Here is a 144,179-nt window from a genome sequence, read left to right on the forward strand (position 1 = left end):
TTTGTAATTATATAGATATTCATGAAGTGTATATATGGTATATATTTTTATAGGTGTATTAATGTAGTTTGGATTTCGGGGTAGTTAAAAAAGGGGTGGGAAATTAAAAAAGTATTGTACTTCTTCCCACTCCTTTTTCAAACAATGTGCGGTGTTTTGTAATGTCTTAGCTCTTTATGTTATTTTATTTATATTTTGTTAATTTCTCATTTTCTTTCTTTTGTATGTACAAATAGTTACATACATTTTTTTATACATGTTCAAAAAATAAAAATAAATTCAAATTCATGGAGACAACATGTAAACTCCACACAGGAAGGCCCTCGCCAGCCACAGGGCTTGAACCCGGACCTTCTTGCTGTGAGGCAACAGCGCTAACCACTACACCACCTTCCACTGATCAATACATCACAATTATGTCTGTGGAAGCACTGGCTTAAATATGGTTCCAGGAATTAGGTGCTACTATGTGACATAATTCATACATTGTGAATGTAATACACACTTTGTAAATATAAATTAAGTTAGAATTTGATGCCTGTACCTAAATTGTCTGCAATCTTGTGTTGAGAAGTGTTCTTTTTTAATTGACTAAAAATTATCTCACCAATTTTGGCACAATTCAGTGAGCCACACCCCATCCTTGCAAAGACTGAGCCTTTGGTGCTGCTCCTTTTATACCCAATCAAGTCTCCAATTAAACTGCTTATGTTAGGATTTTACTGGGATTCGAACTTGGATCACTGGTGTGACAATCCAGCAAACCCCCACTAGGCCACCAGGGGGATGACTTAAGTGTAGAGGCGTGAGGCGAAAGTAGAGTATCAAAAAACAGTTTATTTACACTATATACAATATTTACAATCCGATGGAAAAAAAAACAAAAAGAAAATCCAAAAGCTCAGAAGATAACAAAAATAAAAATATCCAAAGGTGCAAAGTCCAAAAACAAAAGGAAAGGCAAAAATGCTGAACGCTCAGAAGATCAAAAAGTACAAAGTCAAAAGAAAGCAAAAATATCAAAAACACAAGGGCAAAGGCAAGAAACGTGGGACAGAGGAAACTAGCACTAGACAACATAGCATAAAGACTCCGTGACAAGGGAACAAACAGAGGGGTATTTATACACAAACTAGTTAAGGAACAGGGCAGGGCAGGAAACAGGCAATCAAGACACACACAAAACACAGTGGCAGCCTCTAGAGGCCAAAACAAACATGACAAGATAAACATAACAGCGGTCTCTAGAGGCCAAAACAGTCCCAGTCCTAACAGCTTATTGTGGAATCTTCCAAAATGGTGTTACTTGAATATCCTATAAACTTTCCAGTCTGATTTGGACTCTGTCCCAACTTTTTTTGAGTGTGTTGCAGGCATCAAATATTAACTTTGTCTATATTTACAAAATATAATTAAGTTGGTCAATAAAACTATTGAAAATATTTTCTTTGTACTTTTGTCAGTTAAATAAAGGTTCAGATAAATTAACAAATCACAGATTTTTGTTTTTATTGCATTTTGGAAAATATCCCAACTTTTCTGGAAATGGGGTTGTAAATTGTGGCTCAGCCTGAACAACATTGGGTGGACCACACAATTCAATATAGTTCAATAGCTTTTATAGTACATTACATACGTGACTGATAGATAGATAGATAGATGCAGCACGGTGGTGTAGTGGTTAGCGCTGTCGCCTCACAGCAAGAAGGTCCAGGTTCGAGCCCCGTGGCCGGCGAGGGCCTTTCTGTGCGGAGTTTGCATGTTCTCCCCATGTCCGCGTGGGTTTCCTCCGGGTGCTCCAGTTTCCCCCACAGTCCAAAGACATGCAGGTTAGGTTAACTGGTGACTCTAAATTGACCATAGGTGTGAGTGTGAATGGTTGTCTGTGTCTATGTGTCAGCCCTGTGATGACCTGGCGACTTGTCCAGGGTGTATCCCGCCTTTCGCCCGTAGTCAGCTGGGATAGGCTCCAGCTTGCCTGCGACCCTGTAGAACTGGATAAAGCAGCTAGAGATGATGAGATGAGATATCTAGATAGATAGATAGATAGATAGAAATTACAACATAAGAATATTACATGCCATGATAAGCCATGAATATTACAGACATGACTTCAACAAACTTCACAACCAACTTCGCTAACATCACTATTTTGGTATGATGCAGAGACACACAACAGGTGAAACAACAGCCTTACAAATTAACTACAGAAAAAAAAAAAACAGAAGAACTTGTTTTAGGCCTGCATTTGATGTCTTCTTCGGGTCATATTAATTCATAATTAGGCCTACAGGACGAGGAGTAGATGTTGTGGCTTACTGTTGAAGATAGATATGATTTCAGTGTAGTGCAATGAGTCTGACAGTTCCCATTCCAAAGAAAAAAAGGCTGAAGTTGTTCAGGCATGGTGTTGACTTTGAGGCTCTCAGTCTTGTTTTTAACCAATTTGCCACTGAGAAAAGTATCTCCACTGTGCATGATGTCACTGGAAAGGTTATAATAACCTTTAGCAGTACACTGACATAGTGGAAAATCTCTGCTGGATGGTTGTCAAGCAAATCCATTAGAGATCGGCAGGTTTGTCCCGTATCCATTTTGTGTGTTGTATGAGTTGTATGGAAACTGAACATTCAGGTTCTGTGAAGGATATGTGAAACTGCTCACTTGGGCTCCTAATCAGCTCATGTTCACCAAATGTTGAGGAATCAGGCTGTAAGGAGGCCACAGCTCACATGATTCCAAGGTTTGTCCCGATTCCATTTTGTGTCTTCTTGAACCCTGCAGTACAGGTCCATTATCTGTCTATCTAGAATGGAATTCCACATTAGCCTTAGATCCACATTGCTCTTTATGCTTGAGGTTTTCCCCAAAGAAGTAGTCACCACAGTGACACTCAGTCTCACTGACATTTTTTTTGACTCCAAACACTGATATTACTCTTGCTCATCAACTCTTCAGTTAATTTGATAATTTTGTCAAAAATCACCATCTGTATTCTCTCTGAAGTTAAGAAATCTGTTAAGATATTCTAACATATCAATGCAGTCTGAGACACATAAGGTAGAATTCTATAATCTTTTTGTTGCAAAGTCACTGGTGCCAAATGTCATAAGAAATAAAATAAACTTACTTCTCTGAATTTTCTGTAACCGAGACTCAGCTCCTAATTTTGTCTGTCCATTTTCTTCTGGTAGCTCAGCCAGACTCTCGTATCATGTCAAGTAGCTGCAGTGTTATTTATAGATCCTGACTCAAAGTTAATCGTACATCAGTACGATTGAATTCTCTCTCACTCAGTTAGCTTCTGATTGGGGTGCATTTCCTTTTGCAATTACATGAACCGCACTTGTTTGTGGGCTGTTGACCTGAAGCTATGCAGAAGATTGATCATATCAAAAAAGGTGCAGATGTTTCCTGACACTTTAGTATCAGTGCCTAACACCACTTTTAATCAATGGGAGATACAGTGCACATAAACGACAATCCCCAAGTCTCACAACGCCCTCTGTCTCCCAACTACTGATCTCAGCTGACACTCATTTCCCTAATTACCACTCTCCCCATTTAAACCTCGCACACACGCCACTTCAGTGCGAAGTATCGTTCTGATCCATTCAGTTCATACCAAGCCATGTTTATTCTGACTGCCTCTCTATTTTTTACCTTTGCTTATTCTCTCATGTTTTTGCCCTTTGTCTTTCCTCTACCATGTTGTCCGCCGATTACCCAACCCTTGCTTGCTACCAACCATGACTTCTGTCTCTTGATTTGGATTTGTCTACACTTTGCTTCACGCTGCCTTCTGCACATACATTTGTAAGTGCCTGCATTCTGACAGGATACTTTGCTGTTATGGATGTAGCAGAGGAAACAAAACAAACTGTGCTTAATGCCCAGGGACGCCTTCTGAGAGAACATCAGCAGATGTTCGCGGACCTCAACACAAGAATGGTGCAACTACAGTAGCTCCTGTGATGTCGCAGGCCCTCCTAGTACACCCTGAGGCTCCTCCAAACCCCACGCTACAACTTCCTGCTCTGGAAAGATTTGCGGGAAACACTAATGCATGTAAGAGTTTCTTGCTACAGTGCTCCATGTATTTTGCTTCCATGCCCAACCTGTCTGAAGAACATAAAATTGCAAAGTTCCTCTCTTTTCTCACTGGTAAAGCACTCTGATGGGCCAGTGCCATTTGGAACCAAAGAGGTGAGCAAATGAAGTCTTATGAGCAATTTCTCACTCACTTCAAGAGGGTATTTGACCATGAACCTGACAGGATTGAAGTAGGAGATGTATGTATATAAGACAAGATGGCACTGCTCTGCTGGCGACATGGAGGAGGGCTTCTGCTGCATATAGTTTGTTCAAGTAATTTTGTCTTTATTGTCTCTGTTTCAAGACTGTTTTGTGTGGACTTTATGTGCATTACATTTGCCCAGTGTGGCTGGTGTTTTGAGAGATCCTTTATGTGTATGTGAACTGCCCTGGAGGAAAATAGAGCTGCTAGTTGTGGCATGGTTGATCCTGTTTGGCCGAGTCACCCAGTGCTCTGCTGGCAGATCCATAGGGTCCGGCCTGCTATTGTATAGCTGGAGTGATTTATTGAGCCTGCGAGACAGCGGAGTGCTACCGATGCTGGACCTGTTGAAAGATGTACCAGGCGAACTACTTCGAAGCTGGGAAACGGGCTCGTGCCGAGTTAGGAAAGTAAGGAAGCAGGGCAAGAGAGGCGGCATCAGGCAGCTCGTCAGGGGAGCAACTAAGCTTCCACTACCACCTATGCTCCTCTGCAATGCCCGCTCCCTGAGAAACAAACTGGACGACCTGCGCCAACAGGTGGGAGCCTGTCACGAATACCGTGAGTCTGGCTTAATGGCTTTTACTGAAATGTGGTTTGCCGATGATGTTCCGGACAACTTACTTCAAATTGAGGGGTTCTCCCACTTGCGTTTGGATAGGGATGCAAACTCGGGTAAAACCCAGGGAGGGGGGGTTTGCATTTACATTAAGGACAGCTGGTGTCATAATTTTGCGGTGTGGGAAAAAATATGCACTCCCGACCTAGAACTGTTGTGTGTTACCCTACAACCACATTTCCTGCCAAGGGAATTTACAAACATCTTTGTGTGTGTTGTCTATATACCGCCTAGTGGGAACGGCAACAGAGCGGCCAATCTAATTAAAGACTGTGTTCATCAACATCTACAGACCAAACCGGACACTCCTATGCTGCTTTTAGGCAACTTTAATCACTGTTGTCTAAATAAAACACTGCCAGGTTTTTATCAATATGTTAATTGCAGTACTAGAAATAATAATATCCTTGACAAGTGCTATGGCAATATCAAGGATGCCTATACAGCCAGAGCCAGACCCCCTTTGAATAATTCTGACCACAACATAATCCATCTACTTCCCACCTATCGGTCAGTCATTAAGGCCAGCAAACCAGAAATATAGACCATAAAGGTTTGGACCAGTGATAAAACGGAGGAGCTAAAAGGATGCTTTCTCTGTACGGACTGGGACATTTTCTTTGAAGACACTGACATTGATGGGGCTACTGAATCCATCACTGCCTATATTTCTTTCTGTGTTGACTCCATTATACCCCAGAAAACTGTTAAGTGATATCCTAATAATAAACCATATTTCACAAAAGAGATGAAGGAATGCATTAACAGGAAAAGAGCAGCTTTTAAAAGTGGACACACTGCAGGAGTTCATTCTGCACAAAAGGATTTAAACCTACAAATAAAAGCAGCCCGACGGGAATATAAGGAGCGGGCAGAACATGATCTGTCCAACTCCAACACAAAGAAACTGTGGGATTCAATAAGGCAAATTACCAATATGGATACTAAAAGGAAGCCCCTTTTTGCTCATAATGGGAGGGCAAGGGCAAATGAACTAAATGACTTTTTCATGCGTTTTAACACTGATAATACTGGAGACTGTGCTGCAGTTTTAAAGACAGTAGTTTGTAATGGGAACACAGACAGGATAGTAATTGAACCACACACTCACTACGTTTACATGCACATAGGAGAGAATCGAATTTCTGCCGTTGCTCGACTGAAATCAAAGTTCAAAATGCCATGTATACACCTTAATTCGGCTGAAATTGAACTGAACTTGATTTCTCAGAATCGAGCTACACGACCTAGTTTATGCGATTTCTGCCGAGCTACTTTGTGCATGTATACCCTATCGAGCTAGTTGTCGAGCTACTTCCGGAAGTGACGAGTGACGAGACCACAAGCAGGAAACACAACAGCCTCGGTCGGCATGACAACGAATCATGACAACGGCATGAATCTTTTCTTTTTGTGGCATTGTTTGCACTGTTAAAATTTAGCTCACTTACTATATCACCAAATACATCTGTACAGGTGTTGCATAGCTGTGAATTGTGTACATAAACAAGTCATTGTATTTGTGTGTGTGTGTGTGTATATATATATATATATATATATATATATATATATATATGTCCAACATCTGAAGAATGTCAATAAAAACAAAACAATTGAACTTTTTGTGTTTATTAAGACATAAGTTAAATTGTAAGCAAAAAAATATATATTTTTTTGTAAGCAAAAAAAGGACTTTAGAAAAATATTATTGTGCAAAATAAGTTGTCTTACAAAACAGTGGTCTGTGCCGGACAGTTTGTAGCCATAGTCTGTTAGAGCAAGCCTAACAGCTTGAACACGGAACTGCTAGTGTTGCCAGATTGGGGGTTTTAAGTGCATTTTAGCGGATTTGAACATGTTTTGGGCTGGAAAACGTCAGCAGTATCTGGCAACACTATAGCTCTTCTTCATGACAACAACCGGAAGTGTACCAACACGATGGGGCGTGTAGCGCCACATGTGGCTCGGGTGCACAATGCACCTTGCACAATAGCCCGATTTCACTTGTGCATGTAGGATTGGATTTCTCTGGCACCCCTGCTGGGACCCTTTGCTCGATTACCAACAGCAGCTCGATTTGGACGTGCATGTAAACGTAGTCACTGTTGCCAAGGTCTTTAAATCAATGCATACTAACAAGGCCACTGGCCCAGATAATCTATCTGCTTTCATATTGAAGACATTTGCTGAGGAACTTACTCCAGTTTGGCATAGACTTTTTCAGCTCTCCATTGATACACATTCAGTCCCAAAACTCTGGAAAAAATCCATCATAATTCCATTGCCCAAAAAAGCATGTCCTCAGGAGGACAACGACTACCGGCCAGTAGTGATTACCTCAAATGTGTTTAAGTCATTGGAGAGGCTAATGATTGAGCAACTTTGCATATATGTAGAACCACAGCTAGATAAATACCAATTTGCTTACACAAAAAATTGGAGTACAAATGATGCTATATCAACAATAATGCACTTTATATTGAGACACTTGGAGAGTCTTGCTGCATATGCTAAACTCCTTTTTATTGATTTTAGTTCTGCTTTTAATTTAATTCAGCCACATATCCTTCTCAGGAAGTTAATTAAGTTGAATGTAAATCCTTTTCTAATTAGGTGGTATCACTCCTTTTTGTCCAATAGACCACAGCAAGTAAAATTTAATGCAGCTCTCTCAGACATTACAGAGAGCTGTATAGGCGCCCCTCGGGGTGTGTTAGCTCACCTTTTTTGTTTATACTTTATACAAATGATTGTGTCAGCTCTGATCCAAATCAGTTTATAGTGAAATACTCTGATGACACTGTTATCTTAAGCTTACTTACAAAAAAAGGTAATTTTTGTATCCACCCAGTGGCATTGGACAAGTTTGTGGTCTGGTGTGATTCACATGAACTTCACATTAACACAAGTAAGACTGTGGAAATGTTTATTGAGCCTAGATCAGTGGGTGACAAAATGCCAGCAGTCATCCATGGTCAAGATATAAAACAGGTGACCACCTTCAAATACTTAGGTATTCATATTGATAGTAACCTGAGTTGGAGAACACAGGTGTCTAGCATATGTGCCAGAGTTCACGAGCACCTCCATTTCTTGCGTAGACTTTGTCTGTTTGGTGTCTGTAAAAATATCATGTTGATTTTCTTCAGAGCAACAATAGAATCAATTCTCCGTTACGGTATTTCCAGTTGGTTTGGAAATCTAACAGTAAAGTCGAAGGCTCAGATTTTTAGTTTGGTTAAGACAGCAGGTAAGATCATGGGAACTCCCACTCCTCTGAATCTGCAGGAGCTTTTTGAGCAATCAGTAATTAGTCAGGCTAAAGGTATTTTATCTGACAGTTCTCATGTGCTTTATTCTGAATATATACTTTTACACTCAGGGAGGAGATATAGTGTCCCTTTATGTAAACACAACAGGTATAAACATTCATTCATCCCCCTTTCAATTAAGTGTCTGAATGATCAGAGGTGAATGTATGTGGGCTAATAAATGGATGGTGTATGTATTCATAGATGGAAGACTAGAATGTGTTATCTTTCTTTGGCTATTTTGCACAGGTTATTTAGAACTATGGTTCTTTTGTACATGTATGGAAATGTATGAATGTAATTTATATACAGTGGGGCAAAAAAGTATTTAGTCAGTCACCAATTGTTCAAGTTCTCCCACTTAAAAAGATGAGAGAGGCCTGTAATTTTCATCATAGGTATACCTCAACTATGAGAGACAAAATGAGAAAAAAAAATCCAGAAAATCACATTGTCTGATTTTTAAAGAATTTATTTGCAAATTATGGTGGAAAATAAGTATTTGGTCAATAACAAAAGTTCATCTCAATACTTTGTTATATACCCTTTGTTGGCAATGACAGAGGTCAAATGTTTTCTGTAAGTTTTCACAAGGTTTTCACACACCGTTGCTGGTATTTTGGCCCATTCCTCTATGCAGATCTCCTCTAGAGCAGTGATGTTTTGGGGCTGTCGCTGGGCAACACGGACTTTCAACTCCCTCGTGGGTGGTAAAAGAGAGCAACTGGACTTGCTTGAAGATTCTTGAAGATGTTTCACCTCTCATCCGAAAGGCTTCTTCAGTTCTGTCTGACTAGTAGGGAGTATCAGGTATTTATCCTCTCATGGATGAAAAGCTCATCTAAGGTGTCGTTGAATCATCCTGTTGGTGTGGGTCACTGGGGGCTGAATGTGAATGGCCTCGAGAGTCGTTAGGGTGATCAATGGATTGACCGTTAAGGTGATCAATGGAATGCTGATTCTCTCTGTCCTCCTGTGAGCCACTGAAAACAGCTGGGTTTTGGTGTGCATTCAGTTGTCTGGGAAGTGTGCCAAGGACTGCATTGTAGGTGGCTGATAAATGATGTCTTATGGCCCTTTTCCACTACCCTTTTTCAGCTCACTTCAGCTCGCTTCAGCTCACTTCAGCCCGACACGGCTCGCGTTTCGACTACCAAAAACCAACACGACTCAGCTCGCTTCAGCCCTGCTTAGCCCCTAAAACTCGCACGGTTTTGGAGTGGGGCTGAAGCGAGCCAAACCGAGCCGAGTGAGGCTGGGGGCATGAGCAGACACTCCCCTGTGCACTGATTGGTGAGGAGGAGTGTCCTCACATGCCCACACACGCCCCGCAAGCGCGCTGGGATCTGTAAACACCGCAAACCCGGAAGGAGAAGAATTACGAATTACGAGAATTTCTGAAGCCTTATGCGCCTCACCTCATCTATACGCTCTTGCCAGTATCTGTTCGCGTTGTCGGTGACAACAAGCCACAGCACCAAGACCAGCAACACTAACGACTCCATGTCCTCCATGTTTATTGTTTACTATTCGGGTCGTGAGACTACCGCTTAAAAGATCACTGATGTTACTGTTTGTGCTGCTTAACGACATCACCTGACGTCCACCCACTTTTGCTAACTCCACCCAATGTGTCCACCCACTTCCAGCCAGCACGGTTCAGCGCGGTTGTAGTCGAAATGCAACTCCAACAGCCCCGCTCAGCTCGACTCAGCACGGCACAGCTCAGCCCGACTCAGCCGCGTTGGTAGTGGAAAAGCGGCATTAGACCCCCACCTCTGTTCAGTGATGGCCGTTCCAGGTTGACAAAAATGGCTTCTTTAACTCCTCGCTCATACCAACGATCCTCTCTGGCTGATTTGATTTGATTTTATTTAGGTTTTCCACATGTACATTTACAATAAAATACACATTTAATTATTGTAAAGACGTAAAAAAAACGGGGATGACACAAAAAAGTCTAATAAAATGACTTATTTCCATTGTGGTCCTCATAAAAAATTACAAAATGATGACAATATGATGGAGGACAAAAATTACAAAAATGTATAAGTAAACAAAGTGTATAAAAATAACATTAATAATATTATTAGTAAAATAAATTTAAGAAATATTACTATCACAAGTTTTATATATCACAAAATATCACAATTGTTATCACAGAAATTGAATAACAATTTTCAAACATATTAAAAGTACATAAATGGATAAATGGCTAAAATGCATACTTTGCAATCCTGAAATGAGTGTCCTTTGTTGTTGAGATGAAGGTAGACAGCAGAGTCCTGGCCTGAGGAACTGGCTCTCCTGTGTTGAGCCATACGCCTGTGAAGTGGTTGTTTGGTTTCACCAATATACGAATCCGTGCATTCCTCACTGCACTGAATTGCATACACTACGTTGTCTTGTTTGTGTTTGGGTATTCTGTCCTTAGGGTGGACCAGTTTCTGCTTCAGGGTGTTACTGGGTCTGAAACATACCGGAATGTTGTGTTTGTAGCAGATCCTCCGGAGTTTCTCAGATAGACCAGAAATGTAGGGAATGACAATGTTCTTGCGTTTGTTCCTGTTATCCTCCTTGTCCGTTATGTTCCTTTTTCTGCTCTTGAAGAAAGACCAGTTGGGATACCCGCAGTTCTGAAGTGCTTTCCTGATGTGATTCTGCTCCTTCTCTTTTCCCTCTACCATTGTAGGGATGTTCTGAGCCCTGTGTTGCAAGGTGCTAATGACCCCCAATTTGTGTTCCAGTGGGTGGTGAGAGTCGAAGAGTAGGTACTGGTCCGTGTGTGTCAGTTTCCGGTACACCTCGATGCTAAGGCTTCTGTCTTGTCTAATGTGTACATCACAATCCAAGAAGGCTAGATTATTCCCACTTATGTCCTCCCGAGTGAAATTGATGTTGATATCCACTGCATTGACGTGTTTAGAGAAGGCTTCCACTTCATGGGTTTTGATTTTAACCAAGGTGTCATCCACATATCTGAACCAGTGGCTGGGAGCAACTCCTGAAAAAGTGGTCAAAGCTTTATGTTCCACTTCCTCCATGTAAAGATTGGCCACAATAGGGGACACCGGTGAGCCCATGGCACATCCATGCTTCTGTCTGTAGAAACTTTCATTAAACTGGAAATAAGTGGTAGTCAGGCAGAGGTCAAGCAGGGTGCAAATCTGGTCCGTGGTGAGATTCGTTCTATCTAGTAAGGTGTTGTCTTGAAGGAGTCATTTTCTAACAGATTCAACTGCTTCTGTGGTGGGAATGCAGGTGAAAAGAGAAGTGACATCGTAAGAAACCATGGTTTCATCTGAGTCTAGTTTGAGGTCTGCAACTTTAGTAGCAAAATCTTGGGAGTTTTTGACATGATGTAGCGTATTCCCAACAAGAGGAGCCAGGATGGTGGCTAGGTGTTTGGCAATGTTATAGGTGACAGAGTTTATACTGCTGATGATAGGTCTGAGTGGAGCTCCTTCCTTGTGAATCTTGGGGAGTCCGTATATGAGAGGAACAGACCAGATTTGCACCCTGCTTGACCTCTGCCTGACTGATTTCTGGCATAAATAAAGGAAATGCACAGTTACCATGAGTTAATGGCTGGCTGTGAAGAAACAGGCCTGGCTGGGTGTCTGAAGACGGAAATGAAAGCATTATTATTTCAGACAACTTCTAGGTCTTTAGTAGAACAACAACAACAAGTGGTACAGATAGTCACCTTCATTAAGGGAGGGGAATTGCCACTCGCTGTCCAGCTGAGTGGCGTCAATAGATGGTGGCCTCCTCCCCCTACGGCTTGGTCCTGCCTCCTCCTCGCTGTCCTCCTCCAAATACCTTTTGTTTGGTCTTTAAAATAAACCCAGGACCTTACTGACACAGCTCAAAACACAAATGAAACCGTAATTTAACTTATAACTGCAAGTTGTGATTTAAAAAAGAAAACACTTTTACCGTCTTTTCCTTGGCCCCATCTCACCATCATCCGATTGCAGGTCTGCTGTAAGGCAGCCTTCCTCAAGCGATCGGGTCAGGTAACGTCTTGCTTTGGCAAAGGTGCTTGAAAGGGAAGGCAGTCTTAATGAAATTGGCTTAATGCAGTATTGAAGTATTGTCATTGGTTTAATGAAGTAGCTATGCAGCTCACCACAGGTTGCCAGCACCCTTATTTTTTGATGGAATCGCCATCCTTGTCCCAGGGGGGTGCAGTTCATGGCGGCCTTCACAGCTTTGTTTCCGCCAAAGGGTGGCCAGTAGCATCCCACTTCTCCGTCAACATCTACCACCCAGCTGGACGGCACATCTGCTGCACTCCGGTCTTGGAATTCCACAACTTTCCAAATCTGTGCCATCTATAATAAAAAAAAATAAAAAAAGTACTCCATGGAAAGGATAGTTAGTGCCTGCCATCCAGCTGGAGTACTCCAACTGTCCAGATTCCTTCTAATGCATAAGTAAAGATGTGTTTCTTTGTGTGTGTCACCCTCTGAAGACATGCTACTGCTGTCAGACTCTGCATTACTGCACCCTCCCAACTCAACAGAATCCCCACCATCCTCATCTAAACCCATTGATGATGCAGGCCTGGGTGATGCAATTGAAGGAGAGACTTGAGCAGCAGGATTACCCAGAGCTGACTCAAAATCGGACAGAATCTGCCTTTCTGACATTTCAGTAGCTGTCACAACACGTCTTCTTTTTGACCAATAAGAAGCCATGTTCTCTTCCCTAAAGAAATAAATGTCTGCAGTACCTTTTGAGGGAATGACGGGGTAGTGGTCTTCAGATTCCATTGAGGTAAACATGGGGGGAACAAAGACAACAACATTTACGTCATTACATTTGAAATAACCTTACACACACACACACACAGTTCAAACAATTGTTTTATAGAAAGTTCTGTTTTAATACCAACAATGTTTTAACAATGTCTGGAGTCATGTTCTAATGGCTGCGACCCGTACTGCCCTACAAAGCCAAAAGACCTTAATATCACTTAAGGTCAACATGAGTTATTGCCATTTTTGGAACAGATGACATCAGTTGTATCATGTGATGAATTATTTCGAGTCATTTCTGTTTTTTTCTGGTAACAATAAGACGTCGTTTTTACCGCAACTTCCAAAAGCAAAGGGAAAACCAAGGCAGAAGCCTGTAATGAGTCTGATGAGTTAAGGTCTTTTGGCTTTGTAGGGCAGTATAGGCCTACAGCGTTACAAAGCCCAGCCCCCTCAAGCCGGGTATAGCTACCGGTTATAACCACGGCCTATATACTCGATTGAAATGCTTTGTTTTCACTCCATCAAGACCACTACTTTGACTAGTTTTCGACTAAACAATGCATCTGCATGTTTATTGTATTAGTTGAGGGAATATAAGCAATTTCGTTCGTGGTACCTCAAACAAAGTGGTCACTACAGAAGCGTTGATAGCCTGGATAATCTTTAAAGTTCATGGCCGCGAGGCGCGACCCATGGCTACACAAAAGAACAGGTCAGCTCAAAACGACATGCAACCTAGGCCTACATGCTCGATTTAAACGCTAAGTTTTCACACCAACGCTAAGTTTTCACTCCAACAAGACAACTACTTCGACTCGTTTTTCGATTGAATAATGCATCTGCATTGTTGTTGTTTCAAATGGATACTAGTTGAGGGAAATTTCTCCAACGCGTGATATGACTGAAGTTCATCATAATTTCTTAAACTGCTTGAAATTGTATTCGAAATTCCCTTTATTAATAGTGACTGAATAATGTTACGTACCAGATGTCCAGGGATGAATGAAGATGTAGCGTGGTCCAGTGTTTTTCTCAATGGTCTAAGCGTAACAGCAGGCTGATCCACAAGAGAGTCGCGATCCAACCGAGTGGTGTGGGAGTTTCACATGCACCCAGGTATATACGAAAATGACGTCATCCAGTAAACAGCAGTGGTAATCGCACTGCATTATGGGACAGCGTGGGACATCCAACGACCTGGTACACTGGTGGTCCTACGGAGCTACTCCTTGATGGCGTGATGTTCACAGAGGCCAGTACGTACGCGAGCCTGTCCCTAATTCTCTCAGTTGTTCCCTCGCAGTGAGGCGCCGGTTGAGTACGGATTCGCTCAATATTCGCCTCTTTCCTCGCGGTGGGGCGCCTGCTGAGCACGGGCTCGCCTCAATATTCACCTCTTTCCTCGCAGTGGGGCGCCTGCTGAGCACGGGCTCGCCTCAATGTTCGCCTCTTTGCAGTCAAAACACACCCAGTGACCAAGGAGCTACACGCATGAGCCATGCCAGGAGTCAGCTCGGCCTAAAATTAGCCTTAGGCTACCAGCAGAACAACTCCCCACATGCTCCGTCCAAAAAGGTTCAAAATGTTCTCTTCCTTTTTAGTCCCATCCCCTCCCCTGCTTGTGGCTTCCGCTCACGATCTAAGAGTCCAAGCTCCACTTAAACATCAGTGCTCCCCCCACTGGGAGGGAGTGTGTGTGTGTGTGTGTATCAGTAAATGGGTTTATATGCGTTGAAATAAACAAAAATCATCAATATTACACCCGGTCACACCAGAATTAATTTATGATCATCTTGGAAATGTTAAGTTATTTGCAAAAAAAACTTTCAAAGATAGAAGGTCAAATCCATTGCTGAGTTAAGAAAGTAAACTGGTTTTTCTTCTTTTTTTATCATTTACTTATCATGATCACTTATACTTATATCATTTACTCGTATCTATGTGTAAGCAGGATAAGACAAACAGTGGCAATTTATATTCTGAACAATTAGTTGCTCATCCTACCAATGTTGAAAACTGGCCGGCAAAAGTGATGATGGTTCAACATCGTATATTCGACCTTCTCTGACGGTCGACAGATCAACCTTTACCCACGGTGATTCAACAGTGATAAATCGACCTTCTCCGACGGCGGAGAAATCGACGTTTCACGGTGCCGTTTCAGCGTTGATTTTCTGACTTACGACGGAAACCGACCATTCTGACCAAGAATCGGCGCCGTTTCAACGTCCCTCTGCTATCTGGGGTAAGCACGCTGCTTGTGCGAGCACATAAAACCTAATAGAAAATGCATTGGGAGCATGATTTTCGAAAAAAACGTACGCACCATTAGTGTCAATGGGAGATTTTGGGGCAAATCTGAACCTGACAGAAATCGCCCCAAAAGGGCGTGGCTACACCAGGCGCGACCTTAGCCTGATTGGACAATGACATTACTGTTGCTGTGGTAGTAGGAGTGATAAAAAAAAAAAAAAAAAAATCTCCCTCCCTGTTTGGGAGTGCATCGCCCAAATCGCCCCTATTAACGAGCCTCCAGTGCATCATAGCATAATAACACTCGCATCATAGCATAATAACAAATGCACTGCCCGAGTAAGTAATAGTATAAAACAGTGACAGCGACTCACGGTAGTTTGCGACAAAAAAAAAGCATTTAATTAATCACGTGGTTATACTTCCAAGGATAAAAAGATATCTTTACATTTACAAAAAGAACATTCAAAGCTGATTATCATGTCAAAGTCAATATATGTTAGCACAGAAGATTGAAATTTCATTTGACTAGGCTGCAATGTGCAGTTAAAATAAAACTAAACATACTGATATAAACATCTACAATTAAAACACACGCAGACACACACATCATCTTGTCATCAAAGTCAGTACTTTGATTTCCTGTAAATCATAATGTGAGTGCTGGGCTGTGCTTGCGTAAGTCTCCATACCCCTTGTCTGTGGTAAGATGGCCGCCCTGTGCGGACGTTCTGGAATTGAGGTATTTCACTCACGTGACCAAGTCATGTGACGCTGCCATTTTGGACGGCACGGCTCGAATCAGTTTGAATGGGAGGAAGGCGACAAACGAAAAACATAAAAGAAAAAGGAGCGAAATGCAGAAAACACCTTCACTATCCAGCGACGTAGGGCATTTACAGGGCGAGCAGAGGGAGAGGTATTTGCAAAAATTGAGGTTAGCAGGCTTAGAGAACGACGTTTACCTGCTTCCACCAGGATTGTTCACTGACAGCTAAGATTTATTAACATTTTCATTTACTTTCGGTCCTCAGGATAAACAAAATGTTATTAAATGTCATTGAAATAACTTCTTAGTCTGTTGAGACATGGCCCGTTATAAGTTTTTCCTTTACTGTATTTACTAGTTTACTGAGCGCGCTCCGGGGCAGGCTGGCTGGCGCTAGCTAGCTAGCGCTCCGGGGCGGGCTGGCTGGCGCTAGCTAGCTAGTTAGCGCTCCGGGGCTGGCTGGCTGGCGCTAGCTAGTTAGCGCTCCGGGGCTGGCTGGCTGGCGCTAGCTAGCTAGCGCTCCGGGGCTGGCTGGCTGGCGCTAGCTAGCTAGCGCTCCGGGGCTGGCTGGCTGGCTGGCGCTAGCTAGCTAGCGCTCCGGGGCTGGCTGGCTGGCTGGCGCTAGCTAGCTAGCGCTCCGGGGCTGGCTGGCTGGCTGGCGCTAGCTAGCTAGCGCTCCGGGGCTGGCTGGCTGGCTGGCGCTAGCTAGCTAGCGCTCCGGGGCTGGCTGGCTGGCTGGCTGGCGCTAGCTAGCTAGCGCTCCGGGGCTGGCTGGCTGGCTGGCGCTAGCTAGCTAGCGCTCCGGGGCTGGCTGGCTGGCTGGCGCTAGCTAGTTAGCGCTCCGGGGCTGGCTGGCGCTAGCTAGTTAGCGCTCCGGGGCTGGCTGGCGCTAGCTAGCTAGCGCTCCGGGGCTGGCTGGCTGGCTGGCGCTAGCTAGCTAGCGCTCCGGGGCTGGCTGGCTGGCGCTAGCTAGCTAGCGCTCCGGGGCTGGCTGGCTGGCTGGCGCTAGCTAGCGCTCCGGGGCTGGCTGGCTGGCGCTAGCTAGCTAGCGCTCCGGGGCTGGCTGGCTGGCGCTAGCTAGCTAGCGCTCCGGGGCTGGCTGGCTGGCTGGCGCTAGCTAGCTAGCTAGCGCTCCGGGGCTGGCTGGCTGGCTGGCGCTAGCTAGCTAGCGCTCCGGGGCTGGCTGGCTGGCGCTAGCTAGCTAGCGCTCCGGGGCTGGCTGGCGCTAGCTAGTTAGCGCTCCGGGGCTGGCTGGCTGGCTGGCGCTAGCTAGTTAGCGCTCCGGGGCTGGCTGGCGCTAGCTAGTTAGCGCTCCGGGGCTGGCTGGCGCTAGCTAGCTAGCGCTCCGGGGCTGGCTGGCTGGCTGGCTGGCGCTAGCTAGCTAGCGCTCCGGGGCTGGCTGGCTGGCGCTAGCTAGCTAGCGCTCCGGGGCTGGCTGGCTGGCTGGCGCTAGCTAGCTAGCGCTCCGGGGCTGGCTGGCTGGCTGGCGCTAGCTAGTTAGCGCTCCGGGGCTGGCTGGCTGGCTGGCGCTAGCTAGTTAGCGCTCCGGGGCTGGCTGGCTGGCTGGCGCTAGCTAGTTAGTGCTCCGGGGCTGGCTGGCTCAGTAAACTAGTAAATCCAGTAAAGGAAAAACTTGAGACTGAAAGGTTTTAACAGTCATCCAAATGATTGAACGTAAACATTGCTACAGTAACATACCAGCTACTGTTGTTGACATTAGCTAGCTTGCCGTCCAAAACGGCGGACACCGGGGTGTCACGTGACCCTGTGACGTCAGGTGAAATACCTCAATACGCGGTGAGGAATCTAGTCTTCTATGTAAATCTATGAGTAGAAGTGTGTGAGGTTAGGCGTCCTCCACTCCGCTCCAGTCCAGGTGGTGGCGCTAACGCGTCCAGTAGCTGCTTCTCCAACCGCCAGAAAACATTGGAGAAGAAAAAGCTGCCGCTCGCCTGAACAGCTTTAGCCCCTCGATTTATAAAAATAAAAGCACGTTATTGTGTTTGGCTCTGAGGATTTAAAACCTTGTTCTGCTTTAAAACTCTGAGGTAAGTTAAAATGAGGCTGTGTGGCCGAATTCCAAATACACCTCCACTTCACTGTTTAAGTGAACTACGTTTAGTATGAAATAATGCCATGTACATTCTATGTAGCGCACTATTTATCCACTAAGGGAGATTTGCAGTTCGGCAAACCTGTTTAGATGTTGAAAGTAGTTTTAAATAATTTTAACTTCAAGTCTGTTTCTATCAAATTAAAAATATGTTTTGCTAAATAGCGACTAAATTGCGCAGGTCCGACTTTTTCTCTAAATAACGGCTATATTTCTGGGAATTTTAACATTATTTGTTTCAATAGTTGATTTATTTCTCGAAATTCCTATTTTATTTCTCGTATACTTTTTTCCCCTCGTATTTTTAGCCAATCAGGCCGGCGTCACCCTCTCTGCAGTATGTTAGGCAGAAAGCTTTACACGTTGAAAATGGATGAAATCATAGCGGACGATTTGAGGCTGAGAGAGAGAGAACTCTAACAATTAGCTCTGACAGCAACAAAACTTTAACTCAAGGCTAAAGGCCCAACTCACAAATCTCTGCATCCCGTTTTGGCTCTGGTTTTATTCTTAAAATTGTGACCAGAAGTGATTTGTATCTCCACCGCTTTAATGCTTTTTTTTTTTTCCAGGCCCCGTGTCCGAAACAACTCGCTATATAGTGAGTTCGCCATTTTGTAGTGCTATCCGAATGTATAATGAGAATTATTACACCCTATGTAGTGGACTCCTAGTATCCCACAATGCACCTCGAAAAGTAGTGTACAACCGGTGGTCACTAACCAAGCAATATATACCATCATGCATTGCGGTCGTGCGGAAAGAAAAGTTGGAAAAGCGGTTGCATAAGCCCCGTCAAGTATTGTAGATGGAATATAGCAGTAGTTTGTTTTTTCTTATGACAGTGGTTACGAGGCAAATTTATACGTTGTGGTGCGAAAATGGCCATAATATTGTAGCGTGTTGGGGTGAATGGACGGAGGAAGAAACGCATTATAAATGGACATTAAAGTACAATTAAAAATAGTAAGTGAATAGAAAATAAGCTAAAATGGAATAAGACAGATAAAATACAAAAGTTACAGTGCAGAGCGAGGAATTAATCAGAAGACTTCTTCTTTTGGCTGCTCCCGATTAGGGGTTGCCACAGCGGCTCTTTCGTCTCTATAGATAGTTTTCACTGACGTCACGGCATTCCGGGGAACGCCCCCCCCAGCTGCCATCTTGGAGGGCAAACAAAACGGACCATCGCCACTACCGGCTACGTTATCTCGGACGAATTTATGAAGTTATATAGTCAGTTTTCTGAAATAAAGATCAATGTCGGCAAAATCAAGCAAACAGAAGTATATAGATACATTAGACGACATCTCACGACAACGGTATGCAGCCAAACTGGCCTTGATTGGGGGAATTGACCCCTACGAAGTGGACAAAGATGCATTTTCAAGTGACTATGCAGGGCTGCCAAAGCCTGAAACTGCCAAAGCCTGCTCCAAAGCCTGAAACTGACTTCATCAAACTTTTAAAGGCTGTCTGATATATACAACTTTATATATTCACAGCGCACCTTTTGGCGGATGCCGCCTGAATCGCGCACATCTGGTTTTTTTTTGGGGGGGCGTTGGAGTGTCTGATTGTAATTTCAAAGTAAATTCTGTATTAAAATTACTAAATAAGCAAATCCATTACAGTCCATGAAACAGGAAGTATAAGGAAGGGAAAAAAACAGTTTAAATCGGGAAGCTGCGCACATTTGCACAGTCCTGCACACCGCTCGGGCTGCACAAATGTGCGCAGCTTCCCGATTTAAACTGTTTTTTTCTTATCCTTATACTTCCTGTTTCATGGACTGTAACGGATTTGCTTATTTAGCAATTTTAATACAGAATTTACTTTGAAATTACAATCAGACACTCCAACCCCCCCCCCCCCCCAAAAAAAAAAAAAAACTGGATCTGCGCGATTCAGGCGGCATCCACCAAAAGGCGCGCTGTTTGCATCCCAAACACAAATGAAATCATACAGAATAGACCTAAAATGTTTTTCAAAAATGACCCTTGCGAGGGGGCGTCGTGGCTCAGGTGGTTAGGGCGCCATGCCATGAATGCGGGCGACCCGGGTTCGATTCCGGCCCGAGGTCATTTCCCGATCCCTTCCCCGTCTCTCTCTCTCCCGCTCATTTCCTGTCTCTACACTGTCCTATCCAATAAAGGTGCAAAAAGCCCAAAAAATATCTTTAAAAAAAAAAAAAAAAAAAAAAAAAATGACCCTTGCGTGAGTGAAGTGACAAGTGTCAAATAGAAACGTGACAAACGAGTGATATTAAGTGTACATTACAATGTAAACGTACACTCAGCAGTTCCAGTTAGGCATTCTCCAGAGATTGTTAACATGATGTTTTGGTTTCCAAAAACAAACTTAAACACAATTGATTGTTTATTTAAACAACTTACCACTTATAAAATGATCGGAGCAGACTTTGCTGTGTTTTGGAAGGCTGATAATCCTTGCGGTTGATTCTCGCAAGCCATAGATTTCTCCTTTGTATGCTGAGTTTGTTTGCTTGCCTTCGTGCTCCCGTACAGTGGGAATTCCATAAAAGCTCCGCTTGACTTCATCATCTGACCTATTACGACAGCCGTGAATACAACAGGTGTGCACCATTGCTAGCTTTAAATAGTAGTAATGTAACTGTAAATAATATATAAATGAATGTAACTCGCGCGCTACAGTGTGTGCTCAGTGACCTGTACGGTAAGCTAGCCCTCCAGGATGGCTGCCACCAGGGAATCCCCGACTCTGTGATGTCATGTGAAAACTATCTATTGCTCCCTGTCTTCCGCATCCTTCTCTACCACACCTGACACTTTCATGTCCTCTCTCACCACATCCATGTATCTCCTCTTTGGCCTTCCTCGTTTTTGTTTGCCTGGCAGCTCCGTCCTCAACATTCTCCTTCCAACATGCTCTGCATTAGGGATGGCGAAAACTAAAAAAAAATCTTGACCGACCACCGAGCCTCATTAGCCGGTTAAAGTCCGTTAACCTATGAGTTTAAACAGGGATGCAAACAGTGCGCCTTTTGGCGGATGCCGTCTTTTTCACGGCTGAATCGTGCAGATCCGATTTTTTTTTTTTGTTGGGGGGGGGGACGTTGGAGTGTCTGAATAATTTAATCAGAGTAAATTCTGTATTAAAATTACTAAATAAGCAAATGCCCTTACAGTCCATGAAACATAGGAAGTATGAGAAGAAAACAGTAAATCAGAAAGCTGCGCACGTTTTCGCAAATGTGCGCAGCTTTCTGATTTACTGTTTTCTTCTCATACTTCCTATGTTTCATGGACTGTAACGGCATTTGCTTATTTAGTAATTTTAATACAGAATTTACTCTGATTAAATTATTCAGACACTCCAACGCCCCCCCTAAAAAAAAAAAAAAATCGGATCTGCACAATTCAGCCGTGAAAAAGTCGGCATCTGCGCCTTTAGTTTGTGTGGAGAGATCTGATCTGCAATAACATGCATTGTTGGCTACAGACCGAAACATACTTTCAGAATGCACTGGCCAAGGCAGGACTAAAATCGATGTGCCTTCTAATTAGCCTAGTAAACTAGACCCACCCGCCTAGCGGCCAAAAAGATTTTTGCCTAGCGAGTGGGTCTAGCCTCGCACCATATAAACAAAAACACCCCGGGCATCAAATCGTGCCCGCCAATCACAACGCAAGGTTTTTGTTTGGATTCTTTGGGCGGGCTTTTGCAGGAGTGACGACAAAGCTGCGCGACGCTGGAGAAAGCACAGCAGGAAAGATGGCTACGGGCTAGTGAACAGCGCGCGTTTGACTCCGCTTTGGAATCAGTTTTAGAAGAATTAGACTTGGAGTTTTCGTTGAAACATGAGCAGGAAGAGGCTCTCCGCTCATTCCTTTTCAAGAAGGACGTTTTCGCTGTTTTGCCGACCGGCTATGGCAAAAGTCTGATCTACCAGCTGGCTCCGCTCGTAGCCAAAAGGATGGGGCTAGTTTGTGCAGTACAAAGAATTAATAAACAGCTTTGAAACATTACTTTTTGATTGTTTCTTATTTTCCCGTTATTTTAAATTTAAGGGAAATTATTTCACCAAACACCACTAAATAAAAACTCTCAAAAACAGTTTAAGCAAACCCTTGAAAAACACTTGGAAAAAAAATGTGTATGTTAAGTATGTGGTACAGACTCCAAACTTGTGGTCATCTCCAAACCTCTTAATATCTAGAACCTGTTTATTAATTAATACGCATTTTGAAAAATTATTTATTTCAAGGCCTCCCCCACTGCTTTCTGTCACTCTGACTACGTCACAGTCACTGTTGCGCTGATTGGTCAGAGCGTTGGCCTATACGCACAGAGACAGTTTGAAAGACAGCGGTTTGTTCCTCCTACCCCCTTCGGAAATGTCTACGGATCGAGGCCAGACTAAATATTCACATTTAGTCTGGCTTGCCAGGCTACCTTCTAATAATAATAATAAAAAAAAAACCAGAATAGTAATTTGTATGCTAAAAAGCCTGTGTCTACACTTTTCTTTCGCCGAGTAGGGCAGGACATGACTGAATGGGTGTTTCTGATTTGTCAGCTGTCTTCAACTGGGGTGGGAGGGTGGGACATGACTGAATGGGTGTTTCTGATTTGTCAGCTGTCGTCCTTACACCGCATGGCATGCCCCAAGCGTTTACAACACAGAATTCCAGGTTCTCCGCTCCAAAATCGGCAGCTTCAAAATGATTGATTTTTTTTTTTTTAACCGACAACCAAAAAAAAAAATTAACCGGTTGATGCTGATTCGGTCAACCATCGGTCAAACGGTCATCGGTTAACATCCCTACTCTGCATCTCTTCTCAAATTAATTAGAAGCCTCAAATGTGAATTAATAAAAGGCTGAAAGAATTGAAAGATGCAGAGGACACAAAATATTTTGTATTTATTAATGTGGGAAATACACTCAGTATAATATGGATCTATCACAAAAATACATGCATGTGTTTTTATTTAAAAAAACCCATCAGCTGACTAACCTGGCATGTTTGAATTGTGTGACAATAATGACGTAAATAACGGCGTGGCGGAGTAGTGTCTGAAAGCGTTTTTTCATTTTACCAATGAGCTCACTATACAGTCCTCTATATAGAATTCCCTAGATAGTAATGGTGATGATACACGGGGCAACTTTTTGGGCAATGTTGCCGAGCAATGTTGCTGGGCAATTGCGTTTTGACTCTTTTCTATTGAGATTGGGCAACATTGCTTCTTTCTGAATGGTTTTGATAATCTCTGGCAACTTTTTGAGATAAGCCAATCAGAACGCGAGTATCGAGTCATGTGACCTCCGGTGAGGTTCGGATCAGAAATTTCAAACAAATATGGCGGCCGCTCAGTGTCGAGTGAAGAGATGGAGAGACTCCTCATCTGTTTTTACGCCGGTAAGTTGTTATTTTAATATTCTATATGGAGGAATTTACCTCACCAAAGCTCTAAAAAACAACAGACAGCTTGATTAAATGGTCACAGCAAAAATTAAGACATCGATTTTTTTTTTTTAGCTAACTGTAAACTGCCGTTGCTAACTGTTGTTGCCCTGAAAAGTTGCCCTGTGTCTCACCTAGTTGCCCGTTGCCAGCAACATTGCTCGGCAACATTGCCCAAAAAGTTGCCCCGTGTATCATCACCATAAGTAGGGAGTAGTGAATGAGTGATTTCGGACACAGCTAGGATGTTGGTCTGCTTGCTCCTATTCTTTATCCACCATGCTGTCTTCTGTTTATGAAATAAGTTGCACTTCTAAGACGTGTAGATTGTCCACTGAGGGTCATCCTAATCATGTTGTAACTGATCATGCATTAGCTTATGGTGATGATACACGGGGCAACTTTTTGGGCAATGTTGCTGGGCAATTGCGTTTTGACTCTTTTCTATTGAGATTGGGCAACATTGTTTCTTTCTGAATGGTTTTGATAATCTCTGGCAACTTTTTGAGATAAGCCAATCAGAACGCGAGTATCGAGTCATGTGACCTCCGGTGAGGTTCGGATCAGAAATTTCAAACAAATATGGCGGCCGCTCAGTGTCAGTGGAGTGAAGAGATGGAGAGACTCCTCATCTGTTTTTACGCCAGTAAGTTATTTTAATATTCTATATGGAGGAATTTACCTCACCAAAGCTCTAAAAAAACAACAGACAGCTTGATTAAATGGTCACAGCAAAAATTAAGACATCGATTTTTTTTTTTTTAGCTAACTGTAAACTGCCATTGCTAACTGTTGTTGCCCATTGTTAGTTGCCCTGAAAAGTTGCCCTGTGTCTCACCTAGTTGCCCGTTGCCAGCAACATTGCTCGGCAACATTGCCCAAAAAGTTGCCCCATGTATCATCACCTTTAGTTCATATGGAGTAGGAAAGTTTGGACAGCATTGTTATTACCTCTGCCAAGGAGTTTGTGTTTTTGGTATAGTTCTTTGTCGAATCAAGTCAGTTAATTTGTATAATGCTTTTAACAACTGAGTGTGGCAATATAGCTTTACAGATTTTTAAATATATGAATTAATGAATGTATCCCTAATGAGCAAGCCTGAGGTGACGATGGCAAGGAAAAACTCCCTGAGATGACACGATGAAGAAAGCTCAAAATGGAACCCATCCTCATCTAAGTGATGACAAATCACATGATTATAAATAACTCACGTCTGTAAGTGTCCTGTATGGTCAAAAATGCAATTGTGTAACCAAGAAATTCATTATAGTTTTAACATGAAGTCTATTTTGTTGAAAATATCAACTGTTTATTGATGGAGACCTGAATACAAAACTGTCTGCAAAACAGTTTTGTACTCAAGTCTTCATCAATAAACAGTTGATATCTTCAAGAAAATCTGCCGTGCAAAGGCAAAAGGCAGTAACTGCATTTTTGGTCAAATTGAACTGCTTTCAAATTTGACCCAGACCACCTATCAACATGACCACCTGCCAGTCAAAACTTTACAAATAGATATTACACTTGGGGATACATTTCTTTGGAAATAATATCTTTAAAACAGAACCCTTAAAGACAAAAGTCCATTTTTCTCAGTTTGCACATTTTGCAGTTACTGCCTTTTGCCTTGGCACGGCAGAGCTGCAGTCCCGAAGTGTATATTTAGACTCAGGGCTCGACATTAGCGGTAGTCCAATTGTCTGGGCTGACCAAATGTTTGGTCCAGACAAGTCAAATCCGCATCTGCCTGTCAGATGGGACGAGTAGAATATTTGTTGACCATCGCCATTTTTATAGTAATTATTCAAGCATTACATCAAGTTCCAACAAAACTAGTTCAATCACCTTGATCTGGCTGCGTTATTGTTTGTGAAATTCCAGGGAAACCAAGTACAGCATGTGCATATGTAAAAATAACCATGTTTTAATATCCAATTTATTATTAGATTATAGATTATTAGACTTTGAATTCATCAAAATTGATGAAATGATCAAATACCTCAATTAAATCAACATCTGAGGTGAATTTTCATTTAATTTTGGCATTCATTGTATTTTTCTTTTATATAATACACATTAACCATCATAAATGTTGTAAAATATTTTGCAGGAATTTTATTAGAGATGCACCGATTGCAATTTTTTGGGCAGATTCCGATTTACGATTTTCCATGGAGTGTGACCTGCCGATACCGATTTTGGCCGATTCTGATTTTATTTTTTCAAACCACTTCACAGCACACACACAGACTATTTTTTCTTTTTATCTTTTCTTTAATGGAACATTCTGCCAGATTTTCAGTAATAAATTTTCAACACCTCAAAGGTTGAAAACAAAAAGACATTGTTCTTTGTAAAATCTTTCTTCATGTTTGGTATTAACATATTAATTCCTGAAATAGGAAATTCACACAAACATTTTTTCTTTTCCCATCCAATATCTGGCACAAAAGCAACTTCCCCCTCATATATTATTTGCCTACTGCTATGGAACACACTTTCATAAGCCTATTTAGATCTGAAAACGTATGCCTTATGGAACAACCCATTTCTTCATTCAGTATCAAAATACAAAAATAATTTCCAGTCATACTTATACCATAGTCATTCTATCATCTTTGTCAAATGTGTATTTGTAGAGTAATTTCCAATGGAATCAAGTGCAACCAAAGTTGTAAAACAAACAAAAAGACATTTTTTTTTTCTCTCTCTCTTTGTACAAATCTAACTAGATGTTTGGTAATGGGCTAACGTATTAATTCCTGTAATGGGAAATTCACACAACCACAAACATTTTCTTCTTTTCACATCCAATACCTGGCACAAAAAAAAATCACTATATTTGGATATATTGCTTTGGAACACTCTTTCATATTTAGGTCTGAAAACTTAACCCTTATGGAACAGCCCTTTTCTTCTTCCCACATTCAGTAACAAAACATACAAAAATAATTTTCAGTCATACTGCCATATGCCATTATATCATATTTGACAAATGTGTATTTGTATGGTCTTTTTCAATGAAAACAGGTGATACACTTGCCATATAAGGATATACAATTAACAAATAAAAATAAATAGGTGAAACTTAAAGACAGGTGTTCTTTGTTAATGGCGCACGCGCGCCGGAGCTCGTTAGGCGCGCAGGACTGACACTGTTCTGCGCAAGCGCAACACAATCGCACTAGAAAGCATGTTCAAGCTGCCAGTGTAGCTGCAGTCTTTTTAGTTGCGAATTACGAGTATTACCACCAGGGCTCGAAATTAACTTTTTTTCTTTGTGTCCCCCAGTGGTCCCGAATTCTGTGTTGTATTGTCCCGAATGGAAGCAATAGTGTCCCCATTTTTTTCCTCTCTGAAATAACCAGTGGTTAATATTATCATATGAAGTTACTATTATATTTGTAACTATGCGATTTTGAACCCTTTATATCATTTTTACAATAAGTCACAAAACACAAGTGACACATGTCCAATACATCATCTACTTCAAAATTACAGTTATTGCATTTTCAGTTTATTAAACTTTGGCGATCTCACTGTATGAATAGATACCCGTTTATTTAAAAGGGGCCAACTAGCTCATTCAGAAAATGTTTCAACTCACTACATCTGCAGTACACTTTAGTTGAAAATAAGACCCCTTTTATGTTTGTTTCATCTACTTATACCTTGAATATCTGTTGGCATATATAAGGCCAACTTATCATTTTCACCATTACCGTTATCCATTTTTATGTAATATACCTGTTGCCCCATTCAGAGATGTTTTGAAAGCCATCAGCCATACCATCAATGGATGAAATGCACACCCATGTTGCAAGCAGTACAATAGAAGGTTTGACCCAAAAAACGAAATATTTTAATCCAGTCTACAGTGTAAAATAAAGGAAAAACGCCATCCAATCATATCGAGGTACCACCTCAAAATGATTGGATACTGACACGTCAATCAGACTGAAGCCCGCGAGCAGCCCGGCCCTTGTGTGTGTGTGTGAGAGCGAGCAGAGTGTCACACAGAGCGCAGGATTCTCTCAGTGCGCTCCTTCCAAACAACGGGGATTTACACGAAAACGGAAGGAGATATTCACAAAATTCTTTCACAGTGAGCGCCACAAGGCTCTCCTGAACACACGGATGTAATTTTTTTTGTCTGTAGTGTAAAAAATGAGGTCACTAGAGCGAGTTAAAAACGAGTGACTTTTCTGCCACGTTTATAATGGGAGTCTATGGGGCTGCGCGGCTGTGCTCTCGTTACTTTCAGGCTTCTCATTCAAAAACAGTAAATCCTATCGCTCAGGTAGACACATTGTGTGAATCAGGACAAGTGTGGCTACTACTTTTGAGAAAATTGTGTGTGTGGAGTGAAAATTGGGGCTGAAAACACAGTTTAAATGAGAAAGTTTGAGCTATTTTTCCAAGCTCTCTACACTCTAACTTAACGAGCTCCACTAGTGTGTAACGCAATAGACACCCATTATAAAGCCTGACTTTCTCAGGCTTTATAAGGGGGAGGGGGGTGGAGACGCGGGGGGTGGGAGTGTTTCTTTTCAAAATATGGCTTGCGGGAACCGTTATTCCAAAATCTTGTACTGCACCTTTAATGTAGAACTTTTTTTCTAGATCTATTTTTTTCCATTGTCCCGGGATTGTCCCAGATATGATAATTTTGTGTCCCGATGACATTTTTTATGGTCCCCGGGACATCGGGACACCGTTAGTTTCGAGCGCTGATTACCACTTTCATCTCTATGTGATACACAAGTTTTGATCGGCAGAAAATCGGCATATTTTAATTTTGACCGGCCGTTTGCCGGTCATGGCCAATCACGTGAAAATCAGCCGATTCCTATCGGCAGCCGGTCAATCGGTGCATCTCTGAATTTTATGATAGTGCTGAATTCACTTACAGTTTGTTTTCATTCACAGTGTGATTCTGTCCCCCTGATCATGTCCAACTTGTTTTCTTTCAGTTTAATTTCTTTAATTTATACTTCACGTTTTACTGGATGAATCAAGATTTAACTTTATTTCCTCCAGAAGCTTTGAATTTGGGTGAGTCTAACTCTTTAAACTGCAGGTGAGGTAATGGGTTATAACACTATATGCACCATAATGAGACATTGGATCGTTTCTCTTTGTTGCAGTTAAAGTTTGAGTTTTATTGAAAAATTATAGATCATTAAAGCATAATGATTATCATAACTATACCTGCTTTTTGATAAACTTTGTTAACCACCATCAGTAAGCACATGTTGATTGGAGACAGATGTATATGCAGGAAGAGTGTCTTTATTATAAGAGAAACAAACAGGTATATAGTCCAAAACGGCAGGCTGAATCAATAACAATAAACAGGCAACAGGGTCAAGCGAGGCACAAACAGACTAAACTGGGCCGGACAAGGTCAGAAACCAAAACATAGAAACGAGAGCCTATTTCTGTGAAGGTTCTCAGTCATCCAGGTCATCGTAAACCATAGGTGCTAAAGAAGGCAACTGGACTTGCTTGAAATCCTGGAAGACCTCTCATCCGAAAGGCTTCCTCAGTTCTGTCTGACTAGTGGGGAGTTCCAGGTATTTATCCTCTAGTGGATCAAAAGCAACCCTAAAGAGAGTTGTTGAGGTCACATGGGTTGTTGACACTCTGTGGGTATTAAAGCATATACGCAGAACCATAGCCTCACTTTTTGTTTATAAATGCCTTGAGTCCTCAAGAATGGCACAGGAATAGTTTTAAGCGTTAATAGTAAATCTAATATAGTAATTTTTACAATTTAAAATGATTCATATAGGTAGCGGTCTGAGTGAATGACCTTGTCGTCCGTGATGTCACAGCAGGAAGATGTGTTGATGTGTTTTGCTGGCGGATGCAGCAACATGACAGAAGGTGGACTTGCGTTGCATTCATGGCCCAAGAATGTTCAAACTGCAAAGATTTGGACGCGTTTTGTGAGTAGTTCACGGGCACATTGGGCACCTACGAAGTTGTCTCTCCTCTCCTCTGCTCTGCACATTTTACTGAAGAATCGTAAGAGACCTATGATCTGTTGAGGAGTGTTGGCTATAAGCCTGTATTGAAAGAGGGTGCAGTACCAACAGTTAAAGGAAAATAAAACTATAAGAAAAGGACGAAAGTAAGTTCAGTTGCACCAGTTCTCCCGGAGTGTGAGCTGAGGGTTGTTGCGAAAACCCGGGATGGAACGGGACATATTATTGCTCGGGCAGTGACCTCCCTGCGGTTGTGTGCTAAAACCGGTGACGTCCTGTCCCGGGTTTTAGTAATTGCCTGAGCCGAGCAGTAATGGTAGAGTACTCAGTGTGGAGAAAATGGAGAATGAGTGGACCAGCTGTCTGATTTCTCTGCTGGATATGCTTGCCTCAGCAGCAATATCTTGCCCTGACGTGGAAGAAGGGAATGAACGTAGAACTGAACAAACAACTGAAAGTCAGATTGTTTCAGAACAATTGGCCACAAGATCAGCCTTCAAGAAGCGAGATCACAAACGGGTAAGCTGCGACTCTCATTTGTTTACCTGCATTTCGATTAACACGTAACTTGTATTGTGTTTAAGTTACTGGTATAAAATTATATAATTTGCTTCAGAATGTGATTCTCAGTTCATCTGAGTATTTAATTAGTCTTTTACATTTTATCAGTGAAAATACATGCATGCATGTTTCACAAGTTATAACACACATCCTGTTTTTTTTAATGAGAGTCAACCCACAATCAATGAAGTCAAATCAGTCTTAGTTGAGCAAGTCAGTAATGGTATTTCTTATTTTCACCATAAATTTTTATTGATATGACTTTGGCCTACCCCTCTTAGAACTGCCACCTTATTGTGGTGGAGGGGTTTGTGTGCTTGAATGATCCTAGGAGCCATGTTGTCGGGGCATTACGTCCCTGTTAGAGTCTCCCAAGGCAGACAGGTCCTAGGTGACAGGCCAGACCAAGAGCAGTTCACCAAAACCCCTTATGGATAACAATCTATCAAGGACTGTGACGTCGCCCGGTATGGTGCAGCTGGGGCCCCACCCTGGAGCCAGGCTCGGGGTTGGGGCTCGTATGCGAGCGCTTGGTGGCTGGGCCTTTGCCCACAGGGCCCGGCCGGGCTCAGCCCTAAGCGGTGATGTGGACCCGATCTCCTGTGGGTTCACCACCAACAGAGGTAGCCATAGGGGGCTGGTGCAGTGTGGATTGGGCGGCAGTCAAAGGCAGGGGCCTCGACGACCTGATCCCCGAACACAGCGGCTAGCTGTTGGGACATGGAATGTCACTTCGCTGGGGGGGGAAAGAGCCTGAGCTTGTGCGGGAGGTTGAGAGGTACTGGCGAGAGATAGTCGGGCTCACCTCCACGCACAGCTTGGGCTCCGGAACCCAGCTCCTCGAGAGGGGCTGGACTCTCCACTTCTCTGGAGTTGCCCATGGTGAGCGGTGGCGGGCTGGTGTGGGCTTGCTTATAGCTCCCCAGCTCAGCCGCCATGTGTTGGAGTTTACCCCAGTGAACGAGAGGGTCGCCTCTCTGCGCCTTCGGGTCGGGGAGAGGGCTCTTGCTGTTGTTTGTGCCTACGGGCCAAATAGCAGTATAGAGTATCCGGCCTTCTTGGAGTCCCTGGGAGAGATACTGAGAGGTGCTCAGACTGGGGACTCCATTGTTCTACTGGGGGACTTCAACGCTCACGTGGGTGACGACAGTGACACCTGGAGAGCCGTGATTGGGAGGAACGGCCTCCCCGATCTGAACCCTAGTGGTGTTTTGTTATTGGACTTCTGTGCTAGTCACAGTTTGTTCATAACGAACACCATGTTCGAGCATAGGGGTGTCCATAAGTGCACGTGGCACCAGGACACCTTGGGTCGGAGGTCGATGATTGACTTTGTCGTTTCATTGGATCTCCGGCCCTATGTCTTGGACACTCGGGTGAAGAGAGGGGCTGAGCTGTCAACTGATCACCACCTGGTGGTGAGTTGGATCCACAGGCGGAGGAGGAAGCTGGACAGACCTGGCAGGCCCAAACGTATGGTGAGGGTCTGCTGGGAACGTCTGGCCGAGCACTCTGTCGGGGAAGTCTTTAACTCCCAACTCCGGGAGAGCTTCTCCCAGCTTCCGAGGGAGGCGGCGGACATTTGAGTCTGAATGGACCATGTTCTCTGCCTCCATTGTAGACGCGGATGTTCGGCGCTGTGGCCACAAGGTCTCTGGTGCCTGTCGTGGCAGCAATCCCTGAACCCGGTGGTGGACATCGGAAGTAAGGGATGCCATCAAGCTGAAGGAGTCGTCCTATCGGGCCATGTTGGCCTCCGGGACTCCTGAGGCAGCTGACGGGTATCGGCAGACCAGGCCTGCCGCAGCTCGGGCAGTTGTGGAGGCAAAAACTCGGAACGGGGAGGAGTTCGGTGAAGCCATGGAGGAGGACTATCGGTGGGCCTCGAAGAAATTCTGGCAAACCATCCGGTGCCTCAGGAGGGGGAAGCAGTACTCTGCCAACACTGTTTACAGTGCAGGTGGGGAGCTGTTGACCTCAACTGGGGACATTGTCGGGCGGTGGAAGGAATACTTTGAGGATCTCCTCAATCCCACAGTCACGTCTTCCATTGAGGAAGCAGAGGCCGATGACGCGGGTGGACTCGTCCATTACCCAAGCTGAAGTCACTGAGGTGGTTAGCAAGCTCCTCGGTGGCAAGGCACCGGGGGTGGATGAGATCCGCCCCGAGTATCTCAAGTCTCTGGATGTTGTGGGGCTGTCTTGGCTGACACGTCTCTGCAACATCGTGTGGTGGTCGGGGACGGTGCCTCTGGAGTGGCAGACTGGGGGTGGTGGTCCCTCTTTTTAAGAAAGGGGACCGGGGAGTGTGCTCCAATTATAGGGGAATCACACTTCTCAGCCTCCCAGGGAAGGTTTACTCCAGGGTACTGGAGAGGAGAATTCGGCCAATAGTCAAATCTCAGATCCAGGAGAAACAATGCAGTTTTCGTCCTTTGTCACGGAACGCTGGACCAGCTCTATACCCTTCATAGGGTGCTCGAGGGTTCATGGGAGCTTGCCCAACCAGTCCACATGTGCTTTGTGGATCTGGAGAGAAGGCATTCAACCGTGTCCCTCGTGGTATTCTGTGGGAGGTGCTTCAGGAGTTCGGGGCTCTTTGTTAAGGGCTGTCTGGTCCCTGTACGAATGGAGCAAGAGTCTGGTTCGCATTGCCGGCAGTAAGTCAGACCTGTTCCCAGTGCATGTTGGACTCCGGTAGGGCTGCCCTTAGTCACCGGTTCTGTTCATAATTTTTATGGGCAGAATTTCTAGGCGCAGCCAGGGGCCGGAAGGAATCCTGTTTGGGACCCACAGGATTTCATCTCTGCTTTTTGCAGATGATGTCCTGTTGGCTTCTGCAAACCAGGACCTTCAGCATGCACTGGGGTGGTTTGCAGTCGAGTGTGAAGCGGCTGGGATGAGAATCAGCACCTCCAAGTCCGAGTCCATGGTTCTCGACTGGAAAAGGGTGGCTCGCCCTCTCCAGATTGGTGGAGAAGTCCTGCCTCAAGTGGAGGCGTTTAAGTGTCTCGGGATCTTGTTCACCAGTGAAGGAAGGATAGAGTGTGAGATCGACAGGTGGATCGGTGTGGCCTCCGCAGTGATGCGGTTGCTTTACCGGTCCGTCGTGGTGAAGAAGGAGCTGAGCCAAAAGGCGAAGCTCTCGATTTACCGGTCGATCTACGTTCCGACTCTCACCTATGGTCATGAGCTTTGGGTAATGACCAAAAGAACAAGATCGCAGATACAAGCGGCCGAAATGAGTTTCCTTTGCAGGGTGGCTGGGCGCTCCCTTAAGGTGAGAAGCACAGTCACTCGGGAGGAGCTCGGAGTAGAGCCGCTGCTCCTCCACATCGAGAGGAATCAGCTGAGGTGGCTTGGGCATCTCTTTTGCATGCTTCCCTGGGGAGGTGTTCCAGGCATGTCCCCCCGGGAGGAGGCCCTGGGGAAGACCCAGGACATGCTGGAGGGACTATGTCTCTCGGCTGGCCTGGGAACGCCTCGGTGTTCTTCCCGAGGAGCTGGCCAAGGTGTCTGGGGAAAGGGAAGTTTGGGTTTCCATGCTCAGACTACTGCCTCCGTGACCCGGCCCCGGATAAGCGGAAGAAGATGACACGAGATTTTGGTCTACAGTTGTCAAAGGCCTCGGCCTTAAAACCGGTTACCGCTGTGACATCACGCATTCAGAGCTGGCTGCCTCAGCGGGGCGACTCAAATGCCACAGCGGGGCAACTCGAATGCCAACTTTGAATTCAATTTTAACACTCAAAAAAATTAAATAAATACAACCCTGATTCCAAAAAAGTTGGGACAAAGTACAAATTGTAAATAAAAATGGAATGCAATAATTTACAAATCTCAAAAACTGATATTGTATTCACTAGGGCTGTAACGATACACCCAACTCACGATTCAATTCGTATCGCGATTTTTGACCCACGATTCGATACACCCACGATTTTTTTTTAAATGTTTTTTTAAAGTAGTAAATTTGACTTATTTAACATTTACTTACATTAACTATTTAATAACAAATAATTCAGACCACTGCAGAGAATGAGTAATATGTATACAAAAATGAACAAATGTATATCCAAAGATTGTTTTATTTCTCAAAATGATACTGTTGAGCCGGAAGCTCTGTTTTTTTCGGTTCTGAAAGTCATTTTTCCAAATCGTGTAAATCCATTAAGATTTTTTTTCTTTTTTTGGGGGGGGGGTATAGGGGTGGCTCTCTCACTGTCTCACTCTCAAAGGGCCAATGATTTTCTGTGATCATGGAAAACAGATGGAAATTACAGAATTTTTATAGTGAAACATTGCTCGCGTGTCAAAATGTAACTGCCGCAGAAGGCTTCTGCCCAAGCAGACATGCCTTCAGTGTTGCCAGATACTGCTAACGTTTTCCACCCCAAAATATGTTCAAAACCAGCCAAAAAGCACCTAAAACCTCCCAATCTGGCAACACTGCATGCCTTTCTGGTCAAGTGATTGTGATTTGGCTTGTGGCACACCTAGCCAGCCAATGAGCTGCTTGTTTACAGATTCGCTTCCCGCATCGCAACCAAAATGGCGAACGCTTAAAAGAAATGAATGCTCTGATGGCCAAGGATGCCATATGGCTGCCAGTGGCGAGTGTGGACGTTGCGTAACTCGCAGAAGATTGTCGCAGGTTGGCGAAAAAACGACTTACTAATAGATATAAAAAATAAAAGTAATTTAAATAAGTTTAAAGTGTAATTTAAATAAAAAGTAAAGTATTCATAAATTGAAGTTTGGAAGCGCCTCTGTTTTTGGGCTGAGAAGTTTGAAAGGGTGTACCGCGATTCTGCCTTCTTGTATCGCGACACGGATCGTGGCTCTGCGTATCGCAATTTCGATTTCGATACACATATTGTTACAGCCCTAGTATTCACAATAGAACATAGACAACATATCAAATGTTGAAAGTGAGACATTTTGAAATTTCATGCCAAATATTGGCTCATTTGAAATTTCATGACAGCAACACATCTCAAAGTTGGGACAGAGGCAATAAGAGGCTGGAAAAGTTAAAGGTACAAAAAAGGAACAGCTGGAGGACCAAATTGAAACTCATTAGGTCAATTGGCACTAGGTAATTAACATGACTGAGTATAAAAAGAGCATCTTGGAGTGGCAGCGGCTCTCAGAAGTAAAGATGGGAAGAGGATCACCAATCCCCCTAATTCTGCGCCGACAAATAGTGGAGCAATATCAGAAAGGAGTTTGACAGTGTAAAATTGCAAAGAGTTTGAACATATCATCTACAGTGCATAATATCATCAAAAGATTCAGAGAATCTGGAAGAATCTCTGTGCGTAAGGGTCAAGGCCGGAAAACCATACTGGGTGCCCATGATCTTCGGGCCCTTAGATGGCACTGCATCATATACAGGCATGCTTCTGTATTGGAAATCACAAAATGGGCTCAGGAATATTTCCAGAGAACATTATCTGTGAACAAAATTCACCGTGCCATCCGCGGTTGCCAGCTAAAACGCTATAGTTCAAAGAAGAAGCCGTATCTAAACATGATCCAGAAGCGCAGACATCTTCTCTGGGCCAAGGCTCATTTAAAATGGACTGTGGCAAAGTGGAAAACTGTTCTGTGGTCAGATGAATCAAAATTTGAAGTTCTTTATGGAAATCAGGGACGCCGTGTCATTCGGACTAAAGAGGAGAAGGACGACCCAAGTTGTTATCAGCGCTCAGTTCAGAAGCCTGCATCTCTGATGATATGGGGTTGCATTAGTGCGTGTGGCATGGGCAGCTTACACATCTGGAAAGACACCATCAATGCTGAAAGGTATATCCAGGTTCTAGAGCAACATATGCTCCCATCCAGATGACGTCTCTTTCAGGGAAGACCTTGCATTTTCCAACATGACAATGCCAAACCACATACTGCATCAATTACAGCATCATGGCTGCGTAGAAGAAGGGTCCGGGTACTGAACTGGCCAGCCTGCAGTCCAGATCTTTCACCCATAGAAAACATTTGGCGCATCATAAAACGGAAGATTCGACAAAAAAGACCTAAGACAGTTGAGCAACTAGAATCCTACATTAGACAAGAATGGGTTAACATTCCTATCCCTAAACTTGAGCAACTTGTCTCCTCAGTCCCCAGACGTTTACAGACTGTTGTAAAGAGAAAAGGGGATGTCTCACAGTGGGAAACATGGCCTTGTCCCAACTTTTTTGAGATGTGTTGTTGTCCTGAAATTTAAAATCGCCTAATTTTTCTCTTTAAATGATACATTTTCTCAGTTTAAACATTTATGTCATCTATGTTCTACTCTGAATAAAATATGGAATTTTGAAACTTCCACATCATTGCATTCCATTTTTATTTACAATTTGTACTTTGTCCCAACTTTTTTGGAATCGGGGTTGTGTGTGTGTATATATAATATATATTTATTTTATTCCTGTTTATGCAGCATACAAGAGTCAAGGATGGAGATACCATCCACTCTGAAATGTATTTAAAAATAAAGGTTTTGCGTATATCCTTTAAGGTCACTGGAGGCCGGGTGTGAACAGTGTTAGTAGGGTTAGGGTACAGATCTCTGTAATACAGACTGTACCCCAGCGAAGCCATTCCTCTCATTTATGGTCTCCCCAAGATTTACAAAGAAGGAGCTCCTCTCAGACCCATCATCATCAGCATAAACTCCGTCACCTATAACATTGCCAAACACCTAGCCATTATCCTGGCTCCCCTTGTCAGAAACACGCCATATCGCATCAGTAACTCCCAGGATTTTGCCACCAGAGTTGCTGACCTAAAGCTAGACTCCAATGAAACAATGGTTTCCTACGATATTGCTTTTCTCTTTTCACCTGGATTCCCAGCATAGAAGCAGTCGAATCGGTTAGGAAATGATTTCAAGATAGCACCATACTGGACAGAACGAATCTCACCACAGGCCATGTTTATACCCTGCTTGACCTCTGCCTGACCACCACCTATTTCCAGTTCAATGAATGTTTCTCCAGACAGAAGCATGAATGTGCCATAGGCTCACCAGTGTCCCCTATCGTGGCCAAGCTATACATGGAGGAACAGGCCTCATCGTTAACTTTTGATACCTTAAATGGCCTCAAATTTTTTTGCCCCCCCCAATTTCCTTTTGCCTTAAAATTTTGTGGTATATCGGCAAGTTTTCAAGTGCATGGCTCAAGGCAGTACTGATGTGTTTTCTAGGGGTATAATTAAGTTATTTTTTTAAAAAAATTGTTTTTTAAAAAAAATAATTATTTAAAAAATAATTTTTGCAACAGAAGAGTAAGACCAGCCCTGAAAAATATAAAACATAAATCAGTATCATATATGTAAGACTTCTGTACGGTACTAGTACGTAATCAGTCTTTTTATAGAGAGTTTAGGACACAAAACACACCTTTTGTTTTGCCTATAACAATGACTCGTTGTATTGCAAAGATGAATTATAAAACAGGAGTCTGTACTGCAGTACTGTCTTATCATTCAGTTTGCCATTGCATTTAGGCGGAAATTAAACAACCTGTCCTCATCTTCACATGCATGATGGGCCAATTGTCAAATGATAAATGGGGTAAGATGGATTTATGTATGGGATAATTCACGATGTAAATGATATACATTTACTGTAGAGGTGTAGTTTGCTATTTGAGACAAAAGCATTTCTTTCCATTTATTGAATGTATTTACCACTAGCTTTTATTATTACAGGTTTGATTTTATAGTTACTATATGTCTATAGCTACAACTGGAATGTGCTGATTCTGTTAGCATTTGTAATTCTTGTACCATCCACTATTGGATAAAATTAAAATAAATTCTTACGTTGTTTGAAGGTCTAGAGCAAGACATTTTATTTTACAAACAACACTTCAGATGTTGTTTTAATAATAAGCATCCATGTATAAATGATCATGCAGATAGCGGTGTCACTACATGTCCTTGGGGTTGATGAGACATGGAGGGGCAGGAATAAGATCTAGCCCACAGTTCAGGTAGGAGTTCATGTAGCTAACACTAGGCTGCAAATCTGCACCGTCACGCCAGTCGTTTTGAGGAATTTTGTACGGATCATAACTGCTAATAAACTCCTAATTTCCATGTATATCTATTCTGTGCTTCTTTCTAAGACTATCCAAGTAACCCAGTAGTAGAGCTTTTTTAGCTGTAGATTTCTTCAAACAAGGGCAACAGATGCTGGACATCTTCACTTGGCTTCAGACCACTCTTGGTGATGAAATGCACAAATGTGCATGCATGCCTGAAGCGAGCCGATCGGAATCGCCATTACTAATCTAATCGGGAAGAAAAAAACAAAACGGTGATTACAGGGGAGGTGAGGATGCTGGTTAATACATTTTGTTTTTGTGTAACATACTCGCTCGAAAATCATTTGTGCTTAAAGAAGCCGACGATAGGTGTGACCAAACAAGCCTAACTTGCTAAAATATTTCTGCCTGAATGTCTTGGTCAGGCAAATCGGGCATTCAAGTCAAGTCAATTTTGTCAAATATGCTATACATGCTCGACATATTTCATCTGTGCTGTTTCAGTCCTCTCTGACCCATGGTGCAAACAGGCAATGCAATAAATAAAAATAGAATAACTGAAATAAACAATATAAACAGTATAAACACTCAATAAGAAAATAGACATAGACTAAACACTCACAGGTGTGTGTGTGTGTGGGTGTGTGGGTGTGTATACACACACACACATGCATATAGATATATATTCGCGGTGGTCCAGTCGCCCGAGGCGACTTAATTTGTCATTTGGCAGGTAATTCCTGTCAATAAAAAATGTATATGAAGCGAAGATTCAGACACACCGTCAACTAAAGCCACCACATATTAAGCGCATACCGTGTCTGTGTTTATCGGCAGGACGGAAAATACCGAGGAATTCCAAATCATATCGTGTACGAGTCAGGCTGTTGTTTTTTTTCCACTACTGCGCATGCATATAACGCATCTCGTTGAATATCGCGGTAATCACGTTATCAAATTCAATAGATGTGGCCACATTATCGTCCATTTAAACATGTGTTTTTGTTGTTGTTTACATCTACATCTGCCAAAGCTACGTTGCGATGTGGAATTTTCTGAAAGGTGTACAGAAACCGCCAGAGACTGGGACAAAGCGACCTTGGTCTGAAGAGGAGAAAAAGGCTGCCGATAAAGCGTACGAGAAGGAGAAGGAGAAACGACAAAGGACTTGTAAGCAAACGTGGGAGCAGGGTAGGCCTTGGCTGTGATATGATTTTTATGGAATAATAATTTTTTTTCAAGTTGATTCCTAGTCAATATGAAGCTCCTAATGCTTTCTCTCTCATAAATGGTTAAATACAGAAAGCATGTTGGACATATTTTGGGTGCTATAGTCATGACAGTAAGTATATTTGTTTTCAATACTCATACACCAAGTTGCCAAGTTTTCCAATATATTGTTATTTGTTGATATTATTTTATGGTGCTCTGTGTTGTTCTCATTTATGTATATTTAACAACAGTATCAAAATACTCAGGTCTTGAAATAAATGCACATTAGTCATGAACAATGGTAACTACTCTCTTTTGTGTTATTTTTGACAGAAGTAAAATTCATACATGAACAAATTTTGGCTAGTTGATTTTCTGTTTGGCTAGTTACTTTGGAAGGTAACTAGTCTGGCTGGCTGGTGAAAAAATATATGAATTTCTAATCCTGAGAGATATATATATATATATATATATATATATATATATATATATATATATGAGTGATTCCATGCTTATGGGTATTGAAATGGGGACATGAACTTATTCACCTAAAACCATTTCTTTTTTTACCATCAGGTCACAAAACATGTAATCTTTAATGAATGATATGTTAAAAGATAACTTTAATTTTCTGAGATGTAATAAAAACATATTTATATGCCAAAGTCAAGCCTATGAGTTCCAAAATGATGTCTGTTACATTACTTCTGTTACGATTGTCCATCTCGCGTCTGTTACAAATTAATTACAATCTAGCTATATACCATGTTAATCTTATTGAAAGAATGTGTATGTTTATTCTACTACACATGTTTATTAATTATATTTGCTAAAACATCACCTTCCTATGTTTCAAAAAGTAATTCTACATTGTTAAAATTGAGAATATATATGTCCACAACACTTCTGTTACGTTCTGACTTTGGCATATAAATATGTTTTTATTACATCTCAGAAAATTAAAGTTATCTTTTAACATATCATACATTAAAGATTACATGTTTTGTGACCTGATGGTAAAAAAAGAAATGGTTTTAGGTGAATTTTTAAAAAATAAGTTCATGTCCCCATTTCAGTACCCATAAGCGTGGAATCACTCATATATATATATATATATATATATATATATATATATATATATATATATATACACACACACATATTACACATAAATTGGAGCAAAGGGACATAAACAGTCAAGGGCACTTGAGGTATAGCAGGTAAACATGAAGTAAACAGTATAAACAATAAACCAATAGCTGTTAAGGTGAGGTAGTGTGGAATAGTGCAAATGAACGAGGTAAAGTGAAATGTGCAGTCCCTGAGTTCAGTGTGCGAATGAATGTTGAGTGTGTGTGTGGGGGGGAGACTGTGAGGGTGACATGATGTCAGATGCTGAAGGGGGGGCAGGGGTGTGTGTGGGCAGAATCTGTGGCGGGGGGCAGGGGTGTGTGTGGGCAGAATCTGTGGCAGGGGGCAGAGGGGGGAGGAGGAGCAGAACAGGGAGGGAGTTGAGCCTCCTGACCGCCTGGTGAAGGAAACTGTCCTTGAGCCTGCTGGTTTTGGCCCGGAGACTCCGCAGTCTCCTCCCCGACAGCAGCAGGCTGAAGAGGCTGTGAGATGGGTGGGTGGGGTCACTTGCAATCCTGATGGCTTTTCGGGTGAGGCGGGAGTTATAGATATCCATAAGAGAAGGGAGAGAGACACCAATGATCCTCTCAGCTGCCCTCACGATGTGCTGCAGATTCTTGCAGCAGGACACGGTGCAGGCGCCGTACCACACGGTGATGCAGCTGGTCAGGATGTTCTCCCAACTGGGCTTTTGTCAAGAAGAAAAAGAAATATAACCAACAGGGAAGAAAACAGCAGCAAACTCAAGAACATTGTCATTCCCTGCATTTCTGGACTATCTGAGAAACTCAAGAGGATCTTTTACAAACGCAATATCGCTGTACACTTCAGACCCAGTAACACTCCGAGGCAGAAATTTGTTGACCCTAACGACCAAATATCCAGGCGTAATCAGGACAACATAGTGTACGCAATTCAATGCAGTGAGGAATGTGCAGACCTGTACATTGGGGAAATGAAACAACCGCTTCACAAGCGCATGGCTCAACACAGGAGAGCCAGTTCCTCGGGCCAGGATTCTGCAGTCTATCTTCATCTCCGTAACAAAGGACACTCATTTCAGGACTGCAATGTACACATTCTAGCCAGAGAAGACTGGTGGTTTGAAAGGGGAGTAAAAGAAGTCATCTTTGTCAACCTGGAATGACCATCACTGAATAGAGGACGTGGTCTGAGACACCACTTATTAGGCATCTACAATGCAGTCCTTGGCACACTTCCCAGTTGAAGACACATCCACACTAAGAGACTGCTGTCTTCAAACTCTCACATGATGGCATATAAAAGTCCATCTCTTACATTCATTTACCAAGTGTCAATATAGTTTTCTTAAAGGTCGATCTACTTTTACACAGCTGTTATTCTTCTACTATAATATGAGTCAAGGCTTGGATAAGGGTATGCAGACGGACATTATCTATTTAAATCTGGCTAAAGCATTTGGCAGTGTTTCCCATAGATTAATTTACAAACTGGCTTACTTTGGCATCTCTGATTTGATTTTGCAGTTGTTTGGCTATGATATTTTCAAGTAGCTATTAATATTATATTGTGCAGGAAGTCACATCAAATAGCCTGCCAGTACTATCCGGAGTACCACAAGCCTCAACACCAGGCATTGCCCGAATGCCCGATTTGCTTGACGAAGATATTCGGGCAGAAATATTTTAGTGAGTTAGGCCCGTTCGGGCACACCTATGGTCAGCTTCTTTAAGCACAAAAATGATTTTCGAGCGAGTATGTGTAGAAGTCAGTGTGGGTGGGTGGAGCACAGAAGTACGGCAGGCCAGAACTGAGTTCCAAAACTCTTTTACTTTAGCTTTTCAGCTTTAATTTCACACTCTCCCAGTCGCTCGCACGCACACAAGTTTTCTGGTGCGGGAGAGAGCTCCCTTCCTCTGCCCTCTCTCTCCTTATATAGGGCGTGGTTGCTGGGAAGACACACAAACACAGGTTAATTCACATCAGGTGTAGTAATTCTGCCACTTACCTTCCCTGACTCCGCCCTCCGGTCACAGACTGACGCTTGACCACGCCCCCACTGCCACATACCCCCACCGCCCGACTCAGGCCGGGCAGCCGTCCGGCCCGCAGCCGACTCCCCCTCCCCCCCTTGACAGGAGAGAAAGTCCGCCACGACCATCTGCGCCCCTGGCCTGTGGACCACCTTGAAGTTAAAGGGCTGGAGTGTCAGATACCAATGGGTGATCCATGCATTGGCATACTTCATGTGGTGGAGCCACTGGAGGGGCGCGTGGTCCGAACAGAAGGTGAAAGGGCATCCCAGCAGGTAGTAACGGAGGGTGAGGACCACCCACTTGATGGCCAGGCACTCTTTCTCTATGGTGCTGTAGCGCCCCTCACGCACTGACAGCTTCCGGCTAATGTACAGCACTGGGCGATCCTCCACCTCCTGGGACAAAACAGCCCCCAGCCCTCTGTCCGACACATCTATCTGCAATATACAAGGGAGAGAAAAGTCAGGGGAGTGTAACAGTGGCCCCCCACACAGTGCAGCCTTTACCTCAGAAAAAGCCCGCTGGCATTGCTCCGTCCACTGGACCGGATCTGGTGCCCCCTTTTTAGTGAGATCAGTCAGCGGGCTGGTGACGTCCGAATAATTAGGTATAAACCTACGATAATAGCCAGCCAGCCCCAGGAACTGTCTCACCCCCTTTTTGGTCTTGGGCCTTGGGCAGGCCGCAATCGCTGCAGTCTTGTTAATTTGGGGATGCACCTGCCCATTGCCCAAGTGGAAGGCCAGATACCGTGCTTCCACCTGCCCAATTGCACACTTCTTTGGGTTGGCTGTGAGACCCACCCGCCTCAGCGACCTAAGGACGGCCCTCAGGTGTTGTAGGTGCCGCGGCCAGTCATTACTATAAATAATGATATCGTCAAGGTCCGCGGCAGCATAGGTGGCGTGGGGGCAGAAGACCCTATCCATCAGCCGCTGAAACGTAGCGGGCGCCCCAAACAGCCCAAAAGGAAGTGTGACAAACTGGCGTAAGCCGAACGGTGTGGAAAAGGCCATTTTTTCTCGGGATAATGGAGTCAAGGGGATCTACCAATAACCCTTTGTCAAATCCAGTGTCGAGTAAAAGCGAGCCGTGCTGAGTCGATTGAGCAATTCATCAATACGAGGCATTGGGTACACGTTGAATTTAGACACCGCGTTGACTTTTTTTTCTATAGTCTACACAGAACCGGACCGACCCGTCGACCTTGGATACCAAGACCACCGGGCTGCTCCAGTCGCTGTGGGACTCCTCGACGATGCCCATTTCGAGCATGGCCTCAAGTTCTTCCCGAACCACTTTTTTTCTTGTGTTCGGGTAGCCAGTAAGGGCGGCTATGCACTACCACCCCCGGGGGCATCTCAATGTGGTGCTCTATGAGGTCAGTGCGGCCGGGCAGGGGCGAGAACATGTCCAAAAATTCGGTCTGCAACTGGGCAACCTCCGCGAGTTGTGTTGGGGAGAGGTGGTCTCCACAGGGGACCGGAGAGGTACGTGATACCAATACTCCCTTTTGAACCTCCGGCCCCAGCTCCGCCTTCTCCGGAACCACCAACACCACGGGGACCTCCTCGTTCCAGAGTTTGAGTAGATTGAGGTGGTAAATCTGTAGTGCCCCACCCCTGTCTGTTCGCCTCACCTCATAGTCGACGTCCCCGACTCGCCATGTGACCTCAAAGGGTCCTTGCCACTTGGCGATTAATTTGGAGCTTGATGTGGGCAACAGTACGAGTACTTTATCTCCCGGTGCAAACTCCCTAAGGCGCGTACCCTTGTCATACAGGCGGGTTTGCCGTTCTTGGGCCTGCCGCAAATTCTCCTGGGTTAGGTGCATGAGTGTGTGGAGTTTTGCGCGCTGGTCAATAACGTATTGAATTTCATTTTTACTTGGTGAAGGTTCCTCCTCCCAATTTTCTCGCAGCACATCTAAAATGCCACGCGGCTTACGCCCATATAACAATTCGAACGGGGAGAACCCCGTGGAGGCTTGTGGGACCTCTCGCACTGCAAACAACAAGGGTTCGAGCCATTTATCCCAATTATGTGCGTCCTTGCTTACGAATTTCTTAATTATATTTTTGATGGTGCGATTGAATCGTTCAACTAAACCATCTGTTTGTGGGTGATAAACACTGGTGCAGATCGGCTTAATACCTAATAACCCATACAGTTCGTTCAGTGTTCGTGACATAAACGAGGTGCCTTGATCAGTCAGAATCTCTTTCGGGATTCCAACTCGGGAGATGACGTGGAAGAGTGCTTCCGCAATACTGCGTGCTGAGATAATGCAAAGAGGCACTGCTTCCGGGTATCGCGTTGCATAGTCCACCAGAACTAATATAAAGCGGTACCCTTGTGCTGACCGATCTAATGGCCCGACGAGATCCATCCCAATTCTTTCGAACGGGGTCTCGATTAACAGTAGAGGGCGCAAAGGCGCTTTTGGGATGGCCGCTGGATTTACTAACTGGCATTCGCGGCACGCCGTACACCACCTACGGACATCGCCGCGAATCCCCGGCCAATAGAACCGGGCCATTATTCGGGCTAATGTTTTATCCTGCCCTAAGTGTCCAGCCATGGGATTAAAGTGAGCCACCTGGAATACCAATTCCCGGCGTCTTTTTTGAATCAAGAGCTGCGTGATTTGTTCTTTAGTCTGAGTGTTCTCCGTCACTCGATATAATCTATCCTTCATAATAGAAAAATAAGGGAAGGATGGGGTGGCGTTTGGCTGGAGCGTTTGACCATCGATGACTGACTCTCACTTGGTCAAACACATGCCGCACAGTCTCGTCTCGCGACTGCTCTAACGGGAAATCCGCCAGGGATTCCCCGAGAGAGGGAGGAGGAGCCGGCGGCTCCTCACTCTGACGCAGAGATGACATAGACGGCTCTGTGACAGCTGCTCCTGCCAAAGCGACACCGGGACCTCCCCTTGCTGAACTATGGCAGGACCCACTCTTCACTAAATGACTCATTAATGCCCCGAATCCTGGCCAATCAGTCCCCAAAATTATCGAGTGGGTGAGGCGAGGATTAACTGCCGCCTTTATTCTAAATTTTTCCCCTCTGAAAAAAATGTGGACTGATACTAAAGGGTAGCTGTGAACATCCCCATGCACACACAACACCTTCACCCCCTGTGCTCCCCCCAATGCCTCGTCTTGCACCAGGCTTTGGTGAATTGAGGTCTGACTGCAGCCAGAGTCCACCAAAGCCTGATGTGTATCTCCTTGGATACTCACCGGTATGCGATACGCTCCGGCCCGATCCAGGGTGGCTCCTGGCGCATCCGGGATCTGAACCACCGCGCCCACTTCCATCACCGAGCACTGCTGTTGGAGGTGGCCCGGCTCCCCGCAGCGCCAGCAAACCAGCCCGGGCTTTCTTTCTGCACTGGTACTCTGGGGCTTACTCACCTGGGGGGGGAGAGACAGACACGGAAGTGGGAAACGGGAGGACACCACGGGTGTGGCGGACCGGCTGTGAGGAAGCCGGCCCCTGCCTCCGCGGTGGGAAAATAGGGCGAGGACGAGACACAGAAGGGGAGGGGGAGAGAGGAGAGAAGAGAAGTGAAGAGGGGATCTGTGATCCTGCCGCGGGAACAGCCACCAAATGATCCTCCGCCAACTCGATGGCCCGATCCAGTGATGCCGGGCGATGGCACTGGACCCACTCCGCCGTTCCTTTGGGGAGTTGTGCGATGAACTGCTCCAGTGCCACCAGGTCAATGACTCCTTCAGCATCGCGGTTGTCAGCCCTCAGCCACTGCCTGCAGGTGTCCCGGAGTTGCTGGCCAAATGCGAACGGGCGGCTGATCTCCTCTAGGTGCAGAGCGCGGAAGCGCTGCTGATGTTGTTCGGGGGTGCGCCCCACACGCTGGAGGACGGCCCGGTGCAGGTCCGCGTAGACCAGCCGGCTGTCGGCAGGGAGCTGTAGCGCGGCCAGGTCCGCGTAGACCAGCTGGCTGTCAGCAGGGAGCTGTAGCGCGGCCAGCTGCACCTCGCCCGTTAGCAGGGGGAGGAGGCGCGCCGCGTGCTGTTCCACCAGCCACCCCGAGGCTTCTGCTGCTTGTTCAAATAGTGTGAGGAAGGTCTCGGGGTCGTCGTGCGGGCCCATCTTCGTCGGGGTGAGGTGGAGTGGACCCGCAGCGGTGGAGATGGTGGCCCCCTCCGATGCGAGGAGGTGCTGGAACGCCTGACGATCTTCCTGTTGCGCCAGCACCAGGGCCTCGAACCGTTGTTCTTGCTCCTTTCGGAGGGCGAGCAACGCCTGGTGCTGGCTCTGTTGGGCCGTGGTGAGGGCGTGGATCAGGTCTGCGAAGGGGGAGGATTCCATGGGGCTGTTCTCTTCTGTGCTCGGGTTCCCAGGTTTCAGCACCACTGTAGAAGTCAGTGTGGGTGGGTGGAGCACAGAAGTACGGCAGGCCAGAACTGAGTTCCAAAACACTCTTATTTTAGCTTTTCAGCTTTAATTTCACACTCTCCCAGTCGCTCGCATGCACACACACACAAGTTTTCTGGTGCGGGAGAGAGCTCCCTTCCTCTGCCCTCTCTCTCCTTATATAGGGCGTGGTTGCTGGGAAGACACACAAACACGGGTTAATTCACATCAGGTGTAGTGATTCTGCCACTTACCTTCCCTGACTCCGCCCTCCGGTCACAGACTGACGCTTGACCAAGCCCCCACTGCCACAGTATGTTACAAAAAACAAGACATGTTAACTAGCATCCTCGCCTCTCCTGTGATTGCTGTTCTGTTTTTTTTTTTTTTTTCCCGATTTGTAATGGCAATTCTGATTGGCTCACTTCAGGCATGCGTGTGCATTTAATAATAATAATAATAAGTTAAATTTATATAGCGCCTTTCAAAAAACCCAAGGACGCTTTACAATTATAGACAAGGAAAGAAAAAAAAAGATAATATAAATAAAAAGTAAAAAGTCCACCAAGTAGGGGTCAGGATGTAATTCCCGTGGTGTAGCAGCCACAGTCCCACCAAAAGGCACACGAAAACAAGTCCCACATCTCCAGCACCGCCGCCGTGACGCCGTCAGCAACATCATTCAAACACCACGCCGTGGATCCACAAAGTGAGCAGAGAAGCTCCGCCACGCAGAGCGCTGGTGTGTCCCAAACCGCCTGCACAGCCGCCGCGACACCACCGAGCAACGTTGCTCGGAACATCACGCCAAGCGTTAAAGCGCAGAGCGTTGGACCTCCACGATGTAAAATGAGCAACGAGCTCACTGCAGTCCACAGCTGGGAGCGCAGGCATTGCCCACGGCGAACCAAGGCCTGGAGGGAACCGACGCCCAAAACTGGGTCCGGAGCTACACCATAACCGGCGGACAAAACACTCAAACATCAAACTACACAAACACAGAAAAAAAAAATAGAAAAAAAATAAATAAAAAAGCTCTGGTGAGAAGCGGCAGCCAGAATGCGCACGACGTACTCTCAACCGGAAATGGAAACGAAAAAAAAAAATTACATTTGTGCTTTTCATCACTACGAATGGTCTGAAGCTAAGTTTAGATGTCTGGCATCTGTTGCCATTGTTTGAATAAAACTACAGCTAAAAAAAGCTCTACTACTAGATTGCTTGGATAATCTTAGTCAGAAAGAAGCGCAGGATAGATATATGCGGAAATTAGAGTTTATTAGCGGTTATGATCCATACAGAATTCCTCAAAACGACTGGAGTGACGGTGTGGATTAGTAGCCTACTGGCATGCTATTTGGTCACGGATCCGCGAAAATTCGCGGATTTGAATAAATTTTGAAAATTTTGTGAAATGCCAAAATACTCAAAAATCGGGAGAGGTGTTGACTTGCGGTAAATGTGCAAATGTAATATTTGCTCTTTTGCATCTGATTCCGTGTCCCGTTTCGTGTTTTACGGACTGACCTTGACGCTGATTATGCGTGTGTAACGAGGTTTGTGATTGGAAGAAAATGTGTCCAGCGTTACTAATGTAGCCAATCGGCGACATGACTATATTGTAGCTTGTTCTTGCTTGTTTACAACGTGGTAACCGCATTTCGAAGTTAGAAAGTGAATATTTTGAACAATGGCAAAAATTATTGATCGAAAAGAAGAAAACTGAGCAAGGGAAGTTGATAGTGGGTGCAGAATGAGATGGAATTGAGAATGGTGTTCAAAACCATTGAGTCGTTTATAACAATAAAGAAACGGACACTACTGTGGGTGAATATTACCGGAAAGTTGACATTGCTGGTAAATGCAGGTGCGTCTTGTGTGATGCAGAGACTAACTATGCTGATCGTGGTTGCTTTGCCCTGGTCGACCATATCAAAACAAAAGGACGCGCATGGAAACTGTATGAAAAGTGGTCAAATATTCAACTGCCGAGTAATTTTTTTCACTCGTCGCCGGGAAGATGCACAAAAACAAGATTTGACATGTGGCATTAGCCCTGTTTACTTACAAGCCTGGGAAAAGCCTGCAGCTACACTGTCTAAGCATCTGACACCATTTGTGGACAGGAAAGCACATATTAAGGTAAGAAACCACTTTTTGCCGAAGTTTTTGGCACTTTCCTCTTAACTGTCAAACAATGCAAAGGATATCCTAATTATAGAGAAAAGTTTCAAATTTAGAATGAAATGCTACTGATTTGACATTTAGATCTAGTTTTGAGTTACTTATAATTGCAAAATCATGAAAATGAAAATACCTCACAAGTATTTTTATGCAGATAAAACTTATTAAATATTTAGATCTACTGCAGGCTAAGTTTAACGAATCAAATGTAGTTTAGTGTACGTGAGTCTTCGTAATACACAATAGAACAGTTAGTGAATCTAATAGGCTATAGGCCTATATGCTTTTGCATGAAACTGTTATTGTGGTTTAATACTTCTCAAATTTAAATACTGTACATGTTGATACTAGCAGATATGTACTGTGATTTTAACTTCTTTTAAAACTTATTTTTTCAGGCTTTAATCTTAGCTTTTGCTGCAGAGAAAACTGGCTATGAGTGATGTAGAAGACCTTGTAGCCTTGCGTAAAGAAGCAGCTAAAGATTAAAAAAAAAAAAAAAAAGCCTTGGATGCACTTCACATGGCAAGAAGTAGTGCAACTTACAAGCTGATTCATGGACTGGGGAAAACTTTGAAAGACTGTTCCACAAAAGAAAAAGCATGCTGCCAACTTGGGATGTGTAATTTTTCAGCAATATAATAAAGTTATGAGCTATGAAATAATGTACATTTGTTTTTGTATTAACTAATTTTCAAAAATGCTATCCTGTTTCAGTAATATTTACTGAAAATAAACTTGTTAAAATGGTAATGATGTTTGATAAGTTTTAGTATCCCTCCACTAGTCAGAGGAGTGGAGCCAGTCAGATGAAATACCCCTCAGTGGTCATGAGATTTCTTGAAAGTGTGAAAAATTATGTTCTTGTAATTTGAAAGTTTGCATGCATTTTATTTTGAAAGTTTCTCAAATATTAAAATATGTGCTATGAATTCTGTGAAAAGGTCCTGGAGTGCGGGGTGTTGCCCCTGCACACCCCCTGGCTTGACATTCACTTTTTTTTTTTTTTTTAAGATATCCCCAGTAGCATGCCTGAGCCTAGCATTAGCTACATGTTGAAATGTACCTTCTTTTTCCCGAAGAGTCCCAACACGGAAGAATAGTTTAAAAAAAACACACTATAAAAGCAAGAAAACCTTCTTTGTGTAAAGACTTTTTTTTCCCCAACACCAGCTTTTGGGAACAGAATGTTGCGAAAGCCAAAGCATTTACTCTTGAAGGGCTTTGACCTAAACTGTGGGTTAGAGAGTATTCCTGCCCCTCTGTGTCCCAACAACTAGAGCCCTGCACTCCTGCGGGGGACCCGCGGGACCCGACGCAAAGCAGTGCGGCGTGGGACAAATTTTGAAAGCTCATTGTGGGCGCGGGCGGGAGGGGGAGTGCACATTGCGGGCGGGAGAGGTGATAAGCTGCAGTCCCGCTAACTAAAAACGTGTTTAAAATAAAATTTATAAATTATTAATTTATGTCTATCGTATATAATTTGTGCTGGATATTTTATTTGGCATTAATAAAAACATTTTAAGATGCCTAAATTTGCGGATGTGGTCTAATCTCGCGTACATTTCTGATTCCTTTCCGCTCTTCCGTGTTTGAGATCTCCGATCATGGCAGAAGAGCAGAGCTCCTCTAGTGAAGCTCACAGTGCTTCAGAAGTAAGTGCTGCTTTAAAAAGAGGTACATTTACCGTTAAAACGTCAAGAGTATTAGTCCTAAGTATTAAAGTATTAAGTATTAACTAGTATTAAAAAGGACTGTGTATCGCACAGATTGTTCAATTTAAAGTGAGAAATAGACAGTGTATAATCTGAGGAGCTGGTTGTGGTTGCACAACACTTCATATGAGAGGAGAATGAAATCGCGGTTGGAATCATAACGTCACAGACTCGGAAGTGGGAGTGCGCAAAGCGAGAGCTGTCAATCATGAGCGCATGCAGCGCTCAACTTGGAATGTGTCAGAGTCTAAACAATAAACTTACAATAAATGAAGGATCGGTCAGTGGAGAGCTCAGCATGTTTAATTCCCCAAGCCAATGACAGGAACTTTCATGAGAAATAACGCGAACGTCTGCATCATGCGGGATTTGCGGGCAGGAGCGGGACTGAAAATCATAATTCTTTGCGGGAGCAGGACTGAAAATTCTGTCCCGCGCAGACCTCTATCAACAACCCCAAGGACATCTAGTTACAGAGCTATCTGCACTCTATCATTTATACAGTGATGCTTATTATTGTTAAAACAATATCTGAAGTGTTATTTGTAAAATAAAATTTTACTTTATACTTTCAATGTTGTAAGATTTTATTTTAATTTTATCTCATAGTGGATGGAACAATAATTACATACGTTAAGAGAATCAGCACATTCCAATTGTAGCTGTAGTAATATAGTAACTATAATCACTCCTGTAATAAAAGCTAGTAGTAAATACATTCAATGAATGGAAAGATGTGCTTTTGTCTCAAATAGTAAACCACACCCTCTACAGTAAATATATATCATTTACATAGTGAATTATCCCATAGATAAATATATCTTACCCCATTTATCATGGACATTGGCCCATCATGCATGTGAAGCTGAGGAGGACCGGTTGTTTAATTTTCTCCTAAAGGCAATGGAAAACTGAATGATAAGACAGTATTGCAGTACAGACTCCTGTTTTATAATGTTTTTAGTTTTATGATTCATCTTTGCAATATTGCTAGTCATTGTTGTAGGCAAAAAAGTGTGTTTTGTGTCCTAAACTCCATATAAAAAGATGTATTACGAACTAGTACCATACAGAAGTCTTACATTATATGATATTGATTTTATGTTTTCAGGGCTTGTCTTGTTGTTCTGTTGCAGAAATAAATGTTTAAAAAAATGTAGTTTTGTTTAAATAACTCAGTTATACCCCTAGAAAACATATCAGTATTGCCTTGAACCATGTACTTGAAAACTTGCCGAAGTACCGCAAAATTTTAGGGCAAAAGGAAATTCAAGGGGGGTAAAAATTTTTTGAGGCCAGTTGCCCTGCAGGGCAAAAGGTGTCAAAAGTTAATGTTGAGGCCTACACCACAGGGCAGCATACTACGACTGCCCCTATTCCTTCTCTATGTACAACCTTCTTCTCTACATAGGTGATTTTAAATTTCATGACAACACATCTCAAAGTTGGGACAAGGTCATGTTTACCACTGTGAGACATCCCCTTTTCTCTTTACAACAGTCTGTAAACATCTGGGGACTGAGGAGACAAGTTGCTCAAGTTTAGGGATAGGAATGTTAACCCATTCTTGTCTAATGTAAGATTCTAGTTGCTCAACTGTCTTGGGTCTTTTTTTGTTGTATCTTCCGTTTTATGATGCACCAAATGTTTTCTATGGGTGAAAGATCTGGACTGCAGGCTGGCCAGTTCAGTACCCGGACCCTTCTTCTACGCAGCCATGATGCTGTAATTGATGCAGTATGTGGTTTGGCATTGTCATATTGGAAAATGCAAGGTCTTCCCTGAAAGAGACGTCGTCTGGATGGGAGCATATGTTGCTCTAGAACCTGGATATACCTTTCAGCATTGATGGTGTCTTTCCGGATGTGTAAGCTGCCCATGTCACATGCACTAATGCAACCCCATACCATCAGAGATGCAGGCTTCTGAACCGAGCGCTGATAACAACTTGGGTCGTCCTTCTCCTCTTTAGTCCGAATGACACGGCGTCCCTGATTTCCATAAAGAACTTCAAATTTTGATTCGTCTGACCACAGAACAGTTTTCCACTTTGCCACAGTCCATTTTAAATGAGCCTTGGCCCAGAGAAGACGTCTGCGCTTCTGGATCATGTTTAGATACGGCTTCTTCTTTGAACTATACAGTTTTAGCTGGCAACGGCGGATGGCACGGTGAATTGTCTTCACAGATAATGTTCTCTGGAAATATTCCTGAGCCCATTTTGTGATTTTCCAATACAGAAGCATGCCTGCATATGATGCAGTGCCGTCTAAGGGCCCGAAGATCACGGGCACCCAGTATGGTTTTCCGGCCTTGACCCTTATGCACAGAGATTCTTCCAGATTCTCTGAATCTTTTGATGATATTGTGCACTGTAGATGATATGTTCAAACTCTTTGCAATTTTACACTGTCAAACTCCTTTCTGATATTGCTCCACTATTTGTCGGTGCAGAATTAGGGGGATTGGTGATCCTCTTCCCATCTTTACTTCTGAGAGCCGCTGCCACTCCAAGATGCTCTTTTTATACCCAGTCATGTTAATGACCTATTGCCAATTGACCTAATGAGTTGCAATTTGGTCCTCTAGCTGTTCCTTTTTTGTACCTTTAACTTTTCCAGCCTCTTATTGCCCCTGTCCCAACTTTTTTGAGATGTGTTGCTGTCATGAAATTTCAAATGAGCCAGTATTTGGCATGAAATTTCAAAATGTCTCACTTTTGACATTTGATATGTTGTCTGTTCTATTGTGAATACAATATCAGTTTTTGAGATTTGTAAATTATTACGTTTTAATTTACAATTTGTACTTTGTCCCAACTTTTTTGGAATCAGGGTTGTAAATGATTTGCCTTCATTCATTGAAAACACTTTTAGTTCTATTTGCTGATGATTCTAAGTGCTCTAAAGTAATAACCTGTACGGATGATTGCTTCCCTTTACAAGACAACCTGGAAAATCTTTAAAATGTCAAGATTGGAAACTGCGCTTCAATACATCTAAATGTGAAGTGATGTCAATAACACGTCAAAAGAACCCTATTGAATGTGTGTCAGTTAGTAACTGACGCTTTAGGTCATGTATAATCTCGGAAAGCCTGGGTGTTAAAATATCTCAAGATTTGAAATGGGATGCACATATTAATAGTGTTATCGTATGTTTGGATTCTTACATAGATATAGTCCCTGTAACTTTGATTCTCATACTAGATCCTTATATCTAGCTTATATAAGATCTCACTTAGATTATGTAAGTGAATTGTGGGCACCCCAGTCCATTGGGAACATTTTCTAGGGTAGAAAGTGACCAGAGGAGGGCAACTAAGTATATCTTAAATGGAGCAATGCTACTAGTTACCAAGCTCAGTTAGTTAAGTTGAAATGATTACCAATCACATATCGTCATGAAATTAGCTATCTCTTTTATTTCAAGTATCATCTCGGTCACTTAGATTTCCTTGTAAATTAATGTATTAAACCTGAGGTTTCAGTTTGTACCACTTGCAGAGTCAGGGTCCTTCCAGAACAGGTTGATTTTATAGAGTCATGATGTGACACTTTGATTGCACACAGGTGGATCTTAATCAACTGATTATGTGACTTATGAAGTGAATTGGTTGGGCCAGCTCTTATTTACGGGTTTCATACGAAAGGTGGTGAATACCTATGCACACTCCAGATTTTTTTTTTCATTTTAATTACTGTTTGTGTCAATAAAACAACAATTTTCACCCTTAAAGTTGTAGGCATGTTGTGTAAATCAAATGGTGCTTACCCCCAAAAAATTCATGTTAATTCCAGCTTGTAATGCAACAAAACAGGACAAATACCAAGAGGGATGGACTGTGTGTGTATGGATATATATAATAAACCCCCCCCCCCCCCCCCCCCCCCCAAGCTCCAGGTCCTCTCCCAGAGGCCTGGGAGTTTGAGGGTCCTGCACAGTATCTTAGCTGTTCTTAGGACTATACTTTTCTGGGCAGAGATCTTGGATGTTGTTCCTGGGATCTGTTGGAGCCACTCTCCCAGTTTTGGGGTCTTTCACATCTTTTTCTAGCTCTTCTTTCAGCCCTTGATACTTCTTGAGCTTCTCAAGTTCTTTTCTCCTGAGGTTATCATCACTTGGTATTGCCATATCTTTCACCACAGACTTGTTCTTCTGTTTGTCCACCACTACCATGTCTGTTTGGTTAGCCATTACCAGTTTGTCCAACTGTATCTGGAAGTCCCACAGGATCAGAATTTAAACGGGGCAGGGTTAGGCAGGCAGAAATTAAACGGGGGTGGGAATCACAGAAAGGGGGAGGCCCGCACCTCTAAAACCCCTCGTGGAGAACCCTGCAGCTTTATCCAAACACTGGTAGGATTTTTCAATCAGCCACTTCTTCTATCTGCCAGTGGTACCTCCCGTTCAGTGGCTTGTCTTTCCATGATGATTGCTCTTGCATGTCATTGTTTGGGGCCATTTCCCTGATGTACTCGTGGATCTTGTGTTGTTTCATTCTGGATAGTGGCTCTGACGTTCACTAGTCCTCGGCCTCCTTCATTCCTCTTAGCGTATAGCCTCAGGATGCTGGACTTGGGGTGAAACCCTCCATGTATTGTCAGGAGTTTTCTTGTCCTGATGTCGGTGACCTCTATCTCTTCCTTCAGCCAGCTTATTATGCCAGCAGGGTATCTGATGACCGGCAAGGCATAGGTGTTGATGGCCCGGACCTTGTTGTTCCTATTTTGCTGACTACTCAGAACTTGCCTTCCTCTCTGTAGGTATTTGGCTGTTGCTGCTTTCCTAGCGGCCTCTTCATGGTTGCCATTTGCCTGTGGGATTCTAAGGTACTTGTAGCTGTCTTCTTCCACGTCTCCTATTATGCCGTCTGGTAGCACCACCCTCTCAGTTCTGACTGCTTCCCTCTCCTTGTCAACATCTGGGCACACTTATCTAGTCCAAATGACATTCGTTGCTGTAGATCTTGGTGGTGTGGCTCACTGAGTTGATGTCTTGCTCAGACCTGGTATACAACTTGATGTCATCCATGTAGAGGAAGTGCCTGATGGTTGCTCCATTTCGCAGTCTGTATCTATAGCCGCTCTTGGTGATGATCTGGCTGAGGGGGTTCAGTCTTATGCAGAACAACAGCGGGGACAGGGCTTCTCCTTGGTATATGCTGTGCTTGATGGTGACCTGTTATTGGCTTGAAGTTAGCTTCTAGGGTTGTTTTCCACAGCCTGATTGAGTTCTTGATGAAGGTTGTGAGAGTCCTGTTGATGCACAGTTTCAAACATTCCAGGATCCATGTGTGGGGCATCGAGTCATAAGCTTTTTTTGTAGTCAATCCAGGCAGTGCACAGATTGGTATGTCTGGTTCTGCAGTCTCGAGCTACTCTACTGTCTACCAGTAGCTGATGTTTTGTACCTCTGGTGCTCCTACCAATTTCTTTCTGGGCCTCGCTAATGTATTGAGACATGTGCCTATTCATGTTATCTGCTATGATGCCTGACAGGAGCTTCCATGTTGTGCAGAGGCAGGTTATTGCATGGTAGTTGGATGGGACAACTCCCTTCTGTGGGTCCTTCAGGATCATGACTGTCCAACCTTCAGTTAGCCATTCTGGGTGAGTCCTATCCATGAGCAGCTGGTTCATCTGTGTTGCCAAGCGCTCATATAGTGAGGTTAGCTTCTTTAGCCAGTAGGTGTGAACCATATCTGGGCCTGGTGCTGTCCAGTTCATTTTTGAGACACTTACTTGGATGTCTGCCACAGTGATGGTTATTGGGTCTTGTTCAGGGAGATTGCTGTATTTGACTCTCAGGTTTATTAGCTACTGACCACTGTCATTATGTGATTTTGATTTTTTTCCCCCTTCTCCCATATCCCTTTCCAGTATTGTTCAGTCTCCAGCCTTGGTGGATCTGGAACTATGTTGTTATTACTCTGCCACTGGGTGGAAAACTTTAATGGTTGAGTGGAGAGTATCCTATTTATTCTCCTGGCTTCAGCTTTGCTTGTGTACCTCCTTAGATGGGTAGCCAGGGCTGTGAGTCTATGTTTGGCAGTTTCTAGGGCCTCTGGTATGGACAGCTTGCTGTACTTTTTAGGTAATCCTTTCCTTGTCATACCTTTCTGGATTTCTAATAGCTGGCTAACTTCTTTCTGGGTCACCTTGATCTTAGACTCTAACCTTCTCTTCCATGGTGGATATTGCACCTTATGGTTAGTGTCCATCTTATAGCTGAGCATTTCCAGGATCATTGTTGCTGTGATGTAAATCAGCTTGTTGGTCTCATTGATGGTCGTAGTAGGGATTGTTAGGTACTGCTGCATTGACCTCGGAGATTTTCAGGAGGTACTTCACACAGTCTTAGTAGTTGGGCATGGTGGTTCAAGGTGCTCACCTTTTATCATCAATTTCAGGTCCACTGCTCGTGCATTAAGTTCTTGCTTACAAGGGTGTGTTGCTGGGGGGGGGGGGGGGGTTTCTCAGTCTCAATCTCTGAGTATTATGATGCTGATAACCACCTGGCATCCTGAGTCCTCCTTGCCATAGCATTTGTGATGTATCTCCTCAATCTCTAGTTGTGATAGCAGTTTGTGGATATTAGAACATTTGAGTTATAACATTTATATTATTAGAACATTGAGTTATGAATTGTTTTGGTATTACTGTAGATGTTGGGTATTGAAGCATCCATTGGTCCCATATCCTTCACATGTAACCTCTCTTTGGGGTTTCTTGCATAGTAGCATTCTAACAGTCCAGTGTTAGTTCCAGTAGCCCATTTCTCATCAGGTTGCCCTGGTTCCTCAACACCTGACATGGACCTTGTTAGACCGGGTGACGTCTGAGCTGGCATGACACTCACTCGTTTTTCTGTCTCTCATTTATGAGGTTGGCAGGTAGTATTTAAGGGCCTTGCCTACAGCCCTTCACTGGAGTTGCCTCAACTGGGGCGTGAACCCATGCCCTGCACCAGAGTGCACAAAATCATATATATATACACACACACACACACACACACACACACATATATATATATATATATATATATATATATATATATGTGTGTGTGTGTGTGTATATATATATATATATATATATATATATATATATAGTATATCAGCTGGATAGTACAGTGGTAATGCTCACTGACTACGACGCAGGAGATCGGGGTTCGAATCCCGGTTGGGGCAAAACATCATCCAGTAAGGGTCCTTAGGCAAAACCCCTCATGATATATCAGCCTACCTCAGGAATGAGTGAAAACATAACTGATAGAGTCATACCGGCTCAGACGTCGCCCGGGTCAACAAGGTCTGCGTCAGTTGCTAGGGAACCAGGGCAAACTGATGAGAAATGGGCTACTGGAACAAGACATCGATGGACGAGGACAGAAAATACGGATTTGCTGGAATGCTACTATACAAGCAATCCCAGAGAGAGGGGATACATGCAGAGAATGTGGGACCATTGGATACTTCGAAACCCACAATCAAGGCTAACAAAGAAACAGCTATTAGCCCAGTGTTCCAACATCCATAATCGAAATCTGCTATCACAACTAGAGATTAATGAAATACAACAACGATGCTACGGCAAGGGGGAGCCAGGAAGACAGGTCAGCGGGGAGATGTCATCATCCCCACAACCAGACCCCACACCTAACAGCCTCAACACAAGAGCTACTGACCTGAGAAGGAAGATCGTGACCCAACTGGAAACCTGGAGCCCCCGACGAATACCGAAGCTGAGTTGCCAAGTACCTTCAGAAGGTCTACTAGTAGATGTGAATGCTGCTCTGAAGACAATCTCCACAAGAACCATCACTGAGACCAACAAGCTGATACACAGTACAGCAACAGTAATCATGGAGATGCTTGGACACAAGGTGGGTTCGGGACATAACAAACAGTATCCACCATGGAAGAGACGATTAGAGGCCAAGATAAAGGCAGCAAGGAGAGAAGTTAGCCAGCTAGCTGAACTACAGAAAGGGAACATGGTGAATAAAGGGGCGCCCAGGAAGTACAACTCACTCTCCATACCAGAGGCACTCGAAACTGCCAAACAGCGACTAACAGCTCTGGCCACCCGGTTGAGGAGATACACCAAGGAAGGAGAGGCCAGGAGAATAAACAAGCTGTTCTCCACTGAACCAGCCAAGGTGTACTCTCAATGGCAGGGGAACAACAACCGGTCAGACCCACCAAGAGCTGAGGTGGAAAAATACTGGAAAGACATATGGGAAAGAAAGGCATCACACAACACCGATGCCCAATGGTTAGTGGACCTAAGAGCTGACCACAGCAACCTCCCAGAACAAGAACCAGTAACCATCTCAATGGCAGATGTCCAAGAAAGAGTGTCAAAGATGAAGAGCACCAGGCCCCGATATGATCCATACGTACTGGCTGAAGAAGCTAACTGCACTCCATGAACGCCTAGCAGCACAGATGAACCAGCTGCTGAGGGATGGAACCCACCCAGAATGGCTAACCCAAGGCAGGACAGTCCTAATCATGAAGGACTAATCATCCCATCCAACTACCGGCCAATTACCTGTCTCTGCACAACATGGAAGGCCCTGTCAGGCATCATTGCGGCAAAAATGAGTAAGCATGTGGCTCAATACATGAGCGAGGCACAGAAAGGAATTGGCAGTAACACCAGAGGAGCCAAGCACCAGCTACTGGCCGATAGAACAGTCGCCCGAGACTGTAAGAAGAGACAGACCAACCTGTGCACTGCCTGGATTGACTACAAGAAAGCCTACGACTCAATGCCACACACATGGATACTGGAATGTCTGGAACTGTATAAGATCAACAGGAACCTAAGGACCTTCATACAGAACTCAATGGAAATGTGGAAGACAACCCTAGAGGCCAACTCAAAACCCATTGCCCAAGTCAACATCAAGTGCGGCATATACCAAGGAGATGCGCTATCACCACTGCTGTTCTGCATAGGCCTGAACCCCCTCAGTCAGATCATCACGAAAAGCGGCTACGGGTACCGATTCCGTAGTGGGGCAACAATCAGCTACCTGCTCTACATGGATGACATCAAGCTGTATGCCAGGAACGAGCGAGAAATAGACTCGCTGATCCACACCACCCGGATCTACAGCGATGACATAGGGATGTCATTCGGATTGGACAAGTGTGGCAGGATGGTCTCAAAGAGAGGCAAGATGATCCGGACTGAAGGGATTGACCTACCAGAGGGCAACATAGGTGATATCCAAGACAGCTACAAGTACCTTGGCATCCCACAGGCTAATGGAAACCATGAAGAGGCCACAAGGAAGTCAACTACAGCCAAATACCTCCAGAGAGTAAGGCAGGTCCTGAAAAGTCAGCTGAATGGTAAGAACAAGGTCCGAGCCATCAACATGTACGCACTACCAGTCATCAGATACCCCGCTGGTATCATAAACTGGCCAAAGGAGGAGATAGAAGCCACAGATATCAAGACTAGAAAGCTCCTCACCATGCATAGAGGGTTCCACCCCAAGTCCAGCACCCTGAGACTATACACTAAGCGGAAAGAGGGAGGCCGAGGGCTAGTGAGCGTCAAGACCACGGTCCAGGATGAAACATCGAAAATCCGAGAATACATCAGAAAGATGGCCCCAAAGGATGAACTGCTAAGTGAATGTCTCAGGCAGCAGAACCCTGATGAGAGTGCAGAGGAGGAGGAGGAACAGACAACCTGGAGAGACAAACCCCTACATGGCATGTACCACCGTCAGATAGAGGAAGTGGCTGATATCAAGAAATCCTACCAGTGGCTGGATAATGCAGGACTGACAGACAGCACAGAGGCACTAATCATGGCAGCACAAGAACAGGCCATAAGCACAAGAGCCATAGAGGCCAGGATCTACCAGAGTAGATCAGACCCAAGATGCAGACTGTGCAAAGAAGCCCCTGAAACAGTCCAGCACATAGTAGCAGGGTGTAAGATGCTAGCTGGATCAGCGTACATGGAGAGGCACAACCAAGTGGCTGGGATAGTATACAGGAACATCTGCAACCAGTATGGAATAGAAATACCCAAGTCCCAATGGGCCATACCACAGAAGGTGGCTGAGAACAACAGGGCCAAGATTCTGTGGGACTTCAGCTTCCAGACTGACAAACAGATCCTGGCTAACCAACCGGACATAGTGGTGGTGGACAAAGAGCAGAAGAGGGTGGTGGTGATAGATGTGGCGATCCCAGCTGACGCCAACATCAGGAAGAAGGAACATGAGAAACTTGAGAAGTATCAAGGGTTGAAAGAGCAGCTGGAACGGATGTGGAAGGTCAAGGGTTGCGTGGTCCCCGTGGTAGTGGGGGCACTTGGGGCAGTAACCCCCAAACTGGGAGAGTGGCTCCAGCAAATCCCAGGAACAACATCTGAAGCCTCAGTCCAGAAGAGTGCAGTCCTAGGAACATCGAAGATACTGCGCAGAACCCTCAAACTCCCAGGCCTCTGGTAGAGGACCCGAGCTTGAGGATGACATGGATACCACCCCCCCGCCGGGGGTGAGAAGGAGATTTTATATATATAGTGTGTGTGTGTGTGTGTGTATGTATATATATATATATATATATATATATATATATATATATATATATATGTATATGTGTGTGTGTATATGTATATGTGTGTGTTAGGCTTAGGGTCATAAAGTCACAAACAGCAAGAAGACACCAAAATAGCTGCTTCCCCAGGGCTGTAAAAGCTCTGCTGGAGGCCTGATCCGGACTTGGACTCTCACTCTGCACCTTACTGTGTTTGGCTACATTGAATAATTACATACTGCAATTTATACTGCTGCTTGTCTGCCAATATGCTGCTTTTTAAAAGGTTATGTATATTATTTATTTTTATTTATTTTATTTTTATTTTATTGATATGCTGCTGTGATCTGAGCCCTCAAACAGTATTTCATTGTATAGTAATGTGCAATGACAATAAACAAGCTATCTATCTTGTATATCAAGTCATATTAATTTAGTTATTTTATATTACATTGCTTCTATACAGGGCACACTTTAATTGGGGCCCAGCTCTGTTGTGTGACTCCCACCATAATTTTCTTATTTTTCTTGGTGAAAGTTGAATAAAGCAAAAACAAAGCAAGACCATTATGTGCTTTAAAAGGTCAATGGTAGTATTATATAATCAATATGAAATTTGATTGGGAGCCAGTGCAGTGTGGCTAAGATAGAGGTGATGTGGTCATAACTTTTAGTTCTAGTAAGGACTCTTGTTGTATTTTGAACTAACTGGAGTTTGTTTATGCACTTATTGGAACATCCAACAGTAAGGTATTACAATAATCCAACCTAGAGGTAACAAAATCATGAACTAGTTTTTCTGGACATCATATTTCTTATCTGAGCAAGATGTCTGAGATGAAAGAAGACTGTTCTTGTAATATTATCGACATGAGTTTTAAATGAAAATCTGGCGTCAGTAATCACCCCATGGTCTTTTACTGCTACAGACTATAGGTCCTCTCACCATCTTGCAATGACAACACAGACTTCCTGAATACATTAAATGTCTACTTTGGCTAGTTTGAGGAGAACGACAACATGCTAGCAAAGAAAGTCCCTCACTGCCCAGATGAAGTACTCTGTCTTGATCCAACTGATATCAGGAGGTCCCTGCTCAGAGGCAACCCATGGAAAGCTGCAGGGCCTAACAATATACCAGGGTGTGGAGTCAGGGAATGTGTAGACCAGTTAACACACATCCTCACAGACATTTACAACACCTCCCTGAGCCAAGCCATCGTATCCCCATGCTTCAAGGCCACCACCATCATACCACTGCTGAAGAAGACACCAGCATCAACCTTCAGTGACTACTGACTGCCCTATAGCACTCACTTCCATCATGATGAAGTGCTTTGAGAGGCTGGTCAAGGACCACATAACATCTAGACTCCCAACTCACTCGACCTACTCCAGTTTGCATATGGTCCTAACTGCTCTACCGATGATGCCATATTGGCAGCACTGCACTTGAGCCTGGTACACCTTGAGAATAAGAACAGTTATGTGGGTGCTCTTCATTGACTTCAGTTCCACCTTCAGTACAGTTATCCTCCAACATGTGGTCTGGAAACTTGGCTCACGGAGTCTCAACACCTCGCTGTATAACTGAATATTAGACTTTCTCACAGACAGACCCCAGACAGTACGAGTTGGGGAAAAAAACCCCACTTCTAAGACGATCATCCTAAACACCAGGTTTCCCCATGGCTGTGTTCTGAGTCCTCAGGTGTTCATCCTGATGACTCACGAATATTGTGCCCAATGTAACTCAAACTACATCATTAAGTTTGCAGATGACACAACAATGGTAGACTTCATCAGCAGTGAACGTAACTCCGCCTGCAGGAGGAGTGGACCAGCTCGGTGTCTGGTGTAATAACAGCCTGTCTTTTGAATGTCAACAAGATGGAGATCATGGTTGACTTCAGGAAGAAGCATGCAGTAAACATGCCACTCATGTTCAACAGCAACACTGTGGAGTTAGTTAGGAGCACCAGGTTCCTGGGGGTGCACATCACAGATAACCTAACGTGGTCTGCAAACACCACATCCCTCATCAAGAGGGCACAACGCAACTGCCCTTTCTGCATTGATTGAGAAGAACAAACCTTCTCCCTCCTGTTCTCACCACGTTCTACAAAGGCATTGCAGAGAGCATTCTAACCAGCAGCATATCAGTCTAGCATCAAAACCTCCCTCATTCTTCCCATGTCACCCCTCTGCTTGCTGACAGGGTTGATAGCTAAATACATAAGAAGTCACACAGTAGAAAACAACATTTGGGATGAGGGACAGTTAGGAGGAGTTGGTGTTCTAGGGACAGTCGACCAGCTGCTTATTGATTTGTGTATCATGGATGAAGTAAAAACGCATCACCGCAAGCTTGCTGTTGCTTATTACAGTATGATTACAAAAAAGGCGTATGATAAAGTGCACCATGACTGGATGCTACGAGTTTCTCAGTGGATGGAGATCCCTGAGGTGGTGGTATCAACCTTGCAGGAGTTAATGTTCAAATAGAAAACACAACTGCAGATCTGGAATGAAGGAAAAAAGTATTTGTGAGCAGATGGATATGGATTTTGTGGGGGTTCTTGCAAGGTGATGGCTGTTCTCTGGTAGGTTACTGTCTGACTACAGTTGGCAAATGGGAACTTCCAAATGAATCAAAGGGGTATAGGATGGGAAAAATAGGCAACAAAGACATTAAACGCATGCATAGTTTGTTTGTGGATGACCTAAAGGTATACCAGGATGGCCACAGAACACAGGAGGTGGTAAACGCAAGTATCGTATGAGCCAGTCATGACACTGGGGCATGTTATGAGGTGTCTAAAGGTGCAGAAGTTGTATTAGAGAGAGGGAAAATGGTAAAAGGGGAAGGGCAGCAAGTTCTAAATGAAAGAGTGAAGACATTAGATCCAGATGAGAGTGATACTTTTTGGGAGTAGAACAGGCAGATGGTATAAAGAACAAGGAGATATTTGTGAGGGTTAAGCTAGAGCTAATGAAAAGATTGCAATTACTTCTTCAAATTGAGTTGAATGATGAAAATCTGATGCAAGCCATTAATTCCAAAGTATTCCGTGTAGCAGCTTATCCTATGAATGTTAAGTTTTCTAAAAGTGAGCTTTGTACACGTTATCAGATAATTAAAACTGAGATGGGGAGACACGATGTGTTAGGGCAGTAATCCAGTGACGAAAGGCTGTACATGGGGAAGATTCAAGCTTCACTTTGTCATTTCCCTGAGTATTTACATACACAGAGAGAAGTGAAAAAGTGTTTCTTGTTAACATAATGCAATGCAATTAAAAAGTTAAATTATCAATTTAGACTTCCGGTCAAGCAGCCATGATGGTAGCAGTCTAACTTTGGAGCGCCTCGACTCTGGCTCCAAAACGCCGACTTTCTGAGGTTTAATCTGGTCAAAGTTGTGCGAGATTAAGGCATGGAAGATATGGAAAGGGGAAGATGGAATAACGCAGCGCATGTTAAACTAGTTAAGACTCCAGCTAAAGAAAAGTCTGCAGACGAGGCGAGCAACAACAGCCATTTTGAGTCTGATAAATTAATGCTGCAGGAAAGTGAAGCTATGGCTAACCTACAGACAATACTACAGGAATTAAGGGACTTTTGGCAGGAAAATAGAGATACTCCAGGAAATTAAAGAAGATATTAAGACTACAAACAGAAGAGTTGACGAGGTGGAAAATTGTATCACGGAAGAAAGGGTGCAGGTGGTGGGAGAAGCTGTGTTGGAGGTGCTAAAAGTACAGGAGAAACTTGAGGCCAGGCTTACAGACCAAGAAGGGCAGTTGAGACGGGAAAACCTAAGACTCCACGGTATAACAGAAGGAGCTGAGGATAATTCCCCAACGATGGCAGTGTTTGTGGAAAATTTGCTGAGAGAAGCTAGACATTCCCACTTCCACCAAGCTCCCGATTGAGAGAGCGCACTAATCCCTGGGACCAAAGCCGTCCCCTGAGTCCATAGTGGTCAAATTCTCAAGTTTCAAAATCAAAGAGGAAGTTTTAAAGTTGGCGTGGCAGGAAAAAAAAGGATTCACACACCACGAGAGAAAAGTAGTAATAGACCATGACTACACTGCCGAAGTACTCAGGAAGCGTCGGGAGTATGCAGAGGCAAAGAGTGTACTGAGGGAGAGTTAACTTCTTTGTTTCCAAACTCCATTCCCAGCTAAGCTGAGAGTTTTTTTTTTATTTGTGACAAACTTTTTTATTGAACATTTTCAACCTTATATTACAAACATAAAGCCCTTGCTTTGCCATAAAATACTTTTTAAGACATATACACATACACACTTATACACACTTACATTATACACCTAAGTAAATAAAAAGAGGAGATGTACACCTTACATACGCGCAAGCAATGTTATGTCAGAGAGAGAACTGATAAGAGCGTCCCAGGCCTCCACAGTAGATGCTCGTGCTTTATGTATGACAGCCAATGACCTTTCTAAAACAGCAATGTTTCTAAAATAATTTAGCCACTCTTTTGCCGATGGTATGTCTGAGGAAAACAGCGGCCGTTAAACCTGCAAATATAACTTTCCTCTGTGCCAATCTGGTATTGCCACTGAGAATGGCGTCATCATTGAATAGAAGTAGAGGGGGGTGCATAGGAATGGGAAAACCTAGAATATTTTCAAGGCAACTATGCACCCTGATCCAGAGGCCAGACACAGAGGGACATTCCCCAAAAATATGAAGATATGTGCCAACAACATTCTGATCACATTTTGTACAGTTGGGATTTTCTATCAGTTTCACTGTAAAGTGTCTGTATGGTGTGGTGTAAAATTTATGCACAAACTTGTCATGAATAAGTTGATGTGCTGGATTTCTTGATGAGATGGGTATGTTGGTCCAAATATTGTCCCAGTCCAGATTATAACCCTGACCCTCAAGTTCACGGTTCCAAGAACTGATCACTCCCAAAGGTTTAACATCCTTAGATATCAGTTCATTGTAGATAACAGACACTAATCCAGCAAAGGGTGTTCGAGCGGAAATCCAAGAGTCCAACGGATGAGAGGGTAAAGGCGAGTCCCATGGAACTCCATGAGCACGGATTGCAGATCTCAACTGTAAATACAAGAACCAAGGAAATCCCGGGAGAGAATAATGTTCTTTAAGCTCTTGGAGTGAAATCAAACCATTTCTATCATACAGATCTTGGAGAGTATAAATTCCTCCAGAAGCCCAACTGTCATTATAATAGGGACCAGAATGCTGTAATAGATTGTAATTATACCAAACAGGAGAGCGGTCACAGAGCTTTACCTTGCACCCCGTATGTTTCTGGACAGCAAACCAAATTTTCAGGGAGTTGCCTATGATTGGTCCAAACTTTCTACACACAGATCTAGGTTCCAGCCCACAGAATAGTATGTCTATCATCCTATGTGGTTTTACCATCTCTTTCTCTATCTGACGCCAGGGTGTGACTACATTCTCTTTGCACCAAATTGTCAATTGCTTTATTTGAAATGACCAGTAATATAGTTTAAAGTCAGGAACTGCCAAGCCTCCAGAGTGTTTTGGTTGCTGTAACGTGCGTAGACGAATACAAGCTCTTTTATCATTCCATATGAATTTAGTGGTTATGGACTGTAGCTCCTCAAAATAATTAGGTGGAGGAGGTATAGGGATCATAGAGAACAGGAAATTCAGTCGACCAAGTACATTCATTTTCAGTATCGCAATTCTACCTTGCAATGACATCTTGAGAGTAGACCACCTCTGAATGTCTGATGCAATCTCTGCTTTAAGCTTATTGTAATTAGCATGTGATATATCTGAGAAATTGGTTACAATTATGCCAAAGTATGTAAATGCAGAGTTATGCCATTGAATATGTTGAATAACTAGTAAAGTGAGGTCTTTTGCAGGGGCATTTAAAGGAAGGAGGAGGGATTTATCCCAGTTAATTTTATAACCAGAAAATAGGCTGAACTGCGTGCAAACTTTAAGTATTTGAGGTAGAGACTCAAAAATTCTAGTAAAAAAAAGTAATACATCATCCGCGTAAAGCGAAATTTTATGTTGTGTACCTTATATATTGATGGGTGAGATGTGTGGGTCTAAGCTAATCGTCTGGGCTAGCGGTTCAAGTGATAAAGCAAAACAGAGCGGAGACAGTGGACAGCCCTGCTGAGTTCCACGTTGCAGATGGAATGTTTTGGACAGAATATTATTTGTTTGTACAACTGCACAAGGGTTGGTATATAGTGTTTTGATCATTGATATAAATTTTTTGCCAAATCCGAAATTCTTCAAAACCTGCCACAGATATATCCAGCTCACTCGATCAAATGCTTTTAGCGCATCTAAGCTGAATATCGCTGCAGGGTGTTTATCTGATTCTGACACCTGTAATATATGAAAAAGGCGTCTGATATTATCTGATGCAAGTCTCCCCTTTAAAAATCCTGTTTGGTCGCAATGAATTAATTTACCTACACATGGCTCCAATCTTCTGACTAACACTTTGGCAAAAAGCTTCAGTTCTGTTGTGATAAGTGATATCGACCTGTAACTACCACATCTCAAAGGTGGTTTATCTTTCTTAAGTAGGACTGATATAAGAGATGTATTTTGATCACAATGAAAGGAACCAGTATCTAAAGCATAGTTAAGCGAATTTAAAAGCAATGGCCCAATGACATCCCACAGTACCAAAAACAGCTCTGGAGGAAGCCCGTCAAGACCAGGCGATTTCCCTTTTTGCATCAAGCTCAATGCCTTTTTAAGTTCTAAAAGAGTAAGTGGTGCTTCAAGGGATTCTGCATCATTGACAGCTACTAATGGTAATTTAAGTTCTGACAGATACGATTTAAGGGCAGGCAAGTCAGGAGCAGGGTCCGCCATATAGAGATGAGAATAAAATTCAGCAAAAGTATTATTTATTTCACCTGGGTCATAGGTGACTGATCCGGATGATGTTTGGATTGCACTAATAGTGGAATAGGATTCATTTTGTTTTAATCTGGCAGCTAAAAGCTTACTTGATCTTTCACTCTGATCATAATGTGTGAGTTAGAGCCCTGCACTCCCGTGGAAGTCCCGCGGGACCCGTGGGACCTGCTGCAAAGCAGTGCGGCGCGGGACAAATTTTGAAAGCTCATTGCGGGCGTGGACTACCCACTACCCGGGTTTGAGCCCAGCGGCCGGTGAGGGCCTTTGTGTGTGGAGTTTGCACGTTCTCCTCGTGTCTGCGTGGGTTTCCTCCGGGTGCTCCGGTTTCCCCCACAGTCCAAAGACATGCAGGTTAGGTTAATTGGTGGCTCTAAATTGACCATAGGTGTGAATGTGAGTGTGAATGGTTGTTTGTCTCTGTGTCAGCCCTGCGATATTAACCTAGTGATTTGTCCAGGGTGTACCCTGCCTCTTGCCCATAGTCAGCTGGGATAGGCTCCAGCTTGCCTGCGACCCTGTAGAACAGGATAAGCAGCTACAGATGTAGGGCCCTATGAAATCCGTTTTATTTTTTCTCAAATTCCGTTTTTTTTTTTGGGGGGGGGGGGTGTTCGGATTTTTCGGATTTGTTTTTTGTTGTTTCGGATTTTTACAATTTTAATCAATATCTAGCTCTAAAAGTCAATGACAAACACAACCACATATGTCAAATTAACAGTTTTATTTTAACACATACAGAAACATTTGTTATAGCCACTGTTTATTCAAAAGTAGATATGCATAACAACTTAAGACCCCAGTAATGACAACTCAAAGCTGTAGTCAACTTAATTATACAGCATAACTTAATAAACTTAATACAGCTTAACTTAATCAACTCCTGTCAAGCTAAAATTCATTTGTCCATTCTAACCATCTCTTGAGCAGCCAGGCATCTCCCACCTTTTTGACACGTCGCCATTGAAGTAAAGGACAATGAGGCATTTGGTGTTGTATTCGGTCAGAGATTCCCTCTTGTCAGTGAGAAGTGTTTTATATTTGCTAAAGCTCCTCTCACAGTCAACAGAGCTGACTGGGAAATACATGTATGATTTGGCAATGGCTGCAATCTCTGGAAAGCGCTGGGTTGTACCTTTCCAGTACTCAGCAAGGTCCAGCGATTCTGAGAGGCCTTCATTTCTGACACAGTGCTGGTAAGCAGCCCACTCCTCACTGAGCTCTGCAGATGGGGTCTTCAATGCTGACAGGGTGCCATAGGCTTCAATCTGCCTTTCCATAGCTGGAGCCTGTCTAGGATCAAACACCCTGATCATCTTGTAGACCTGTTTGGCAGGATGGACGTCCCAGTGCTTTGAAAACTTCTCAAATGCAATGTGAAATGCATCATGAAGGTAATCCAGCACAGTTTTCTGCTTTCGAATGGACATCTCATTGAGCAACTCGTCGGTTTTCGCTCCAAAACCGTAGGTTTTGGCTGTGCCATTGACTAGGTAGGAGCCTAGATCTTCCATGATGTTGTAGGCAGAGACTGCTGTAGGAGTGTGGGTGCCCTCCAAAACTGTCAGGGCTCTGACCAGTTTCCCACACCCTTCAGAGATGAATGTCAGCTTCATTTGAAGGGTCTCTTGCTTGTCATCTGTTTCCACCAGATCAAGGATGTTTTTCACAGCCTGGGCAGAAGACTTTTCAGCTGAGAAAAACTCCTTGTACAGGTGGACATGTTCAGCATGGAACCGCACCGCTTCAAACCAGCTATTCCACCTTGTATTTCCTGGTTCAGGTGGAACCTTCACATGCACAGCATCCTTTGCAGACAAAAAGTGCAACCACCTTCTTTTCCTTGCAGGCTTTTTGAAGAAGGCAGATTTGATCCACATCACCAGACTTGTAACGTCACTAAAGTAGCTGTAGTGTTGCCAGGTTTCTCCTACCAAATTGATGACGTGACACAAGCAGGTTGCATGTATGCTGTTTGGCATTACTCCTTTCAGTACTTCTTTGTAGGCCTTTAGGCAGTATGATGCATTGTCAGTGACTACTGCCAGTACATCATTCAAATTTATCTGACTGCTGTGAAGTGACTGTAGTAGTGCCTGTGATAATGTTGAAAAGTTGCAGCTGTCCATGAAGATGACATCCGTCAGATAGTATTTGCCTTCAGTACCTATTGAATTAAACAGAAACAAAGGAAAAAATAATTAGGCCTATGTGCATTTTAGGAAATAGCCTAATTTACATGTTAGACTAAATAAGCACCTTTGTAATAAAACTGCAAATAGCTTAACATTAACCTCAATTGATGTTGGTCTTGTTGTTGTTGTTATTATTATTATTATTATTATTATTATTAATATTATTTTTATATTATTATTTTGGTACCTGTAACATAATTAAAAAACTGACAGGGATGTGCTTTATCAGGCTACCTAAAAAAAGGGGGAGGGGGTAGGTTTGGTAGGGGGCTACTCACCTATGATGATGTTGAGGACAATGCGGTCTCGGTTATCTGACGTTTCATCAACAACAACAAAGAGCTTCTTATCACGGATCTCTTGTAGCACTGTCTGCATGTGCTCGTTGAACACCCGCTGTAGATGGATCTGTCTAAGACTGCTTGGATTCTCAGGTAGTGCACCTCCCTGTTTGCAGTGCTTGACTAGAAAGGGGCATATCTTCCTCATTTTTTCTAAAGGTATATCGGCCTCTGCACACACAGCCACGAAATCTTCCACAAATTCCCGTCTGTCATCCTGTGACTTGGTCGCTACGTCCAGTGACACTTGGAGGGCTCTCCCGCTTGATTTTGCTTTGTTCTTCAGATGAACCTTGGATTTCAAATGATCGTTACGGCTCCAGTCAATTGTATGCTGACAGAATTTGCAGAAAAGTTGTTGGCCAGATGCAATCGTTTGGATATTGCTCTGCTCGAAGCTTGGCAGTTAATTGCGTATTTCGTAACTTTTTAGAAACTGCTGGTTTTGCAGCAGGGGCTGTACGTTTAGACATATTTCCCTCGCAGTCGCATCAGTGAGGAAACAAACTCACGTGGTTAACAAGATATGGCCTCTAGGCAATCCCGGACTCACTGAAAGTGAAAGATGTGACAAAATCCGGCAGAAACAGTGTTTGTGTCTTAAAATTAGAAAGAGGGCGATTAAATTTATTTCAGGCAAAGAAAAATGAATGAATTCCGCGCTATTCTGTGTTTATCAGAAAAATCAGTTTTTATGTCTAGATTCCGTGATTCCGTCTGTGTTTTCCGCATCGCGGAAATCATAGGGCCCTACAGATGGATGGATGAAATAAATACTATTATGGAAAAGGTATTTAAAGCGGCAGTTCCATTCAGTTTCGAAACACTATATCTCGGGGTGAGACCTGACACTGTTAAAGGTTTTGTAAATAAATATATGTTTAATATTTTGTTGATTGCAAGTAAGAAAGTCCTCACAAGAAAATGCATGACAAAAGTGCCACCCACATAGACTGGTACCAAAATTCAAAAAAGTGCTTATTTAAGGAGTTAAAGGCATTTTTGAGACAAAGTCGGCAAACAGTCTTATTTTGTCAATTTGGGTGTGCCGAATTCAAATCTGCAATATGCCGAGCTCTATCTGACCTCTGTTGACCTCTAGAGGTCATTGAACTTTGGGCCTGTAAACGTCTCAGCTGAACCCAGTTTCTCAGCTTTCTAAGGAATGAAATGTACTAAAATGATTAATGAACTTAGCAAATGGCCTTGTTTGTTACATGTTTGGGTGCTGAATTCATTTTTCATTTGTAAAACGACATATGACCTCTGATAACCTCAAGGTCATTAAACTTGGCCTATAGGCCTATGCATTTAACGGCATTTTTAAACTGACTTTACTCCCCCAAAAAGAATATGAACAGACAAAAAACAAATAGAAAGGAACAAATACAACATTAAATGCCAGTCCATGTACATGTGACTTACTTTTCACAATGAGAATGCCTCGGCGATCACCTTACATAACACTGCATTACATTTAGCGGTCATTGTTTATACAAAGCTACTGAAAAAAGGACAGATTCAGCAGCATACAAAATGTGGGGGCATACAGGGTATACAGGTTCATCAGGGTTAGTATATATGAGAGTTTTTTTCTTTGTTGTTTGCTTTTTGTAAAGGCTTTACCCCGTTTAAAACAAAACAAAAAACAAACAACAAAGGAAAAAACTCTCATATATACTAACCCTGATTAACCTGTATGCCCCCACATTTTGTATGCTGCTGAATCTGTCCTTTTTTCAGTAGCTCTGTATAAACAATAACCGCTAAATGTAATGCAGTGTTATGTAAGGTGATCGCCGAGGCATTCTCATTGTGAAAAGTAAGTCACATGTACATGGACTGGCATTTAATGTTGTATTTGTTCCTTTCTATTTGTTTTTTGTCTGTTCATATTCTTTTTGGGGAGTAAAGTCAGTTTAAAAATGCCTTTAAATGCATAGGCCTGTAGGCCAAGTTTAATGACCTTGAGGTTATCAGAGGTCATATGTCGTTTTACAAATGAAAAATGAATTCAGCACCCAAACATTTAACAAACAAGGCCATTTGCTAAGTTCATTAATCATTTTAGTACATTTCATTCCTTAGAAAGCTGAGAAACTGGGTTCAGCTGAGACGTTTACAGGCCCAAAGTTCAGTGACCTCTAGAGGTCAACAGAGGTCAGATAGAGCTCGGCATATTGCAGATTTGAATTCGGCACACCCAAATTGACAAAATAAGACTGTTTGCCGACTTTGTCTCAAAAATGCCTTTGGGTGTCACAATTCTGGATTTTGGTACCATTCTAACAGTAGAGGACTGGATTGAGGTGATTCATGACGTTTATGTTATGGAAAAACTTGCATTTACTTTGAGACTTGAACAAGAGAAGTTTAAAAGCTGTTGGACACCTTGGACTGAGTATGTATCTTCACGTAGATCTGACTTTTCTTGACCCAAATAGATGAAAGTAATACACCACCCCCACCAGGTTTTGGTTGAACTGCTCAAGTGTTAACTGTATATAGTTTGTGGTGATGTTTTTTTTTAATTTATTATTATTTTTCTCTGTGGAAGTACAGATATACAGCTGGATCCTCTTTTATACTTTTCCTTTTTGTTTAGTACAAATATGTGAAGGGATGTATCTGGATAGGTGTATTTTTTATAAAGGTTTGTGTGTGTGTGTGTGTGTCTGAGGACTTGCATGTTTGTGTGTGTGTATAAGCATCCATATCAGTATATACTTATTTAAATGCATTTTGTTAATTACTGATATATTTAAGTTTTTTTCCATTATTAACATTAAGGTTACTACTACCTTGTTAATACCAAATAGAGGATGTAAACATGTTCTGCTGTACGTTATGTACAGCAACTAATAAAAAAAATTAATTATTAAAAAAAATTATCAATTTAATTGGAGTGGAGTGGGCAAAGGGAAGAGGCCTCTTGGACCAGGACACTCGTTGGTATAGGAAAAAGTGGGAAAGGGGGCATGTACTAGAAAACCATTTAGCAAAGATGGTCTGGGACTTTGAGTTTAGTCTTAGTAAAACATTAACTGCTCAGAGACCGGACTTAATTTTGGAGGATAAACAAAAGAAAATAATATGGATGGTGTGACATGACATGCCCCGAGGAACAGAATATTGGGGGGGAACTATCACAAAGAAAAGAACAAGATATTGACAGCTAGCATTTGAAATTTGAGAAAGAAGGCAGGGAAACACGATACATATGGTTCTACTGGTGATTGGCTATTTAGGTTGTGGTATCCCTGGTGTCACCAAGGAATTAAAGAAAATCTTCAAAGAAGGGGAGAAAGCTCGCTCTGCGTTTTGGAAAAATGCAGAAACCACTATCCAGAATGTTCTATCAGGTCTAATTGAAAGTACAGTTGGTGGGTAAGGTGTTGAGTTCTTGAGTGAGTTAACAAACTTTGGTAGCCCTTTTCACTGACTCTTGGCGTAACAGTGATCATTTTATCAGGGATGAGAATTTTCCGCCGATCGGCGGATTTCCGACTTTTTCAGACCAAAATGATCGTTGTTGAGATCGATGTAAATCCATTGAGAAATTTTCGGGGGGGGTATGGCTAATGATCTGTGGTCACCTTATAACGTCTTGATTCTTGGTGGGCTCTGGGTTAACACACTCGAGTCTTTCGACATGTCGTAATTAACATTCACTTTTGCGACAATGTTGGACTTATTTGCGGTAGAATTTTCGGGAAATCCCATCGCGTGCAGTGTATAAACACAAGTACGCATGCTCTCCACGCGTGGCTTGCAATCGCCGTTCACCGACCGTACACACTGTTTGACGATATGCATTGGTAACATCGGAAAGACACGTATTCAGGCGGGATATTTTAGCATATCGACAATGGCAAAAGTCCTAGATAAGAAAGAAGAGGATCGAGTGAGGGAGATTGATAAAGGTGCAGGAATAAAGAACTGTTTTCAATGGGCTTGGTTAGAAAGAACACTGAATGTCGAGATCGACAAGCAGACTGTCACAACGAAGCTCGGTGATCACATACGGAAAATAGACGTCCCAGGAAAAGTACTTTGCTCATTGTGTTCTGGCATGATAAACTATGCTAGTAGAGGGGCAAGGACTATCGAACTTCACATATACACCAAAAAACACAAAGGGAGGTCGAAAATTATTTTGCCTGTTCAATGATTCATTATATTTATAATGTATATCGCACGAATCAATGCCATGGTGTGTGTGTGTAAATACATGTCATATGTGTGTGTATCTTTTATAAATGGGGTTAGCTTATCTAATGTAGCATGTTGGGGAGAATCATAGTATCATATCTGTATTTCTGATAAAATTTTAGGTATGATACCGTGTATAACTCTCCTACTTATTGCTCATTTCATAGGGGGACGGGGCAGGGGATTGCTGGCGTGTGCCGCGCGGGAGCGTCTGCCCAAATTTTTTAGGCCGAGATGAACTTGTAGTTTTTGATTTTAAAAAAATTTCCAGTATGTAATGCCAATTGTACATGCCTGTTCTTTAATTCAAAATCACCATCTTGATCTTCAAGTTGACCGTATAGTATCTGTATTACATTACACAACATCCTGTCCAGATAAAACCTAGTTAGTCCACACAACAGTTGAAAGGGAAGTGATAAGTGATGTTGAATGTTGACTGCTTAATATGCAAGACCTCCTGCTACCATGATAACATCAGAAGAAAGCTTAAGAGAATTATATAATAGAACTTTTCTCTGGTTTGCACTTCATTTTAAAGGATTAGAGTATTCAAAGACATGAATAGCAAGAATGCAGGAATATAGCACTGTAGAGCTCGTTTATATTAAAAGGTGCATTGATTTTTTGAAATCATCAAATGTGAATTGATTAAAAACAAGTCTCTTGTACCATATTAATCGTTTTCACCTGGTAGTCCACCAAGAAGGGGAATTTATTTCCAAATAAATTGCAACTTTTTGCTGATAAAATTAATGGTTTTTGGGGAAAAAAAATAGCCAAAAATCATTAGCTCCCGCCCCCTGGGCCCCCACCGGGCCCCTGCCCCTGGGCCCCGCTGGGTGCCTGCGGCCCCCAAACCCCTGGCTTTTTTCAGGCTTTTTAAATATTTTTCATTCTCATCCCTGTTTTTTTTATTATTATTATTATTATTATTATTAATAATAATAATAATAATAATAATTCTGTATTTTAGTTGGCTGTATCCTGTTTTTGTATCTTTAGCAAATTTTTAACAATAAAACACATTTGTTTCCACCTTTTATAGAAATTATTATTATTATTATTATTATTATTATTATTATTATTATTATTATTATTATTTAAGCTGTAATGAGTTCAGCAGGAAACAAGCAGCGCTCCTCCAGGAACTCTCGGGTTCCTGATCCCTCACAGGTAAAGCTTTATGATGAATTTGTTACAAAAAACAATGTTTTCAGTTTAACAGGTTGTAGCACGGGCGGCACGGTGGTGTAGTGGTTAGCGCTGTTGCCTCACAGCAAGAAGGTCCGGGTTCGAGCCCCGTGGCCGGCGAGGGCCTTTCTGTGCGGAGTTTGCATGTTCTCCCCGTGTCCGCGTGGGTTTCCTCCGGGTGCTCCGGTTTCCCCCACAGTCCAAAGACATGCAGGTTAGGTTAAGTGGTGACTCTAAATTGACTGTGAGTGTGAATGGTTGTCTGTGTCTATGTGTCAGCCCTGTGATGACCTGGCGACTTGTCCAGGGTGTACCCCGCCTTTCGCCCGTAGTCAGCTGGGATAGGCTCCAGCTTGCCTGCGACCCTATAGAGATCTTGCAGTCACGTGACCGGAAAGTACACAACCGCCATCTTGTCGGTCAAAAACACCGCTGAATACTGCTGCACTCGTGTACAGAATGGATCAATTTCAACCGACAGACTACACGGCTCATTTTTCTAATGAACAGATAACTAGATATATGTCTAAAATAAACGAGCTACAGATTAGTGACCCTTATGGCTTACCGGACGGAGTTTTCACAACCGGATTTTGAACTGCCAGTGGAATACCCGGACGTGTGTAATTACCTCATTAACTTTCCCTCGCTGTTCAGTGGTGAAGCACTGAGTGCCTATAAATCTCTGGACAGTTATCTTTACAGAAATTCAGGATTTGTCAGCGACTCAGATGTGGCATCTTGTAAACAAGAATCCTCATTGGATGGGTAAGTCACTTAAGTATTGAGTATAGCACTGACCAGCCGATTATAGAATAGAATAAGGTAATTCCAGCTGTAATTCCAAATCGTCCGTCTTGTTTACATGGATCTGGCGTTGGAGAGATAGAGGCTTGGCAGTGGAGGTTTGAGTGGCTGTTTTCTGAGCTTAGTCAACAGGCCGGCTCTGCAGCCTCGCTTTTGCTTCGGCTCCCGGCGCCGCCTCCTTCGCTTTGCTTCCGATAACAATCCACGGAGACCCCGCTGGTCTCGCTATCTCGTCCGGAATGTTGTGCATCTGATGGAAATCGCTACAAACCGTCATTTTCTGCTGGAAACCAATGTCCAGTAAGTCTATACGGTTGTAGTGGATATTGAAGTCCGGTACAGACGAACAACACGCAAAAATACACACAAAAAAACATAAAAAACGTGCACAGGTAGGGAGAGCTTGTAGCCGCAGCCGTTGTAGTAGAATTGTATATAGTAGGGTTTTCCAGAAGAAAAGGTAGAAGTAAAAGCAGAAGTAGAAGGCGGAATATGGCGTTTGACCGACAAGATGGCGTCTGTCACAATCTGGATCGGCTGTGATGTCACATGCAGGTGCTCCATAGAACAGGATAAAGCGGCTAGAGATAATGAGATGAGATTGTAGCACTCTTGCAGCTTGGGGAATGAGGAACTGGGAGACGGGCTTGACAACTTGGTGTGCTTTATTTTTAATTTAGAGATCACTTTTCAGTGACTTTATTTTTCTCTCTACTTTGCACACACATGGCGCTGGGTAGCTCAGCTCTTTCTCTTTGATTACTGGCTTCTCTGAAAGAACACAAGGCACACAAGTAAATTGCCAGTAATCAAACACAGGTGCAAGTCTTCACGTGTTCCCTGCCGGTTCTACCCAACTCCTCGCCGTCCACAGCGGACACTCGATCACGTCCCCACTACCACACAATCCTTATAAATAGATTTATAAACAGTGTTGATGTTTTTTTTTTTTTTTTTTGCTGAATAACTCGTTGTTTTGATCTTTAGCTGTGTGACGACATGAAAACGGAGACATCTGAAGCGTCAGAAGTCTGTGTGAAGAAAGAGGAGACGCTGGAGCTGAACATCTACAACCATGGAGACAACCTTGACAACCCACTTGAAGGTCTCTCTATTAAAGTGGAAGATCCTGACAATAAAGACTACCTCTGTAAGACATCAGGCCACTCTGGTTCTCAGTAACACTCACTGTTTATTCTACCCTACATACTATCTAGTGCACTAAAAGTGCAATACAGTACATTTGAGGTGTAGTCTCCATCTCAGATTATTTAGTCAAGAAATTGACTAAATTAAATTGAGCTTGATCTTTTTATTGATAAAGTGTGAACTTTGTCTATAGAGAGTCTAATATGGTAGCAAAGAGTGAGAGAAACTAATTTTTTTTTCCTTAAAACATATTAGTCATTATAAACAGATGTTTACTTGAACAAAAAAAGTGGAATAATACATGATGGGTCATGCTGTTATATAAAAATCTATGTCGGCTGATTTATTTTCATATAACAGCACGGCCTAAGGTGTATTATTCCCCTCATACCACAGTGATTTACCAGCGATTATAATTTTTAATTTGTTAATGAATGAAATGTTGCATGTTTTATTTGTTTCTATTTACATTTAATGTTTCAGAATGTCTGCCATTCTCTCCAGCCACTCCTGTGGTTTGTTCCAAGACAAAAAAAAATCTGGTTGTGTGACTGAGAAACCAGAAAGCACAAACTCCTCTGTCCTGAAGACTCTCCCATGTTGGGAAACTTACTGACTGATCCCTGGGTCTCCTTCCATAAATGCTAAATAAACGTGTGTGTTAGGTTTTGATCTGTCTATACCGAAGGAGGTTGAATTGACACAATAAGATCTAGGACTGTAGACCTCTGCCGCCTAAGAGATTCTGCCTCGCCGATCGATCCGGGAGTAAGCAGTTACTGACACACACACACACACACACACAGATGTTTCTCAGTTTATTGTAGGACAAACATGAGTATATATTCACATTCAAGAGTGTGTTGTAGCTATATGATTTGGATGAAGCTAAGTTATCTGTGCATGACAGGGTAATGGAAATGGGTAAGGAAGCATTACATCACTGATTTAGACTACACTACTGTATGAAAGAAGAGAGACATTATGTACCATTACATCACCTGTCAGGATCACAGTCTTATTAAAAGAAGAACTACATTACTGGTCAACATCTTCATTAAGTAGAGAGCAGAATGTGCAAGTGAAGATACATCTCGAGGATTTAACAAACCAAAATGAGCAGCAATCAGGACAGCCTGCCTGTCCCAGTTTCAAACACAAGTAGCAATCAGGCCAGCCCATACCAGTTTCAAGCATGCCAAACAAACATCTCTATCAGTGTTCTGATGTCTTCACCACATTAGATGATAAAGGGTTTGTTTGTTTGCTTTTTCTTCCACCCATTTTTTCCCCAATGTGGTCATCTGCTAGTATCCACCCACCAGCCAGGTCTCTCTAACCATTTGAGTGAAGATTAACACATGTTTCTTCCAAGACATGTGAAGCCATCTTACTTACTTACTTTAATCCTCTTCGCCCCGAGTGGGGCATAAGGCCAATAACAAGCGCCTCTGCTTTTGATGGTCTTTAGCAAGATGTTGTGCCTCGCCCCATGATAGATTTAACTCGGATAGCTCAGAGGTGATGATTCTTCTCCAAGTGGTCTTAGGTCTTCCAGGCTTCCGCCTTCCAGGGGGTGTCCACATTAGGGCAACTTTGGGGATCCGCTGTTGGTCCAGACATAAGACATGCCTGAGCCATCTCAATGTGAAGCAATCAATCTCCTCTTTTCCAAATGCAGCTCATGCTGTCACAGGACAGCAAAACACACCCAGAGGAAAGTGCTATGTGCCATTTTCCCCACATGCATGAGCTCGCAGAAGAACTCCATTGGCTGTGATTTTAATAGGGGATGGAGTATGCCTTTGGAATGGGATGTTCAATAAGCACATATGGGTGTGATGGACAAGTGTTCAAATATCTGTATATGGATTTAGGGGCATCACAGTGGCAGAGCTCCAGGGTCCTGGATTCGATTCTAAGCTCAGGTTGCTGTCCGTATGAAGTTTTGCAAGCCCCCCCCCCCCCCCCCCCCCCCCCCGTCAGTGTGGGTTTTCTTTGGGTCCACCTGTTTTCTTTTTAACCCTTTGATGCAAAACATGGGTCAAAAGTGACCCGGCTGAGTTTTTATCTTCTATATCTTTGCAATAAATTAATTCCATCATTCAGTATTCCCCAATTAACTTGTTTTTGATCATCATACATCCTTATTTTATTTTTTCCTTTCTTACTTTTTGAATAAAAACCCTTTTTGTATCACTACCCTTCTAATGCACAACATGGGTCAAAAATGACCTGCATTCATTTTCCAGGTTATTTCATGTATGGCTGAGTGTTTCTATGATATACTTTTGAAATAAATTCATTTTGTCATTTACTTTTCCAAATATGCAGTAAATATCTTGTTTTTGTTTAGCACAAATCATCATTTTTATTTTTCCGTTCTTAAGTTATGAACAAGCACAGCTTTTGTAATTCTACATCAAGTTTACACACATGGGTCAGAACCGACCCACATGCATTTACTCCAGCGTTTGGTGGGAACTGTGAATTGTGCTTGTGTCAGACATTTCACAGCTCAGCACAGCGCCCTTTGCCCATCTAATACATGTAAGTAATGTTTTTCAATTGTTCTAACATTACCTTAGAAAAAAATGGATTGTTTAGGTTACCTTGAGAGTGAGTAGATTACTTGTCAGAAAGTTACAAGTAATTACTATTAGCTACCTAGCTGTTGACATATTCTACTTTAGTTAGCTAATTTTATTGTAGTTGGCTTAGCTAACTACATAGTTAATAAATAAATAACTGGCCCCATTCACTGCTAAAGTAATTACTTGAAACAAATTATTATAGTATTAAGACATTTAATTTTAAATCAAGGCGGCACGGTGGTGTAGTGGTTAGCGCTGTCACCTCACAGCAAGAAGGTCCGGGTTCAAGCCCCGGGGCCGGCGAGGGCCTTTCTGTGTGGAGTTTGCATGTTCTCCCTGTGTCCGCGTGGGTTTCCTCCGGGTGCTCCGGTTTCCCCCACAGTCCAAAGGTTAGGTTAACTGGTGACTCTAAATTGACCGTCGGTGTGAATGTGAGTGTGAATGGTTGTCTGTGTCAGCCCTGTGATGACCTGGCGACTTGTCCAGGGTGTACCCCTACTTTTGCCCGTGGTCAGCTGGGATAGGCTCCAGCTTGCCTGCAACCCTGTAGAAGGATAAAGCGGCTAGAGATAATGAGATGAGATGAGAATTTTAAATCACACTTGGATGACCCATGTGTAGTAATATAAAAAGTATTTTTGTTCATAAAGTAGGAAAGAAAAAATTAAATTAATGATTTGTGGTAATTAAAAGCAAGATATTTAAAGAATACTTGGAATATTCAATCATAAAATAAATTGATTTCAAAGGATAGGGCAAAGAAAAACTCAGTCAGCATGAAATAACCTGGAAAATGAATGCGGGTCATTTTTGACCCATGTTGTGCATTAGAAGGGGTGTGCATATGTTTTGCATCAAAGGGTGAAGCAAATTGGTGATGCTCAAATTGCGGCTAGGTGTGATTTTTTCTTTTCTTTAGTTTTTACATTTTTTTTAATTAATTATGAGTCCTAGATGTATGCCATTTGGGGAAAAATGGCTATATCTAGAAATGCCACAATTGTTAGCAAGCTCAAATGGAGATGTGTGGGATTAAAATAAATAAATAATTCCCCCCCTCCCAAAAAAAAAATATATATATATAATATAAAATCTTGTTTTGTGTTTTTTTTTTTTTGGGGGGGGGGGTGTCTGTGTACAGTCATTTTTGTTTGTACCTGCATGTGATTTTCATAAATTTGGGAAATTCTGTTTCTCAAAGGATAAGCAAACAAGTAGCTGAATTTGAAACAACTGTGACCCTTACCAGGCAGGTCCTAAGAATGCTGTAAATGCATCATACAGTGCCACACTCATGTTAATGAACATTATTTTATTTTGCCCTGCAAGCTTCATAACTGACCACTTGTTTACTCCCACAAGGAAGTAAAAAAAAAAAAAATCATACTCATGTTACCTCATTGTGTCTTGTGAGATCTCGGTCCTGTTGAGACTTGCTCTCCATCCAGATGCTCCGTGAACCTTTCTGGCAAGCTTTCTTTATCCTAAGAAAGTACTAATGTACTATATACATTACAGTACATTACTAATTAGTACAGTACTAATGTACTGTATATGGTCTTAATGTACACACACATTTGGGCCTCATTGCTTCCTATTGTCTTTTCTCTACTCCCAGACTGTGAAGTTTGCAAATCCTTCTTCCTCAACAAATGTGAGGTTCATGGACTGCCCCTCTTCATCCCAGATACTCCTGTTCCTATGGGAGTACCTGACCGAGCCAGACAAACTCTTCCTCCGGGGCTAGAAATCCAGAAGTCCAATATTCCTGACGCAGACCTGGGAGTGTTTAATAAGGGGGAAACTGTTCCAGTAGGTGCACACTTCGGACCCTACCAGGGAGAGCTGGTAAATCAAGAGGAAGCCAAGAATAGTGGAGACTCCTGGGTTGAGTTTGTCATAAATTTATTGTAAATATTGTATGTTTTTAAGTAACAAAATGTTACTACTAGATGAAGGTAGCTCCAATTAATATTAATTTATTCTTGTCAATGATGTGTGGAGTAGTGGTGTAAATCACAAGTTTGATCGCAGTGCGATCCTACATGGATTATTTTAGCCAGTGTAGTGGAAATTCACCTGTTAATACAACCCCAATTCCAAAAAAGTTAGGACACTGTGTAAAACATAAATAAAAACAAAATGTGAAGATTTGCAAATCATGGAAACCCTATATTTCAATGAAAGTAGTACGAAGACAGCATATCAAATGTTGAAACTCATCTCATCTCATTATCTCTAGCCGCTTTATCCTTCTACAGGGTCGCAGGCAAGCTGGAGCCTATCCCAGCTGACTACGGGCGAAAAGCGGGGTACACCCTGGACAAGTCGCCAGGTCATCACAGGGCTGACACATAGACACAGACAACCATTCACACTCACATTCACACCTACGGTCAATTTAGAGAAATGTTGAAACTGATTTTTTTTTTTTAAAGTATATGCTCATTTTGGGCGGCACGGTGGTGTAGTGGTTAGCGCTGTCGCCTCACAGCAAGAAGGTCCTGGGTTCAAGCCCCGTGGCCGGCGAGGGCCTTTCTGTGCGGAGTTTGCATGTTCTCCCCGTGTCCGCGTGGGTTTCCTCCGGGTGCTCCGGTTTCCCCCACAGTCCAAAGACATGCAGGTTAGGTTAACTGGTGACTCTAAATTGACCGTAGGTGTGAATGTGAGTGTGAATGGTTGTCTGTGTCTATGTGTCAGCCCTGTGATGACCTGGCGACTTGTCCAGGGTGTACCCCGGCCTTTCGCCCGTAGTCAGCTGGGATAGGCTCCAGCTTGCCTGCGACCCTGTAGAACAGGATAAAGCGGCTAGAGATAATGAGATGAGATGAGATGCTCATTTTGAATTTGATGACAGCAACATGTTTCTGAAAAGTTGGGACAGGAGAAACAAAAGACTGGAAAAGTTGTAATGCTAAAAAAAAATCCCCACACAAACAAACCCTAGTTTGGTTAATTGGCAACAGGTCAGTAACATGATTGGGTATAAAAAGAGCATCTCAGAGAGGCGGAGTCTCTCAGAAGTAAAGATGCGGGGGGGTTCACTGCTCTGTGAAAGACTGCATGGGCAAACAGTGCAACAATTTAAGAATAACATTTCTTAAATGTAAAACTGCAAAGAATTTGGGGATCACATCATCTATGATCCATAATATAATTAAAAGATTCAGAGAATCTGGAGAAATCTCTGTATGCAAGAGACAAGGCTGAAAACTGACATTGGATGCCTGTGATGTTCAGGCCCTCAGACGACACTAAATTAAAAGCAGACGTGTCTGTAGTGGAAATCACTATATGGGCTCAGAAGCAATTCATTACTGCAGCCACAAATGCAAATTAAAACCAGATATAAACAATATCCAGAAACACCACCACCTTCTCTGGGCCTGAGCTCTTTGATGAACTGAACTGAAGTGAAGTAGAAAATTGTCCCGAGGTCTGATGAATCAAAAGTAGAAATTATTTTCAGAAATCATGGACACCACGTCCTCCAGGCTAAAGAGGAGAGAGACCATCTGGCTTATCAATGCACAGTTCAAAATCCAGCATCTGTGATGGTATGAGGCATATATATATATATATAACAAAAATAGAGAAAATACTTCGATTTGTATGCATAATTTTATTGCGCACGACAAGCCTGTTTCGAGAGCGACTTGCTCTCTCATCAGGTGCGGCAAGAATGTCAATACATGGCTGCATTTATACTCGAGGTGTTTGCTAAAATAAACCTACTAGCATGCCGGCATGCACTGGCTAATTCATTGCGCTTGTTTAACGTGCCTAGATGTGGTTTGCATACAATATAATATTTTTCTGCGAGGCACAAGTTACAGCGCTTAGTGCTATTATTATATGCCGGGGCGCATGCTATAATGTCCCATGTCAGTGTGTAGTTTTCTCCGGATTCCTTTAAAGTCCATATATGTTTACTCAGCTCTGTCACTTGACGCTTGCCCACGTGACGGAATGACGCAGTGTGATTATTGTAGTGTGACTTGAATGTATCCCCTGTAAGCCCAATATAGGTTTCCTTACCGCGCTCACTCTCAACGGTGGCTTGGTAAATAACATTCTTTGTAAGGCATGCACCGTCGAGGGGACAGATCGTCTTATTGCAGCAGTTACACATCTTGGGCAGCTCCAGTGTTTCCATCAGTATTTTCTTGTTGTGTGCATTGATTTTGGCGGCCAGACTTGGCATACAGGAATAACTCAACTTGAGGGTGTTCTTGTTGAAAATCCTGGCCAAGGGGTGCCCACGTCTAAAGCAATCCTTAATTGTTGCGAGGAATTTTCTCCCCACATTTGTTTTAACCTGTTTGTTGTAAGGGGGGGTTAAACCACGTTATCTTACGGCCCCGGTTTTGTCTGGCGCGGAGTCTTTGGGCGTTGGCCGCATCAAAGCATAGGCGGTGCCCATAGCCACTGCTATCAAGGGCATGTTGGTATTGTTGCACCGCTCTGTCGAAACATTCGGCAGACGAAGATATTTTGTTGAGGCGTTTATTTACCCCTACTGGAATGTTCTTGGTAATGGTGTGTGGGGGGGGAGGGTTACTCTCCTTGTGTACATACAATGGAATGTTGTTAAGTTTAGCGTAGGGCTCATATGATTTGCTTATTAAGATCTAAAGTCACATCCAGAAAATTAACCACTTTTTTGTTTGCATCTATTGTTATTTTCAGGCCGTTGTTAGTGAATACTTTACCTATTTCCTTCTTTATTCGCTCAATGCGCTGTGGCGTATCATGAAAAGCGCCAAGGTCATCATCTCTATACAGACCCACATGCCCACGAGCACTGGGAAGAAGTTGGTGTAGAAGGAACATTCCCACGAGCTCACACATTTCTGCCGCGTCGTACGACCCCATTGTGACTTCGAAACAGTCTTGGGAGTCTCTCTTTATCCAAGCGTTGTTATTGCTGAACAACAACGATTGTTTGGCATGCAAGATTATTTCTTTGTCTTCGGCGCTTATGTTGGTATACACAGCCACAAAGTCAAATGCCTTAATTAGGAGCTCTCGTGAGATAGACGGATAAAAATTCACAATGTCAAAGGCAATAAAATAACAAGTGTTCTTATTTGGAATGGCATTAAACCAATCTAGCATGGCCCTTGTGTTTTTCCATTGGAGGATGCCTGTTTTACTAATTATATCTGTATTTATTCTATCCAGGATCTTTTTACTAATTATGCCTAATTCTGATTTAGTGGGGTTTATAAGACGGCATGTCGGATTATTAACAAAATTTTCTTTATGATCCTTTAGGGTAATAAAAGCATCTTTATGTGCTAGAGATTCAATACGATCATCTAATTCAAGACGGTTGGCAATAGATTTTGCCTTAGTGTTAATTTGCTGTTCAAGATTTCCAGGTGCCTTCTTGTATTCCTTTTCGATAGACTTTTTTTATGAGCGCCTTGTAATCATCCGGCGGTAGCCTGTAAAAGTTGGTGGTTTTGTCAGCAGAGACATACACGCGTGTGTCTGAGTTGATGGTATCGATGTGCTTTGACGAGCACTTTTGGAACTCGGAGGGAGACAAGGATCTAAACTCGATGTTCTGGATGAGCTCCGCCATTCAGTCTTCAAACTCAGCTAATTCTGGTACTTGAGGCGCTGTTCCCTTCGTGCCAAAGCTGTAGGTTTCTTTAGATCTCCCCGATATTGATGGATTGAGGAAGTGGAACGCACGCCAGCACATTCGCTTGATTCGCTTGATATATATGGGCGCTGTGTGAGACGGCTGCCTCTCCAGTAGCTCTGTAGTTTTTAGCTCTTTAAACCTCTTTTTTCCACCTTTTTTACTTTTTTGCTCTTCTTACGAAGACATAGTGTGTTTTACTAATATAACATGGATATTTTTAACTTTAACACACAACCAGGAGCCAGTTTTCTTACTTATTCGAGAGAGGAGCTGCTGGCCCTGAAAACAATGGGACAAGCTGGGATACGACACTCCATCCCGGCGGAGCTGAGGAGGAGACCCAGGGGCTGCAAAGCTAGAGCTAAGCTAAAGGCTAGGCTAGCGGACAACCGGCAGCGCTGCAAACCATCCATTCCCTCCGTTATCATGAGGAATGTGAACTCGTTGCTGAATAAAGTCGACGAGCTTTCCGCTCTGAACAACCAGCAGATTTATCAGGAGAGCAGCTTATTTATCTTTACTGAGACATGGCTAACGCACCTCGTACCGGATGCTAACGTGGACCTGTGGGGATTCACCGCTCTGAGAGCTGACACACTAACACATGCGGGAAAAGCAAAGGTGGGGGACTCATAATTTATGTTAACAACCGCTGGTGTAACCCGGGACATATCTCCGTAAAGACAGTTTTATGTTGCCCGGACTTGGAGCTGCTAGCTGTTAGCCTGCGGCCATATTATCTGCCGAGGGAGTTCAGTCATGTGATCACCATCTGTGTTTACATCCCTCCGAGGGCAGACACAGCCGCTGCATGTGAGAGGATTCACTCTGTCACAGCAAGGCTGCAGACACAGCACCCTGAGGTGTTTATGATCATTTCTGGGGACTTTAATCATGCTACTTTGGACTCTACTTTGGCTGCTTTTTACCAGGTTGTGGACTGTCCAACAAGGAACAACAGGACAATTGACTTGCTGTATGCTAATGTGAGGGATGCATACAGAGTCACACCCCTCCCCCCACTAGGGAAGTCTGACCACAATCTGGTTCTTCTACAGCCAAAGTACACCCTCCTGGTTCAAAGGCAGCCTGCAACAACTATCTCCATCAGGAGGTGGTCCTCTGAAATGGAAGATGCCCTCAGGGACTGCTAGGACATCACGGACTGGGATGTGCTGCTTAGCCCACACTGTGAGGATATAGAGGGGCTGACACACTGTCTGACGGATTACCTCAACTTCTGTGCAGACGCGGTCTCCCCCACTAAGACTGTATGGTGTTACCCTAATAACAAGCCATGGGTAACACAGGAAGTCAAAGTTGTCCTCAACAGGAAGAAGGCCGCCTTCAGGAGCAGGGATAGGGAGGCGATGAAAGCAGCACAGCAGGAGGTGAAATGCTGCATGAGGGAAGCTAAGGACAGCTACAGGAGAAAGGTGGAGCAGAAACTGAAGGAGAACAGCATGAAGGTCGTCTGGGAAGGTGTGAAAACCATCACAGGCCACAATACAAAGACCAGAGTCGTTGAGGGGACAGTGTGGAGGGTGAACAAGCTGAATGACTTCTTCAACCAGTTCAACCACCCCATGCCCCCCCCACCCTCACTCTCACTGCAGCCATCTCTCCTTCTTCCCTCAACACACCTCCCCCCAGTCATCGCAGCAGTCCCCTCCTCCCCCACCTCAACACAGACTCCTCCATGCATCACTGCAGACCAGGTCAGAGGTCAGCTGAGGAAGCTTCACCCCAGGAAAGCAGCAAGCCCGGACAAGGTGTGTCCACGACTACTGAAGACCTGTGCTGCTGAAGTGGGTGAACCGCTCCAACGCATCTTCAACCTCAGCTTGCAGCTGGAGAGAGTGCCCACCCTCTGGAAGACATCATGCATCGTTCCAGTTCCCAAGAAGAACCAGCCCAGCGAGCTGAACGACTTCCGACCGGTAGCAGTCACTTCACATCTGATGAAGACGTTTGAGCAGCTCTTCCTCAGCCTCCTCAGACCCAAGGTGCAACATGCCCAGGACCTGTCTGCAGTTTGCGTACCAGGCAGGTATTGGTGTGGAAGACGCCATCCTCTGCCTGCTACACCGAGCCCACTCGCATCTGGATATGGGAAATGGCATAGTGAGGATCCTCTTCTTGGACTTCTCGAGTGCCTTCAACACCATCCAGCCCCTTATGTTTCAGGACAAGCTGAACAGGATGTGAGCGGACCCCAGCCTGGTCACCTGGATCTCCAGCTACCTCACCGACAGGCCACAGTACGTCAGGCTGAAGGACATCACGTCTGACACTGTGATATTAGCAGCAGCGGAGCACCCCAGGGCACGGTGCAGGCCCCTCTTCTCTTCACCCTGTACACCGCGGACTTCTGCTACAACTCGAAGCTGTGTCACATTCAGAAGTTTGCCGATGACACAGCCATCGTGGGGTGTATCAGGGACGACAGAGAGGAGGAGTATAGGAGCCTGGTGAGGGACTTTGCCATTTGGTGCAACAGGAACCATCTGCAGCTCAACACCTCAAAGACCAAGGAGCTGGTCATTGACTTTGGAAGGTCCAAACCAAAGTCATGACCAGTTCTGATCGAGGGAGTTGAGGTGGAGGCTGTGGATTCCTACAAGTACCTCGGGCTGTGGCTGGACAGCAAGCTGGACTGGACTTGCAACACCAACCACTTGTACAGGAAGGGACAGAGCAGGCTATACTTCCTGAGGAGGCTGCGGTCCTTTAACATCTGCAGGAAACTCCTGTGGATGTTCCATCAGTCCATGGTTGCCAGTGTCCTGTTTTACACCGTGGTGTGCTGGGGGGGCAGCACGTCCAAGAAGGACACATCCAGGCTGGACAAACTGATCAGGCGGGCCGGCTCTGTGGTCGGCATGAAGCTGGACTCTCTGGTGATGGTGGCAGAGAAGAGGACTATGGACAAACTACTGAACATCATAGACGATGCTAGCACCCTCTGCACACCGTCATCAGCAACCAGAGGAGCCTGTTCAGTGACAGAATGCTCCTTCTCAAGTGCAGGACTAACAGACTTAAAAACTCCTTTGTCCCTCATGCCATCAGACTGTACAACTCCTCTCTGGGGGGGGGGAAGGGGTAACAGGAGGACAGAGGATGGGATGGAGCAGTAGCCTAGCCTGACAAAAAGCAATACTGGACAATGTGCAATACCTCTCCTGCTGGATCCCCCCCCCCCATATTTTATTCCTTTTATATTTGTATATATAAATATTTAAACTTAATTTATCTAGAAGTTTTTTCTATTTTCTATTCTCTGTTTATCCTGTAATGATGCTGCTGGAATTTTAATTTCCCTGAGGGAACCCTCCCAAAGGGATCAATAAAGTTCTGTCTAATCTAATTTAACAAAGTAACATCTTGATAGGAAAATAGCGGCCATCACTATTACAGTCATGGCTAATTCCACATAACTCCCATACAGTGACAAAACAAGCCACATAAGAAGAAGAAAGAAGAAACCTTTGTCACATGCACACTTCAAACACAGTGAGATTCATCCTCTGCATTTAACCCATCTGAAGCAGTGAACACACACGCAGAGCGGTGGGCAGCCATACTACAGCACCCGGGTAGCAGTCAGGGGTTAGGCACCTTGCTCAAGGGCACTTCAGCCCAAGGCCGCCCCATGTTAACCTAACTGGGGGAAACTGGAGTACCCAGAGGAAACCCACGCAAATACAGGGAGAACATGCAAACTCCACACAGAAAGGCCCCCGCCAGCAGCTGGGTTTGAACCTAGAACCTTCTTGCTGTGAGGCAACAGTGCTAGCCACTACACCACCGTACCTCTTCTTGGGCTCTGAAGCTGGGGATATAGTGAACGATATGGCCGCCCCATGGAGGACCTGTAGCTCCTGTCTGACTGTGCGGAGGGCCAACTTCTCTGGTTTGCCTACAAGGCCTAGTTTCTGTACTGCAGAATGGAGGAGAATCGTCCTCTCCGAACCATCATCTAGGACAGCGTAAGCCTCCATGGATTGGTTCCCGTTCCTAATGATGACTTTACTGATCTTCAGTAGCACCTTACAGTCATATGTGGGGCGGTCGACATACAAAACTTTGTTAACCGTATTTGCGAGGCAGCTCTCTGCTCGGACTTTTGCTGGGGGTTGAGCCTCATGCTCTGCTCTATCGTTAACCTCATGCAGAACAAGCAGATGTCTCCTGTTGCACGTCTTGCAGGGCGCCTTCAGAGTGCATTTAGCAGCTTGGTGGCCACGGCCACAACGCCAACACCGGTTATTGCCCTTTATCCATGACACCTTCTGTTCTTTGCTAAGTTGCTTGAAGTTAGCGCAGCTATTAAGAAAGTGTTTGTCATTGTCACAATATGGACAGTAGGCCTTTCCCTTCTGCTCCTTGGTGGCTTTACTGGCTGAAGGCTCAACTGCCGAGGACGCTACCGATGCACTGGGCTTGGAGGTGGATTCCGTACCCAGGAGAACAGTCGTGGTCTTATTACCGTGGTTGGACTCTCGCTTCTGATCTCTCTTCCTGTTATAGGGCTCTTCATTCTTACCACGGGGCTTCCCGTTGTCATCTTGGATTTCGAGCTCATATTCAAGCCACTCAGCGAAGTCGACCAGGGTAGGGATTTCCACTCTCCTGGGATGGATGTACCTCTTAAAACTGTAGGTAAGGTCATAAGGTAGCTTACTTAGTAGCCTTGACACATGGGAACCACATAGTAGTTCTACATCGCCTCCTCTCCCCAGCTGTTCCAGCATGCCTACTAGGGAGCGTACTTGTAGAGCGAACATGCTGAAGGACTTCACATCACCAGTACGGATACTTGGGCCATCCATCATCTCTGATATCCGCTGTAGGGCCAGTTTGTGTGGTTGCCCATACATCTTGGTGAGAGCCAGCATAGTATCTGTGTATGGGTGCCTGGAGTTAAGATATGAATCTGCCACGAGAAGGGCCTCCTCACATTTGAGGTGGTCAGTGAGGATCTGGTATTTATATCTCTCTGTGGCGTCATCTGGCAGAAGATTCTCCAGTGCCGTCTTCATCCTGGAAAACTGTCTTGAGTCAGGTGAAGTCATGCACGGTATAGTTGCTTTGGGCCCTCTGTATGTGCTCTCACGTGTAGGCGACATATCCATACGACGAGAACGAGAGAAGGGGTAACCGGGTTCTGTGGCGAAAGCGCTATTGCCTCTTGTGCCGTAGTCTGTATGTAAGGAATGTGTTTCCCTTCTCTGACCATACCGGTCTCCACCAGTGATGCTAGAACGGAGAGCGTAGCTTTCTCTTGGATGCTGTGAGGATTGGAGAGGGGTGTGGTCACTTGCTACACTGTAGTGGCGGTCGAGATGATGATTGTAGGAATGTTCATACTCAGAACCAGGCGCTTCTGTCCGGCGGGATGTTGGGTGGCTGTACACCTCAGACTTCGGCAGCAGAGACGGTTGTGATAACACTGGGGTAGCATGAGGGCGTGGAGATCTTAGCTCACTCATGAGGTCCTCAAACTGTTGCTGGAGAGTGACATTTTGTTGCCTGACTTCTTGTACGGCAGCAACTAACTCAGACATCGCGTTGTTCTGATTACTCAGAGTGATGTGGGTTTCGTGGGTTTGCTGACGCGTGGTGTGTATCTTAGACAACGGGCGGTTCTTCTCTGTGTCACCCATGTAGTTCTGCATCAGTTCTCTGGCTTGAGGAAGAATGGGATGGTTTACTGGCTCGATTTGGCTTGCTGGTGATGCAGATCTGGAGTTGGGTTGTGACTCAGGATATTCCATCTTCAAACAGCTATCTGCTTTATCCGGCTCGAAGGACCAAAATTGTTGATGGGTATTAATGTAAGCTGGTTTGGATTGTTCAGACGCTGTTGAGAGTCGATCAGGACTCTTAATATGGAGTTCAACATAAAGGGATCCAACTTTCTTTCAAATAAATGTCCTTTAATCTTCCCATACAATTGCAATGTCACTGGTATTTGTATACTGTCTGTTTGTCTGTGGTGGTGTGTGTGTGGTCTGCAAGAAACAAATATACAATAAAGAAATAATCAGTAATTATGTTATGGATGTCCACTAAATCACCTTAACTGCATAAACACTGATACAATACATAACTGACTGACTTGGGCTAAATACAGCACTGTAACAAAGGGATTGCATCTATATTAAACATAATACCACTTTATCTTTACTGAAACATAAAGGCACTTCGTCTGTTCTTACTAATTGCCAATGTACATAATAACAACTGGTACAACTTGGTGGATTCACTCGATGAATTATCGTTCAGGCATACGTTACCACATTAAAGATTCAAACCATAACGGCACACCCAAACCGACAATCACTTACACATTCAGCACTAATTGGCGTCGAAATATTTTAACTATTACTCAACTCAACTAGGCAGCATTGCTTACTTTAGAGACGCACACTTCGTGGAGGAACAAACAAAATGATAGAACACAAATTGACTATAAACTTAAAGTCCTAGTTGCATCTTCGAGCCGCGCTGCAGTTTTTTGCTCTCTCCTCGCGCTATGAACTAGCACTATTAACTCGCGCTGCCGCTTAGTCCATGCCTTAAAGGTAAAGTGTCTTAAAGGAAAGTGGCCCTTTTTAACAACATGGCTAAGACTAAAACTAAAATTCTTTACATTCAAAATAAACACTGCTATACTGAACTAAACCAGCATTAGCTCCCAAACACTTATGGAAAATAAATAAATATAACTTGTACAAATCCAAAATATTTTTTATAAAACCCATTTAGTTGACAGAACTGACTTTAAAGTTGTGCATTTTTGGAGCTATCTGTTTAGAGACCAAAACGCAAGGGACAGATATTTATCAGAGAGGTCTGATTCACAACACAGCTTTGCTATGTCAGATATAAAGCCTTTTATGAGAAACCTTTCCTTTGCCTAAATTCTGATTGAAAAACCTTGTCTGCATTTTCCTATAGTTACTAAATTCATCTTGGAGCTTGTTGGCTGTTTTGTGACTCTAAAGATGGTCAAGAATCTTTAATTCAGCCTTCATGAGGCTTAATATATTATTGGCATGAGCCATCATTCTTGTTTCTGTATACCTCATTTAAAAGTATAGACTGAATGAATGAAGAATGAAGAAAATGTAAATGTGATATTTTTCTACAGGTATACAGGAGCAGTGTGAGGTATGAAGAATACATAGATGCCAAAAGAGACATGCATGTGAATTGGATGAGGTGAGGAATACACCAGTTGTTGGGTCTTTTCAGTGATTTTACAGCTCATCATTTGTTGGAAGAACTTTATCTTCATGTCACTGATATCTCCGCCATGTTTTTTTCTAAGTCTGTAACTCTGATCTGATTTTTACCTTTTCTGGAATGTTGCCTCACTCTTTTAGGTATGTGAATTGTGCCCGTAATGATGAAGAACAGAATCTTGTGGCATTTCAATATCGAGGGGGAATTCTGTATCGTTGCTGTCGACCCATTAACCCAGGACAGGAGCTCTTGGTGTGGTATGAAGAGGAGTACGCCAAAGCACCTACAGGAACAACCAGACAGCAAGGTGTTACTATAGTCTAAGAGATTTATAGAGGTTATTTTCTGCATCATCTAGTGACACATTTCTTAGCCTAACAGTATTTCTGGGATGAAAGCTGTTGTACAATGGAACACTCCCACAGAGAATTCGTTTTGGCCAGTTCCACCAACCAGATAGGTCTTCTCTATCATATGACAGTGACCACCCAGAGAGGGTGAAGTCTATCTGCTTCCTCTGAGACACATGAAGTCAGCCCACTGTATCTCTTGCTATTGCGAGTCCTCTGTAAAGTCTGGCTCTTCTTCATAAGAGTGCTAATTAATCTACATTTCTCACAAATGAAATTATTACTGATGGCAGAAGAATAGCTAAACATCTTCCACTCAACACAGTGAATAAACTCAATGCTGATTATTCTGAAATATTGTGGATTGTATTTTTGTTTCAAGCCATTTCCTGATGAGGACCATGAAGAACATGGTGTCCTGCCTTTAACCAAAATTGTTGTTGGTAAAAGAAATGTAGCAGCAGGTGAAAAATTTAAGGAAAGTGTCCTTAATCAACCAGCCCAGACTCCAGTTGGTATGCTCTCTGCTCCTGCCGGTCTGGATGATAAGATGGAAACCTCTGTAATTGGCGATCAAGATAAGGAAGAGAGATACGCATCTGAAAGAGAGGCAGCAGATCTTTCGGTGGAGCTTATTCCATCAATAAGCTTTGAGATGAGTTTATTTGAAGGGCGGCACGGTGGTGTAGTGGTTAGCGCTGTCGCCTCACAGCAAGAAGGTCTGGGTTCGAGCCCCGTGTCCGGCAAGGGCCTTTCTGTGCGGAGTTTGCATGTTCTCCCCGTGTCCGCGTGGGTTTCCTCCGGGTGCTCCGGTTTCCCCCACAGTCCAAAGACATGCAGGTTAGGTTAACTGGTGACTCTAAATTGACCGTAGGTGTGAATGTGAGTGTGAATGGTTGTCTGTGTCTATGTGTCAGCCCTGTGATGACCTGGCGACTTGTCCAGGGTGTATCCCGCCTTTCGCCCGTAGTCAGCTGGGATAGGCTCCAGCTTGCCTGCGACCCTGTAGAACAGGATAAAGCGGCTAGAGAAGATGAGATGAGTTTATTTGAACTGGCTCGCCCTCACACAGTGTTGTTTGTAGTGGTCTACAGACCTCCCAAATACAATAAGGACTTCATAAGTGACTTTTCTGATTTCCTGGCTGAAATTATGCCTGAGTATGACCGTGTCCTTATTGTTGGGGATTTTAATGTTCATGTGTGTTGTCCTGATAAGCCAATGGTGAAAGACTTTCTTAACCTCATTGACTCTTTTAATCTAGTACAGTCTGTTTCTGGTCCCACACAAGAACGTGGACACACACTCGATCTTGTTTTATCATATGGTTTGCCTGTTTTTAATTTGGAGATCGGTGACGCAGTGTTTTCGGACCATATGCCTGTACTGTTTGATGTTGTTGCTGGTAACACAGTTAAACCTCGCGCTGTTGCTGCCCGGTGCTGTCACGTCATTAACCCTTCCACTGCTGGTCAGTTCTCGGCCGTTTTTAATCAGAGCTGTGTCGTTCCTGAATCAATGTGCAACGACACGGATGAGCTTAGTTCATGGTTCCACTCCTCTTGCTGAATTGTTTTAGACACTGTGGCTCCATTAAAAATTAGGCAGCCTAAAACTAAATGTGAACCCTGGCTAAATGACACTACTCGTGCTGTCAGATGCCAGTGCCGTAGAGCTGAGCGCAAATGGAAGAGAGACAAACTGCAAGTGTCTTTTCAAATGTTGAGAGTGCTGGCGTAACTATCAGATAACTGTGAAAGCTGCTAAAACTAAAAATTTCTCTGATATTATTCTGTCAAACTGTCATAAGCCTCGTGTTCTGTTTAAGACTATCGACTCTGTTCTTAACGCTCCGCAGACCGTCGGTATTGAGGCTTCGCCTGCTGTTTGTGAAGATTTTCTTCACTTTTTTATTGACAAGGTTGCTGGCACTAGGACTCTAATTTCACCTTCTGCATATGACCCTTCAGTCTCTGTCCCCTGCTCAGCTGTCTTTGATAGGTTTGAGTCTGTGACTCTGTCAGATTTACAGGACACTGTTGGTCATTTAAAGCCCTCAGGCTCTCCTAATGATGCTGTCCCCTCTCGATTATTTAAAGAGGTTTTTCCTACTGTGGGTCCATCCGTGCTTGCAGTTATTAACAGCAGTTTGTCCTCGGGTGTAGTCCCTAAAAACTTTAAACATGCAGTAGTGCAACCTTTAATTAAAAAAATAGGTTTAGATTCCGCAGTTTTGGCTAATTATAGGCCTATTTCCAAACTGCCCTTCCTTTCAAAACTCCTCGAAAAGACAGTCTACAATCAATGTCCTTTCTGGAGGAGCACAATATTCTTGAGGTTTTCCAATCTGGTTTTAAATCACTGCACAGCACAGAATCAGCTCTTTTAAGAGTTTTTAACGATATTCTTTTAACTTGTGATTCTGGTGAATGTGCTGTTCTTGTACTTTTAGACCTAACTGCTGCATTTGACACTGTAGACCAGGGGTGTCCAAACTGATCCATAAAGGGCCGTGTGGCTGCAGGTTTTCATTCCAGCCATGCAGCAGCACACCTGACTTGGCTCATTCAATCAACTGAACTGTCTTCACACAGTCAAATACTTGCAGCCACACCCACCCTTGATTAAAGGGTGGGTGTGTCAGTTGATTGAATAAGCCAAATCAGGTGTGCTGCTGCATGGCTGGAATGAAAACCTGCAGCCACACGGCCCTTTATGGATCAGTTTGGACACCCCTGCTGTAGACCATGACGTTTTAATTTCACGTTTGAGCAGTGGGTGGGCATCAGTAGCATAGCACTGGAGTGGTTCAGGTTGTACTTGGCAGATCGAACTTTCTGTGTGAGCCTTGGTGAGACTGTATCCTCCTCTGCTCCTCTGTCATGTGGTGTCCTGCAGGGCTCAGTCTTAGGCCCTCTTCTCTTTCCTTTGTACCTGCTCCCGCTTGGTTCTGTATTTAGGAAGCATGGTATTTCATTTCATTGTTATGCAGATGACACTCAGGTCTATATGCCTCTTAAAAAGAATCAAGCATTCTCTGTAAGACCCTTACTTGAATGTCTTGATGACATAAAGGCCTGGATGGCTCTAAATTTTTAAAATTTTAACGAAAAGAAGACAGAAGTGATTGTTTTTGGTGGCAGCTCTGAAACCCTCTGTCTAGATCTAGGTTCCTTGGCTCAATACCTAAAATCCAATATTACTAACTTGGGAGTTAAGGTGGACTCTGACCTCAGACTTGACAGTCAGATCAAGACAGTTGTGAAGTCAAGTTTTTATCAACTGAGGCAGCTAGCCAAAATAAAGCCAATTCTTTCAAAGCAGCACTTTGAGACAGTAGTCCATGCCTTTGTCACCACACGGCTGGATTACCGCAATGCACTTTATGTGGGGGTTAGTGGGTCCTCCATTAACCATCTCCAGATGGTACAAAATGCTGCTGCACGTCTTTTAATTGGCACACGCAAATATGACCACATTTCCCCCATTTTAGCCTCACTCCACTGGTTGCCCATACATTTTAGGATTCATTTTAAAATTCTTTTATTTGCCTTTAAATCTCTCAATGGTCTCGCCCCTCCCTACCTCTCTGAATTGCTGCACTTATATTCACCCACCCGCTCTCTCAGGTCAGCTGATCAGCTGCTCCTGAGGGTGCCAAAAACTAAGTGCAAGCTCAGAGGGGACCGTGCTTTCACTGTGGCAGCCCCTAAAATGTGGAATGATCTGCCTCTGCACATTAGACAGGTGTCTTCCTTGTCTGTTTTTAAATCCCTTCTTAAGACCCATCTCTTTTCCATGGCCTTTGACACCCTGTAAGATGTTTTTATTTTATTTATCTTATTTATTTTGTTTTGTTTTATTATATATCTGTTTTTATCATTGTATCATGTACAGCACTTTGGTACCTTCTGGTTGTTTTTAAAGTGCTTTATAAATAAAGCTGGATTGGATTGGATCAAAACCAGAGGAACTGATAACCCTCTGCAATCGCACCTCAAATGAGCTACATCCTAAGGGATCAGCCAGTTCTTCTGAGTGGAAAGAATGCTCAGCTGTTGTTGAGTCAGAGGCCGAGCACATCTCTGAGCACAGAGAAACAGGTTCCCCAAAGAGTATGATGGAGTCTCCCTCTGAACCGGACGTGATGAATGAGAGCCTTCCTGTTTTGTCTGACCTGTCATTCAGTGACAGCAGGGGAGATGCGGAATGCCTCGTCAATGAACCTCCTAAGGAACCGTCAGTACACAGGGTCTATGAAGGGACAGCACCTGGTATGTCTGAAGGAAGACGGTCTCCAGTCATCATGGATAAGAGAGATACTATCCCCAGACATTCCCAGAGGCATAGTGAGCAACCTGAAAGACTACAGTACAGTCAGCTGGGAAATCCCTTACTGTCTATAGTCCAGTCACTTTTCCAGGGCCTCAACCTCGCCTTTACAGATGCGCTTCAGAATCATGGCTATGCAGATGTTCAAGCAGCACCTAGGACAGTCCGTAGTCATGTGGGTCTAACGGGACGTACACACCTTTAGGAGGGGAGGGGGTAGCCCTGGTCACTACATCCTAGTCATTAGTTTAGTTGACCATAGATTATTTGCTAAATAAATAAATGCCTACAGTTCATGACACATGGATAAATAGGATTTATGACAAAAATATATTAAATATATTTATAAATCCAAAAAGGAATAAACACACACAGGTTTATTCATACGCACTTCATTTTATCTCAAAAGTGACGAATGTGCTCTTCTTTCATGGGATAAAGACATGGGTGACATGTGGAGGTCACATGCCCAAAGACATGGGTGACATGTGGAGTTCACATGTGCAAGGACATGGGTGACGTGGAGTTCACATGCGCAAGCTGAGCCAATCCAAAGCTGTCGGTGACTTTATGCTGTTAGTTTTCCTCTCTGAAGGCGGCTGCTTGCCGACATTCGTGGCAGATTCTGCTCACTGAGCACTTGAAACTTCGACATTTTACCTTCCTCTTGCTGTCATTGTAAGAGTCAACAGCATAAAAATTGTTTTGCCCGCTGGCTGAGCGAGGATTTTGTGTTTTTTTTTTTTGTTTTTTTTTTGCGACGGACGCTAGAAGAAATGCAAGTAAATTGCTGGCTATGCTGCTAGTTTAAACTGTTAGCATACGAACGATGGAAAGTTCCATTTACGAAATTGCACGTTGCTGAACTCCCATGTCCCTTGTGTTTTTGGAAGCGGTTGGAAGGTGGATTGGCGTGACTTGTGATCGTAGTGCCACTGTATGTGTGTACAGGATTTTGATCTCTGGCTGGGGTTTTTTTTGTCTCTTTTTTTTTTTTTTTTTTTTTATGGTTTTCCTTCTTCTGTGAACCCCAGGGGCGGCGCATGGACTCTTCTGCTGTGACCACTTCCGTACTGTAGAGGTGGAGGTAGCTTCCAGCAGTTGTGGCAAGCCAACCAAATTGGAGAGAAGAACTGTGATTTTGTTATCCACCCGGTTGATCTATATATTTCATTTCTGGATTGATATTTTGACATTTCATGCACTGAAGGACATTTCTAATTTTATTTTATTTTTTTGTTATTTGTTTATGCGTTAATACAATACACATAAAACTTACCTGAGTTGTGTGCGTTTTTGCTCTTCTACTCAATGCAATTTCTGATACCCCTTTCTCCAGTAGCGAGCCTAATCTTTTGATGTGCTGGTCCAAAAGGTAAACATATAGTGGTATAGGCATCTATAACCTCCAGCGGTTACTCTTAATAGTGTGAGCTGAAGTAGGTTACAGAACTTGGCAAGCCAGCCAGGAGAAAGTGGAGTATCATTGAGTAGCAGGAGTAAAACGGGAAAAAAAGGAAACAACAATATAGAACAATGGATATAGTGAAAAACAAAGAGGCAAATGTTCGTAATTCACTTCTCGTCACTGGGTTAACTCAAACTGAAATAGATGAGGAGCTTGAGGAGCACCTAAAAAGCTATGGCTCCATTAATAGAGTACTAGTTATTGATGATCCAAGATCAGACTTTCATCTCTGCTCCATTGTGGAATTTGCAAATAGCTCTGCAATGCACACATTAGGACCCACATTGCCAGTAGAGTTACAGAGTTTGGCTGATGCAGATGCCACCTTTTATGTGTGCTCCTTGAATAGCGTTTACACTAGCACTGCCAGTAGTAGTGTCACCAAGGGGTATCTTGAGGAACTGCAAGCCATTGCTAATAAGAGTGGGAAGTCATTTCAAAAGGTGCTTCAGGAGGAACTAATGAAGATGAGCACAGGGGAAGGTGTGCACCTCCCTGCTGACACTACTACTCCAGTTGAGGTCTCTGAATCAAAGTTATCAAGTCATGACCCACCAGAGCATCCTGATGCATCAGCTTCTGATGGGGAGGCCTAGAATGTCGAAGTGCCATTATCAGTAAAGCCACAAACCCTCTCGTCTGCTGATGCTGCTTGGGTGTCCCCCCTTAATCCAAGCTGACCATGTTGGAGTAAAGGAGATGGTGGAAATACAGCTGGTAAGGTTTCAACTATCTCAGGTGAAACTAAGCCTACCTTGCTAAGGAAACAGGCCACTACTAGGAGTCCACAGGTAATGTCCTCCCTTACCAGAATGAAGGGTCAATCACAGCCTGCTGTGTTGGCAACCGCACCAGCAAGTAGCGTATCTGCTAACTTGAACACGCATAACCAAGGCTTCCTGTCGAACTGAGTCAGTAGCGATGATGGTGCAGCTGCAGCGACACCCTCAGTCCTTACTGTGAACAGTGTTAACCCCCTTGCTGTGCAACATGTGGTTGTTGAGCATGTTGTGCGAGCCAATGAATCTCTGTCCCCGATGCACTCTTCCTTTCGCCTCAGACCTTTCTCTGGAAAGATTTCCCGTCCTAACCGTGAATTTGACTATGACACCTGGAGGGCAAATGTTGACTTGATCTTAACTGATCCATCCATACCTGATTTGCACAGGACACGCAAGATCCTAGACAGCCTGTTGCCTCCAGCTACTGATGTCATCAAGCATGTTAGCCATCAAGCTCTGCCATCAGTGTATCTTCAGCTGCTAGATTCAGTCTGTGGCTCAGTAGATGATGGAGATGAGTTATTGGCCAAGTTCATGGTAACACTTTAGAACCATGATGAAAAACCATCTAAGTACTTGAACTGCTTGCAGGTTGCCCTAAGCGCTGTGGTCAGGCGAGGTGGTGTCACAGAGACTGAATGAGATTGCTACCTCTTAAAGCAGTTCTATTGAGGCTGCTGGAATGATGGACTGATCTCTGATGTCCAATTGGAGCGAAAAGCAAAAGCACCACCCTCTTTTACTGAACTGGTCCTACTTGTCAGAACAGAGGAAGACAAATGGGCCAGTAAACAGTTGTTCGGGTTCAATGCCCGAACTGATGATCACATCATCAGTTTTTCTTTGGCTAATCAGACACAAGGTACGCCACCACTCTTGCCAGAGCGGTTGGGGGTTAGGTGCCTTGCTCAAGGGCACTTAAGTCAATCCTGCTAGTCTGGGGAATCGAACCAGCAACCTTTTGGTCCCAAAGCTGTTTCTCTAACCATTAGGCCATGACTTCCCCTAACCCAGTAAACAGAGTCGTATGAAACATCACCTTGGACTAAATAAGCAAAGTCCTGCTGCCCTGAAACTGAGAGCTGCAGCACAACAGCTAACTGCATGCAGCTGTACTACATTGGAGAAAGAGGCAACTGAGACTGAATCCTTGAAGAGACAGCGCGATGAGATGCAAGCTCAGGTTGCTGTTATGCAGACTACCACCCCATGTAAAGCTAAAGGCAAGCATCCTGATACAGCTGAAACCCACACCTTGAAAAGATAGATTGCTGGTGTTCAAGCACAGATTGCTGACATGAGAACAGCAACCCATGAAACTAATAGTGACCACCTCGAATCAGCAGAGGTAAGGACACTGAAGCATCAGCTTGCCATTCTTCAAGCACAGGTGAACCCAGTACAGGCTCAGAGTCAACAGATACCATTGTCTGCATGCTCAAAAGGTTTCTCCAGGGCAGTGCAACACCAGTCTTCAAATAAGAAGGCAAGGCAAGTTTATTTATATAGCACATTTCATACACAATGGCAGTTCAATGTGCTTTACAGAAGTAAAAACAGTAAACAATAGAGAAATAAAATTACATAAAATAATTTTATCTTTATTCTAAAAGAATTAATTAAAAGAATTAAAAGAATTAAAAGAAAATAATAAGAATTAAACAATAGTAGAAATAAAAAATTAAAATGCCAAAAAGAAAAAGGAGAAAAAGAAAGAAAAAAAAAAAACTAGCAGAATAAAATAGAATAAAGTTAAAGTAAATTTAAAACATGCAGAGAAAGTAAAGATTATAAAAAATGTAAAAATATTAATTATTTAACAGAAAGCATCTGAAAACAGCTTGGTCTTTAACCTAGATTTGAAGCTGCCAACAGCAGGAGCATTTTTAATGTCCTCTGGCAGTTGGTTCCATAGCTGTACTGCATAGTAGCTAAAAGCTGCTTCACCACACTTTGTTTTAACAACTGGTTTTAATAGTAAATTTTTCTGTTGCGATCTGGTAGATCTGATTGGGTTAGGCCGCTGCAACATATCAGAGAGGTAATTGGGCCCTGTACCATTTAGAGATTTGTATACCAGCAGCAATACTTTAAAGTCAATTCTGTAGCTTACTGGAAGCCAGTGAAGGAACCTTAGAATTGGAGTAATGTGCTCTGTTCTTTTTGTTCGTGTGAGAACCCTCGCCGCTGCATTTTGAACCAGCTGAAGTCGTTTGATGGTCTTTTTTGGCAGGCCTGTGAAAAGGCCATTGCAGTAATCAACCCTACTAGAGATGAAGGCATGTATTAGTTTTTCCAGATCATGTTTTGACATAAGTCCTCTTAGTTTGGAAATGTTTTTTAGGTGATAAAATGCCGTTTTAGTGATTGCTTTCATGTGACTGTCAAAGTTTAGCTCGCTGTCAATGAAAACACCAAGATTTTTAACCATTTCTTTAGTTTTAATCCCTTTTGTGTCAAGAATAGTGGTAATCCTGAGTCTTTCATCTTTTTTTTCCAAATAGAATTACTTCCGTTTTATCTGTGTTCAGCTGAAGAAAATTTTGTGACATCCAGCTATTGATTTGATCGATACACTGGTAGAGACATTCAAGGGGGGCATAATCATTTGGTGATGGAGCAAAATAAATTTGGGTATCATCTGCATAGCAGTGATACAAAATTGAATTTTTATTGATAATTTGCCCAAGTGGGAGCATATAAAGGTTGAAAAGTAATGGTCCAAGAATCGACCCCTGGGGGACACCACAGGTCAAGGGCATTGACGTTGAGGAACAATTTCCCAGGGTAACAAAGAAGCTTCTATCTTTTAAGTATGATTTTAACCAATTGATAACTTTACCAGTCAATCCAACCCAGTGTTCAAGTCGATATAGCAGTATGTTGTGATCAACAGTATCAAAAGCTGCACTGAGGTCCAGTAATACCAGGACCGATGTTTTGCCTGCATCAGTATTAAGACGTATGTCATTTATAACTTTAATCAGCGCTGTTTTAGTGCTATGATTGGCACGAAATCCTGACTGAAAATTATCAAAACGGCTGTTTGATATCAAGAAGGCAGTTAATTGATTGAAGACAATTTTTTCCAGGATTTTCCCGATGAATGGTAGATTTGATATTGGCCTGTAATTATTTAACACTGAAGGATCCAGATTATTTTTTTTAAGAAGGGGCTTTACAACAGCTTTTTTTAGGGACACAAGAACAACACCAGTCTCCAAGGATGTATTTATAATTTGAAGCACATCTGTAATTATAAGATGAAGAACAGACTTAAAGTTGGTGGGCAGAATGTCCAGTTCAGATGTTGAGGAACTGAGATTTTGTACAGTTTTTTTAAGAGTCTCATAATCAATTAAACAAAATTCTGACATTGTGTTAAAGTTATCTATCTGTGTCATTGGTGATTGCAGTTTTTCAATTTTTTGCAACTGAGATATATTATGAGAAATATTCTGCCGTATTTTATCAATTTTACCTTTGAAGAAGGATGCAAACTCATTGCATTTATTAACTGAGAGAAGTTCAGGTGCTAATTGTGGTGGGGGATTAGTTAGCTTCTCTACTGTTGAAAATCGCACACGGGCATTGTTCATATTCCTGCTGATGATATTGGAGAAGAAAGACTGTCTTGCTTTACGAATTTCATAATTATAATTACAAAGCATCTCTTTATGGATTTGATAATGGATGTGAAGTTTAGATTTGCGCCATTTTCTTTCAGTCCTTCTACATTCTCTCTTTAGCAGTTTAACAGCCGGGTACTGCTTCCATGGTGCTTTCTGCTTATCATTGACTCTTTTTATTTTGAATGGAGCAATATCATCCATAATTTGGGTCATATTTAAATTAAAAAATTCCAGTAAATCATCTACAGAGTCTGACATTTTGGTTGAGTTCTGAGAGAGAGCTTGCTTAAAAAGAGCACATGTGTTGTCGTTTATGACTCTCCTGCCTATAGTTGTTGAGCTATTCTGAATGTGAGGAGACATAGAAACTTCAAAGAAAACACAGAAATGATCAGATAAGGCCAGGTCAACAACAGTATAAGAAACAGTAAGACCCTTTGTGATGACGAGGTCAAGAGTATGACCACGAGAGTGGGTCGGTCCCTGTACATGTTGTACTAGGTTAAAGTTATCAATAATTGCAAATAGTTCTTTGGCATAAATGTTGTCAGTATTATCTACATGCAAGTTAAAATCCCCAGATATAATAAGACAATCAAACTCTAAGCAAATGACTGATAACAATTCACCAAACTCTTCAAGAAAGACTGTGGCTGAATGTCTCGGAGGCCTGTAAATAGTTAATAATAATATGTTAGGAGAGCATGTAACAAGTGCACATAAGTGTTCAAAGGACATAAAATCACCAAGTGAGGATTGTTTACATTGAAAAGAGACTTTGGATATATTTGCGATCCCTCCACCTTTCCCTTGTCGGGTAACATTCAAAAAATTAAAATTTGGGGGAGCTGCTTCGATAAGGGTGGTAGCACTATTTGCTTGATCCAGCCAGGTTTCAGTTAGAAGCAAAAAATCAAGATTGTGTTTACAAATAAGATCATTAATTAAAAATGACTTGTTTAAAAGTGATCTAATGTTCAAAACAGCTAGTTTTACAGTAATATTTGGTTGTGCACTCTGATGCTGTTTTAAAACAGGAAGGAGATTAGATTGGTTCACCCCCAGGGTTAAATGTGCTCTATGTTTTCTGTTTCTTATCAACACAGGAATAGTGTCAACATCGGATCCCAGCTTTTTTTCTACATCCATTTGCAGGGACCCAGAGTACATCAAACAAGACTTTCTAAATGTTCCATTTGGTTTGAGGGTGAAAGGACTGGAGATGACATGTATCTTTTGGATGGTGAAAAAGATTTGTAGCCAGCTGAAAGTCCTGGACGAACACAATTTTGATGAACTGGGTACACTGCTTGTCGCGACAAATTTGGGCTGGAAAAAGAGAGTGTAGCCATTGGGAGCAATTTTTTCATGCTATTTGGGAAATCCATCCGAGGAGAAGTGGAGTCGTCTGTCCTTGAATGTTGGGAGGCCTGCAAGTCAGATGTTTGTGTGTCCTTGATGACGACTTGCAAAGATGATTGTTTAGGCTTTGTAACTATGTCAGTCTGCGACATCTTATCAACTGTTTTCCTCGGTGCTGGCTGAGAAAAGATTGCAAGTTTGTAGTGGTCTGCTAAGACTTTGGCTCCAATCCAGCTGAGTTCAGTGCTATTTGGCTTGTAGAATTCTTTGCGATTCCAAAAAAGATTAAAATTGTCTATGAAATTCATACCAAATGAAGAACAAGTTTTTCCAAGCCAGGTGTTAAGACTGAAGAGTCGAGAAAAAGCAAAACTTCCTCTCGCTGGGAGTGGGCCACTGATAAAAGATTGAATTCCAGTCTTATAGAGCTCAGAAAAAAGTTTTCTGAAATCATCTTGGACAAACAGCTGTTCTCTGAAAACATCATTTGCTCCCACATGTACAACAATACGCTTAATAGTTTTATGCTCGGACATGAGTTTCAAAATGCTGTCTTTGGTGTCAGAGATGGATGCATTTGGAAGACAACAAATAATCATCTCATAACCTTTTAATTGTCTTACAGTGGAATCACCAAGAACAAGGGTTGTGGGATCAGGTGGTGTTACGAGCTGCTTTTTGCCTCTTCTCACAGCTCTTCGATCTTGGTGCGATCTCTTTTTACTATGTGTTTGTCCACTTGACAAATCCTCTTCCACATCCCTGAGGCATTCAAATTTGTTCTGAAGCTTTATGGGCTGTGGATTTTCCATAGGATTGTAGATCCTATTGTAATTTGTAGAACGAGCTGGTGTTGAAGTAATTACTCTTCTGTTTTTGTTTTTGGTCTTAGCACCCATCATTTGCCAGTTTTCAGTAATCACATTTTGTACAGCTTGAGTTATGAATTCTTCCACTTGGTCTGCAATGTCCTCAGTCTGTCGGAGCGCAATCTCTGCATTCTCAGCCACTGTTTCTGTACTCCTTTCCTGAGATATCGCTTTTAATTCGTCCGTCTTTGGCAGAGCATTAATCTTTGATTCCAGAATAGAAATCCTCTCTTCTAATTCCATGCATTTTCTGCAGGATTTTTTGCTTCCTGGCATTTAAAAAAAAAGTGGAAATTAAAATTAAATTGAAATCTTATAAAGATGAAGAAAAGAAAAAAAAGTGGAAATTCAATGAGAAAGTAAAGTATAGAAATAAAGATTAAGAAAGCAGGATCAAAGCAAAGAAGCGTCCTACTCGCTTGAGTAGGCAAGCAGACAGTCCAGTTCAGGGGAAGCAGCAAAAAGTAGGCTCCGACCATGGTACTGTTTCCGCTGTGGGGAAGATGCTCACCTTGCAGTTAACTGTGTGAATGAACCAAATCCTCCTTTGGTTGAAGAGAAGAGACGACTGCTTAAAGAGAAACAAGAGAAATGGGACCAGCAGAGTGGCACCACGGGAAACCAGCAGTTAAACTTCTAGAAGCCCCCGTTGCAGGGCAGACAGGGACTGAAAACCAAACTAAGTGCCCTAGGAAAATTAAAAGAGTGGCTAGCAACTGTGGTAGAGTTAACACCACTTACACCATTCCGCCACCAAAGCTAGTCGGAACCAAATGCACTGCTGAAGTGACTGTTGAGGGCAACAGAGTTAATTGCCTATTAGACACTGGGTCTCAGCTGACCACTATCCCACTTGCGTTCTTCAAGAGTCACCTTTCTCATCATTGTTTGAAATCCTTGGACGATCTTTTAAATGTAGAGCTGCAGATAGAAGGAGCCAATGGAGAAGCTGTTCCTTACCTTGGATACATGGAACTGAACCTCTTGTTTCCAGAAGAGTTCTTGGGAAAAGAGATTGAGGTTCCTACCTTGGTGTTGGTTGTTCCTGATGTGGGTAGTACGCCTCAGATTCTCATTGGCACCAACTCACTAGATGTTCTCTATTCCCACTATGTTGAGAAGCATGATTGTCATCCTCAGTCATTTCTTCCTGGTTATAAAGTAATTTTGAAAGTCCTTGAAGCACAGCAATGGCAGATATGTGCTGGAGCCCTTGGATGGGTGAGGATGCATAACAATGCTCCTGAAGTAGTGCTAGCTGGCAGCACAGTTCTTTTGGAGGGGCAAGACTATGTGAGTGGTGCTCATGGAGAGAGATTGGCCGTTGTAGAGGCAGCATCTGGGTCGTCCCTTCCTGGCGAATTGTTAGTTGTTAGCTCATTGAGCACCCTACCTGCCAAACATTCCTGCTCTATGTCAATCCTGCTGAAGAATGAGACGCAACATGACATTACTATTCCTCCAAGGACAGTGTTGGCCAAGATCCACGCTGTTCAACAGATGATGGGAAAATAACTTTCTACCAACTTGACCTCTCCTGAAATAAAAATGATGGAGTTTGATTTTGGCGATTCCCCTCTACCACCAGAGTGGAAAGAGCGGATCACAAGACTGGTCAATAGCATGCCTGAGGTCTTTTCTCAGCATGATATGGACTTCGGTCATCCTGACAAAGTGAAGCACCGTATTAAGCTAGGTGACAACACCCCAATCAAGCAGCAAGCTAGGCCCATCCATCCACAAGATGTAGACACCGTCAAGAAACATCTTCAAGAGCTTCTGGAATTTGGCATCATACGTGAATCTGAGTCCCCCTTTGCATCCCCCATAGTCATTGTTCTGAAGAAAAATGGCTCTGTGTGGCTGTGTATCGACTTCAGGAAACTCAACTCGCAGACCATTAGAGATGCCTACGCTCTGCCGAACTTAGAGGAGGTATTTTCCCTACTGACTGGTTTGAAATGGTTCTCAGTTCTTGATTTAAAATCAGGCTATTACCAAGTGGAGATGGAAGAAACTGATAAGCAGAAGACCGCGTTTGTCTGCCCCCTTGGCTTCTGGGAATTTAACAGGATGCCACAGGGAGTTACCAACGCGCCAGGTATGTTCCAACGGCTAATGGAGCGATACATGGGTGATCTCAACCACAAAGAAGCGTTGGTCTTCATTGACAATCTCATAATCTTCTCGAATACCTTGGAGCAACATGAGTCAAGATTACTGCAGGTCCTCAACCGACTGAAAGAGTATGGGTTGAAATTGTCATCAGAAAAATGTAAGTTTTTCCAGACCTCAGTCAGATATCTCTGTCATGTTGTTTCTCAGTATGGAGTGGAGACAGAGCCACAGAAGATTGAGGCCTTAAAAACCTGGCCAGTACTTAGGAATCTTAAAGAACTGTGCTCTTTCCTTGGCTTTTCTGGGTATTATAGACGGTTTGTGAAGGACTATTCGAGGATCACCAAACCTCTCAATGACCTCACGGGAGGATACCCACCTCTCAGGAAGCGCAGCAAAGGGAAAGGAAAACCTAACCAGTATTTCCATCCAAAGGAGTCTTTTGGACAAAGGTGGACTCCAGAATGCCAAAGAGCATTTGAGGAAATCATTAACAAGCTCACCACAGCACCTGTCTTGGGATTTCCTGACCCCAAACTCCCCTCCATCCCTCACACCGATGCTAGCACAACAGGGCTTGATACGGCATTGTATCAAGAACAAGATGGGCAGATGAGGGCTATTGCTTTTGCAAGCAGAGGACAGACCAAGAGTGAGGCTAAATACCCCACTCATAAGTTGGAGTTTCTCACTCCGAAGTGGTCAGTCACTGCTAAGTTTAGTGATTATTTGTATGGTGCTGACTTCACGGTCATCATTGATAGTAATCCTTAACTTATCTTGATGTCTGCTAAGTTGGATGCCACAAGTTATAGGTGGTTGTCAGCTCCATTGACATACAACTTTAAGCTCCAGTCTAGAGCAGGAACTTGGAACCAAGATGGACTTTCCCGTCGACCCCTTGGGGAGCTCCAGGATGATGCTGTGTCAAGAAAAGAGTGTGAAAGAATTGAACAGTTCACTCTACATTACCTCAAGGATCAGGAGACCCAAGTTGTTTTTCTCCCTGACGCCGTGAAGGCCATCTGTGAGAGGCATAATGTTGATTGGTCACTTGAAGGTTCCACATGCCGTATTCCATCTGTCACACTTGTGGAGTCTCTTGCTATTCATTCTAATGCTCTGCCCAGTGGCTTCCAGCAGGAAGATGACCGTGGACTACCTGTAATTGGTCAATGGACTGAAGAGGAGATGAGAGAAAAGCAAAGGGCTGACCCAGATCTCAAGGTGGTCATTGAGCACAAGGAGTCTGGAGACATGCCTTCTTCCTCCTTGAGACAAGAGCTCCAAGATCTTACTTTATGGAAGCAGTTAGAGATGAGGAGTGGTGTGTTATACAGAACGCGACAAGAACATGGGCAAGTCACACGTCAGCTAGTGCTACCAAGTGAACTGAGAGCCACAGCATTGAGAAGCCTACATGATGATTTGGGTCACCTGGGCACAGAGTGGAGTCTCGACCTAGTGAGAGCAAGGTTTTATTGGCCTAAAATATCCACATGTGTAGAGCAGAAGATCAAATCGTGTGAACGTTGTGTGCGACGGAAGGCCCCAACTGAGAGAGTGGCTCCCTTGTTAAATATCAAGACCAGCAGACCATTGGAGTTGGTCTGCATGGACTTTCTATCATTGGAGCCTGACAGGAACAACACAAGAGATATATTAGTCCTGACAGACCATTTCACTAAGTACGCAGTTGCTGTGCCCACTCGAAACCAGAAGGCGCAGACTGTGGCCAGGTGTTTATGGGAGAACTTTCTGGTGCACTATGGCTTTCCAGAAAAACTTCTGAGTGACCAGGGCCCCGATTTTGAATCTCGCACAATAAAAGAGCTATGCTCCCTCGCTGGTATTCAAAAGGTCAGGACCACCCTATATCATCCCAGGGGGAATCCAGTGGAACGATTCAATCAGACCCTCCTCTAGATGTTGGGCACCTTGGAAAATAAGGACAAGTGTCATTGGAAAGAGTTTGTTGAGCCTCTTGTGCACGCCTATAATTGCACACGGAGTGATGTGATGGGGTTCAGTTCCTACAAACTGATGTTCGGTAGACAACCTCGGTTACCAGTTGATTTGGCATTTGGTCTACATGCAAGCAGACAACCTAAAGCACATTCCCAGTATGTGCATGACTTGAAAGGCCACCTAGAGGAGAGCTACCGGATAGCCACTGAGAACACTATGAAGATAGCTGAGCGCAATAAACTCTGCTTTGACAGAAGAGTTGTTGAATCCACTCTTGAAGCAGGTGACCGCGTTCTTGTAAGGAATGTTTGGCTGTGAGGAAAGCATAAGCTGGCCGACAAATGGGAATCAGATGTTCACATAGTGGTCAAACATGCTGGCAACTTACCTGTGTATACTGTCAAACCAGAGGGTAAAGATGGTCCACTGCGCACCCTACATCATGACCTTTTGCTGCCATGCGGGTTCCTACCTGTGGCCGAATCAGAAGTTCCAAGACAAACTATCAATAGACCTAGGACAAGGAGGCAGTCCAGAATGAATGTTACAGATGAGTCTCAGGTAGCAGATAATAACTCGGATTCAGAAGATGATGACTATTATTACTACCCAGGTAGGGAGACGTTGAACACTGACCTGATTGAAACAAGAGTCTTGACCTGGCCAGAGACAGTACCTCCCAGGGAGGAACAGGCCAGAGAGACAAATCAACCAGCCCAGACTCCAGTTGGTATGCTCTCTGCTCCTGCCGTTCTGGATGATAAGATGGAAACCTCTGTAATTGGCGATCAAGATAAGGAAGAGAGATACACATCTGAAAGAGAGGCAGCGGAGCTTTCGGTGGAGTTTATTCCATCAAAACCAGAGGAACCGATAACCCTCCATGGTAGCACCTCAAATGAGCTACATCCTAAGGGATCAGCCAGTTCTCAGTGGAGAGAATGCTCAGCTGTTGTTGAGTCAGAGGCCGAGCACATCTCTGAGCACAGAGAAACCGGTTCCCCAAAGAGTATGATGGAGTCTCCCTCTGAACCTGACGTGATGAATGAGATCCTTCCTGTTTTGTCTGACCTGTCATTCGGTGACAGTAGCGGAGATGCGGAATGCCTCGTCAATGAACCTCCTAAGGACCCGTCAGTACACAGGGTCTATGAAGGGACAGCACCTGGTATGTCTGAAGGAAGACGGTCTCCAGTCATCATGGATAAGAGAGATACTATCCCCAGACATTCCCAGAGGCATAGAGGGCAACCTGAAAGACTACAGTACAGTCAGCTGGGAAATCCCTTACTGTCTATAGTCCAGTCACTTTTCCAGGGCCTCAACCTCGCCTTTACAGATGCGCTTCAGAATCATGGCTATGCAGATGTTCCTCAAGCAGCACCTAGGACAGTCCGTAGTCATATGGGTCTAACGGGACGTACACACCTTTAGGAGGGGAGGGTGTAACCCTGGTCACTGCATCCTAGTCATTAGTTTAGTTGACCATAGACTATTTGCTAAATAAATAAATAAATAAATAAATGCCTACAGTTCATGACACATGGATAAATAGGATTTATGACAAAAATATATCTATAAATCCAAAAAGGAATAAACACACACAGGTTTATTCATATACACTTCATTTTATCTCAAAAGTGACGAATGCGCTCTTCTTTCATGGGATAAAGACATGGGTGACATGTGGAGGTCACATGCGCAAGGACATGGGCGACATGTGGAGTTCACATGCACAAGCTGAGCCAATCAGAAGCCGCCGGTGACTTTATGCTGTTAGTTTTCCTGTCTGAAGGCGGCTGCTTGCCGACATTCGTGGCAGATTCTGCTCACTGAGCACTTGAAACTTCGACATTTTACCTTCCTCTTGCTGTCATTGTAAGAGTCAACAGCATAAAAATTGTTTTGCCCGCTGGCTGAGCGAGGATTTTGTGTTTTTTTTTTGTTTTGTTTTTTTGTTTTTTTTTGCGACGGACGCTAGAAGAAATGCAAGTAAATTGCTGGCTATGCTGCTAGTTTAAACTGTTAGCATACGAACGATGGAAAGTTCCATTTACGAAATTGCACGTTGCTGAACTCCCATGTCCCTTGTGTTTTTGGAAGCGGTTGGAAGGTGGATTGGCGTGACTTGTGATCGTAGTGCCACTGTATGTGTGTACAGGATTTTGATCTCTGGCTGGGTTTTTTTTTGTCTCTTTTTTTTTTTTTTTTTATGGTTTTCCTTCTTCTGTGAACCCCAGGGGCGGCGCATGGACGCTTCTGCTGTGACCACTTCCGTACTGTAGAGGTGGAGGTAGCTTCCAGCAGTTGTGGCAAGCCAACCAAATTGAAGAACTGTGATTTTGTTATCCACCCGGTTGATCTATATATTTCATTTCTGGACTGATATTGTGGCATTTCATGCACTGAAGGACATTCTAATTTTATTATTATTTGTTTGTTTATGCGTCAATACAATACACACAAAACTTACCTGTGAGTTGTGTGCGTTTTTGCTCTTCTACTCAATGCAATTTCTGATACCCCTTTCTCCAGTAGCGAGCCTAATCTTTTGATGTGCTGGTCCAAAAGGTAAACATATAGTGATATAGGCATCTGTAACCTCCAGCGGTTACTCTTAATAGTGTGAGCTGAAGTAGGTTACAGGACCTTTAAGTTTATAATCCATAAATGCACTGTATCTTCTTGAAATCATTTGTGGATGAGCTCAAGCGACACTTGTGGATAAGATGCACGTGGTTTTTTTTTTATATATATATATATATATATAAACAGTCTGGTTACTTTGTGAACATTTGTGAAGACTTGGAAAAGTTTTTAGAAAAATGTCAGATTTACAAAAGGCTGATCAACTCAGATCAGTAGTGTACTCGACTCGAAATTTTCTTTAATGACTTGGACTTGACTCGGACTTGAATACTGGACTCAGACTTGAGGTTTAGTGACTCGGCTGCCCACAAATAAGCAAGTGTGGACACACCCCAGCTAATCTGCATTTGGTGAAGCCCACAAAACTAAAATGGAACAAAAAGGTTATGATAATCGTGGGCACCAAGTGCAGCACACAATGCAACCTTTTTTTTTCTCCCTCCCCCAAAGCAAGAAAAAGAGGATAGTTGCATAAACTAATCAATTTCTTTTATATTTTAATGATATGAATATTTTTGAAAATCGTAACTCCTCTCTAGGATTATTTGTCATTAATGCTGTCATTATTTGTGATTAATGCTGTCAGACCTCCCCATTATTACACAAATGCACAAGGAGGGTTAAAAACATTGTATTGCACTGAAGGTATTATAATCAACTGGCTGGATAGAAGTTAGTTGAACACACATGCGTTCATCAAGCATTATACAGATAAATTAAAACACATTTGCTTTATTTCAGGAGTACATGTGATGATGGTTATCAACCAATTTAACAAGCAGTAACATCATTTTTAGTATTAAATTCAATAATTCTACAAATCATGCCATGCAGAAATAATTGTTTTTAATTATGTTTATTTTTTTAAACTCTTGCAGCTCAGGAATTTCAACATATTAAGGGACAAGTAACATCTGATGAATGAATGAACAAACATGTAGGTTTGGTTGCTTTATTACTACAAAACAACACTGGGGGCATTCTTCAAATACTGCAGTAAGGAAATTCCTATACTGCTGCAGACCTAATTGAATGCCGTCTGAACCATTGCAGTGCCCCCCCCCCCTTCTTTTTCTTTTTTGAATACATCTGCATTTTTTAATTAAATTGCTATTCTTATGTCTTAATGTATGGATGGTGGCTTGCTTTCATCAGTTACATTAATATGAATCAGATGGATTAGGGTTTAATCAAAATTTAAGAAGAAGAAGAGAAGCAGAAGAAATCACATGCACACTTCAAGCATAGTGAAATTCATCCTCTGCATTTAACCCATCTGAAGCAGTGAACACATGCGGGCGCACACACCCAGAGCAGTGGGCAGCCACACTAGAGCGGCTGGGGAGCAGTCAGGGGTTAGGTACCTTGCTCAAGGGCACTTCAGCCCAAGGTTACCCCACATTAACTTAACTGCATGTCTTCGGACTGTGGGGGAAACTGGAGCACCCGGAGGAAACCCACGCAGACATGGGGAGAACATGCAAACTCCACATAGAAAGGCCCTCACCAGCCGCTGGGTTCGAACCCGGAACCTTCTTCCTGTGAGGCAACCGTGTTAACCACTATGCCACCGTGCCAAATTTTATTAAATTTGCGTATAACTGAAATTAATAAGCATTTTAAACTTGACAACCTAATCCATATATAAAATCTATATGACAGAATGCAGACTTTGTGTAAATGTGACTAGAAACTATTTGCAAATAAATCTATTCATATCCAGCTTGATAAATAAGGTCCATTGTTCTATCTTTCAGAACCTTGAATGCTAGGGCGGAGTCTCCTTCTCAGTCCTGGACGAGCTGTAAATAAGGCTAGGCTTGCCATTAGATCAAACAGAAACCAGCAACTCCCCTTGGTTGCTCAGACCCATGGAGTTATAGCCAATGCTGTGCATAGCTGCTGTTCTAGTACCTTCTTAAATCTACCAGTGTTCCAAGCTAGAGGTTGCTATATCTTAGTCCTCAAACTTTTTTGTTGGGTCTCGGTCTTCATTTATGTAGAATCTTGAATGTTTGAGGTTCAGTAAAAATGCTCCCTTATATTGGATTAGTGTTGTTACATTTTATCATGTTGCATTTCATGTTCAGTCTCTGATATTTTTGTCTTCTCACTTTTCCAGAAGTAAAGAATGCTCTACTGCAAGTTTTTTCCTGCTCCACATGTCCTTGTTCCTATGCATCTCAAATTTACCTCGACAAACACATCCAGAGATGCCATTATGAAGAGTATGTGAGACTTCAGGAATCAAGAGAGATTAAATATGAGCTTCAGATCCCCTCTGAAGGCTCCAGTAGTCAGCCAACATCAACTGATAATCCCAGTTCTGACTCTTCTCACAATGATCTACAGAAGGAAATTCATCACTGCTCAGACTGTGGAAAGAGTTTTGGTCATCAGAATGTACTCAAGACACACCATTGTAGTCACAGAGGAGGAAAGCCACATTACTGTTCACAGTGTGGAAAGAGTTTTACTCATCAGAGTCATCTCCAACGACACCAGCGCATTCACACAGGAGAGAAGCCGTATCACTGCTCACAGTGTGGAAAGAGTTTTAATCGTCAGAGTAGTCTCCAACGACACCAGTGCAGTCACACAGGAGAGAAGCCGTATCGCTGCTCGCAGTGTGGAAAGAGTTTTACTTATCAGAGTCGTCTCCAAGTCCACCAGCGCATTCACACAGGAGAGAAGCCGTATCACTGCTCTCAGTGTGGAAAGAGGTTTACTCGACAGAATGTTCTCCACCAACACCAGCGCATTCACACAGGAGAGAAGCCGTATCACTGCTTGCAGTGTGGAAAGAGTTTTACTTATCGGAGTCATCTCCAAGTCCACCAGCGCAGTCACACAGGAGAGAAGCCGTATCACTGCTCACAGTGTGGAAAGAGTTTTACTTATCAGAGTCGTCTCCAAGTCCACCAGCGCATTCACACAGGAGAGAAGCCGTATCACTGCTCCCAGTGTGGAAAAAGGTTTACTCGACAGAGTGTTCTCCAACAACACCAGCGCATTCACACAGGAGAGAAGCCGTATCACTGCTCACTGTGTGGAAAGAGTTTTACTCATCAGAGTGGTCTCCAAGTCCACCAGCGCGTTCATACGGGAGAGAAGCCGTATCACTGCTCCCAGTGCGGAAAGAGTTTTACTCGTCAGAGTCATCTCCAAGTCCACCAGCACAGTCACACAGGAAAGAAGCCATCTCACTGTTCACAGTGTGGGAAGAGTTTTACAACGCAGAGTGTTCTCCACGTTCACCAGCGCATTCACACAGGAGAGAAGCCGTATCACTGCTCACAGTGTGGAAAGAGTTTTACGACACAGAGTCATCTCCAGCGACACCAGCGTGTTCACACCGGAGAGAAGCCACATCACTGCTCACAGTGTGGAAAGAGTTTTACGACACAGAGTAATCTCCAATTCCACCAGCACTTGCACACAGGAGAGAAGCCGTATCACTGCTCACAGTGTGGAAAGAGTTTTACGACGCAGAGTAATCTCCAAGTCCACCAGCACTTGCACACAGGAGAGAAGCCACATCTCTGCTCACACTGTGGAAAGAGTTTTACTCAACAGAGTACTCTCCAACAACACCAGCGCATTCACACAGGAGAGAAGCCATATCACTGCTCACAGTGTGGAAAGAGTTTTACGACACGGAGTAATCTCCAACGACACCAGCGCGTTCACACAGGAGAGAAACCACATCCCTGCTCACAGTGTGGAAAGAGTTTTACAACACAGAGTAATCTCCAACAACACCAGCGCGTTCACACAGGAGAGAAGCCACATCATTGCTCACAGTGTGGAAAGTATTTTACGACGCAGCGTTATTTCCAAAAACACCAGCGCATTCACACAGGAGAAAAGCTGCATCACTGCTCACAGTGTGGAAAGAATTTTATGACGCAGAGTTATCTCCAACAACACCAGCGCATTCACACAGGAGAGAAGCCATATCACTGCTCACAGTGTGGGAAGATGTTTACTTTTTCAGTTGCATTTAAGACCCACAAGTGCACCAACATTGCATGATTTAAAATTGTCAAATTAAATATGGTTATTACTGTTTTGGCTGAAAGTGATCTGTACTTTGAACTTTATTGTTCATATTATATGCCTGTTTTAAAATATGTAATCTTTATAGTGATGTTTAAAACAAGACTATTGATGTTTTCTTTTGACCGTAAGTGGTTATTAATTACCACCATACAACTAATGATTTAACTGCAGCACGAGACTAATTGTTAATGGAATGATTCCTGGAATTATTACTGATCAGGTGTTTAATGTATTATGTTTAACAGAAATGTGGATCAAAGCAAATGAGTATGAAGCTTGCCCTGCTATATGCATCAGTTTCACCTAACTGGTAGAGAAGGTGGCATCACACTTATTTATAATGATAATCTAGGCATCATGCAAAAACCTGAGCAAAAATTTAGTGTAATTGAAGTTCTTAATACTAACGTGTAGCCTAAAAAAAAAAAGTCTACCCAGTCAGTTCAGCTAATTATTATTTACAGACCCATGGTCTATATTTTGAATTCTTTTGTGAATTTGCACATTTCATGTTAAACCTGGTTAATTCTTTAAACCAATAATTAATTGTTAGTGATATTATCCATTTTGATAATCTGGAAGACTGTCTGAGAACAGCATTCATGTCCATTCAGTAGGGGTTAATCAGAACATCCTAGGACCAACTCATAATGGTGGTCACACTCTTGATCTAATACTTGCATTTGTATTGTATTTTCTGTAAAGCTGCTTTGTGACAATGCCTGTTAAAAGTGCTATACAAATAAACTTGACTATTAAATATAGAACATATAGTCACACTTCCACAGTCTGAAGCTACCAGAAATCATTACCTCATCTCATTTGAAACGTCTTAGCAATAATATATGCACGTTGCCAAGCCATCGCATCAAAAGTACATTCACATCAACTACTGCATAAAGTTATATCAATAGTTTCCCCAGAGTTATCAACTTTGATTGGATCACCATCAGACCCCACAGAACTTGATCAGCCAACTGAATGCTTAGGATCAACGTTCCACTATACTTTAGATAATGTAGCGCCACTTAAAAGAAAATAATTCAGGAGAAAAAAAAACTAGCACCCTGGTCTAATGATAACACATGCATCTTAAATCATAAAATTAGAAAATGGCATCAAACAAAATTGACAGTATTCCAATTAGCATGGTAGGAGAGCCTCTTGAACTACATCGACAAGCTCTTTGTGCTGCTAGATCAACGTATCTCTCCACCCTCATAGAGGATACTAAAAATAATCCTAAATTCTTATGTAATATCTTAGCAAAATTTATAGGAATAAGACCACCACAGAAACATGCACACCTTCAATATGACTTCATTTTTTTTCAGTGGCAAAATTGAAAATGATGCAAAAAAATCTAAATATTAATTTAAAGCCCGACAATTTGATAAGTATTCCTGTAGAGAATAATATAACTACATCAGAGCAATAATTTGTTTTACTCCCCTGAGAGACAACTATTTTCACTTACTTCCTCAACAAAATCTTCAATTTGTGTACAAGATCCCTTACCTACATGATTCTTCAAACTGATAACACTAGAAGCAATCAAACATCATCTAAAAATAATCAGTTATTCTTTTAGCAGTGGCTACGTGCCTAAATCTTTTAAACTAGCAGTTTGTGAGATCATTAATTTTAAAAAAACACTGTCAGCTGTCCAATTATAGGCCAACATCAAACCTCCTTTTTATCTCCAAGATCTTAGAAAAAGCTGTGGAACAGCAGTTATGCTCATATCTACATAGGAGTAACATCCATGAAATGTATCAGTCAGAATTTAGACCTCATCATAGCACAGTGACCACACTGGTTAAAGTAGTAAATGACCTACTACTAGTTCCTGATCAGGCTTGTGTCTCCTTGCTTGTGCTGCTTGACCTTAGTGCAGCTTTTAACACCACTGGTCATACGGTTCTCCTTGATAAGCTAAAAAAATGTCATAGGAAAAGGAACAGTCCTCTACTGGCTCAGATTTTATTTAACTGATCATTATCAATTTATATATGTAAATGGTGACTTCTCTATGCATGCTAATATCAAGTTTGGTGTTCCACAAGGTTCTGTCTTTGGCCCAATGCTTTTTCTTTATATATATTACTTCTGGGTAATATTATTCGTAAGCATGGTAATACTTTCCACTGTTATGTTGAGAACACAGTTGTATGTTTCAGCAAAGCCAGATGAGAGACACCAACTTAATAAAACTGAAGAATGTGTAAAGGACATTAGACACTGGATGCTTATTAACTTCCTTTCTTCTTAATTCTGACAAAACATTCCTAGTACTAGGACCGCGTGCAGCTAGAAGTAAGTTTTCTGATTACATAGTAACTCTGGATAACCTTTCTATTTCTTCATGGGCAGCAGTAAAAGACTTTTGTGTGATTATTGGCTCCAGTCTTTCATTCAAAGCTCATGTAAATATTACATGGATAGCCTTCTTTCAGCAAAGAAATATTGCAAAGATAAGAAATTGTCACTACATGAGGCAGAGAAACTAGTTCATGTATTTGTTACCTCGAGGTTGGATTATTGTAATGCCTTACTGTCTGGATGTTCCAGTAGGTACATAAACAAGCTCCAGTTAGTTCTGAATGCAGCAGCAAGAGTCCTTAATCAGAACCAGAAAATATGACCACATCACCCCATCTTATCCGTGCTGCATTGGCTCCCAATCAGATTTCACACTGATTATAAAATGCTACTATTGACCTATGTGGAAGACGCCATCCTCTACCTGCTACACTGAGCCCACTTGCATCTGGATAAGGGAAATGGCACAGTGAGGATCCTCTTCTTGGACTTCTCGAGTGCCTTCAACACCATCCAGCCCCTATTGCTTCAGGACAAACTGAGCAGGATGTGAGTGGACCCCTGCCTGGTCACCTGGATCTCCAGCTACCTCACTGACAGGCCACAGTACGTCAGGCTGAAGCAGGGGTGCAGATACGTTTTTTGAACTGGGGGGGACAAAGCTGCCAGTAAACTAACCCCACCCCCAACATGTGTTGTGCGAGGAATATACTCTGATGCCCTCAGGGCGGCGACATTACTCAGCTAAGACAAAAAAAACCATCACTCCTTCATCCCTGCAACCGTTAGCTTTCTAACTTTCTAACTATGCCTGTGTGTTGCATGAGTGGCAGTCAGTCAACAACTCTTCGCAAAGTTTCCTTATGAAAGAATATGCTCGCTGAAATTATGGCAGGGAACGCCAGATTAAACATTAAAACTGCCTTCTGAGCACTGTATCTACAGGCTACCACCAAAAGAAGGAGGCTACCAGAAAGGCATCTCTACTCTGTACGATTTTACTTTCACTACGACATTACTTTGAACAGACTATCAAAAAATTGCAAGGTGATATGATAAAGTAAGGCACAGTTTACTTACAGTCATTGTTTTTTGAAAAAACGATGCAATCGTTTTCTGTCTTTTCGGTTTGGCACCTTTCATCATGCCGTGTTGGGGTCCTGAACTAGGAGCTGTCCCCGATATGCCTGTCAAACTTGTTGTGGGTAACCATAGCAACCAAGCTCGAGCTCGCAACCTGTGCAGTCTGCGCAGCTCAACCAACCGAATATCAGTCTTTGTTTTGTTTTATGTGAGTTGTTGCAACTATGTATGTACTGCTGTGCACCTCAATAAACCGAATGGCAATTAGTCTTTTGATTTTTCCTTGAGGTTTGCCTTATGCAAAGAAAGACAGCATAGACGTTTTTTCCTCCCTATAAGTGGGGGGGACCGAACGAGGTGAATTTAAATCTGGGTGGGACGAATCCCACCCGTCCCACCCTCTATCTGCGCCCGTGGGCTGAAGGACATCACGTCTGACACTGTAATTAGCAGCGCCGGAGCACCCCAGGGCATGGTGCTGGCCCCTCTTCTCTTCACCCTGTATACCGCGGACTTCTGCTACAACTTGGAGCTGTGTCATATTCAGAAGTTTGCCGATGACACAGCCATTGTTGGGTGTATCAGTGATGACAGAGAGGAGGAGTATAGGAGCCTGGTGAGGGACTTTGCTGTGTGGTGCAACAGGAACCATCGGCAGCTCAACACCTCAAAGACCAAGGAGCTGGTCATTGACTTTGGGAGGTTCAGACCAAGGTCAGATACTGGATGCCTAACCCTAACCCTGGCTCAATGTCACTTCCGTGACAGATGTTGTTTTGCACACGCCCTGTTCAGCCCCTCTAGGTCGACTGGACGTCTTGCCCTCATTTGCACGATCATCCAGTGCGGAGGCCAGTTCTGCTTGGGCCTGGTCAAGGGTGGCTCTTTGAAGCTTTTTGCCATAATTGCGAGTAGCCCACCTAGTGGCCGTATCAAACAGAGGGTGCCAATTGCCCCTGATCTCACTCTTTAATTTCTCCAAGAGAGAGTCTATATTTTGTTTATAATGTTCTTCCAAAACATACAAAAAATGAATTGGTGTTATAGAGCCAGTTCCTCGCATTACCCTCTAACAGTAATTGAGACCCGGTGAAATGTAACTGAATTGTCTTGGCCAGGCCTAAGGGTCCCATCTGCATCTCATCATTGCTGAGGAGTGTGCTCCCATCACCCAATCAAGCATCCAGCCAGAGCAGGTCATGATATATTTTTTACCATATTAACATGCCATTGTGCGTCATGCCTGATGTAAAGACTCTCGTCTCTGCGAGCCTACCACACAGATTTAATACTTGTCATTTTTAGGGCATACCTAACAACGTGTTTTCTTTCTCTCTCCCCCCCCCCCCCCCCCCCATCTGTCCCTCTGAGTTACATGTTGATCCTGGGATTGAGATGCTGGCCTCTTCTGCCCCTCGGACCTGCTTGATCCATCCTGGTGCCCTGTGTCTGGTCGGAGTTTTATCGCCCCACTCCTGTGAAGGACGGCCCCATGAGGACAGTTGAGGGTTATACCTGTTAAAACTGTTAATATTATAGTCAGGCTGTCTGTTGTTGCCCAAATGAGGATGGGTTCCCTTTTGAATCTGGTTCCTCTCGAGGTTTCTTCCTCATGTCGTCTGAGGGAGTTTTTCCTTGCCACCGTCGCCACAGGCTTGCTCATTGGGGATAGATTAGGGATAAAATTAGCTCATGTTTTAAGTCGTTCAAATTCTGTAAAGCTGCTTTGCGACAATGTTTATTGTTAAAAGCGCTGTACAAATAAATAAACTTGAGTGCGCTCTGAAGGAGAGGCCGGCTTTATGATCGTGCACAAGGTTTCAGTGAGCCTTTGTAAAGATGGCAGTTGGCGTGTGGGGCTCAAAGAGGTTGAAACCTTGCTTAAGTGATGAATCGAACGGATGAGGCTATACATCGATTTGATGTTCTGCCTGTCCCGGTCAGTGATTGGTGTATTGTTTTGTGTGCTGTTTTTAGTAGGGGTTGTTGCTGCCCATCTCACCTTAGTCCTTTGATTAGAGGTGTCTCGATTTTGAGTTCTGCCCCTAAAGACACTCCGTGAGTGGTTCCCTTTATCAGCTAAGACCGCAAACCTATTATCTGAATAATAAGGGTTATGAATCTTTTTCTGTTCCTTTTTGTTGAATGGGGGTCTATATTCAATAATACGTGGGTTATGGTACCATTGTGCTAAATGCATAAGGCCTCGACGGGACCTGCCCCGTTGTACCACCGTCCACTCACTCATATTGTGAAAAAGAAGACAGAAGAAGGGGGAAATAGAAGGAAATAAACTTTGTTTAAAACAAGGGGGGGAAAAGGGGGGAGGGGCAAGCCAGTCGCGACATTTCGGTACAGTATGTACCTTCTTCGGGCATTGGCTTGCTAGAGACAAAAATAAATAAATATAAATAAATAAACAGTACGTTTTAAATGTATTTGGGTTTGATGATAATATTTCGATGCAATTATACGGTTTGGCCACAAGATGTCAGTGAAAGACCACAAAAAACTTTTGAATAGGTAGTGTTCTGTTTAGTCTAGAAATAGACTTTTGGAAGATAAATGCTGGATTTTGTTTAATCAAAAAAAACCAGAGCTTCCTTCAGTCTAGAAATAGACTTTTGGAATATAAATACTGGATTTTGTTGAAAACAAAAAATCAGAGCCTTCTTCAGTCTAGAAATAGACTTTTGGAAGATAAATGCTGGATTTTGTTGAAAACAAAAAATCAGAATTCTCCTCAGTCTAGAAATAGACTTTTGGAAGATAAATGCTGGATTTTGCTTAAAACAAAACCAAAAAAAATTAGAGCTTCCTTCAGTCTAGAAATAGACTTTTGGGAGATAAACGCTGGATAGCAGGAGAATCAATGCATGTGTGCCTGTGTTTGAGCCTGTGTTCTATTTATACTCTTAGGAAGGCCCCTCCCCTTCCTTGTTAGAGAATGACTAAGCAAATTCCATTTTCCACTGAGTTTGAATGGGCTAAAATTGGTTATAAAAACTAACTAAAATTATTAAATTTAATCATTTGAATACTTTTACATGTTTCTTAAATGCCATTAGAAATTTTCTATCAAATCTATTTTCAATTTTCCATATGTACCCTTACAGTTTTTTCCTTTTTCTTTTTGTATTGGAGTGAATGGGTTGCAGTTAATCTTTAGAATTGTACCAAATATTTAAATAATTCCATTGGACATTTATGGTTTTTAACCCCAATCAGGACTTTCTTATGAATAGGTAATAACCACTTTCCCTTTATTTTCCTTTTTTGAGTGTTTATTGTTTTCCTTTTAAATTTTCTTTCACCTTTTAGGCATACCAGTGATTTTCTCGGCCAATTTCACATGCCCATCAGGAGAAACATGGACAGGGGATACGTGCTGGCACCGCTTAACATCCAGACAGGACCCAGGAGGCACTGGCTGGTTAGGATTTCCACAAAGATCCACGTCCTAGCCTAGGCCAAGGCCGTGTTGTGCACTGTCCTTTGCGAGTCCCATCCCCAATGCCCCACAGATGCCAGGTAAGTACTCCCATGTGTATTTGGATTATTATTCCGAGCCCCAGATGGGGTTTATTAGGGTGAGGGTTATAGGGTAAATAAGGTAAATGTCTGCCCAGACCATATCAGACCATTTGGTTTTTTGGCTCTAGCGTCCGTTCGGAAGGTCCTAGAGTGATGTGCGACCCCTCCCTGGATTCAGCTGGGTTAGGTTACAGGGTAAATAAGGTAAATGTCTGCCCAGACGATATCAGACCATTTGTTTTTTTGGCTCTAGCGTCCGTTCGGAAGGTCCTAGAGTGATGTGCGACCCCTCCCTGGATTCAGCTGGCCCAGGGCTATCCGCTGATACCAAACCCATTAGGGTTAGGGTTAGGTTATAGGGTAAATAAGGTAAATGTCTGCCCAGACCATTTGGTTAGGTGAGGGTTAGGTTAGGGTTAGGTTATAGGGTAAATAAGGGAAATGTCTGCCCAGACCATATCAGACCATTCGTTTTTTTGGCTCTAGTGTCCGTTCGGAAGGTCCTAGAGTGATGTGCGACCACTCCCTGGATTCAGCTGGCCCAGGGCTATCCGCTGATACCAAACCCGTTACGCTGTGGGTTAGGGTTAGGGTTAGGGTTACCACAAAGATCCACGTCCTGGCCTAGGCCAAGGCCGTGTTGTGCACTGTCCTTCCCAAGCCCCATCCCCGACGCCCCACAGATGCCAAGCAAGCACCCCGACGTGTATTTGGACTATCCTTCCATTCTCCTTTGATGTTAAACGTGGCTTGGGGATTATATCTCAGTCAATTTTAGGACACATCATCAGTAGTGTTCCTTTGAATCATGGGGTGTTTCGGCCTTTCAACACTAGACACCCTCATCAAAGGTGGCCAGCCACAGGGTGATCAAACCCGAGCTTGTGTCCCATGCCCAATCACAAGTCCAGGATTTGGGGATGGGTTAGGGTTATGATTTGGGGTTAGGGTTAGGGTTAGGGTTAGGGTTAGGTTTACCACAAAGATCCACGTCCTGGCCTAGGCCAAGGCCATGTTGTGCACTGTCCTTCCCAAGCCCCATCCCCGACGCCCCACAGATGCCAAGCAAGCACCCCAACGTGTATTTGGACTATCCTTCCATTCTCCTTTGATGTTAAACGTGGCGTGGGGATTGTATCTCAGTCAATTTTAGGACACATCATCAGTAGTGTTCCTTTGAATCATGGGGTGTTTCGGCCTTTCAACACTAGACACCCTCATCAAAGGTGGCCAGCCACAGGGTGATCAAACCCGAGCTTGTGTCCCATGCCCAATCACAAGTCCAGGATTTGGGGATGGGTTAGGGTTATGATTTGGGGTTAGGGTTAGGGTTAGGGTTACCACAAAGATCCACGTCCTGGCCTAGGCCAAGGCCGTGTTGTGCACTGTCCTTCCCAAGCCCCATCCCCGACGCCCCACAGATGCCAAGCAAGCACCCCAACGTGTATTTGGACTATCCTTCCATTCTCCTTTGATGTTAAACGTGGCGTGGGGATTGTATCTCAGTCAATTTTAGGACACATCATCAGTAGTGTTCCTTTGAATCATGGGGTGTTTCGGCCTTTCAACACTAGACACCCTCATCAAAGGTGGCCAGCCACAGGGTGATCAAACCCGAGCTTGTGTCCCATGCCCAATCACAAGTCCAGGATTTGGGGATGGGTTAGGGTTATGATTTGGGGTTAGGGTTAGGATTAGAATTTAGAATTGGGGTTATGGTTAGAATTAAGGTTAGGAGTCAGCTTGTACCTCTTGGGGTTGAGGTTAGAATTAGGGTTAGGGTTAGAGTTCATATATTTGGGTTTTGTTTAGTCTAGATGTAGACTTTTGGAAAACAAACGCTGATGGCCAATATTCTGTTTTTAAAGAAATAATAACATTTAAATGCAATTACATGGTTTGGCCACAAGATGGCAGTGAGCCCTTTTCAGTCTAAAAACAGACTTTTATCGCTTACCCCTTGCTGCTCCCCCAATCTGCAAACAGCACTCAGAACCAAAAAGTCATTATGTGTCAGACCGACCTCCAAAAGCTGCAGAACCACATCCTCGAAACAAAGAAAAGACAGTTATTCAGTGGCTGTCCTGTTTTTCAGCCTTAAGCTAGAAATGGCTTGTTTACCCTTGACTTCATGGCTTGGGTTAGGGTTAGGGTTAGGGTAAATAAGGTAAATGTCTGCCCAGACGATATCAGACCATTTGGTTTTTTGGCTCTAGCGTCCGTCCGGAAGGTCCTAGAGTGATGTGCGACCCCTCCCTGGATTCAGTTGGCCCAGGGCTATCCGCTGATACCAAACCCGTTACGCTGCGACATCGGGGGCGGAGCCAGAGCCGAAAAAATGGGTTATTTTATTTTATTTTGACGATATCTCCGGAACGGAAGGTCGTAGAGACACGGGACCACTTCTGGCGTGTTCAGAGACCTCGAGTTATGTGGGACGCCACCCACTCCCGAGTCTCTACGACCTTCCATTCCGGAGTTATTCGCGACAAACCGTTTTGCCATAGGAATGAATGGGACGAAAATTTCACTAAGTCCCACAGCCAAAAAACTTCCTGGTGGACATTGTTAGGAGCACGTGTCAGGTTATTTGGAGTCTATTGGTACCTATATTACAGACATGTTTTTTTTGAATTTTTAAATCTGAACATATATTTCATGCCTAGCCTAGCTTAGCCTAGCCTAGTTTAGCATAGCCTATCCTAGCCTAGCCTGGCTTAGTTTAGCCTAGCCTAGCTTAGCCTATCCTAGCTCAGCCTAGCCTAGCCTAACATCCTTAACACATTATCCAAAAAAGTATGAGTTAACTTACCATTTTGATGTCAAAACGTCGAATAGGGTTAGGATTTGGGGTTGGGATTAGGGTTAAGGTTAGGGTCATGATTGACATTTCGGTACAGTATGTACCTTCTTCAGGCGTTGGCTTGCTAGAGACAAAAATAGAAATAAATAAATAAATAAATAAACAAACAGTATGTTTTAAATGTATTTGGGTGGCCAATATTCCGTTTTTAAAGAAAGGGTCTGTAAATTATTACCAGCAAAAACTTACATCAATTTACAGATCTTCATGATAATATTTCGATGCAATTATACGGTTTGGCCACAAGATGTCAGTGAAAGACCACAAAAAACTTTTGAATAGGTAGTGTTCTGTTTAGTCTAGAAATAGACTTTTGGAAGATAAATGCTGGATTTTGTTTAATCAAAAAAAAAAACAAAACCATAGCTTCCTTCAGTCTAGAAATAGACTTTTGGAAGATAAATGCTGGATTTGTGTTGAAAACAAAAAATCAGAGCCTTCTTCAGTCTAGAAATAGACTTTTGGAAGATAAATGCTGGATTTTGCTTAAAACAAAACCAAAAAAAATTACAGCTTCCTTCAGTCTAGAAATAGACTTTTGGGAGATAAACGCTGGACAGAGCTTTCTTCAGTCTAGAAATAGACTTTTGGGAGATAAACGCTGGATAGCAGGAGAATCGATGCATGTGTGCCTGTGTTTGAGCCTGTGTTCTATTTATACTCTGAGGAAGGCCCCTCCCCTTCCTTGTTAGAGAATGACTAAGTAAATTCCATTTTCCATTGAGTTTGAATGGGCTAAAATTGGTTATAAAAACTAACTAAAATTATTAAATTTAAACATTTGAATACTTTTACATGTTTCTTAAATGCCATTAGGAATTTTCTATCGAATCTATTTTCAATTTTCCATATGTACCCTTACAGTTTTTTCCTTTTTCTTTTTGTATTGGAGTGAATGGGTTGCAGTTAATCTTTAGAATTGTACCAAATATTTAAATAATTCCACTGGACATTTATGGTTTTTAACCCCAATCAGAACTTTCTTATGCATAGGTAATAACCATTTTCCCTTTATTTTCCTTTTTTGAGTGTTTATTGTTTTCCTTTTAAATTTTCTTTCACCTTTTAGGCATACCAGTGATTTTCTCGGCCAATTTCACATGCCCATCAGGAGAAACATGGACAGGGGATACGTGCTGGCACCGCTTAACATCCAGACAGGACCCGGGAGGCACTGGCTGGTTAGGATTTTCACAAAGATCCACGTCCTAGCCTAGGCCAAGGCCATGTTGTGCACTGTCCTTCCCGAGTCCCATCCCCGATGCCTCACAGATGCCAGGTAAGTACCCCCATGTGTATTTGGGTTATTATCCCGAGCCCCAGTTGGGGTTTATTGGGGTTAGGGTTAGGGTTAGGATTTCCACAAAGATCCACGTCCTAGCCTAGGCCAGGGACGTGTTGTGCACTGTCCTTCCCGAGTCCCATCCCCGATGTCCCACAGATGCCAGGTAAGTACCACCATGTGTATTTGAATTATTATTGCGAGACCCCGTTGGGGTTCCTTGTGGTTAGGGTTAGGGTTAGGGTTAGGGTTAGGTTAGGGTTAGGGTTAGGGTAGGGTTAGGGTTAGGGTTAGGGTTAAGGGTTAGGGGTTAGGGTTAGGGTTAGGGTTAGGTTATAGGGTAAATAAGGTAAATGTCTGCCCAGACGATATCAGACCATTTGGTTTTTTGGCTCTAGCGTCCGTCCGGAAGGTCCTAGAGTGATGTGCGACCCCTCCCTGGATTCAGTTGGCCCAGGGCTATCCGCTGATACCAAACCCGTTACGCTGCGACATCGGGGGCGGAGCCAGAGCCGAAAAAATGGGTTATTTTATTTTATTTTGACGATATCTCCGGAACGGAAGGTCGTAGAGACACGGGACCACTTCTGGCGTGTTCAGAGACCTCGAGTTATGTGGGACGCCACCCACTCCCGAGTCTCTACGACCTTCCATTCCGGAGTTATTCGCGACAAACCGTTTTGCCATAGGAATGAATGGGACGAAAATTTCACTAAGTCCCACAGCCAAAAAACTTCCTGGTGGACATTGTTAGGAGCACGTGTCAGGTTATTTGGAGTCTATTGGTACCTATATTACAGACATGTTTTTTTTGAATTTTTAAATCTGAACATATATTTCATGCCTAGCCTAGCTTAGCCTAGCCTAGTTTAGCATAGCCTATCCTAGCCTAGCCTGGCTTAGTTTAGCCTAGCCTAGCTTAGCCTATCCTAGCTCAGCCTAGCCTAGCCTAACATCCTTAACACATTATCCAAAAAAGTATGAGTTAACTTACCATTTTGATGTCAAAACGTCGAATAGGGTTAGGATTTGGGGTTGGGATTAGGGTTAAGGTTAGGGTCATGATTGACATTTCGGTACAGTATGTACCTTCTTCAGGCGTTGGCTTGCTAGAGACAAAAATAGAAATAAATAAATAAATAAATAAACAAACAGTATGTTTTAAATGTATTTGGGTGGCCAATATTCCGTTTTTAAAGAAAGGGTCTGTAAATTATTACCAGCAAAAACTTACATCAATTTACAGATCTTCATGATAATATTTCGATGCAATTATACGGTTTGGCCACAAGATGTCAGTGAAAGACCACAAAAAACTTTTGAATAGGTAGTGTTCTGTTTAGTCTAGAAATAGACTTTTGGAAGATAAATGCTGGATTTTGTTTAATCAAAAAAAAAAACAAAACCATAGCTTCCTTCAGTCTAGAAATAGACTTTTGGAAGATAAATGCTGGATTTGTGTTGAAAACAAAAAATCAGAGCCTTCTTCAGTCTAGAAATAGACTTTTGGAAGATAAATGCTGGATTTTGCTTAAAACAAAACCAAAAAAAATTACAGCTTCCTTCAGTCTAGAAATAGACTTTTGGGAGATAAACGCTGGACAGAGCTTTCTTCAGTCTAGAAATAGACTTTTGGGAGATAAACGCTGGATAGCAGGAGAATCGATGCATGTGTGCCTGTGTTTGAGCCTGTGTTCTATTTATACTCTGAGGAAGGCCCCTCCCCTTCCTTGTTAGAGAATGACTAAGTAAATTCCATTTTCCATTGAGTTTGAATGGGCTAAAATTGGTTATAAAAACTAACTAAAATTATTAAATTTAAACATTTGAATACTTTTACATGTTTCTTAAATGCCATTAGGAATTTTCTATCGAATCTATTTTCAATTTTCCATATGTACCCTTACAGTTTTTTCCTTTTTCTTTTTGTATTGGAGTGAATGGGTTGCAGTTAATCTTTAGAATTGTACCAAATATTTAAATAATTCCACTGGACATTTATGGTTTTTAACCCCAATCAGAACTTTCTTATGCATAGGTAATAACCATTTTCCCTTTATTTTCCTTTTTTGAGTGTTTATTGTTTTCCTTTTAAATTTTCTTTCACCTTTTAGGCATACCAGTGATTTTCTCGGCCAATTTCACATGCCCATCAGGAGAAACATGGACAGGGGATACGTGCTGGCACCGCTTAACATCCAGACAGGACCCGGGAGGCACTGGCTGGTTAGGATTTTCACAAAGATCCACGTCCTAGCCTAGGCCAAGGCCATGTTGTGCACTGTCCTTCCCGAGTCCCATCCCCGATGCCTCACAGATGCCAGGTAAGTACCCCCATGTGTATTTGGGTTATTATCCCGAGCCCCAGTTGGGGTTTATTGGGGTTAGGGTTAGGGTTAGGATTTCCACAAAGATCCACGTCCTAGCCTAGGCCAGGGACGTGTTGTGCACTGTCCTTCCCGAGTCCCATCCCCGATGTCCCACAGATGCCAGGTAAGTACCACCATGTGTATTTGAATTATTATTGCGAGACCCCGTTGGGGTTCCTTGTGGTTAGGGTTAGGGTTAGGGTTAGGGTAGGTTAGGGTTAGGGTTAGGGTTAGGGTTAGGTTAGGTTAGGGTTAGGGTTAGGGTTAGGGTTAGGTTATAGGGTAAATAAGGTAAATGTCTGCCCAGACGATATCAGACCATTTGGTTTTTTGGCTCTAGCGTCCGTCCGGAAGGTCCTAGAGTGATGTGCGACCCCTCCCTGGATTCAGTTGGCCCAGGGCTATCCGCTGATACCAAACCCGTTACGCTGCGACATCGGGGGCGGAGCCAGAGCCGAAAAAATGGGTTATTTTATTTTATTTTGACGATATCTCCGGAACGGAAGGTCGTAGAGACACGGGACCACTTCTGGCGTGTTCAGAGACCTCGAGTTATGTGGGACGCCACCCACTCCCGAGTCTCTACGACCTTCCATTCCGGAGTTATTCGCGACAAACCGTTTTGCCATAGGAATGAATGGGACGAAAATTTCACTAAGTCCCACAGCCAAAAAACTTCCTGGTGGACATTGTTAGGAGCACGTGTCAGGTTATTTGGAGTCTATTGGTACCTATATTACAGACATGTTTTTTTTGAATTTTTAAATCTGAACATATATTTCATGCCTAGCCTAGCTTAGCCTAGCCTAGTTTAGCATAGCCTATCCTAGCCTAGCCTGGCTTAGTTTAGCCTAGCCTAGCTTAGCCTATCCTAGCTCAGCCTAGCCTAGCCTAACATCCTTAACACATTATCCAAAAAAGTATGAGTTAACTTACCATTTTGATGTCAAAACGTCGAATAGGGTTAGGATTTGGGGTTGGGATTAGGGTTAAGGTTAGGGTCATGATTGACATTTCGGTACAGTATGTACCTTCTTCAGGCGTTGGCTTGCTAGAGACAAAAATAGAAATAAATAAATAAATAAATAAACAAACAGTATGTTTTAAATGTATTTGGGTGGCCAATATTCCGTTTTTAAAGAAAGGGTCTGTAAATTATTACCAGCAAAAACTTACATCAATTTACAGATCTTCATGATAATATTTCGATGCAATTATACGGTTTGGCCACAAGATGTCAGTGAAAGACCACAAAAAACTTTTGAATAGGTAGTGTTCTGTTTAGTCTAGAAATAGACTTTTGGAAGATAAATGCTGGATTTTGTTTAATCAAAAAAAAAAACAAAACCATAGCTTCCTTCAGTCTAGAAATAGACTTTTGGAAGATAAATGCTGGATTTGTGTTGAAAACAAAAAATCAGAGCCTTCTTCAGTCTAGAAATAGACTTTTGGAAGATAAATGCTGGATTTTGCTTAAAACAAAACCAAAAAAAATTACAGCTTCCTTCAGTCTAGAAATAGACTTTTGGGAGATAAACGCTGGACAGAGCTTTCTTCAGTCTAGAAATAGACTTTTGGGAGATAAACGCTGGATAGCAGGAGAATCGATGCATGTGTGCCTGTGTTTGAGCCTGTGTTCTATTTATACTCTGAGGAAGGCCCCTCCCCTTCCTTGTTAGAGAATGACTAAGTAAATTCCATTTTCCATTGAGTTTGAATGGGCTAAAATTGGTTATAAAAACTAACTAAAATTATTAAATTTAAACATTTGAATACTTTTACATGTTTCTTAAATGCCATTAGGAATTTTCTATCGAATCTATTTTCAATTTTCCATATGTACCCTTACAGTTTTTTCCTTTTTCTTTTTGTATTGGAGTGAATGGGTTGCAGTTAATCTTTAGAATTGTACCAAATATTTAAATAATTCCACTGGACATTTATGGTTTTTAACCCCAATCAGAACTTTCTTATGCATAGGTAATAACCATTTTCCCTTTATTTTCCTTTTTTGAGTGTTTATTGTTTTCCTTTTAAATTTTCTTTCACCTTTTAGGCATACCAGTGATTTTCTCGGCCAATTTCACATGCCCATCAGGAGAAACATGGACAGGGGATACGTGCTGGCACCGCTTAACATCCAGACAGGACCCGGGAGGCACTGGCTGGTTAGGATTTTCACAAAGATCCACGTCCTAGCCTAGGCCAAGGCCATGTTGTGCACTGTCCTTCCCGAGTCCCATCCCCGATGCCTCACAGATGCCAGGTAAGTACCCCCATGTGTATTTGGGTTATTATCCCGAGCCCCAGTTGGGGTTTATTGGGGTTAGGGTTAGGGTTAGGATTTCCACAAAGATCCACGTCCTAGCCTAGGCCAGGGACGTGTTGTGCACTGTCCTTCCCGAGTCCCATCCCCGATGTCCCACAGATGCCAGGTAAGTACCACCATGTGTATTTGAATTATTATTGCGAGACCCCGTTGGGGTTCCTTGTGGTTAGGGTTAGGGTTAGGGTTAGGGTAGGTTAGGGTTAGGGTTAGGGTTAGGGTTAGGGTTAGGGGTTAGGGTTAGGGTTAGGTTATAGGGTAAATAAGGTAAATGTCTGCCCAGACGATATCAGACCATTTGGTTTTTTGGCTCTAGCGTCCGTCCGGAAGGTCCTAGAGTGATGTGCGACCCCTCCCTGGATTCAGTTGGCCCAGGGCTATCCGCTGATACCAAACCCGTTACGCTGCGACATCGGGGGCGGAGCCAGAGCCGAAAAAATGGGTTATTTTATTTTATTTTGACGATATCTCCGGAACGGAAGGTCGTAGAGACACGGGACCACTTCTGGCGTGTTCAGAGACCTCGAGTTATGTGGGACGCCACCCACTCCCGAGTCTCTACGACCTTCCATTCCGGAGTTATTCGCGACAAACCGTTTTGCCATAGGAATGAATGGGACGAAAATTTCACTAAGTCCCACAGCCAAAAAACTTCCTGGTGGACATTGTTAGGAGCACGTGTCAGGTTATTTGGAGTCTATTGGTACCTATATTACAGACATGTTTTTTTTGAATTTTTAAATCTGAACATATATTTCATGCCTAGCCTAGCTTAGCCTAGCCTAGTTTAGCATAGCCTATCCTAGCCTAGCCTGGCTTAGTTTAGCCTAGCCTAGCTTAGCCTATCCTAGCTCAGCCTAGCCTAGCCTAACATCCTTAACACATTATCCAAAAAAGTATGAGTTAACTTACCATTTTGATGTCAAAACGTCGAATAGGGTTAGGATTTGGGGTTGGGATTAGGGTTAAGGTTAGGGTCATGATTGACATTTCGGTACAGTATGTACCTTCTTCAGGCGTTGGCTTGCTAGAGACAAAAATAGAAATAAATAAATAAATAAATAAACAAACAGTATGTTTTAAATGTATTTGGGTGGCCAATATTCCGTTTTTAAAGAAAGGGTCTGTAAATTATTACCAGCAAAAACTTACATCAATTTACAGATCTTCATGATAATATTTCGATGCAATTATACGGTTTGGCCACAAGATGTCAGTGAAAGACCACAAAAAACTTTTGAATAGGTAGTGTTCTGTTTAGTCTAGAAATAGACTTTTGGAAGATAAATGCTGGATTTTGTTTAATCAAAAAAAAAAACAAAACCATAGCTTCCTTCAGTCTAGAAATAGACTTTTGGAAGATAAATGCTGGATTTGTGTTGAAAACAAAAAATCAGAGCCTTCTTCAGTCTAGAAATAGACTTTTGGAAGATAAATGCTGGATTTTGCTTAAAACAAAACCAAAAAAAATTACAGCTTCCTTCAGTCTAGAAATAGACTTTTGGGAGATAAACGCTGGACAGAGCTTTCTTCAGTCTAGAAATAGACTTTTGGGAGATAAACGCTGGATAGCAGGAGAATCGATGCATGTGTGCCTGTGTTTGAGCCTGTGTTCTATTTATACTCTGAGGAAGGCCCCTCCCCTTCCTTGTTAGAGAATGACTAAGTAAATTCCATTTTCCATTGAGTTTGAATGGGCTAAAATTGGTTATAAAAACTAACTAAAATTATTAAATTTAAACATTTGAATACTTTTACATGTTTCTTAAATGCCATTAGGAATTTTCTATCGAATCTATTTTCAATTTTCCATATGTACCCTTACAGTTTTTTCCTTTTTCTTTTTGTATTGGAGTGAATGGGTTGCAGTTAATCTTTAGAATTGTACCAAATATTTAAATAATTCCACTGGACATTTATGGTTTTTAACCCCAATCAGAACTTTCTTATGCATAGGTAATAACCATTTTCCCTTTATTTTCCTTTTTTGAGTGTTTATTGTTTTCCTTTTAAATTTTCTTTCACCTTTTAGGCATACCAGTGATTTTCTCGGCCAATTTCACATGCCCATCAGGAGAAACATGGACAGGGGATACGTGCTGGCACCGCTTAACATCCAGACAGGACCCGGGAGGCACTGGCTGGTTAGGATTTTCACAAAGATCCACGTCCTAGCCTAGGCCAAGGCCATGTTGTGCACTGTCCTTCCCGAGTCCCATCCCCGATGCCTCACAGATGCCAGGTAAGTACCCCCATGTGTATTTGGGTTATTATCCCGAGCCCCAGTTGGGGTTTATTGGGGTTAGGGTTAGGGTTAGGATTTCCACAAAGATCCACGTCCTAGCCTAGGCCAGGGACGTGTTGTGCACTGTCCTTCCCGAGTCCCATCCCCGATGTCCCACAGATGCCAGGTAAGTACCACCATGTGTATTTGAATTATTATTGCGAGACCCCGTTGGGGTTCCTTGTGGTTAGGGTTAGGGTTAGGGTTAGGGTAGGTTAGGGTTAGGGTTAGGGTTAGGGTTAGGGTTAGGGTTAGGTTAGGGTTAGGGTTAGGGTTAGGGTTAGGGTTAGGCGAATGGACTCGATTTGTGGAACGCTCCCCATTGACGGGACTGCAGATTTGGACGCAAACCGATGTGAGCGGTCACAACGGATTGCAACCGTTCATCCGTAATGGCAAGTTGGAATCCAAGAATCTAGTCCTGGGAATTTGGCTAGCTTAGCATAATCGGCTAGGATCTGGGTTAGGGTTAGGGTTAGGGTTAGGTTATAGGGTAAATAAGGTAAATGTCTGCCCAGACGATATCAGACCATTTGGTTTTTTGGCTCTAGCGTCCGTCCGGAAGGTCCTAGAGTGATGTGCGACCCCTCCCTGGATTCAGTTGGCCCAGGGCTATCCGCTGATACCAAACCCGTTACGCTGCGACATCGGGGGCGGAGCCAGAGCCGAAAAAATGGGTTATTTTATTTTATTTTGACGATATCTCCGGAACGGAAGGTCGTAGAGACACGGGACCACTTCTGGCGTGTTCAGAGACCTCGAGTTATGTGGGACGCCACCCACTCCCGAGTCTCTACGACCTTCCATTCCGGAGTTATTCGCGACAAACCGTTTTGCCATAGGAATGAATGGGACGAAAATTTCACTAAGTCCCACAGCCAAAAAACTTCCTGGTGGACATTGTTAGGAGCACGTGTCAGGTTATTTGGAGTCTATTGGTACCTATATTACAGACATGTTTTTTTTGAATTTTTAAATCTGAACATATATTTCATGCCTAGCCTAGCTTAGCCTAGCCTAGTTTAGCATAGCCTATCCTAGCCTAGCCTGGCTTAGTTTAGCCTAGCCTAGCTTAGCCTATCCTAGCTCAGCCTAGCCTAGCCTAACATCCTTAACACATTATCCAAAAAAGTATGAGTTAACTTACCATTTTGATGTCAAAACGTCGAATAGGGTTAGGATTTGGGGTTGGGATTAGGGTTAAGGTTAGGGTCATGATTGACATTTCGGTACAGTATGTACCTTCTTCAGGCGTTGGCTTGCTAGAGACAAAAATAGAAATAAATAAATAAATAAATAAACAAACAGTATGTTTTAAATGTATTTGGGTGGCCAATATTCCGTTTTTAAAGAAAGGGTCTGTAAATTATTACCAGCAAAAACTTACATCAATTTACAGATCTTCATGATAATATTTCGATGCAATTATACGGTTTGGCCACAAGATGTCAGTGAAAGACCACAAAAAACTTTTGAATAGGTAGTGTTCTGTTTAGTCTAGAAATAGACTTTTGGAAGATAAATGCTGGATTTTGTTTAATCAAAAAAAAAAACAAAACCATAGCTTCCTTCAGTCTAGAAATAGACTTTTGGAAGATAAATGCTGGATTTGTGTTGAAAACAAAAAATCAGAGCCTTCTTCAGTCTAGAAATAGACTTTTGGAAGATAAATGCTGGATTTTGCTTAAAACAAAACCAAAAAAAATTACAGCTTCCTTCAGTCTAGAAATAGACTTTTGGGAGATAAACGCTGGACAGAGCTTTCTTCAGTCTAGAAATAGACTTTTGGGAGATAAACGCTGGATAGCAGGAGAATCGATGCATGTGTGCCTGTGTTTGAGCCTGTGTTCTATTTATACTCTGAGGAAGGCCCCTCCCCTTCCTTGTTAGAGAATGACTAAGTAAATTCCATTTTCCATTGAGTTTGAATGGGCTAAAATTGGTTATAAAAACTAACTAAAATTATTAAATTTAAACATTTGAATACTTTTACATGTTTCTTAAATGCCATTAGGAATTTTCTATCGAATCTATTTTCAATTTTCCATATGTACCCTTACAGTTTTTTCCTTTTTCTTTTTGTATTGGAGTGAATGGGTTGCAGTTAATCTTTAGAATTGTACCAAATATTTAAATAATTCCACTGGACATTTATGGTTTTTAACCCCAATCAGAACTTTCTTATGCATAGGTAATAACCATTTTCCCTTTATTTTCCTTTTTTGAGTGTTTATTGTTTTCCTTTTAAATTTTCTTTCACCTTTTAGGCATACCAGTGATTTTCTCGGCCAATTTCACATGCCCATCAGGAGAAACATGGACAGGGGATACGTGCTGGCACCGCTTAACATCCAGACAGGACCCGGGAGGCACTGGCTGGTTAGGATTTTCACAAAGATCCACGTCCTAGCCTAGGCCAAGGCCATGTTGTGCACTGTCCTTCCCGAGTCCCATCCCCGATGCCTCACAGATGCCAGGTAAGTACCCCCATGTGTATTTGGGTTATTATCCCGAGCCCCAGTTGGGGTTTATTGGGGTTAGGGTTAGGGTTAGGATTTCCACAAAGATCCACGTCCTAGCCTAGGCCAGGGACGTGTTGTGCACTGTCCTTCCCGAGTCCCATCCCCGATGTCCCACAGATGCCAGGTAAGTACCACCATGTGTATTTGAATTATTATTGCGAGACCCCGTTGGGGTTCCTTGTGGTTAGGGTTAGGGTTAGGGTTAGGGTAGGTTAGGGTTAGGGTTAGGGTTAGGGTTAGGGTTAGGGTTAGGTTAGGGTTAGGGTTAGGGTTAGGGTTAGGTTATAGGGTAAATAAGGTAAATGTCTGCCCAGACGATATCAGACCATTTGGTTTTTTGGCTCTAGCGTCCGTCCGGAAGGTCCTAGAGTGATGTGCGACCCCTCCCTGGATTCAGTTGGCCCAGGGCTATCCGCTGATACCAAACCCGTTACGCTGCGACATCGGGGGCGGAGCCAGAGCCGAAAAAATGGGTTATTTTATTTTATTTTGACGATATCTCCGGAACGGAAGGTCGTAGAGACACGGGACCACTTCTGGCGTGTTCAGAGACCTCGAGTTATGTGGGACGCCACCCACTCCCGAGTCTCTACGACCTTCCATTCCGGAGTTATTCGCGACAAACCGTTTTGCCATAGGAATGAATGGGACGAAAATTTCACTAAGTCCCACAGCCAAAAAACTTCCTGGTGGACATTGTTAGGAGCACGTGTCAGGTTATTTGGAGTCTATTGGTACCTATATTACAGACATGTTTTTTTTGAATTTTTAAATCTGAACATATATTTCATGCCTAGCCTAGCTTAGCCTAGCCTAGTTTAGCATAGCCTATCCTAGCCTAGCCTGGCTTAGTTTAGCCTAGCCTAGCTTAGCCTATCCTAGCTCAGCCTAGCCTAGCCTAACATCCTTAACACATTATCCAAAAAAGTATGAGTTAACTTACCATTTTGATGTCAAAACGTCGAATAGGGTTAGGATTTGGGGTTGGGATTAGGGTTAAGGTTAGGGTCATGATTGACATTTCGGTACAGTATGTACCTTCTTCAGGCGTTGGCTTGCTAGAGACAAAAATAGAAATAAATAAATAAATAAATAAACAAACAGTATGTTTTAAATGTATTTGGGTGGCCAATATTCCGTTTTTAAAGAAAGGGTCTGTAAATTATTACCAGCAAAAACTTACATCAATTTACAGATCTTCATGATAATATTTCGATGCAATTATACGGTTTGGCCACAAGATGTCAGTGAAAGACCACAAAAAACTTTTGAATAGGTAGTGTTCTGTTTAGTCTAGAAATAGACTTTTGGAAGATAAATGCTGGATTTTGTTTAATCAAAAAAAAAAACAAAACCATAGCTTCCTTCAGTCTAGAAATAGACTTTTGGAAGATAAATGCTGGATTTGTGTTGAAAACAAAAAATCAGAGCCTTCTTCAGTCTAGAAATAGACTTTTGGAAGATAAATGCTGGATTTTGCTTAAAACAAAACCAAAAAAAATTACAGCTTCCTTCAGTCTAGAAATAGACTTTTGGGAGATAAACGCTGGACAGAGCTTTCTTCAGTCTAGAAATAGACTTTTGGGAGATAAACGCTGGATAGCAGGAGAATCGATGCATGTGTGCCTGTGTTTGAGCCTGTGTTCTATTTATACTCTGAGGAAGGCCCCTCCCCTTCCTTGTTAGAGAATGACTAAGTAAATTCCATTTTCCATTGAGTTTGAATGGGCTAAAATTGGTTATAAAAACTAACTAAAATTATTAAATTTAAACATTTGAATACTTTTACATGTTTCTTAAATGCCATTAGGAATTTTCTATCGAATCTATTTTCAATTTTCCATATGTACCCTTACAGTTTTTTCCTTTTTCTTTTTGTATTGGAGTGAATGGGTTGCAGTTAATCTTTAGAATTGTACCAAATATTTAAATAATTCCACTGGACATTTATGGTTTTTAACCCCAATCAGAACTTTCTTATGCATAGGTAATAACCATTTTCCCTTTATTTTCCTTTTTTGAGTGTTTATTGTTTTCCTTTTAAATTTTCTTTCACCTTTTAGGCATACCAGTGATTTTCTCGGCCAATTTCACATGCCCATCAGGAGAAACATGGACAGGGGATACGTGCTGGCACCGCTTAACATCCAGACAGGACCCGGGAGGCACTGGCTGGTTAGGATTTTCACAAAGATCCACGTCCTAGCCTAGGCCAAGGCCATGTTGTGCACTGTCCTTCCCGAGTCCCATCCCCGATGCCTCACAGATGCCAGGTAAGTACCCCCATGTGTATTTGGGTTATTATCCCGAGCCCCAGTTGGGGTTTATTGGGGTTAGGGTTAGGGTTAGGATTTCCACAAAGATCCACGTCCTAGCCTAGGCCAGGGACGTGTTGTGCACTGTCCTTCCCGAGTCCCATCCCCGATGTCCCACAGATGCCAGGTAAGTACCACCATGTGTATTTGAATTATTATTGCGAGACCCCGTTGGGGTTCCTTGTGGTTAGGGTTAGGGTTAGGGTTAGGGTAGGTTAGGGTTAGGGTTAGGGTTAGGGTTAGGGTTAGGGGTTAGGGTTAGGGTTAGGGTTAGGTTATAGGGTAAATAAGGTAAATGTCTGCCCAGACGATATCAGACCATTTGGTTTTTTGGCTCTAGCGTCCGTCCGGAAGGTCCTAGAGTGATGTGCGACCCCTCCCTGGATTCAGTTGGCCCAGGGCTATCCGCTGATACCAAACCCGTTACGCTGCGACATCGGGGGCGGAGCCAGAGCCGAAAAAATGGGTTATTTTATTTTATTTTGACGATATCTCCGGAACGGAAGGTCGTAGAGACACGGGACCACTTCTGGCGTGTTCAGAGACCTCGAGTTATGTGGGACGCCACCCACTCCCGAGTCTCTACGACCTTCCATTCCGGAGTTATTCGCGACAAACCGTTTTGCCATAGGAATGAATGGGACGAAAATTTCACTAAGTCCCACAGCCAAAAAACTTCCTGGTGGACATTGTTAGGAGCACGTGTCAGGTTATTTGGAGTCTATTGGTACCTATATTACAGACATGTTTTTTTTGAATTTTTAAATCTGAACATATATTTCATGCCTAGCCTAGCTTAGCCTAGCCTAGTTTAGCATAGCCTATCCTAGCCTAGCCTGGCTTAGTTTAGCCTAGCCTAGCTTAGCCTATCCTAGCTCAGCCTAGCCTAGCCTAACATCCTTAACACATTATCCAAAAAAGTATGAGTTAACTTACCATTTTGATGTCAAAACGTCGAATAGGGTTAGGATTTGGGGTTGGGATTAGGGTTAAGGTTAGGGTCATGATTGACATTTCGGTACAGTATGTACCTTCTTCAGGCGTTGGCTTGCTAGAGACAAAAATAGAAATAAATAAATAAATAAATAAACAAACAGTATGTTTTAAATGTATTTGGGTGGCCAATATTCCGTTTTTAAAGAAAGGGTCTGTAAATTATTACCAGCAAAAACTTACATCAATTTACAGATCTTCATGATAATATTTCGATGCAATTATACGGTTTGGCCACAAGATGTCAGTGAAAGACCACAAAAAACTTTTGAATAGGTAGTGTTCTGTTTAGTCTAGAAATAGACTTTTGGAAGATAAATGCTGGATTTTGTTTAATCAAAAAAAAAAACAAAACCATAGCTTCCTTCAGTCTAGAAATAGACTTTTGGAAGATAAATGCTGGATTTGTGTTGAAAACAAAAAATCAGAGCCTTCTTCAGTCTAGAAATAGACTTTTGGAAGATAAATGCTGGATTTTGCTTAAAACAAAACCAAAAAAAATTACAGCTTCCTTCAGTCTAGAAATAGACTTTTGGGAGATAAACGCTGGACAGAGCTTTCTTCAGTCTAGAAATAGACTTTTGGGAGATAAACGCTGGATAGCAGGAGAATCGATGCATGTGTGCCTGTGTTTGAGCCTGTGTTCTATTTATACTCTGAGGAAGGCCCCTCCCCTTCCTTGTTAGAGAATGACTAAGTAAATTCCATTTTCCATTGAGTTTGAATGGGCTAAAATTGGTTATAAAAACTAACTAAAATTATTAAATTTAAACATTTGAATACTTTTACATGTTTCTTAAATGCCATTAGGAATTTTCTATCGAATCTATTTTCAATTTTCCATATGTACCCTTACAGTTTTTTCCTTTTTCTTTTTGTATTGGAGTGAATGGGTTGCAGTTAATCTTTAGAATTGTACCAAATATTTAAATAATTCCACTGGACATTTATGGTTTTTAACCCCAATCAGAACTTTCTTATGCATAGGTAATAACCATTTTCCCTTTATTTTCCTTTTTTGAGTGTTTATTGTTTTCCTTTTAAATTTTCTTTCACCTTTTAGGCATACCAGTGATTTTCTCGGCCAATTTCACATGCCCATCAGGAGAAACATGGACAGGGGATACGTGCTGGCACCGCTTAACATCCAGACAGGACCCGGGAGGCACTGGCTGGTTAGGATTTTCACAAAGATCCACGTCCTAGCCTAGGCCAAGGCCATGTTGTGCACTGTCCTTCCCGAGTCCCATCCCCGATGCCTCACAGATGCCAGGTAAGTACCCCCATGTGTATTTGGGTTATTATCCCGAGCCCCAGTTGGGGTTTATTGGGGTTAGGGTTAGGGTTAGGATTTCCACAAAGATCCACGTCCTAGCCTAGGCCAGGGACGTGTTGTGCACTGTCCTTCCCGAGTCCCATCCCCGATGTCCCACAGATGCCAGGTAAGTACCACCATGTGTATTTGAATTATTATTGCGAGACCCCGTTGGGGTTCCTTGTGGTTAGGGTTAGGGTTAGGGTTAGGGTAGGTTAGGGTTAGGGTTAGGGTTAGGGTTAGGGTAAATAAGGTAAATGTCTGCCCAGACGATATCAGACCATTTGGTTTTTTGGCTCTAGCGTCCGTCCGGAAGGTCCTAGAGTGATGTGCGACCCCTCCCTGGATTCAGTTGGCCCAGGGCTATCCGCTGATACCAAACCCGTTACGCTGCGACATCGGGGGCGGAGCCAGAGCCGAAAAAATGGGTTATTTTATTTTATTTTGACGATATCTCCGGAACGGAAGGTCGTAGAGACACGGGACCACTTCTGGCGTGTTCAGAGACCTCGAGTTATGTGGGACGCCACCCACTCCCGAGTCTCTACGACCTTCCATTCCGGAGTTATTCGCGACAAACCGTTTTGCCATAGGAATGAATGGGACGAAAATTTCACTAAGTCCCACAGCCAAAAAACTTCCTGGTGGACATTGTTAGGAGCACGTGTCAGGTTATTTGGAGTCTATTGGTACCTATATTACAGACATGTTTTTTTTGAATTTTTAAATCTGAACATATATTTCATGCCTAGCCTAGCTTAGCCTAGCCTAGTTTAGCATAGCCTATCCTAGCCTAGCCTGGCTTAGTTTAGCCTAGCCTAGCTTAGCCTATCCTAGCTCAGCCTAGCCTAGCCTAACATCCTTAACACATTATCCAAAAAAGTATGAGTTAACTTACCATTTTGATGTCAAAACGTCGAATAGGGTTAGGATTTGGGGTTGGGATTAGGGTTAAGGTTAGGGTCATGATTGACATTTCGGTACAGTATGTACCTTCTTCAGGCGTTGGCTTGCTAGAGACAAAAATAGAAATAAATAAATAAATAAATAAACAAACAGTATGTTTTAAATGTATTTGGGTGGCCAATATTCCGTTTTTAAAGAAAGGGTCTGTAAATTATTACCAGCAAAAACTTACATCAATTTACAGATCTTCATGATAATATTTCGATGCAATTATACGGTTTGGCCACAAGATGTCAGTGAAAGACCACAAAAAACTTTTGAATAGGTAGTGTTCTGTTTAGTCTAGAAATAGACTTTTGGAAGATAAATGCTGGATTTTGTTTAATCAAAAAAAAAAAAAAAACCATAGCTTCCTTCAGTCTAGAAATAGACTTTTGGAAGATAAATGCTGGATTTGTGTTGAAAACAAAAAATCAGAGCCTTCTTCAGTCTAGAAATAGACTTTTGGAAGATAAATGCTGGATTTTGCTTAAAACAAAACCAAAAAAAATTACAGCTTCCTTCAGTCTAGAAATAGACTTTTGGGAGATAAACGCTGGACAGAGCTTTCTTCAGTCTAGAAATAGACTTTTGGGAGATAAACGCTGGATAGCAGGAGAATCGATGCATGTGTGCCTGTGTTTGAGCCTGTGTTCTATTTATACTCTGAGGAAGGCCCCTCCCCTTCCTTGTTAGAGAATGACT

At 43.0% G+C, this 144,179-nt stretch overlaps 2 protein-coding genes across 13 annotated transcripts; one reads left to right on the forward strand and one right to left on the reverse strand.

Moving 5' to 3' along the window:
- Nucleotides 1-10,416: 10,416 nt before the first annotated feature.
- LOC132888964 (uncharacterized) lies at nucleotides 10,417-15,758 on the reverse strand. Its single transcript, XM_060925045.1, has 6 exons — nucleotides 13,979-15,758; nucleotides 12,360-12,992; nucleotides 12,167-12,271; nucleotides 11,934-12,061; nucleotides 11,803-11,847; nucleotides 10,417-11,231 (listed from the first exon to the last, which is right to left on the reverse strand). Exons 2-6 carry the CDS (start codon nucleotides 12,470-12,472, stop codon nucleotides 10,417-10,419), a joined length of 1,206 nt encoding a protein of 401 aa, XP_060781028.1. The 5' UTR covers nucleotides 12,473-12,992; nucleotides 13,979-15,758.
- A 2,181-nt stretch (nucleotides 15,759-17,939) lies between these two features.
- LOC132889818 (zinc finger protein ZFP2-like) lies at nucleotides 17,940-119,715 on the forward strand. Of its 12 annotated transcripts, none has more exons than XM_060926675.1 (8): nucleotides 17,940-18,063; nucleotides 24,678-24,795; nucleotides 29,968-30,089; nucleotides 78,064-78,226; nucleotides 82,438-82,706; nucleotides 93,635-93,705; nucleotides 93,870-94,036; nucleotides 115,382-119,715. In XM_060926675.1, exons 4-8 carry the CDS (start codon nucleotides 78,076-78,078, stop codon nucleotides 117,292-117,294), a joined length of 2,571 nt encoding a protein of 856 aa, XP_060782658.1. In that variant the 5' UTR covers nucleotides 17,940-18,063; nucleotides 24,678-24,795; nucleotides 29,968-30,089; nucleotides 78,064-78,075; the 3' UTR covers nucleotides 117,295-119,715. The 12 variants fall into 12 exon arrangements, with proteins under 12 accessions (XP_060782658.1, XP_060782656.1, XP_060782659.1 ...); XM_060926679.1 differs by lacking the exons at nucleotides 17,940-18,063; nucleotides 24,678-24,795; nucleotides 29,968-30,089 and adding exons at nucleotides 28,604-28,635; nucleotides 38,060-38,475; nucleotides 39,222-39,379; XM_060926674.1 differs by lacking the exons at nucleotides 17,940-18,063; nucleotides 24,678-24,795; nucleotides 29,968-30,089 and adding exons at nucleotides 28,604-28,635; nucleotides 38,060-38,475; nucleotides 39,222-39,358.
- Nucleotides 119,716-144,179: the final 24,464 nt, after the last annotated feature.

The sequence above is a fragment of the Neoarius graeffei genome, chromosome 7, assembly GCF_027579695.1.
Source record: "Neoarius graeffei isolate fNeoGra1 chromosome 7, fNeoGra1.pri, whole genome shotgun sequence".
Lineage (NCBI taxonomy): Eukaryota > Metazoa > Chordata > Actinopteri > Siluriformes > Ariidae > Neoarius > Neoarius graeffei.

Bases quoted from the DNA above. Each gene is read 5' to 3' on its own strand.
- LOC132888964 (XM_060925045.1), bottom strand. From the start codon at position 12,472: ATGCTACTGGCCACCCTTTGGCGGAAACAAAGCTGTGAAGGCCGCCAT. The intron at 12,062-12,166 runs GTAAAAGTGTTT...TTTATTTTAAAG, and splicing joins ATGGGGCCAAGGAAAAGACG to ACCAAACAAAAGGTATTTGG. The intron at 11,232-11,802 runs GTAACTGTGCAT...CCACTTTTTCAG, and splicing joins CAGCCAGCCATTAACTCATG to GAGTTGCTCCCAGCCACTGG.
- LOC132889818 (XM_060926675.1), top strand. From the start codon at position 78,076: ATGAAAACGGAGACATCTGAAGCGTCAGAAGTCTGTGTGAAGAAAGAG. The intron at 78,227-82,437 runs GTAAGACATCAG...CTCTACTCCCAG, and splicing joins TGACAATAAAGACTACCTCT to ACTGTGAAGTTTGCAAATCC. The intron at 82,707-93,634 runs GTTGAGTTTGTC...ATTTTTCTACAG, and splicing joins AGAATAGTGGAGACTCCTGG to GTATACAGGAGCAGTGTGAG.